The sequence below is a fragment of the Bufo gargarizans genome, chromosome 6 (genome assembly GCF_014858855.1).
Source record: "Bufo gargarizans isolate SCDJY-AF-19 chromosome 6, ASM1485885v1, whole genome shotgun sequence".
NCBI lineage: Eukaryota > Metazoa > Chordata > Amphibia > Anura > Bufonidae > Bufo > Bufo gargarizans.
Window position 1 is genome coordinate 330,602,842 of NC_058085.1, and position 114,977 is coordinate 330,717,818.

The 114,977-nt window shown below is 46.0% G+C and overlaps 3 protein-coding genes across 4 annotated transcripts in view; 1 reads left to right on the top strand and 2 right to left on the bottom strand.

Moving 5' to 3' along the window:
- C6H10orf88 (chromosome 6 C10orf88 homolog) overlaps positions 1-6,876 on the bottom strand; it is a 12,241-nt gene extending 5,365 nt beyond the window's left edge. The window contains exons 1-4 of the mRNA XM_044297338.1: positions 6,590-6,876; positions 4,681-4,975; positions 3,552-3,758; positions 306-613 (exon numbers count right to left, since the gene is read on the bottom strand). Coding sequence (XP_044153273.1) covers positions 306-613; positions 3,552-3,758; positions 4,681-4,975; positions 6,590-6,738 — 959 coding nt within the window. The 5' untranslated portion in view covers positions 6,739-6,876. The remainder of the gene's footprint in view (positions 1-305; positions 614-3,551; positions 3,759-4,680; positions 4,976-6,589) is intronic.
- Positions 6,877-20,288: 13,412 nt separating this feature from the next.
- On the bottom strand, positions 20,289-23,457 carry MARCHF6 (membrane associated ring-CH-type finger 6). The gene has a single exon (XM_044296611.1). It carries the CDS (start codon positions 23,279-23,281, stop codon positions 20,540-20,542), a length of 2,742 nt encoding a protein of 913 aa, XP_044152546.1. The 5' UTR covers positions 23,282-23,457; the 3' UTR covers positions 20,289-20,539.
- Positions 23,458-28,573: 5,116 nt separating this feature from the next.
- LOC122942311 (disintegrin and metalloproteinase domain-containing protein 9-like) lies at positions 28,574-97,131 on the top strand. Of its 2 annotated transcripts, none has more exons than XM_044299855.1 (22): positions 28,574-29,801; positions 42,624-42,712; positions 46,523-46,590; positions 48,028-48,106; positions 49,675-49,754; positions 50,989-51,163; positions 55,460-55,525; positions 58,979-59,050; positions 60,064-60,230; positions 65,808-65,892; positions 65,967-66,091; positions 72,704-72,875; positions 73,992-74,081; positions 75,651-75,846; positions 76,376-76,481; positions 83,724-83,898; positions 86,890-86,970; positions 88,061-88,166; positions 91,619-91,745; positions 92,865-92,964; positions 95,453-95,502; positions 96,706-97,131. In XM_044299855.1, exons 1-22 carry the CDS (start codon positions 29,678-29,680, stop codon positions 96,800-96,802), a joined length of 2,430 nt encoding a protein of 809 aa, XP_044155790.1. In that variant the 5' UTR covers positions 28,574-29,677; the 3' UTR covers positions 96,803-97,131. The 2 variants fall into 2 exon arrangements, with proteins under 2 accessions (XP_044155790.1, XP_044155791.1); XM_044299856.1 differs by having other exon boundaries at positions 55,463-55,525.
- The last annotated feature ends 17,846 nt before the right edge of the window (positions 97,132-114,977 follow it).

The following is a 114,977-nucleotide window of genomic DNA, read 5'->3' on the forward strand; positions in this document are numbered from 1 at the left end:
GGAAAGTTCAGTGATGCTAAATACAGCACTGTCCAATTCAAACATACAGTGGTGGTAGAAGCTGGACAACCCCTTTAAGGGGGAAAGTGCCTCAATGAGCCAACCCAACCTAGTAGTAGGTTGCAGTCTCATATCATGAAAACCAGTGGTTTACAACAGAATATGACACGATGACTGTGAAAAATATTCTAAACCAGTGGCCTCCCACCGCTAATGAATGCCCAGACCTGATTGGTTATTAGCAGGACTACAGCATATAAACCATATATGTCTACAGCGTGTATACAGGAGAACATGAAACTTACTTTGAGGCTAAGTAGGGTTCTTGTTGGTTTTCTCCACAAAGATTGCGCAGGAGAGGCACCAAAGAGTCAGGACCAGAAGAACTTGCAGCCGGGCCAAGCAAACTTTGCAGCAGTGAAGGCATAATGGACTTCACATCATTTCCAGGACTTGCAAGTTGAACTGAGGGATGAAGGGCGGATGTCGGACCGCGATTTTCTGTTTTTGTCTCAGGAACCGTATGTTGTTTGGCCGCCTCTGTAGTCGGATGCCTGCCGTGCTGAAAGCTTCCAAAGAGCTGCATGAAGTGAGCTCCAAAAGGTGCCTGATGCTGCAAGGAAGCATTGTATGAAGATTATTAGTGATCCTAACTACAGATGGCCTGACATATCCACAGAAAACTAAAGATTCTGCCATAATTGCCAAATTAAGGGAGATTATTGACGTCTTGTGATGTTGCCCCTGTAAAGTATACACAAAGTTCTTCCAGGCTTAACCTCCCTAGCGGTATGATTATGTCAGGAATTTTGTACCAAAAGTGGTACAATTTTTTGGATAAATATTTTATGGGCACAAATGACAGTAAAATGGCAGGCAAGGGGCACTGTACAGTCATCAAATGTCAGATCTGAGGTTATACAGTGCAATCCTCTCCGATTACAATGTATAACCTCTCTTTTATGTGTGTGTCACTTTTTATGTTTATATTTATAAGAATTTCCCGCCCAGTTCCGCTCCCATTCGCAGCTGCTGCTCGCAGGGACCAGAACCAGGAAGTCAAATGCCGGCCAGTGTTCTACCAGATCTCTATACCTTGCGAAAAGTCTATACCGGAAGTGACGCAGCCGCACATCAGATCTCCCTACCCCTGAGTGCGTACAAATCATCAGATCAAATCAGGATAAACTGCAACTGATGATTTGTGCGCGCGTGCGTACTCAGGGGTAAGGAGATCTGATGCAACATTGTGCGCTGCAAAATCTCTATACCCCTCGTGTGCACGCGCGGTGCAGGAAGTACTTCTATATCGGCACTGCAACGATTCTTTCCTAAGCCAGTGGATGTGCGCTTGCGCAGCGCCGCGCACACCCTCCTGCAGATGATTCCTGTGCGGCCGCATCACTTCCGGTATAGAACAAGATAACCCCTCCCGCAGCATTCATGCAGCTGCCCCCCCATACAACAAGATACCCCCTCCCTCAGCATCCATGCAGCTGCCCCCCCATACAAGATACCCCCTTCCTCAGAATCCATGCAGCTGCCCCCCCCCCATACAACAAGATACACCCTCCCTCAGAATCCATGCAGCTTCCCCCCCCCCCATACAACAAGAAACCCCCTCCCTCAGAATCCATGCAGCTGCCCCCCCATACAACAAGATACCCCCCTCCCTCAGCATCCATGCAGCTGCCCCCCCCCATACAACAAGATACCCCCTCCCTCAGCATCCATGCAGCTGCCCCCCCGGTGTACAATTCCTCACAGCACATCACCAACAGTTTCAGTACAAAATAAGTTACTAAATCAGTAGGTTCCGCGTACTTCTACAAGGCTGCAGGAGTTTTTTTTAGTTCACTCCCCTAGCGAGCTCCAGGATATATGTGAAATAGAGCGCGGCTCTCCTGTTTCCAATCCACGTGATCTAGGAGTGCCACGTGATGTTATGACGTCAGCAGGTCCTTCCTGAATATAGTATTTAGCCATTACCTATAGAGATCTGGCAGAACAAAAGCGCTCTCAGCGGAGGACATCGCCGGCAGAAGGTGAAAGGACTCTGCAATGTTACCCTGAGCGTGACTCGGGGGTTACTGCTCCTGGCAGCGAAAATTAACCCAGAGTCACGCTCGGGAATACCGTCATGGAGGTTAAATTCACACGTCAGTGTTTGGTCAGGGATTTCCATCAGTGATTTTGAGCCAAAACCAGGTGAGGCTCTAAACAGAGAACAGGCGCAGATCTTTCCCTTACACTTTACGTCTGCGGAGGCTCCAATCCTGGCTTTGGCTCACAATCACTGACGTGTGAATGAGGCTTAATGAGAATTTGGTTCCTAAAAATGAGCTGTGGGGGAAAGATCGTCTACATTTGTATGGACCCATAACAGCCTGTATGGATAAAAAGGTCTACCAAAAGATCAATATTATACCTCATCCAAGTAGCCGGCTACATTCACATGTAGAAAAAGGAGCAGTCAGTGACAATGCAATAACGAAATGGAAATTCAAAATGGACAGAGCACAGGGGTGCTGGTTACTTGGGCAGTGAAGCTTTTGCCTCCAAACTACGCAAGTGCGCCATCCGCTCTCTCGGCCACACGGCCTGTTCTTCCTTTTAACCCACCGGCGAGTGATGCGGTGCCCATTATGTAAAGACATGGCCAAACCTACACTTTGTAGGGGTCTGTTCTAGAGATAGATGCAGGTCCCTAAAGTGGGTCCTGCACCTATCAGACACCAAAATGTATCAGATGGGCCAACCCATTTAATGTTTTGGGTACTATTACATCTGTGGAGCCATGGAGTGCGAGACCAGAGCCTGCTCGGGTTATATGCCAACTGCAATGGCTTGAGTACAGTGTGTAGGCCAAAGAAAACCCCATAAACATGTATAATAGAAAACCCTCGTTGAACCCGCTTTATTACAGCAAGTAAACAATTGAGACAGACTATATTAGAAAATGGAAGCATCTGTCATTATAAGATGATTAAAGGGCATGCCCCGTGAATGGGTTTGCAGCAAGTACACATACTAAGGTAGTTAAATACTAGAATATTTTTCTCACACCTCAAGAGTCTGCTAGTTTCTAGACGCATCACTGTCCACGTGACGCCATCTTTCTTTCTCATAACTTCCTGCATGGTCCTGTACTTCAGGTCCTTCTGCCCAGAAGCAACATGTACCCAATAAATCGTTTCCCTCCCCTAAGCTGCTAAAATACACACCAGTTGAATATACACTACAGCGACAATGCAGTTCCTTCTCAGTGTTTTTCAGAGAAGGTGGCAGCCATTGCTCTTGCTCATCATCTCAGTGGCTGCTCACTCCACCAGGGATCCCTCAGCATTGCTTATGAGACCCAGAGGAGCTGAGAAGGAGCAGAAAAAGGACATGCATGTTACCGTCCACTCTCCACATTTACTGAGGTGGACGCAGTAAAGAGAATTGCATAAAAACAGCTAAACTAAGCTTATTAGTTGAATATCTCTGGAGTGTATCAACAATCGTGCAGATGGAAATATTGCAGGTCTGAGCTCAGTGAACGGACTCACCTTCTGCTGAGCACGCACCATGCTCATGAGTTGCTCTGCTCCAGGTGACATTTTCCCACCCATGCTGTCCATAATACTCTGCACACGGTCTAGATTAATGGACGGCCCTGGAACGCAGGGCACTTGACGCCATCTTTCAGGGACGGAGGTCATTTGCACTGAAATCTCACTCAGCAGGACACGGCACCGTCCACCAAGTGACAGCAGCTGAAGAAAGAAAAGCAAAAGCTAATAGAAGGGAAAGGCACATTTCACTGTGTCCATCGCCAAACAGCTAATCATCCAAATTATGCTTCATTAGGCTTCTGCAGGTTCTCTGTTTCACAGTGCATAGCAGCTGCAGAAAGCTGCTCAGTAGCATATGGACACTTTTGGAGTCATTTTTTTATCATTTGCATGTATTTTAGGCTAAACAAAAAGTCTCCAGCCCCTCTCTCACCCTCCTGAATGTTCATCTAAACCGATTTATGACCAAATCAAAATTCACTTTTCATCTGTTCATGAATCAGCTTAGAAGGAGAAGAGAGAGAGAGGGGCTGGAGACAAAGACCAATCCTACCGATGTGTTACTACTGTGAAACATAAAAGCTGCAGAAGCCAAACAAAGCAAAAGTTGTAATAAAAATCTATTACAAAAATGTTTTTTAGTCCAAAATACATGTAAACAAACAAACAAAAATGAAAATATATTTACTAAAGGTCTTTATGTACCAGTTTCCTTTTCTCATTGAGACTGCTATTAGAAAGTTAAAGGGGTTATCCAACCCCGATAATTACCCCTAAAATGCCCGGGCCCCTCATACTGGTTATACTTACCCCGCTCCCTGACACCCACGTCGCTTCTGACGCCTGCTGCTGCATCTCCCTGTTCAGCGGATCAAAACATCCAGCGCCGGGGGGGGATTTGGCAGCCAATAGCAGGCCACGAATCGTCCCCATCGCGGCCTGCTATTGGCTGTCCCCCCCAGCCACGATGGGGAGATGCAGCGGCAGCTGTGCGGGCATCAGGAGCGATGCGGGTGCTGGGGAGCATGGTAAATATAACCCCTTTAATACAAAAAGGGTTAATGTTATACATTTAAATTACAACGGGGCAGTTTTACACGCTTTATATCCTGGAGCCATGTACCTTGACAGTACACGATGGCACCGGGAACTGGAACTTCAGGTGAGTTTTGTACAAAATGACAGGACTGTCTTCTCCATCGCAGGCCAAGGTACAGAATCTCTCTCCTCGGCCAGTTCCCAAGTACTCCTCTTCTTGTCCATCTTGGGACCCTCCATAAACCTCGATGGTCCTTGCTTCACTGCAGATTGTGACACTCAGTATGTGATCCTTCCCTTGAGCTGCGCACTGTAAAGACAGGGTGCATGCCGGGTCTACTTCAGGGGGGGACGGCTGCTCCAGAAGTACACAGTGCTCCCTGAAAGAAAAAAAGGGAAACTATAAGAAAAGAAGACGCCTTTATCTAATATATACACTCAGTCTTAATATGGGTCCATTCACACATCCGTATTTGTTTTGTGGATCCACGGAATGGGTCCGCAATTCCATTCCGCAAAATGCGGAACAGAATTGCGGACGTGTGGATGGAGCCTATGTATGAGGGTCTCTGAACCCTCCCAGCAAGGCAGATGTCAGAGAAAGGGTCCAGTGCCCAGCGCAGCCTTCCCTGTCTTCAGCGCCACCTTCTACAGCTCAGCGCCGGCTCCGCAATCCTCCCCGTCCCTCTGCCAGATCCCGCGCCTGCGCACTAGGCTCTGCCTGATGCGCTCGTGCGGACTCCTGGCAGCGGCTTCGTTGAGCGACGTGCGCATGCGCCGGCCTGATGCGCGCTTCGCTCAACCCTGATATGACCTGCAGGCGCGGGATCTGGCAGAGGGATGGTCGGAGGCGGCGCTGAGCTGTAGAAGGCGGCGCTGGGCACCGGACAGCGAGGGGTGCGGCCGGGCACCCTGTATTAACGGACCTTCCCTTGGGAACCTTAAGTAAGTGATTGACAGGTTATAAAAACCTGTTTTTTGGGCAAATAGAGCGAAGTTTAATAAGGCCAGCTTAGGATTCTTCTTATTAGTCTGGACATGAGCATATGTTTAGGTTAGAGGGGTAAATCTGATGACAGAATCCTTTTAAAGGGAACCTGTCACCAGGATTTTGTGTATAGAGCTGAGGACATGGTTTGCTAGATGGCCGCTAGCACATCCGCAATACCCAGTCCCCATAGCTCTGTGTGCTTTTATTGTGTAAAAAAAACCTATTTGATACATATGCAAATTTCCTTGAGATGAGTCCTGTCCCTGACTCATCTCACGTACAGGACTCATTTCAGGTTAATTTGCATATGCATCAAATCAGTTTTTTTTACACAATAAAAGCACACAGAGCTATGAGGACTGGGTATAGCGGATGTGCTAGCGGCCATCTAGCAACCCATGTCCTCAGCTCTATACACAAAATCCCGGTGACAGGTTCCCTTTAGGCTGCAGCACAGACGGTAATGAGCACAACAAACAGGTTGCTGCGACTTTACTGCCGCTACGTGTGGCTCTATTCTAATCAACAGAACCCATGAGCGATACTTGCTGGGCACCATACAGTTGCCACGGTAACTGCAGCACCCAAAATGCAGTCTCTGCAGGCGATGCTCTGCTGGGGCCCCTCAATGTAAACATCCAGTCTTGCACAACCCCTTTAAGGGCTCATGCACATGACCGTGCGCAGTCTAGGAAACAGAGACCGCGTGTCTCCCGGACTGATGGCGGCTCCTCGGAGACAAACTCACTGCATACTTGGTGATTTATAATGCAGCGAGTTCCTATCGCGGGTCTATTGTACTGACATCATCATGTATTCAAAGACCCCCGATCAGAACAGAACTCGCTGCATCATAAATGACTGTAGTGCGGTGAGTTTGTGTCAGAGGAGCCGTCATCAGTTCAATACATAATATGTCACCAATGCAGCTGTTCACCGTGGGACAAGGGCACATTCTAGGCGTTAGAGCCCCCCTTTAATTGAGAATATAGTGGAGTCTCACCTGGAGGGCTCCTCCTCGTCCTGGGCAGGAAGGTCAGCTCCAGACAACTTCAGCACGGAGGCCAGCTCAGCCTGGCAGTGCCAGGAGCTAGAAGCCAGCACAGGAGGCTGAGGGCACCCACCCAGCACTGCAGCCAGCGGGTCAGACATCACCGGGCAGACCGGCTCCGGGTATCACATGGCTAGAGGTGCGGTGTAATACGGGACAGGCCCTGGACCAGAATCAATGACAGCCACAAAGCAGGAAGCGGCGATAAAGCCTAGAATGTACTGGCTTCTTTGAGGGCATGACGTCATGAGGTCATGTGACTGCTCCTTCCCGCCCCTTACAGTCTGTGCGAGACAGGACAAGAGCTGTAAAGAGAAGCAGAGCAAAAGCAGCACAGACTAGTGCGGGGCAGGGGAGAGTGCAGAACGCAGAGCAAGAGCAGCACAGACTAGTGCGGGGCAGGGGAGAGTGCAGAGCGCAGAGCAAGAGCAGCACAGACTAGTGCGGGGCAGGGGAGAGTGCAGAACAGGAGAGAGAGAGTGCAGGAGAGAGAGAGTGCAGGACAGGGAGAGTGCAGAGCAGGAGAGAGAGAGAGTCCAGGACAGGGAGAGTGCAGAGCAGGAGAGAGAGAGAGTGCAGAGCAGGAGAGAGAGTGCAGAGCAGGAGAGAGAGTACAGAGCAGGAGAGAGAGTACAGAGAGTAAAGAGCAGGAGAGAGAGTGCAGAGCAGGAGAGAGAGTGCAGAGCAGGAGAGAGAGTGCAGAGCAGGAGAGAGAGTGCAGAGCAGGAGAGAGAGTGCAGAGCAGGAGAGAGAGTGCAGAGCAGGAGAGAGAGTGCAGAGCAGGAGAGAGAGTACAGAGCAGGAGAGAGAGTACAGAGCAGGAGAGAGAGTGCAGAGCAGGAGAGAGAGTCCAGGACAGGGAGAGTGCAGAGCAGGAGAGAGAGTGCAGAGCAGGAGAGAGAGTGCAGAGCAGGAGAGAGAGTACAGAGCAGGAGAGAGAGTGCAGAGCAGGAGAGTGTAGGCACCTCTGCTGTGGTCAGTGATTTCTGGTGAGGGGTGCGGCCGCTGTATTTTTATGTAGTTTGTAGGGGAGTGTATAAGAGGTGTGACAGCTGCTAGAAGCTCTTATAAAGTCACCTACAGTCATACTGCTCACCATACATCCCCTTACAAGATCTTTTTAACTCCTTAGTGCCCCCTCCGCACAATGGTTTTGCCTACTTAGTGCCCCCTACACAGTAGTTTTGTCTCCGGAGTGCCCCTCACAGTCTAATATTGCTTTCTTAGTGTCCCCACATAGTACTTTTGTGCCCCCACATGGCAGTTTAGCTCCCTTAGTGCCCCCCCCCCACCCCACAGGCTAGTTTCACTTTCTTAGTGCCCCTACCGTAGTCTTGCATCCCTACCCCCATACAGTAGTTTTGCCTCCTTGCTGCCCCATCCGGTAGTTTTGCCCCTTTAGTGCCCCCGCGTGGAATAGCCCCCACAAACTTTTTTGTCACAAGTTAGTGGAATATGAGACTTTGTAAAAAAAATAATAATAATTATAATCATTTTCCGCTAACTTGTGACAAAAAATAAAAACTTCCATGAACTCACTATGCCCATCAGCAAATACCTTAGGGTGTCTACTTTCCGAAATGGGGTCATTTGTGGGGTGTTTCTACTGTCTGGGCATTGTAGAACCTCAGGAAACATGACAGGTGCTCAGAAAGTCAGAGCTGCTTCAAAATGCAGAAATTCACATTTTTGCACCATAGTTTGTAAACGCTATAACTTTTACCCAAAACAATAAATATACACTTATTGAATTTTTTTTATCAAAGACATGTAGAACAATAAATTTAGAGAAAAATTTATATAGAAATGTAGTTTTATTGAAAAATTTTACAACCGAAAGTGAAAAATGAAATTTTTTTGCAAAAATTTCGGTCAATTTCGATTAATATCAAAAAAAGTAAAAATGTCAGCAGCAATGAAATACCACCAAATGAAAGCTCTATTAGTGAGAAGAAAAGGAGGTAAAATTCATTTGGGTGGTAAGTTGTATGACCGAGCGATAAACGGTGAAAGTAGTGTAATGCAGAAGTGTAAAAAGTGGCCTGGTCATTAAGGGGGTTTAAGCTAGGGGGGCTGAGGTGGTTAAAGGATAACTGTCACACTTAGACCCTAATTTCAATTTTCATATATGTAGTTACTAATAACATGATATTCCAGAATCAGTTACTATTAGACTGACTTACCCCATATTTAATAAGATTCAGCCCTTAGCAACCAGTCTGCATAAAACTGCAATTTCACTATTCAGTTAAGATGGCCGCCACTGCCCTCACCCTGAGGCTAATCCTGCCTGCCCTCACTAGCCAGTAACAATAGCCCCCCAAAAGTGTCAGTAACCAGAGCCCTCCCCCTAAAGGGTTAATCTCCTGCAGCACAAAGGGGTCCTCTTACCACATGTTGCTGTCATTTATACACTGAGCAGACGGCAGATCTCCCTTCCCTGCTCTGCGCTGCTTCGGCTCTGCATTGTCCCAGTCTGCTGAGTGAGGGAGCGTCTGCCAAGCGCAGGGACAGGGACATCAGGGAGTCTACACTGAGCTGGGTGAACGTGCCAAGTTCAAATCTTCAACTGTCACCACCCATATCTTCTGTTAAAAGCTGTGACCGTTACAGGGAGAGAGCTGCAGCAGAAAGGACACGCCCCCTGAGTCGCGATAGGGAGAGAGCTACAGCAGAAAGGACACGCCCCCTGGGTTGTGGTAGAATGGGAGCTGCAGCAGAAAGGACACACCCCATGGGTCGTGATAGGGAGCTAGCTGCAGCAGAAAGGACACCCCCCTGTGTTGTGATAGGGAGAGAGCTGCAGCAGAAAGGACACGCCTCCGGGGCTGCCGGGCTAAAGACAATCTAGCAGAGCCATTGCAGCGATGAACGGGACGATCTCTGGACCCATGTGAGGTACGGGGCTGCTCCTAGCTTTGTTAAAAACAGATTGTCACTATACGATGTCTGATTTTCATTTTTTACATCAATCATGGGAATAACCCCTTTCACTCCTAGAACAAAGAGGCCGCGGCTCATGGCGATTCTGCAACTCTGGTATCGGGAGTTCAGGACCACGGACAGCTCCTTAGCTTCACTGTGGATGAGCGGCTGGAGATTCTGCACTAAAAATCTACAGTGCGGCGCAAGGGGCTGCAGATAAAAAACCCACCCGGAAATCAGAGCGTGCCCATTCCTGTGCCGAGGGGCCTATGGATTTTCACTGCAGATTTCACCCCTTGTAATGAACGGGGTTTAACGTTCTAACAATCTAACTTGGTATATGATAGACGTTCAAAACTTGAATCTCAGCCCGATGATGAACGTTAAAAGAAAAACAAAAAATTGTATTTATTAATACACTAATAATAAAACTGGGGCACAGTACCCACGGGTTATGTCAAAAACAGGCGGGTCCGCAAAAAAACGCTAGTGTGAAAGTAGCCTTAGGAAGGGACCGATTCACATGCACTGACACCCAACAGTACAGATACCTCTGTGTAGCCGGCGCTGCTGCATATACAAGTCGGAGCGCTGGCTGACCGCTGTAATAGTGCCCCATCTGCATCTGCTGGACTGTGCAGCCACACTGCCTGGCTTGGATTGCTGAGCCTCCAGCAGCAACCGTGGTTCCCATAAGGGTCCATTCACACGTCCGCAAAATGGGTCCGCCTCTGTTCCGCAATTTTGCGGAACACGTGCGGACCCATTCATTTTCAATGGGGCCGGAATGTGCTGACCGCACTTCCGTTCCACAAAAAAATAGAACATGTCCTAGTCTTGGCCGCAACTGCGAACAATAAAAGGTATTTTCTATGAGAGTGCCAGCGATGTGCGGTCCGCAAAACGCATACGGACGTGTGAATGGACCCTAAGTGTGGATTCAGTTGGCTGTGAGGGTTACCCTAAACTTTTTGGTGGGGAGCGACTGGACCGAGGGTGATATTTGCTGACACACTGCTCACCCGTCTGCACCCGCAGCCTGTTTTTGACATAACCCGTGGGTACTGTGCCCCAGTTTTATTATTAGTGTATTAATAAATACAGTTTTTTGTTTTAACGTTCATCATCAGAGATTGGAATGGAGTGTCACACACCGCGCCATCTGCGACAAAATCCACATGTAACAGATGCTGATTTATTTATTTTTGGTGACTTTTTATTATTTCTTTTTCTTTGCTACATCGGACCTAACTCAGAGTGCGGGTGAACACTCTGCACCAGAATCTGCAAATTTCTGTGTGGATTTCGGGTGGAAAAACCCCAGTGTAAAACAGTACCGGCAAAGTGAATGAGATTAGACAAATCGGAAATTGACCCGCTGTGCAGATTTTAAAATCCGCAACATGTCAACTGTTCCGCACCTTCTGTAAAGGAGTTTTCCCCATTGACTTCACTGGGGTTGTTAAACAGAAAACTGCACCAAAACCATGATAAATAGCGTGGATTTATGTGCATTTTTGGTGCAGATTTCTACATACAAATCTACAATCACAAGTGACTGAAAACGCAGCGTAGAAATCCGCTGCCGATTTTGCTGCGTTTCCGCAGTGAAACCCACGGGTTTGGCTGCGGAAAAGCCAGAAGATTTCACTATCTCCCACTGCAAAGGGTCAAAATCTGCAGGAGAAGTCTGCTGTCTAAACTGACATGCTGCAGATAGAGATGAGCAAAGTTACCAAAGTTATTCAACAAAGTCTTGCGCGACTTCATGAATAACGGACTTCACCTCATCGGAGGCAGTACATTCTAATGCTATATGGAGAAGGATCTCCGTACAGCATTATAACAAATTTTTTCGCTTATCTCTAGCTGCAAATTTCAAATTCTTATACGAGAAAGAGAAAAATTGCGCTGCTGAAACTAAGACTAGGTTCACATTCAAAGTAAAGAGAGAGCGTCTTTGCGATGTAATTCCTCGGTGTATTGCTTGGGTTCTCCCAAAGGTCGATGATCTAAAGAACAAAAGAGATGGCCCGACATAGTGAAGTACCAACTGAGTTTAAATATAAAATGTATTCTACTCACAAGATCCATAAAATAACAATCATATAAATTGCGCACGTCCTCTCGTCAAACGCCCGACCCAGGTTTCGCCTCCGTTTCGTCAGTGGCTGACGATAGGACGTGCACAATCTATATGATTGTTATTTTATGGATTTTGTGAGTAGAATCCATTTTTATATTTAAACTCAGTTGGTTGTACTTCACAATGTCGGGCTAAGTCCGGGGCTTCTCTGCTCGGTAAGAGGGTCCACGCTTTATTCTATCCATCATCCCACCGAGTCAATGGTAAATTCATGCTGCCCCAACTGGTTACACCAAATCTCCAGTCATACAGAAGGGTCCTGAGCACACGGACAAGGGTCTTCTTTATGGGACAGTCCCTGTAGTCCTTACTATTAAGGCCTCTTTCACACGACCTTTTTTTTTTCGTTTACGGGCTGTTTTTTGCGCTCCGTATTCGGAACCATTCATTTCAATGGTTCCGCAAAAAAAAAAAAAAAAAATGGAATGTACAGCGTATGCATTCCGTTTCCGTATTTCCGTTCCGTTGAAAGATACGCAAATCACGTTCCGTGGCTCCATTCAAGTCAATGGGTCCGTAAAAAAAAACTGAACACATACGCAAATGCATCTGTATGGCTTCCGTATCCGTTCCGTTTTTTGCGGAACCATCTATTGAAAATTTAATGCCCAGCCCAATTTTTTCTATGTAATTACTGTATATGCCATATGGAAAAACGGAACGTAAAAACAGAACAGAAACGGAAAACGGATCTGTGAAAAACGGACCGCAAAACACAGAAAAAGCCATACGGTCGTGTGAAAGAGGCCTAAAGCTGCAGGCCAGCACTGTCCTAGCGGTAGATCATGCCCCGTGCTTTACTCACATACACCAGTCATCGAAGAAAGAAACACACCCAGTGCCCGTCCTGCACACGCCATGGCCACCGCATTATCACATGTAGCCAGGATCCCTCTCACATTCATGGCGGCAGCTCTGAAAGAATGATGGTGGTTGCAGTTCCCCTGCATAAATCCCCACCTCTTAGGCCCCATTCACAGCACCGCTATTTATTTCTGTTGTTCTGCTCATCTAACGGAGCAGAACAACGAAAATAACGGAAGTGCTGGATCGGGTACATAAGGGTGGGTTTTTGTCATATGTTCAATCTACACAAAAAAACGTATACATTAATGGAAGCCTCAGACAGATGCCATACTGTGGCATCCATCACTAAGGAGTTCCATTGTGAAAAAAAATAATAATAATGTGTAGTGTACCACGTTTTTCGAAAGACAAGCAAAAAAACCATATAGTCTAAAGCAGCGGTCCCCAACCGCCGGGCCACGGCCCGGGACCGGCCCCTGGAAGATTGTTTGCCGGGCCGCGGCAATTAGGGTTGCCAGATGCTCCGCCCCGCACAACTCTCTCTCTGATTGGAGGCTGAATATAAATTCAGAATGACTATTGGTCTCTGCAGCTGTCAATCACATCCGAGCGCCCCCCACCCTTTCAATGCGCAGCAGCCTAAAGGACTCGCAGTATGCACGAGCCGCTCTGAGTTCCTCCCACCTGCTGAGTACTTCAGACCAGCGTTAGCAACTGTCACCGAGACGCCGCTCACTCCCGCATCATGTGATGAGGACGGCCCGCCCCTTATATTACCTGTCATACGGTCAGTCACATGGTCCGGTCATCTGCTATGAGAGCCATTATATCCATGGAAATGAAGACGTAGAGAGCGCGTGTGTCGCCTGTAGTAACCAGTCATGCGGCAAGTCTCTGTGGGGAGCATAGTGTGGAGGTCTCTGTGGGGAGCATAGTGTGGAGGTCTCTGTGGGGAGCATATCTCTGTGGGGAGCATAGTGTGGAGGTCTCTGTGGGGAGCATAGTGTGGAGGTCTCTGTGGGGAGCATAGTGTGGAGGTCTCTGTGGGGAGCATAGTGTGGAGGTCTCTGTGGGGAGCATAGTGTGGAGGTCTCTGTGGGGAGCATAGTGTGGAGGTCTCTGGGGTTAATAACTACTGTGAAGTAGGGACTGCTGAAGGGGTTAATAACTACTGTGAATGGGAGATGCACCTTGTGTTTTATTATGCACATGAATCAGTCAGTGCCGACCAGCACCCGCTAAGCCCCGCCCACCCCATAAGCCCCACCCAAGAACCCCACCCCGTCCCTGGGAAAATTGTCTTGCATGAAACTGGTCCTTGGCGCAAAAAAGGTTGGGGACCACTGGTCTAAAGTATATATATATTTATTTATTTTTACACACAGTGGAACTCTATGGTGACAGATGCCACAGTATGGCGTTTGTTAACATATAATCTGCAACAGAGGCTCCAAACGCAGATGTGGGCAACGCAGGCCTACGTATTATGTATTTGAAATACTGCAACTTTCATACTCCTCCTCGGGTAAAAATACTCTTCAAATATGGTCACAGGAGTATTTTTACTCTTCCGGAAAAAATGTAGCGCGACATCTGGGAGGGAGGCTGTATTATTTAGTGGGGTAAACATTTTCACCCGCCATTTTGAAATCTGCCATATTAAATTTAGCCCTGGTTTTTACAGTGTAAAGGGGGTCATGTGATATATCTGTCTTGGCTAGCAGTTAATCAGAAAGGTGCTGGAAATGTCAGTTTTCTATTATCTTTACCTGTTTTGGAGTTTCCTAAAGTGCTTTACGTGATTCGCGGTGTCCACCATTCTGCTGGATGCAACTTGTTGAACGTTTAATCCAGTCGTTGGGAACACGCTGAAGAACCGCAGGTGGCACTTCACAGCCCTGTAGAATGCACCATATTCTACTCCTGGAAATCCCCTTTAAACATTTATTTTTTATTTTTTAGACTATATATCTCGATATGCGCTCAATTTGAATTGCTCTGTTATCAGTCAGGTTCTCAGACTATAGAAGTCAGCAGCACTGCAAAATTACAACGGGGAAATCTTGCTATAATGTGAGAACAGTTCACGGCATGTCGGGGTCAAGAACCCAACGAACAGGAGAAGAAGAAAGCACACAATTTGTCCAATGTGAAAGAAAAAGAAAAGCTATAGTTAAATCACTGAATACTGAGATGTTTCAACCCGGGAAGGAGTCCTTATCAAGTTAGGTTATCGGTATATGACGAGGACCCCAGCCAATCAGCTATTTGACGATGTTGCAGCGTGCCATCGCAGCCTTCTCATAGCTTACCCTAGGCAGGTGACATCACGTTCATCAATCACCTGGCCTAGGTGCAGCTCAGACCTATTGGTGTGAATGAGGCTGAGCTGCAATACCAAGCACATCCACTATACAATGAACGGCGCTGCAAGGAGGCTTTACAGGAGCTTCGGTGAGTGCTGCGGCTTCCTCAAGCAGCTGATTGGTGGTGGTCCTGGGTGTCGGACCCCCACCTATCAGATAATGATCACCTATCCTAAGGATAGGTCAGTGTAAAAAAGCTAGGGGCCTTGAAAGCTATTTTGTGAACACTGGACAAGTTCTGCCGTTTCTCCATCAGCCGTGTGCTGTCAAGACAGTGTCACATCAGTAGAGCCCCATTACAAGTCATTGGCGTCCATTGGGCAGCGCCAGTGTCTGTCACATGATCCAGCACTACATTGTGGCTTCCATTTATAACAGAGCATTATGCAGCGGGTACTAATATAATGTGTAGCTTACAAATCCTAAGGCCACACACACACGGCCATTGCCCATATTGCAGCCGCAAACAGCAGGTCCACAATATACGGGCACCGGCTTTGTGCGCTCTGTATCACTTGAAAGGGTGTGCAATCCGGGAGGTGCGGTGCGGAACGGAGGCACTATGGAGTGCTTCTGTGAGTTTTCTGTCCGTGCCTCCACACCGCAAAAAAGTAGAGCAGGCAGTACTTTTTTGTGGTGTGGACCGTCGGATACGGATCACGAACCCCATCTGCGTGCGCAGACGGCGGCCATACGGTTGGTGCCTGTGCATTGCAGTCCGCAGCACGGACAAGGCCGGCACAGGGTCGTGTGCGTGAGGCCGAAATCTGAATGAGTTTCTTGCAATGTTATTCACATTTATGTAACATCTGACACATTGGCCCATGTGTGTGTAAAGTGGGTAAGGATAGGAACTAAGACGATGACAGGGAGTCCCGTGGCTTCAACCCCCAGCCATCAGCTACTGTCACGTCTCCTGTCTGTCAAGTAATACTTGTAACCCCCATGATGTAATAATTCTGCTGCATCTGTTCTTATAACTCCGCACTGTGCCCTTTCTCTATTATTCCTCCTAAAAATGTATGAATAAATTGACAACTGCTTGTTACCATTTGGGGCGTGTCCCTATACATTGACCCCATTCAATCAATGCCGATTTCCATCAGTGATTGTGAGCCAAAACCAGGACTGGAGCCTCCACAGACATAAGGTATAAGGGAAGGATCTGCTCCTGTTCTGTGATTGGAGCCGCACCTGGTTTTGGCTCACAATCACTGACCGAACACTGACGTGTGAATGAGGCTTCAGACTGTGCAGGAATGCACTTCTGGACAGGCGGAGCGGTAACGCCCAGTTGTCAATTTACAAAACATACATTTCCAGGAGGAATAACAGAGAAACGGCACCATGCACAGTCCTAGTAAGAGATGCTCCAGAATTGTTATTTCATGGGAGATACCAGCATTTACTAAAACAGACATGTCAGGAGAGGCGACGCATTACACAATCCTCAGAGATGGGCAGGCTGGACATGTTGGGTCCTCCAGCATGAGAGACACTCTTTCCAAAAGGAAGATCCCAGCAATCGTGTCTTGCTAAAGGGTTCCATTTATTTTCAAAGTATAGTCATAGATTATACAACGTAATGCGTTTAATTCTATAATCTATGACTATACTTTGAAAATAAATGGAACCCTTTAGCAAGACACGATTGCTGGGATCTTCCTGTGGAGTTCGCGCCTCCCGTGCAACAGGATCGAGCGCTGACCGGATTGTACTTGATATTAGACACTCTTTGCAGCCACTATTCACACTGACTGATAGAGGAGGGTCCCGACCAGTGGATATACACATAGTATAAGTGATAAATATTGGATAGCTGGGGGTCTGACCTCTAGAATGGAGGGTCCCCTCACTGAATGGAGCGGTAGTGCATATATTGATCCACTGCTTCACTTCACTATGGGACTGACGTAGACCGCACTGTTAAGGGCCCATTCACACAACCGTATATATCTCCGTCTGCATCCGTTCTGCAATATTGCGGATCAGATGCGGACCTTTTTATTATAATAGGCCGCAAAAGATGCAGACACACAGTGTGCTATCCGTATGTCCGTTCCGTGGCATCTGCAAACATAGTGTCCTATTCTTGTCTGTATTTGCAGATAACAATAGGCATTTCTATCATGGAGAAGGATGTTTCTGTTTCTGTTCTGCAAAATGCGGAAGGCACGCGGCCAGTATCCGTGTTTTGCATTTCCGCAAAAACTGATGCCGTCGTGTGAATGGGCCCTTAATACCATACAACTGAATGGAGAGCCCTACTTTCTCAGGATCCTGGCGGTCGGGATCCCACCATTGGGACTTTTAGCACAAATACTTTTCGCGGGATAACCCCCTTTACCTCAGAATTCCCTAATAGGATAGGTGAACATTTATTTTCTAAATATGTAATTATTACTATGTGTTCTCCTTGACACGCTGTGAGGCTAGCACCCGGCCTGAGCTCCGGAGCACTGCCGGGGTCGCACAGCATTATATTGAATTATGGAATGTATAGGACAACACTGGCAGCATTATGTCAGTGTTATCCAATACATTCCAGAACTGTAAGGCCCCTTGCACACGAGCGATACAGATTAGGTCTGGATGTGTACAGTTAAAAATGCGTGATTTTTCAAGCAAGTTCAGTCCGTTTTGTCTACGATTGCGTTCAGTTTTTATCGCGCGGGTGCAATGCAGATTGATGCGTTTTTGACGCGCGTGATAAAACATTTTTTTTTTACAAAAAACATCTGTTAGCAACCATCCATGAAAAATGCATTGCATCCGCACTTGCTTGCAGATGCGATTTTCACGCAGCCTCATTCATTTCTATGGGGCCAGGGCTACGTAAAAAAACGCAGAATATAGAACATGCTGTGATTTTCACGCAACGCACAAGTGATGCGTGAAAAACAACGCTCATGTGCACAGCCCCATAGAAAAGAGAGTCCAGATTCAGCGTGGGCACAATGCATTCGCATCACGCATTGCACCCGCGCTGAAAACTCGCTTGTCTGAAAGGGGCCTAAGGGTTACATAGCATCATAAATCAATATAATGCTATGAGATCCCGGCAGTGCTGGAAGGTCAGGACGGGAGCTGCCGCATACTCGCGCTGCGAGTCTGGAGCGTGACACTGGCTTGTCTGAAAGGGGCCTTAGTTTACAAATGCAGATTACGTATACCCATAAGGATGAAATCACACAATGCCGACACGTTGCAGAAATTTCTCCGACTGTCCCGTTCATTTGAATGGGGCTTGCAGAAATCTATGCACACGTTGCAGACAACATTCAGATGAATGGAACCGATTTTCTCTCTGCAACAAACCTGCATTCATAGAAAGATGTATGGGGGGGCTCCAGACTTTCCCCCAATGTGGCAGCAGTACACCCCCCACTCCCTAATCAGAACACTTGCATGCTAGGCCAAGCTAAGGGAAGGGGGGAGGGGGGAACTGAGAGACGGCTGTTGGCTGAATGTGCACTGCCAGCTTGAGACAAACTTCAGACAGGGGCAAAGGACAAGTCGTCTTAGTGTGGAGCGGTTTACATTAAAACATGGATTTCCAAGTCTTTACTGTACTGCACTTAAAGGGCTGTTCCACCATAAGAAATTATCACCCATCATCGGGGTAAGGCCTCTTTAACACATCAGTTAATCACGGACGCGTGCTGTTTTGAGACACGTATCAGCATACGTGTGTTACACACATCAGTCATTTTCCACAGACCGTGGGTCCATGGTGACACCATAGAAGCATGTCCAATTTTGTCGCCGATTATGGATCCCTCACACATAGTCTGTGAAAACCACGGACGCAACATCGACGCCATCCGTGTTTGGTCCTTGGTTTTCACGGATCATTGCTAGAATATACTCTGGAAATTTTCAGCCTACGGATGACACACAGAGGGCAAAAAAAAAAAAGGGACACAAAGACATCTTCACGGATATCATCGTGGAAACGGAAGTGTGAAAGAGCCCTCGGTATGTGACCACTGATCATGGAATTGGAATCCCAGCGTGAATGAAGCGAGGCCCGCGCATGTGCACTACGGCTCCATTGATTCCTATGAGATTGCTGGAGATAGTGGAGCATAGTTCTTGGCTTCTTTCTGGAAGTCCCTCAGAGTTAAATGAAGCGGCAGCGTGCGACTATCCTTATAATCACTCCGGGAACCGTCCTCATGATCGGTGAGGATCCCAGCAGTCTGCCCCCCACCAATCAGATACGTATCGCCTATCCTGTGGATAAGTGAGAAGATCTTATGCTGACACAACCCCTTTAAACTATAGCAGCATGTCAAGACCTCATGCACACGACCATTCCGTTTTTTGCGGTCCACAAATTACAGATACGCAAAACACAGAAGCCGCCCGTGTGCCTTCCGCAATTTGCGTAACAGAATAGTCGGCCCATTGTAGAAATGCCTATTTAAGTCTGCAAAACGGACAAGAATAGGACGTTTGTTTGTTTTTTGCGGGGTCACGGAACGGAGCAACGGATGTGGACAGCACACGGAGTGCTGTCTGCATCTTTTGCAGCCCCATTGAAGTGAATGGGTCAGCACCCGAGCCGCCAAAACTGCGTCTCGGATGCGGACCAGAACAATGTTCGTGGGCATGAGGCCTAAAGGGAACCTGTCAGGTTGAACATGGTGTCTGAGCCAAAGGCGGCATTATAGATAGTTTTGTAGTAAATTATTCAGTAAAACTTGTATTTCTTTCATTTATATTCCTGCTCATTCTGGGCTTTGTAGTCCAGGAGGCGGTCCTATCAGTGATTGACAGCCTTCCCTCTGTGACTGTGTATACAGAGATAGCTGCCAATCACTGATAGGACCGCCTCCTGGACTACAAAGCCCAGAAAGTGCTCAGCTGCTCCTGCTCTATACTATGCTGCCTGCGGATTATCTTGCATTTTCATGGTGAGACGCATCTGTCAGCAGTTTTGTACCTATGACACTGGCTGACCTGTTACATGTGCTCTTGGCAGCTGAATACATCTGTGTTGGTCCCCTGTTCATATGTGCCCACATTGCTGAGAAAAATTATGTTTTAATATATGCAAATTACCCTCTAGGAGCAATGGGGGCGTTGTCATTACACCTAGAGGCTCTGCTCTTTGATTGACACGGCCAGGCAGTGAAAATGTAATCATACCTGGCCCTGTCAAAGTGCAAAGGGTGTGGTTGTTGCAGAGAGAGCAGAGCCTCTAGGTGTAATGGTAACGCCCCCGTTGCTCCTAGAGGTTCATTTGCATATATTAAAGCATCATTCTTCTCAGCAATGCGGACACATATGAACATGGGACCAACACAGATGTCTTCAGCACATGTAACAGGTCAGCCAGTGTCATAGGTACAAAACTGCTGACAGATGCCCTTTAAATACATGCTCTCATAACGTCATAATATTAAATTACACCTTGTCATTTTTAATAAATTTATAAGGTTTTTAAGATTTACAATAAAGATATTGACAAAATTCTTCATGAGATAACCCCCATGTTCCTGCTCCAAGCTTACAATCCACACAAACTCAATAATCACAATGGCATTCTGAGTCCTGTCCTAACATTATGAGAGTGCGGTGCTGTGGACCACCGATGCTACTACATTCCTCTAAGAAAGGTTATCAGCAGTTTCTAGGGAGTCTTTGTCCCCTTCACTCCCGCGCCAAATGGGAAGGAAACGTTAAAGGCGAGGTTTTGGATTTTCCAGATTTGCGTTCATAATTCACAAGGCGCTGGCCCACAAGATACTTGTCATTCTTAATGTGCTCGTACAGCCGCTTAAACTGGCGGATTTGGAAAGACAGTACCCCCATTAATATCACCACCATCAGTAAGAACGGGTATATGCGGCGCTGAACTAGAGTCTGCATTTCAAAGGTGACCCCGATGACATTGACAATGCCGGCAGATATAATGTACGGTATACACAGCGACAGCAAGAGGACGGCGATGACCGGTGCGGCCAGTTTGCCAAGTATGAAGTGGAGGTCGATATTGCGGATCCCGTTGGCGTATACTTGCTCTATGACGGCTTTCAACCACCAGTGAGGACCCATCAGAGTGATGGCGGCGATGATCTTTGCATGCAAAACACCGAGGGCCCAGTCCTGCCATGGATAAAAGAGGGGGGTCTGATCCAAAGGAACCCGAAGAGGGGCAACGATGATCAACTCAAAGAGAAGACCAAGCAGGAGAGGGACAACGCCAGCCAGCAGTATCGCCACAATCAGGGTCTTTATAATGGTGAGGGACCACTCTTTCACTTTTAGAAGGATCACGTTCCGTCCTTGCGGCATCCACGCAGCCAGCACGGTTAAAGCTCTAATGGACAGCCAGCATACATAGAGGCCGCAGGCGGCGGTGTATAGCTCGTGGATTTTTGCAGTTCCAGTCCAAAAAGACATCAGCCAACGTCCTACAAATACTGGCAGCGTAAGGCAAACTAGGCTAGCAATCAGTAACGTGATGCACATAAAAATGATTAATAAAAATATCCGCAGAGCAAATCTGACGGGTCTACGGTACGGCTGAAATCCCACAGGGCCGCCCTGCTGCAATATGGCTTGATGAGCTGCATGCAAACCTTCCCCGACCACTGGAGCGGCATTGTTTCGGATCAGCGGGTTGTTGGCAGCCTGTTGGTTAGCTTGGTTGTCACTCTCCTCTTGGTCTCCGAGAAGATAAGAGTGTAAATCCAGTAGATATCCAGCGGTTACAGTCCAGGCTCTGACGAGACCTTTCAGCCATTGCCTGGTATGTCCTTGCTCCAATAAAGCCGGCAGGACCACCTGAAGAAGTAGTAGCTCCAAGGACAGTTCGCTCACAGGGGCGTCACTGTAGAGCATAACGTTGTACGGTAAGAAGGTGGGCAGCACGTACTTCATGATACGAATGGGGAGCCAGAGCATGAGGATGACAATGGAGCCAAAGACAATGACGGACAATATAAACCTTCGGAGATGTCTGTAAATCGGCAGGTGAATCATTTCCTGCACAGGATTGAAATCTGGATCGTTCAAATTTCGGAGAAACCACAGAACTCCCGGTCTCAGCACCTCTCGTAGGAGGAGGATGAAGGAAGCAAAATAGAAGACGTAAACCATTCCCACAAGCCAGTGAAGAAACATGGTGGTCCCAGGCGCGGACTGAAAGCTAAGTTCTCGGTCTTTCAAGGTGGCATCGAACATCTCCAGTGAGCAAATGTCCAACCACCAGCCACAGATGAGGGGGAAGACGCCAATCTCCACCACGACCAGTAAGGAGACCTTCACCACGATGTAGCAGATGCCCAATATTCTTCTGGATCGCTGGAACTTGACAATGGCGGCCAAACTATGGCAGAGGATTAAGGTGACTGCCAGCAGGACGTAGCCGACTATGGTGGTCAGGAGTCCTTCGAAGTGGGAGGCTTTTACGTACCAGTCGAACCCGAGCCCAACGACAGAAAAGTGTCCAATGTGGTAAGGACAGAAAGCAAACACAAGGATGAAGAGGGTATTCAAGGACACGACCCAGAAAACATGTTCAAGAAAAACCAGCGACCCGTCCAAGCCCAGCATCCGCTCCCAAGTCAGTTCTTCCGCAGCTCGGTCCCATTCTAAGGCGTTCCAGTTCATGTCGTCTTGTGCACCGTTGTTTATGTCGGCAGCGTCTTCGACCGCGGCGTCGTCTTCGTTGTCGTCCTCTTCGTCTTCCGCTTGATCTTCCGGCAGCTCAGGGTTTTCACCCACCACCACATTTTCCACTGGCGGAACAGCAGGTTGGTCCACGGCACCGTTGTCGGCCGGGACGTTGCCAGGGCCCTGTGCTTCGTTTTGGGGGCCCTGGCCGTTTTGAGGTGGAGGCGGCAGGAGGTTTTGATCCAACCACAGGGGGGCCCCGCCGTGGACGATCTGTTCTCGTAACCAGACCAGACTTATAAAGGCGCAGAGGGTGCAGGTGACCACGAAGAAGCCCTGCAGGCAGTCCGCCAGGAGGTTGTCCGTGGACAGCATATCCAGGGGGAGGGTGAGGAGGGAGCTCACGGAGCCGGTAAATAAGCACTTGTATATGCGACACGCTGTGAGGGGCACCACGCCAAGCCACGCAAACGCCACCAGCGTATAGTGAAACCAGTAGCGGATGGCGGTGCCAATACTGGTGATGAGTCCGGCACAGATGTCCTGGATGGGCAGCCGCGATGGCATGTCCGGGGAGTAGATGGGGGTAAAGGCAAATCTGTGCTTACATAACTCACAGTACTCCTTCCGGCTGTGCTTCAGCCACTGCACCAGGCACTCCTGATGGATGAACTTAATACTGCCCGTGCACACACAGGGGTGATAGAGCGGCTTCTCTGCGGTTCCTTCGGAGCGGCAGACCCTGCATATGTCATCTTCTTCTGTAGCCTCCATCGTCTCCTATGTTTTTTTTTTTAACAAGATGTTCAGCCGACCGCCAGTGTCGGTTATCTCCAGGAGCTGGAGGCAGTGCGGCCCCTGCAGGCTTCCGTACAGACCACGGAGAGACGATACCGACCGTCCTGGGCCTGGGCTACTAGCGACGTTTACGCCTATTGTCTCGCGAGAGCTTGTCGAGTGACGTCACTTGGACGTCTACCAGGGAGAAGTGCTTCCGGGTGCCAGTAGAAGGGCGGTCCTGAGGGCGGAAACGTATACTTTTGTGTCCTATACGTCATGCAGCATGTTCACCGGATGTTTTTTTTCTCACATGGAGGATCCCACGGCAGAAACCGCTGCGGTTTTTAATCTAGCCCGCATTTGAATGGAGCTAAACCGAGACCAGGCTTTTGTGAAGGAACTGTGTGGTAACCACGCCAAAAACGGACCTGTACCGGACCAGAATGGGTCTGTTATTGTTTTCAGTGGGTGGCCGTGCCGCAGTTTGTGGGCTGAGAGGTTTTGGCGCTGTTCACACAGTGCGTTTTACCGCAGAGAATGGACATATGCCGTATCGGCCGGCTGCGGCTAAGCCTCCGCTATCTTTGGTGTTGCTTCCCATTGAAATGAATGGGAGACACCAAAGACGCAGCCGGGTTTTGTGCAAAATCTTGGCCCGGCTTTCCACTCTGAATTTCTGCCATGTGAATGACCCCCAAACCACAGACCAGAAACGGTCAGACTCATGAACTCCGGCGCAGCCTCCTATAGAAAACAACTGGAGGCGGTTTCAGTGTAGATTTGGTCCGATTTTCGGCAACAAATTTTCGGAACTAAACTCCTCCGCCTGGAGATGGTCTCTGATTTTAGTGATAAAATGCGCTGATGGTGCGTTTTTCTGTCCTGGAAAAAAGAGCCGTGTTCCCACGGTTTGCACCACTGTGGAATCTGCGCGCTGATCAGTCCCTTATGGAGCTGGATTGTGGTTAGGTGGCACAGTCTCCAGGACAAAGCCTAGTTCACACATGCCGTAAACGCCGCAGGTATGTTGTGTTTTAGAGGAGCAGGGAAGTGGAGGAGATTTTAACAAATCTGGTCCATACTTAGGCCACGGTCACAAGGCTTTGCCACAAAAAAAAACAGCAGTGGCCTCGCCGCCATTAGTGGATCCAGCGGTTTAGAGACGCAACCATGCCAACAAAAGGACACGCTCTTTCTTGGCTCGGTGTCCGGACGGACGCTGCTAGATGACGCAGGAGGTGTCTGTGGTATAGCGCCATTCACCGGGGCCTGGGCTGCAAGCAACGTTTAGGCTGATTATCTTGCAAGAGTTTGGCGAGTGGCGTCACTGGGATGTCTGCCAGAGCGAAGTGCTTCCGGGTGTCAGTAGAAAGGGCAGTCCATAGGTTCGGCGGCTGGACAGGGCGGAAAAAATTCCGTTTGGTCCAGTGCATTGAAACTGAAAAACTCTGGCGGTTTCTGCAGCAGAATCCACTGTGTGAACGGGGCCATAACGTTAACACTCTGAATTTATGTTGCAGATTTCTGTAGTGCAAACCGTGGCAGATTTCTGCTGCTGGTTATACGGCAAACTACACTTTGGATTTTACTTCCGCCATGTGGACTTGCCCTCTGCGCATGCTCACACTGCGTTTTTGGCACAGATTCCATGCCCTGAAACCCACTTGTCAGTTGGAATTCACACAGCGAAAAAGATCAATTGTTGCGATCCTTCTTGCAGAGGTTTCGGCACAGAATCCATGGCGTGTGGCTTAAGTAGATTAGCCCGCACAGATTGACTGGTGCTAAATCCGTACGTGGATCCGTGGAAGAAATTCAAGGATCAGTGCATTTCAAACTTTGCCACAACATAACTTGAATGGGTTCGCGATCTGCAATATACAGCAAAAGAGAGGACATTTCCAATCTTTTGTAATGTAAAGCCACGGACCCGAAAGCCTGTGCAAGCGCTTCGGAGTGCTTCTGTTCCATGCCGTATCTTGCAGATTGCGAACCCGTTTAAGTCAGTGGGTTGCATCCTTAACAACCTGCTCTTTAAAAATAGCACATGATCTAACCTGTCAGGTGAACACCGTAAAAAAATAAAAACTGTGCCAGAGCAGTCATTCTTTGGTTACCTTGCGTCACAAAAAGTGTAATATAGAGCAATCAATAATCATATGTACCCCAAAATAGTCCCAACAAAACTGTCGTCTTATCCCGTTATTTCCAAAATGGGGGCATTTTTTTGGAGTTTCTACTTAAAGGGGTTGTCCGGGTTCAGAGCTGAACCCGGACATCCCTCCATTTTCACCCCGGCAGCCCCCCTGACATGAGCATCGGAGCAATTCATGCTCCGATGCTCTCCTTTGCCCTGCGCTAAATTGCGCAGGGCAAAGGCATTTTTAAGAGTTCCGGTGACGTACCGGGCTCTCCATGGGGCTGACAGGAACCCCGGTGACGTCACCGGCACTGAAGGGCGGGATTTAGCTCTGCCCTAGCCAGTAAAATGGCTAGGGCAGAGCTAAAGCCCGCCCCTCAGAGCCGGTGACGTCACCGAACACACTGCCGGGCGGAACTTACCGCCCAGCAGTGTGTTATTGAAAACAAAAGAGCCCGTGCCCTGCGCGATTTAGCGCAGGGCACAGGAGCGCATCGGAGCATGAGATGCTCCGATGCTAGGCTCAGGGGGGCTGCTGGGGTGAAAATAACGGTATGTCCGGGGGCTTCAAATGTGACCTGGCAACTTATCCAAGTGAAATCTGCCCTCCAAAATCCATATGGCGCTCCTTCCCTTGTGCGCCCATACAGCAGTTTGCGACCACATGTGGGGCGTTTCTGTAAATTGCAGAATCAGGGTAAGGCTACATGCACACGACCGTGCCATTTTTTGCGGATCTGCAAAAAATGGAAGCCGCCCGTGTGCCTTCTGCAATTTGCGGAAGGGGCGGCCCATTGTAGAAATGCCTATTCTTGTGCGCAAAACGGAAGTGAAAAAATGGCGGCTCGGATGCAGACCAAAACAACGGTCATGTGCATGAGGCCTAATAGACATTGGGCCAGATTTATCATTAGCTCAAGTCAAAATAATGGAGTGAAAAAGTGGCACATTTTTGCGCAATCGCTAAAACTGCGCAAAAATTTGCAACTTTTATTGGCTCTGCGCTACGCTCGCCAGTTTTCTGAAAGTGGGACGTGTTTTCCTATGTAAATGAATCTCTAGATAGATTTATTATTGCGACTAGGGATGTCCCGATTCCATTTTTTTAAGGCCGAATGCACACTGCCGTGTTTCACGGCCGTGAGCGGTCCGTGGTAACACGGGCTGGATTCCTGCTGAGAGCAGGAGCGCACTGTATCATTGGTTGCTATGACGCTGTGCGCTTCCTGCTGCTGCCGCAGTACAGTAATACACTGGTATAGATTTTTTTTAAGGCCGAATGCACACTGCCGTGTTACCACGGACCGCTCTCGGCCGCAGAACACGGCCGTGTGCATTCGGTTTAAGACCGAGTACAAGTACCGATACTTTTATTTATGTACTCACCAATACCAATTACCGATACCAATTATAACAATGAAATAAATAACACATTTATTTTGTGACCAGTGACCAACCAAAAGTCCAAAAAACAGAACTATAACATTAAGTACAAGAGGCAGTGTATCAACTATTTTTGTAATATAAGTGGAAGTTTTTTTTTTTTAAGGAACAGAAGCATTTCTGCATGGTCAGAACGTGAGACACTGAGCTGAACAGTCACTCTCCACACTACTGCATGGGGCTGAAAGATACCTTTGCGCCATTACAGCTAAAGCTGGAAAAACGTATTTTATTTAATGGCCAGTATTTAAGTGAACTATCTGAACGTGGCACGGTGTTCTCCTCTAGGTATCGTAGCAGCTTTTGGAGTGATGCTCTCAGATGTAGAGGGATGCTCATCTGCTATTTCCTGAAAAGCATAGTCCAGGCTGGTACTCGGCTTGTCGTGGTGTGGTTTTTTGACAGCTGGTTCTTCCTCAAGCGTGGCTGTGTCTTCCGAAAGCTTTTGAAGTTCAACAACAAACATTTCTTTGACCTGCCTGAGGCTACTTTCACACTGGCGTTTTGAATTCCGTTGGTGAGATCCGTTTCAGGGATCTCACAAACGGTTCAGGTTCAGCCCCAATGCATTCTGAATGGATAAGGATCCGTTCAGAATGCATCAGTTTGCCTCCGTTCCGCCTCCATTCCGCTCTGGAGGCAGACATCAAAACGCTGCTTTTGGTGCTTGTCTGGCGATGCGGAGCCAAACGGAACCGCCCTGACTTACAATGTAAGTCAATGGGGACGGATCCGTATTCTGTGGTTTTCACGCAACGCAGGCCCCATAGAAGTGAATGGGGCCGCGTGAAAATCGCAAGCATCCGCAATCAAGTGCGGATGCGGTGCGATTTTCACGCATGGTTGCTAGGTGACGATCGGGATGGGGACCCGATCCGTATTATTTTCCCTTATAACATGGTTATAAGGGAAAATAATAGCATTCTTAATACAGAATGCAAAGTAAAATAGTGATGTAGTTGCGGATCTCTGTCTTCTTCTGTAATGTTGAGCTGCCGGCTAAGGACCTGTGGTGACGTCACATCACATGGTCCAATCACATGGTCACTCACCATGGTGATGAACCATGTGATTGGACCATGTGATGAGCACAGTAACGTCACCACAGGTCTTTTGCAAGGTCCTGAAGATAGAACAGAGACCAGCAGCTATGGAGCAGGTAAGTTAACAATTTTTTTTTAACCCCTCCATCTCTAATTTACTTTGCATTCTGTATTAGGAATGCTATAATCTTCCCTTATAACCATGTTATAAGGGAAAATAATAAAATCTACACAACACCGATCCCAAGCCCGAACTTCAGTGATGAAGTCCAGGTTTAGGTCTGGGTACCAAACATGCCGATTTTTCTCACGCGCGTGCAAAACACATTAAAACGCTTTCCACTCGCGCAGAAAAATCGCGCATTTTCCCGCAACGCACCCGCATCTTATCCGGGCAAAAAACATGACGCCCGTGTGAAAGAGGCCTTTCTGTTTTAAAAGCAGAAAAATAAAAATTTTGAAAATTGCAATTTTTTTAAAATTTTTGGTCAATTTGGGATTTTTTCATAAAGGTGATATATATTGACTCAAATTTATGACTGTCATGAAGTACAATGTGTCACGAGAAAACAGTCTCTGAATGGCTTGGATAAATAAAAGTGTTCCAAAGTTATTACCACATAAAGTGACACAAAAAATGGCCTGGGCAGGAAGGTGAAAACTGGCCCGGGGTAGAAGGGGTTAAGGTGGATTTACACTGCCCAATATTCCGGCACATTATCAGGCTCGTTCCGACAATCTGTCTGTGTAATTGTACCGCCCATCAACCGATGAACAAGCAAAACGCTCATTCATCAGGTGATCCTATTGTCTGTGCAGGCAGATGAATCACTGTTTGTGAGCAGCAGACCGTGCAGTCTAAACAGCGATTTCCACCCAGAAACAATGATCCTGTATGAGGACGAGGGATCGCTATACTGTGGAGGAGATCGCTGCATGTAGATGCAGAGCTTCACCTCCACTGAGCGAGCAGCCAGCTGTCAAATTGGCTGTAACATCAGGCAGTGTAAACCCGTCTTTATTTTCCTGGGAAACAAAGGATCAGCATGATAAGAGTCATCATGTGGGATGATATGATGTCAGATAAGAGACGGCCAGTCCTGCTGAGATCAGTGGGGGTCCAGTGTTCCCCTGTTTGGAGCTCTACTCCTGTATGTCCATTACTGCTCCATTGTTAAAGGGGTTTTCCAGGGTTTAGAGACTGATGACCTAGACTCAGGGTAGGTAATCAATATCAGACTGTTGGGGGTTCGACGCCCGCCACTCCCACCGATCAGCTGTTTCGTGTAGCCGCCGCTGCCATAAACTATACAGTGTAGGAAGCAGACAGCTCAGTACACAGTCTAGTGGCCACGCTGGGGTATTGCAGCTCAGCGCCTATTAAAGGGAAGCCTTCTGCTCTGTACACTCTATGGCTTCCAATCCAGCGGCTGCTTGAAACAGCTGATTGGTAGGAGTGTCAAGTGTCGGATGATCTGATATACTGTAAATTACCTATCCCCAGGTGAGGTCATCATTATCTGTTGCTCGGACAAGCCCTTTAAGGGAACGATATTGTATAGAGGAATAAGCCTTTACCTTGCCCACATGTAATCAGCTAATTCTTCTCCGTTCAAGCAGTGTCCACAACAGTGGAAGAACTTGTGGGACTGGTTCCTGCACATACCTGAGAGCCGGGGAGCACCGCACTGCAAGCTATTTGCGGACTCTCATTCTGTGCCTACCAGGAAAGGGTGAGAACCTGGCTTTTTCCAGTTTTGTGAAATGATTGTGTACACAAAGTTATGGACTGGTCTAGTACTGAGGAACCCGAAAAAGCACAAAGCACAGTTTCTAAACATGGGGGAGAGGTGGCTGCTATCGAGTTTCCTTTATATTCTGCTGAGCGGTGAGTAAATTGGGTTTTTGGAGTTCCAGACATGTCTTGCATACAGCAGTGGTATATGTGGGGCAGAAGGACCTAGGAATATACACAGCGCAGAGAGTAACAAGGAGCCACATAGCAAAATATAGATGGGACTCTGTTCCTTCTTACATTGGTCTCCACGTTGTCCTCTGTGCCTTCTGCTTCTTTCCTTGCTCTCCCAATCATCTAAATATAATGGAGATGGCTGGGTAACCTTAGTTGTCTCCTGGTAGCTGCCTGCTACCAAAATCTGTCAAGTCTGCAAGGTGACTGGTTATACATGGTAATCATTATTGTAGTAAATATCGTATAATTATAATGAGCCACTGTTATTACATTATAGATTTGCATTTTATAACCATACAGTTACTTAATTACTACCTCCAATGTAAAATAATTGTAAATAAATAAAAAATCTGCAAACATCATATATAAATTGATCAATCAAGTGGTAACATTTTCTTAGTAAAACCAAAAAGTAAATATATAAAATAATAGCTGCCTAAAACCTGTTCAGGTAATTGCTCAAGGTAAAATCAACCGCGGGCCCTGCAGCAACACACATACATATAATTAAGGGCTCATTCAGACGACCGTATGTTTGTCCGCATCCGTACTTCCGTTCCGCGGCCCCACAAAAAGATAGAACATGTCCTATTATTGTCCGCAGCTGCGGACAAGAATAGGCATTTCTATCATAGGGCTGGCCGTTTTGTTCAGCAAAATTCAGAACGCACATGGCCGGTATCCGTGATTTGCGGACCGCAAAAACAGATACGGTCTTATGAATGAACCCTAACAAAGACAGACCTGTCGCGTATAGAAATGTCGTTAAACAAGGTTCAGATCAGCCCAACGTTGAAAAACAAACAAAATTATACGGGGTGAATGTTGTATCTGACGTGCCGCTAATTTCCCAAGTTGTGGTATAGGACTTAGTAGTTTTTGAAGTTAATAGTTCCAGTTGTCCAACCAAAAAAAGAGAGTAAGATTTAAAAAAAAGAGGAATACAATCCCATTACTAGTGGCCTCACCACGAGCTAGATGAAACGCTGCAGAGTTCCCAGCGCCGTTCTCGTGTGCCGGTAGGCACTGAAGGGAAAATCAGACTTCGCACATGCATTGTGGTTGTTTCTTGTAGTTCCACGGGCTGTTAGTTAGGTCTTATGCACATGAGCATGTATGCCCCGTGCCCATGCTGCTGACTTCTATATGCGGTCCCCAATGCACGGGCACCATCCTTGTGCACGCCGTATGCGGATCGCGGACCCATTCAAGTGAATGATACATTCTGCACCTGGTGCTTCATACTGATGTCCCCTCTCCTTCAAATCATGCCCCCCCCCCCCTTTAGATTGACAGCGTTGAGATCTCACGCCTGTGCGCCAGAAGTGGCAGTGCTGTCGGCTTGGGGTCCTGGGTTCGAATCCAACCAAGGACAACATCTGCATGAAGTCTGTATGTTCTCCCTGTCTTTGAGTTTCCTCTGGGTTACTCCAGTTTCCTCCCACAATCCAAAGACATACTGATAAGGAACTTAGATTGTGAGCCCCGGGGTAATTTGTTGGAAGTCGGAAAAGTGGTCAAGTAAAGTAAAGATCTGAGCAATTTTTTACAAGGTCCAGGGGTGATGGCTAGACAACTGGGTCAGCACATCTCCAAAACTGCAGGTCTTGTGGGATATTCCCTGCAGGCTGCCGCTACTACCTTCCATGGGTCAAGAGTGCTGAAGGCTCACTCGTGGGCTGTGGGGGCCATGCATGTGGGATGGAAGGCTAGCCCATTCTGATCCCACATGCTGGCTATTATAATAGGGTATCACAGCTTGCTCCATATTGGTTTGAGTAGAAGGTGGCCTGGTCTGATGAATCATGTCTACTTTTACATCATGTGGACATGTGAGTTCACACTTCAGTTATTTGGTCAGTTATTTCCATCAGTTATTGTGAGCCAAAACCAGGTTCGGGTCAAAAACACAGAACAGGAGGACGTTTTTTCACTACACCTGATCTCTGAGGAGGCTTCACTCCTGGTTTTGGCTCAAACAACTGATGTAAATAACTGACCAACTGAAGTGTGAACTGGGCCTTACCGGGGGAAGAGATGGCACCAGGATGCTATATGGGAGGAAGACAAAATGGCCGAGGCAGTGTGATACTCTGAGCTTCAGGGTGCATTCACAGGACTATATGTATCTATGACGTTCGTGTTGCATCTGTTTTTTTTGAGGATCCATTGCAACAATGCCTATTCTTGTCCACAAAAGGGACAAGAATGGGAATTTTCCCCACTCACGCCAGGTCTAAAAAAGTGGGTGTGGCGTGGGCTGGATGGCGTCTCATTTTCTACACCTGTTTTAGGCGTAGAAAATGGTCTAAATGTAAGGCTACATGCACACGAACGTTAGGGCTCCGTGCTCGTGCTGCGGGCCGCAATGCATGGGCACAGACTGTGGGGCAGCCGCATGCAGATCGCGGACCAATTCACTTGAATTGGGTCCGCGATACGCATCAGACGGTCCGTAGTACATGCACTCCGTAGTGCTTCCGTAAGGTTCCAGAGGTTCCGTAAGGTGCCTCCATTCCGCATCTCCATGAATGGGTCTGCGATCCGTGATGCAGAATGCACACGGCCGGTGCCTGTGTATTGCGGACCCGCTGTATGTGGGCCACAATACTGCCACGGGGGGCACACGGTCGTGAATGGGTCCGCGATCCACATGCGTCTGCCCCACGGTCTGTGCCCGTGCATTGCGGACTGCAGCACAGGCATAGAGCCCTAACGTTTGTGTGCATGTAGCCTAAGGCTACATGCACATGACTGCGTGCCCCCCCCCCGTGGCCGTATTGCGGGTCCGCAATACACGGGCACTGGCCGTGTGCATTCCGCATCGCGGGCCGCATGCACAACTTTTTTGTCGGATGCGGATCGCGGACCCCATTCAAGTAAATGGGTCAGCAATCCGCATGCGGCTGCCCCGCGGTCTGTGCCCATGCATTGCGGACCGCAATTTGCGGTCCGCAGCACGGGCACAGAGCCCTAACATTCATGTGTATGTAGCCTAAGACTGTCTTACATTTAGACTGGTGGTGGGTGCGCCTAAGTTATATAGAGGTCTGCACCTGTTCATAACTTTGGAGGGTCCACCGCAAGATATACAGGTTATTAAGACTGTCATCTAAAACGCCGGCCAATGAGAGCGTTTTGTGTACAATAGTAGGTGCTATATAAAGAAAAATGAGCCATATAATATAATACCATCTCCATAGTCACTGGCCATCCTTCAGGATGCATCGACACAAAGAATGGCCAGAAGGAGGTTATTCACAGAAAAACACATAACGTCTTGAGGATTTACAGATACAGGGATAACTGGAGAATCCCTAAAGCCCAGAAAATTGCAAGGCATTGTTAAGCGGCTGACGTCCGACAAAGGGAAAGTCACAAAGTGATAACTATCGGAATTTACCCATTTATAATCCATTATGTGTCTACTTAATGGAGAGCTCGTATGAAGCAGGGGCAGATTGGCCATAGACCCGGTGGGTCGTTGCCACGGCCGGCCACTGGAAGTTTGGAAGTGGGGATGTATTTTGTGCTGCTGGCAGTATTTTGTGGAATTTGGCTTCTGTTAGGTGGTATAATGTGCCACAATATGGTATTGCTGGCCCTGCCTTCCATCAATTTGGACCCGACTACAAAACGGGTCAACTTTTAGTATATTTTCCAGGGCTAGTCCATCCCTGGTATGAAGAGTCAGGCTTTGTTCACACACATGGAGTGTCGGACTGGGGTACCTAGGGCCCACCAGTAAAATTTATTTTGGGGGCCCCCTTACGTATACAGTCAAGTATAATAAATAATTAACAAGTTTTTTATATGAACATAGGCTGGTTGAGGTGCTGTACACTGAATATATGTAGTGCAGTAAGTCTACTGTGTTATGTGCCACTTGTGCAGGGGGTGGGAGACTAGGGGCCCACCTTGCTCAGGGCCCCCCCGGGGGATTCCGCTGTGCACCTGTGGGCCACTCCAAGCCTGCACACATGGATTTGCTGCACAATTTTGGTGCGCATCAAGAATATAGAACAAGCGTACAGCACAATGCATGTAAATAGGGGTTTGGATTTTAAAAGGGTTCTCCGGGCTACAGATGTCGATGGCAGACAGCTCCGTACACCGTGTAGTGGCTATGTCGGAGTACTGCAACTCAGCTCCTATTCAAGTGAATGGGAGTTGAGTTACAGTATGCCAGTGTATGAAGCCTTCTGCTTCCTCTCCATACATTGTTAGTGTTCGGCACGGAAGCAGCTGGTCTTGGGGGTGTCAGACCCCCACAATCTGATATTGATGGCCTACCTTGAAGATAGATCATCAATAGACATGAGAGAATTGATTCTAATGAACCACATTCATTAGCAACACATGCGCAGTTGGTATCTTCACTGCTCGGGTAGCAGCGGCAGATCCTCTGTGCTTGTGCCGAGACGCTGAGAAATGATGGGGGTGTAAGATTGACCGGTCCAAGCGAGATGTCTGGCAATGGACTTGAGGTAATATACAGGTGAAACTCGAAAAATTAGAATATCGTGCAAAAGTTTATTTCAGTAATGCAAATTAAAATTTGAATATTGTGAAAAGGTTCAATATTCTAGGCTCAACGTGTCACACTCTAGTCAGCTAATTAATCCATATCCCCTGAACAAAGGGGACCTCAAAATTGTGACTTTTGGGTTTCATAAGCTGTAAGCCATAATCATCCAAATTATAACAAATAAAGGCTTGAAATATCTTGCTTTGCATGTAATGAGTCTATCTCATATGTTAGTTTCACCTTTTGGCCCCTTTCACACGGGCGAAATGCGTGAGATGAACCCGCACTGAGTCCTGACCCATTCATTTCTATGGGGCTGTGCACATGAGCTGCGATTTTCACGCATCACTTGGGCGTTGCATGAAAATCGCAGCATGCTCTATATTCTGCGTTTTTCACGCAATGCAGGCCCCATAGAAGTGAATGGGGCCGCATGAAAATCGCAAGCATCTGCAAGCAAGTGCGGATGCGGTGCGATTTTCACACATGGTTGCTAGATGACGATCGGGCTGGGGACCCGATCTGTATTTTCCCTTATAACATGCTTATAAGGGAAAATAATAGCATTCTGAATACAAAATGCAAAGTAAAATAGTGATGGAGGGGTTAAAAAAAAAAATTTACTCACTGAGTCCGCCCACTTGATCGCGTAGTTGCGGATCTCTGTCTTCTTCTGTAATGTTGAGCTGCTGGCTAAGGACCTGTGGTGACGTCACATCACATGATCCAATCACATGGTCCCTCACCATGGTGATGAACCATGTGATTGGACCATGTGATGAGCACAGTGATGTCATCAAAGGTCCTATTCCTGTGCACAGCAAAGAAGAAGACAGAAGAGATGCCGGCTGCGCGATCAAGTGGATTAAGGTGAGTTAAATATTTTATTTATTTTTTTCTAACCCCTACAGCCCTATTGTACTATGCATTCTGTATTAAGAATGCTATTATTTTCCCTTATAACCATGTTATAAGGGAAAATAATACAATCTACAGAACGCCTAACCCAAACCCAAACTTCTGTGAAGAAGTTCGGGTTTGGGTACCAAACATGCCGATTTTTCTCACTTGCGTGCAAAAAATTGCGCATGTTCCCGCAACGCACCCGCACCTTTTCCCGCAACGCCTGTGTGAAACCAGCCTTTAAGTTGCATTACTGAAATAAATGAACTTTGCACGATATTCAAATTTTTGGAGTTTCACCTGTAAACTGTACGTCAGTCCACTGAGGCCCCCATGGGTTTATATTACAGAACCACAAGCACTCAATATAGTGTTTCTATGAGGCACTGACGTCTCTCCGAAAATTACATGTAACACCTCCATATACCTCCCTTTCACTTTACAATGACCAAGCTTTATGTACTCCTATCATCACCTCTCCCTGCGCCAAGACACTCAAACAACAGCAATACGTCATCTGTCAGTTCATCCAAGATCAGGCTGACAGCGGTTACTCCCTGTACACGTACTAATTTTGCCAGCGGGTGGAATTCACACCAGTCTGGTATTACGAGTCCTGCTGTTACTCTACATGTCAAGCATCATTAAAACACATAAAGATCTGTGCTCCAGGGGTTTTCCAATCCTGATCTACCGATTCTAATCCTGATCAACAGAAGATTATTTGCAAGAATACCAGGGCTTGTAAACATTAGTTCTATGTCAAACATTTATTCCGTACATGGCTCCCACCCCTCTCCTCGTACATTGCACAGGGCATAGCGCCAGCCCGCGGCTACGTGACCTAGCATGAAGCGAGCTTGTGGCAGGGTCACTGTGCCGAGCGTTTTTCCAAACAATGTAAAGTAGAGTTAATAGAAGGAGGTTCCCCGTTGAGGACCTTCATCCATTAGCCACAGTGGGACGTCCATTCATTACACAGACAGAACATTGTTTTCCCACTTCCCAAAAACAGGAATCCACAATGAGAATGGAGCAATGTGTGACCACCATGCCATTCACTTCTATGGGACTGGCATGTACAGGGGTCAGCATTTCTCCAGCAGTCCCACAGAAGTCAATGGCGTGGTGGTCACCCATGTGTGCCACCGCTTATTCTCATCGAGGACTCTGGGACCTTCATGTTTTGTGATGTAGAAAAACAATGGTCTGTCTGTGTAATGAATGGGTCCTCTGCTTTTGCAATTGCTGGGATTCCCAGCGGTCAGACAGCAAGCTTTTGGACACTTATTCCCTATACTGGTATTAGCAAAAAGTATTGTTAGGCTACTTTCACATCTGGGTTTACCTGATCCGGCAGAGGAATAGCCTGCCGGAGTTCCCAGTATCTGGCATAGCCGGATTCTGCCGTCCACCGCCAGACTCCATTGACTATAACGGATTAGCCTGGTTTCTGGTACAAGTGTGGGTTTTGGCCAAACAAGAAACACATCAGTCACGTCAGTACCTGTCCCTGTTGGTGTGTGGGAAAAAACTGCAGTGCCCATGGGAAACACACAGAAACTGGATGCAGATGTTGCCCTCAGATTCTAAATGAACATATCAGCACTTCAAGTCAAGACTACTGGCCACTAAACCACCGTGCTGACGGGAATAGGTCCAACACCACTGTAAGGGCTCATGCGTATGAACGTGTGCCGGCTGTTCTGTGCATTGGGGACCGCAATTTGCGGTCCCCAATGCACGGGCAACATCCATTCTGGGTCCACAGACGGATGCAGACTCATTCAACTTGAATAGGTCGTTTCAATGGGTCTGTGTACATGAGTGGTTTTTTTTTTCACACATCAGTTCTGCGTTGCGTGAGAATCGCAGCATGTTCTATATTCTGCGTTTTTCATTCAGCTCTGGCCCCATAGAAGTGAATGAGGCTTCAGTGAAAAATGTAATCCAGATGCAATGCGTTTTGGTTGCTAAGAGATGTTGTATGTGAACCTTCAGGGGTTATTTCACGCACGTGAAAAACGCATTGCACCCGCGCGGAAAAAACTGAACAACTAAATGCAGGCAAAACTGACTGTACTTGCTTGCTAAATGGTGCGAGTTTCACTGAACGCATCCTGAGCCAATCCGTATTGTTCGTGTGAAAGAGGCCTTAGAGGCAGTACCCTGTTCTGTACTAATGAGGGGTACGTACCCTGAACCAGTGTAGTCTCCAGATGGACGTCTCTGGTTCGGCTGGTATGAGCTGTGTATACCCTGGTGTGTCTCTTCAATGAGAAACATTACCCCCTGAGCTGCATCTAAAAGTCTTTTCTCAAGGGCTATAGAGTAGTCAATGACCAGGAACATTCATTCACAATCATTGACTGCTTGTTAGTATCATTTAGATGCAGCAATCAATTACGGGGATGATCAGTTACCAAGATCGTTCATCCCCCATACAGTTTCATTATACACACAGTCATTTCCTGCAAACAAATGAGGATGTTTTTGTGCCGCATATATGATCAGTTCAGATGACCATGAGCTTTTTGCTGGCACATTTACAAAGGCCAATTATCAAGAACAAGCATTTATACAAACATTTGTTCCTAATTGCTTCAATCGTCGACCTGTGTAAAAGGGCCTTAAAAGGGGTTCTTCCAAATGTTTAATACATTTTGGCTCCTTTCCTACAGATCGGTGGAGGGCAGCACATTTACCAGCTCTCCGCTTCTTGGTTCCGCTTTGGTATATTGCTGCGTTCGTCTGCTCCAGTTCCCTCTCGTGAACTTCCAGTACGGACAGGGACAGGGTCACATGTGCTGCTGCAGCCAATGACTAGCTGCAGCGGTGACGTGTCCTCCAAGCAGCACATCACTGAGTCCACACCCCACTTGGGGGGACATGTCACCGCAGCGACTAGTCATTTCCTGCTGCGCAGCACGTGACCCTGGTATGTGCCGTAAGTTTACAAGCAGAAACCTCAGTGGTGGACTAAAGGAGCAGGAACCAAGTAATGGGTTGCAGGTAAGTATGCTTTACACCACACTTCCAGTAGGGAGGAGGGAATCCAAAATTTGTTTAAAAGCTGAAGAGCCCTGTAACACCCCAGAGTGGTGTTACCACTACTGCACCCTGCTACTATCTCTAATGGGCCAATATAATGTCATCTTATGTATGTCTTTCCAGGTCATCCACAATGTGCATTCATAATCTTTTTATGTAACTGTTTATTACATGTAATGTGCCTGGTTCACCAGCAGGTGGCAGCGTAAATGGCAGAGCTATCCTTAGAGAGAATGAAACCTACCATTCCATTCTCCCCCCCCTTTGGGTTGAAGTGGGCCAGTCCTGCTTGCTACCAGAAGGAGGTGGGGTAGTTCTAGTTTTTTCTGGTTGAGACTCCATGTTGGAGCTGCCAGGATTCTAACCTACTTTTTGGCTGAACATAAGTCCGACTACAAGAGTGAAGTGCATCATAAAGAGGAAACAAAGACACCAAGTCAGCTTGTCAGTACAGCAGAGTGAGAGAAAGATATAGCAGAGTTAAGTTTGTCTGCCAGTTTAATGCTAAAGCCTGCTGGAACCAAAACAAAGCCTGTAAACTGTTTGAAGAAACGTTTATTCAAAGTAAAGCTGCCATTGAACTTCATCTCAAGGTCTGGACTCAAGTTATTCTTTCCAATCCCTCAATTATTCCCCCTATTTATTGCTTTGGAGCCAAAGCCTGGGGTCCAACGTTATCCAGGTAGGAGCACCGTGACACACATAAAGAGACATTTAGGCCGCACTATACCACTCAGCATTCCTACACCTGGGACGCGTTATAGAGCAGGCCCTGGGGGGAGGTTCCCGTTGCAGCCCCTTTAAGGCATTTCATCTAGCTAGCTCTCTTCTGTCTACAAATGGGTGTCTCAGGCTTGGCTGGATTTGGCATCTTTACAAGGAGTCTGTCATTAGGAACTTCACTTTAAACCTGGCACAATGCCTGGTAGGACTGGCTCCGCATAATCTGATAATTCCTTTCCTTTCCTGTTCTGATGCTGCACCTATGAAATGTAATGCTTTTTATTAATATGCTCATAAGCTAAGTGCACTGAGAGTAGGCCTAAGCTACTCGGTGCACCCTAGCTCTACCACTTTCCTCTGCCAGCCCGTACCTCTCATTCTTAATTGAAAAGGCCAGGATACTGTATTGTTTTCTCACCCGGCTCTGAAATCTCATGCCTCACTCCTCCACCGTCCGGTAGAAAATCAGTGCATGTGCAGTACAACACTGGGTCCCCGAGATAAAGATCTATTCTGCGCTTGCGCCAAAATTCCAATGAATGGCACAGTCATAGGATTTCAGGGAGAGAGAACAATGCAGGAGCCTGGTCAATCAAGAAGGAAAGAGAGGGGCTGGCAGAGGACAGCAGAGATGCTAGAGTACACCAATAAAAAGCATTATTTTTCAGATAGTCAATGGAAAAGAAGGATATTATTAGATTATGCTGAGCCAGTCCTGCCTGATGAATAGGCAAGATAACAAAAACAGGGTAATATAAGGGGGCTTAAAGTGTAACTGTCGTTCTCTTTTATTTTATTTTTGTAATGTGTAGGGGCAGTGATACTGAACATTTTTGTAATATACTTTTATTACTGAAATCGCACATTTCTATTAAAAAAATAGCTCTAAAGTGGCCCATTTTGAGCCTTAGCAATGCTCCTCTCTTCTGTTTACATAAGGGTCCATTCACACGTCCGCAAATGGGTCTGCATACGTTCCGCAATATCGGGTACGGGTGCGGACCTATTCATTCTCTATGGGGCCGAAACAGATGCAAAGAGCACACTATGTGCTCTCCGCATCCGTATTTCCGGAGCGCGGCCCCGATGTCACGCCTTGCCCTGTGAATGTGCGGAGATCTGTCAGACTGGCTGCACATGTCTGACTTCTTTGTTTTGATTTGGGTTTGCGCTGGATCCACCTTCCCTCGGGTGTACTGGGTTTCATTGTTAGTGAGGCTATATATCCCTCCTCCCCCCCTCCCCCAGTGGCCTGTGCGGGTTATAGTTCTTTTCTAGGAGTGATGGATTTGTGGTGGATCGTCTGCTCCAGCTCTGCTCAAGATAAGTCCTCTCCTTCATTTCCCTTTGTGTGTTTTTCTAGGCCTCTAGGGAGACGCTTGCTTCTTCCTAAGCAGCAGGTTGCCTCTTCCCTTTTCCCTGCTGCTTAGGGTTTGCCCAGGGTGTTTAGGTTTTAGGCACGAGCGCATGTGCATATCTACCCTAAGGGTATGCACATGGGCACAGCAGTTTAGGGAAAGCTTTTAGGGATCGCTAGGAGGTGATCCTTTTCTCCCTAGCTTTTGGGCCTAGTCATTTGTTCTGTTTGTTTTCCCGTGTTTGGTTATTTCCCCGCTTACCTACATATCGTGACACCCGAACTTCCGGGCCGCGGCTCCGCCAAAAAATAGAACATGTCCTATTCTTGTCTGCAATTGCGAACAAGAATAGGCAATTCTATGGGGGGTGCCGGCCGGGTGTATTGCGGATCCGCAATACACTACGGACGTGTGAATAGACCCTTACAGTGGAGACTTGCGAACACTGACTGTGTTATGTAAACAGAAGACAGAAGAGTGTTGCTAAGGCTCAAAATGGGCCACTTTAGAGTTATTTTTCTATTAGAAATATACAATTTCAGTAATTAAAGTATATTTGAAAAAATGTTCAGTATCACTGCCCCCACACATTGCAAATATAAAAAAAATAATGACAGTTACACTTTAAGTGCAATGATTTATTAAATAAAGGGCATATAAAAAACATATGGAAATCATGTTTACAAAATCTTGTGTTATACAAAATACACGTCCTCATCAAAAGAGAACACAGATTTCATACCAACAAACTATAAATGAAGATATCGGCCATACAGGTCATCATTGTATAATACAGAATAAAAATAAATACATGCACCACCTCAACATCGGAACAATAGAAAAAGCCTTCATCAAAACAGAACGCATCGTATAAATAAAGACACAGGCTATTGTGACATCACCAAAATAGAACACAACCTAGAAATACGGACAAAGACTATTGTGACATCATCACAATAGAACACAGTGTATGAATGAAGTGTATTATGGCATCATCTCAATACAACAGAGTATATGAATGAAATGTATTATGACATCATCTCAATAGAACACAATATATAAATTAATTGTATTATGACATCACAATAGAACACATTGTATAAATGAATTGTATTATGACATCACACTAGAACACATTTGTATAAATAAAGTGCGTTATGACATCATCACAATAGAACATCACTTATAAATGAACAGACAACCAATTGATATTACACACATATAGTATAGACTCAATCTTTATTATTAAAAGGAGAACAATTAAATACATAATACAGCAAATGAATGCATATAGTGGTAGCAGTGCAGGAAAATACTGCGACAAGTATAAAACCACCATCCCTCCAAAACCAATAACTCCTATGGTCCGTTTGGCATAGTCAATGGAAAGATTGCACACCAACAATTTAATACTAATGTTGTGTAAAAATCACATATAAAAGTATAAATAGTGGACTACTCTAGTACCTTGACATTATACCATAATACCTCATCAGACCAATTGCAATGTCATTGCATATAAGTTAGACATGGAGTCTCCACAGGAATCTCCAAATACACCACAAGTGTGCTAACATAAATGCAAGCAAATACTGACCAGGGGAGGAGAGAGGATGATGGCACCAACCCGACGTGCGTTTCGCCTCGCTTCTTCAGGGAGCGTGGCGAAACGCGCGTCGGGTTTTTAACTTTTCCCGTAACCTTCAAAAATTTAGGGCAATGGGAGGGTATATAGGTTTAGGTTTGCAACCAAGCCCAGGTGTCTGCAAAAGCCCAATGGCCCTTATACCACATAGACATCTGGCTCATGCGCAGTGATGTGAGGTATACTGGCCACAGTGCATGCACTGGATGCCCCCTGGGCTGCCTTGTAATTACACATCCCAGCCTGTAGGACGTCCAGAGTGCATGACTCATCAGAAGACCTGATCTGGGAATTAAAGGGATTTTTCAGGCTCCTGATATTGATTACCTATCCTCAGGTTGTGTGCTGACAGGTTCCTCTAAATTACACCTGTACAGTGCACGCAGTAATCTGATTAGAAAGGGATTAGATTGGATAATCCATAGGTGATAACAATACCAGATTAATGGAAGTCTCCATGGATGACCTTTGTATCTCCTGCAAAGTGTAAATGGCCCTGCATAATGATAGCATTATTGTATTATCTTTAGGATATCACATTTCTGGACTGCAGGATGATGAAATTGTTTTTCCGGAGCGACTGGTGAACAGAGTGAGGAGGAACGTGGATGACAGCACGGTAAGCCTTAATCCTGTAATTGTAATGTCCATATGTCTCCTACGTATCATGAAGGAAATTGCGCCATAAAGACAAACATAATAAAAATTCCTTACAGGGCATTTTACAGCGCGAGACTAGAAATACATGGCTTCTATTACTGCAGCTCAGCCGACTATCCTCGTCAGTCCCATAGACTGGAGCGGCAGTCCCTTCATGCGCGCATGGGATCTTGTGATCAGTCGGGGTTCCAGCAGTATTAACCCCAGCAAACAGACTCCTACGACCTATGCTGTAGATAAGCGATAAATATTGTTTGTGGGGCAGGTTCCAAGCCTAAATCCACATGAAATCTGCATCTCATGGATAGCAATGGGGCTTCTGCTACCCCGCTCACATGCATCGGAAAATGTATGCATGGATTTTAAGTGGCGTGACTAATTTCAGACAGAAATATAAAGGATAGGCCCACTGAATGACAATGGAGCTACTCTCTATCAACAGCCTCAGATTTCTGTTGTGGAAATGTATGTCAGATAATATTCCAAAGTATGAACAGACCCTTAAAGGGGTTGTGCAAGAATAGGTGGAATGGATGGAATGGGTGGAAAGGAAGGTTACTTATCTTCTTCCCAGTGCTGTCCCCCGCTTCTTCTCTTCCAGGCCTTAGGCTCCCTTACTGAAAACATCCAGTTTTGGAGGTGTCCGCACAGTAACCTAAACTAGAATAGGCATGTGCATTCTTGGTGCTGTCTGGAAACGGCGCATGAACATTTTTTTGCTGCCACTGAAAGGCAGTGCGCTTTTCGGCATCGAATCCAGCACTAAAAATTCATTGTGTGGATCTACCCTAAAATTTAATTAATGCTACTGAATAAGCTCTTCTAAAAAACTCTTTCCCGGATGATTTACTTTGTCTTCAGGTTTGCACAGTAAAATGCAGGTGTAAAATCATTCGTTGCCTGGAATGTATAGTTTCCCATAAATCGGCGTCGCACCCATACCATGTCTATAAAACGCTGCATATTTCACATGTCTGGAACAGTCATTTTGTTCTTACTGACATCAAGTCAAGGGTTGTCACCGGTAAAACAAACAAACTTTGGTGTCAGGGCCACTTTACGGAAGCAACTAGTACAGAAGAAAGTCCCTACCTTGTAAATGCCACATAAATGGCCTGAGTGCTGGTTAACAAGTTATTCCTAAATACTTTCTGCTTCACAATCAGAAGATCATTTACCAAAGCCACCCCCAAACACGCCCTGGTGTGAGCAGGTCTTCCAGGCTGGTGAGGACGTGAAGTTACAGCCAAATGAGCATCAGGCAGTACTAACTAAAGGTGCTGTCACTTTTCTAGGCTCCTCATCCATAACCACTACCAGGAGGACTCCTACTTCAATTAAGGAAACTCCATAACAGGCTTTTCAATTGTATAAGATTAAAATTTAAAAAAACAGGACGGTGGGCTCCCATTGGCAGAGCAGTACCAGACACAGCTGCACAAAGGTGGATGGTGCTATATCGGTTACTGCAGGGACACTTCCATCAGAAACGGGTATTTGTGAAACTCAATGAGAGTAATTTTCAAATACATTTTATGTTATTCTTTGTTTTGCCTTTGTGCTGCCGGAGGGGTTTGGTTAATTTATGACGAGGCGCGTGCCCCATTATAAATTTGGTGCATCTAACTGGAGTAGTTTTCACTTCTGTTTGACGCCTGGAAAATTAGTCCCGATGTAAATTTGTCGGAGCTAAAGTCCCTCTCCAATCCCAAGTGGTGAGGACAATGCAAAAACACTGGTGCAACAAAATGTCTACAGAAGAGCATTGCATGGATCAATGTAAGGTGTGATGCCTGAACTGAATCACCAAATGAGAGCTCTCTGGTCGCAGTGATGGTCTGACTGAGACAGTTAAGTGAGACTGTTTGCTGTGCTAAAAGTCCAAAGAAAGACGAAGTTAAAGAGCTAGGACAGGACGTAAAATACATGGAGTGACTTGATGTGAAGTGAAATGATGTCCAGAAAAACATCCACCTGTTTTTCATAAAAAAATAAATAAACATACAATATTCACATATAGGCTGTTAATATGTGCTAAAATGTTGATGGAAGTATCCCTTTAAAGGGGTTGTGAAAGAATTAGGGGAGGGGGGGTTGCAAACCCCCTTCACATGGCCGGACCTGTAAGGGGAAGATTACTTACCTGCTTCCCAGCTCTGCCTCCTCGCTCCTTCTCTTCCAGGCCCGCGATGCTGCTCTTTGCTGTAAACATCAGGTTTGACATCACTGCAGGCAATCGCTGCAGTGGAAACCGGATCCACTTCCATCAAGGAGAGCTGGTCAGCACCGCGGCAGGTAAGGCTACTTTCACACTAGCATTCTGCTGTCCGCTCGTGAGCTCCGTTTGAAGGGGCTCACGAGCGGAGCAGAACGCTTCCGTCCAGCCCTGATGCAGTCTGAATGGATGCGGATCCGCTCAGACTGCATCAGTCTGGCGGCGTTCAGCCTCCGCTCCGCTCGCCTCCCCACGGCCGTGCGGAGGCGTGCGGATCCGTCCAGACTTACAATGTAAGTCAATGGGAACGGATCCGCTTGAAGATGACACCATATGGCTCAATCTTCAAGCGGATCCGTCGCCCATTGACTTTACATTGAAAGTCTGAACGGATCCGCTCAGGCTACTTTCGCACTTAGAAATTTTTCTAAGTTATTAATGCAGACGGATCCGTACTGAACGGAGCCTCCGTCTGCATTAATATGATCGGATCCGTTCAGAACGGATCCGATCAAACGCAAGTGTGAAAGTAGCCTAAGCAATCTTCCCTTTACAGGTCTAGCCAAGTGAGAGGGTTTGCCAAAGTCCCCTCCCCCATTCTTGCACACCCCTATAAGGGGCGGCAGTTTTCCAGTGTTCTGCCTCTGAAATCTCCACTCAAAACGAATTAAGCGTTCGTGCCTGGCAAGACCACTTACTGTTATCTCACTTATATATTCTTATTATAGCCAAATTTACCACTCTAACTCCTCCCACAGTTTTTACACTACATAGACAGTAATATACCAAAACGTGCAGATTGTTCCCAATTGGTGTGCTATCACTTTGTGGAACGTTTTGCCGAATGGATCACTAAATATCAGCGTTTTTGTGGAGAATTGGTCCCATAGAAATGAATGGCGGAATATTCAAAACTTTAGCCACCTCAAATTTGAAGGGCAATTTCTAAACTGCGACTGTGCCTTCATTTTTAATATTTCAGAGACATACTATGCATGGGTCTTGTGATTCTCACAATATAAAGCTCTTCGCTGTAGGATTTATAATTTTTAAACTACAACCGTTTGAAGATGGCAACCGCCAGTGGAGTGAGGAAGTTGGAGCAGTTTGTTTTGAACCGCTCTTCTCTGCCCTTGCTGTAGAGTGAGTTGCCATAGGAACCCAGGTGTGTGAGCAGCCAACAGAGGGACAAAAGCTAGAGTGCGAGCTGAAAGACATGATTTCTAAACTGCCACCACTCCCTCATTTTCATGCCCACCTACACAAATCGGCTGCTAATGTTTTTATAAATGTATGTTTTAATGTAACTGTGAAGCACTTTGGGCAACAACATTGCAATTAAATGTGCTATATAAATAAATAAAAGTTGAAATGTATTTCTCACTATCAAGCTTGCCATGTGCACTAGCTTTTCTACTTATGGAATTGCAGTTATAGTGGAGATCATATCTTAGATGCTATGAGAATGATGTGTGGAAAAAATTGCTTACATACCCTGCGGCATCAAAGATGTAATAAAACGTGAGACTGAGTTATTTCACTTTTTATCTTCAGGATGAGAATGTATCCTACATCATCCAAACTTCAAATCGTACTCTAATCCTTAATCTTCAGAGGAACAGGTATGGAGAACTTCTAAATGTTGTAAAGGTAGCTATTATTATTTCCATTCATTATTTTTTTATTTCTTGAGCACTATCAACATCCATTGTGCTTTACATAGAATAATACTGGGGTAGCACATTGTAGATATTGCAAAAGACACTGTGGTTCAGACGAAGTATTTTTCATAAGACACATGAGGTAGGAGACCGGCCCATCATAACATAGGTGTTACATTGGCGGCTCGGGTTCATCAGTTCTCTGCTTCTTCTGTTAGGTGTTACATCGGTGGTGTGGGTCTGTCACTGCTGTGCTTCTTCTATTAAGTGTTACATTGGTGGTACGGGTCTGTCACTGCTCTGCTTCTTCTATTAAGTGTTACATTGGTGGTCCGGGTCTGTCACTACTCTGCTTCATCTATTAGGCATTACATCGACAGTCTGGGTCCGTTACTGCTCTGCTTCTTCTATTAGGTGTAACATCAGTGGTCCGGGTCTGTCACTGCTCTGCTTCTTCTATTAGGTGTTACATCGGCAGTCTGGGTGTCACGATCGGCTGTGGGAGGGAAACACCACACCGAATATAAGAGTGAAAGGGGTGAGGGAATAAGGCCTGGAAACTAGGGAAAGGAGATGGACACCTCCTAGTAAAACCCTAATCAAAGTCCTGACTAACTGCACCTGCATGCAAAACTCGCCCGTGTGAAAGGGGCCTTACTGTATATCTGTTTGCCACTGAGGAACAAGGGTAGGGGTTATTGGGAATAATTGGCATAACGTCTAATTATAAAATTTTGATAAAATTGGAAGCAAAGCCAATAAAACGAGGGACAACTGGAATTTGTCAGGGGCTCTTGGAAGGAACTTTGTAGAGCTGAGGCTACTTTAACATCTGCGCTTTCCCTTTTTGCTACTGACATTTGTCATAGGATCTCAATAGCGGTGGAAAAAGCTTCAGTTTTGTCCCCATTCACTGTCAAAACTTAACTGAAGGAAATGGAGTGCGCCAGAATGCACTAGGTTCCGTTTCATTGCATTCCCATGACGCACACAAAAGAGCTGCAAGCAGCGTTTTTGACTGCGTCCTGGAATGTGGAGCAAGATGGATCCGTCATGACTCACAATGTAAGTCAATGGTGACAGATCCGTTTTCTCTGACACGGAAGAAAACGGATTCGTCCCCCATTGACTTACAGTGGTTTAAGTGCCGGATCCGTCATGGCTATTTTAGAGATAATACAACCGGATCCGTTCAAAACGGATGCAGCCGGTTGTATTATCATGAGGGAAGCGTTTTTGCTGATCCATGACGGATCGAGCAAAAACGCAGATGTGAAAGTAGCTTAAAGATAAGCAGAGGCAGGAACGATAGGAGCGTGACATCACATAGAAGTAGTGACATGGACAACATACATTGTAGACTCTGATTGTGTCCTGTGTATTTTTCACCGTCTTTAGAGATTTTGTGAGTAAAGACTTTGAGCACTTTACCTACAGCAAAGATGGTGGACTGAAGGCCCTCAATTCCACAGCACCGGTAAGTTTCATCGCATGCATCTCAGTAGTGGATGGGCGATCAATGTTCTCTGCTAGCCCCTTTCTTGTTACAAATCCCATCCTAGAATTATCCAGAATTTACTGAATAAAATACAGTTTTAATAAAGTAATGAAGATCCTTCAATCAACATACGCACATAACGCAATGCTATAATATTTATATAAACTGCTTATACTTCCTTTCTTGCAGGACCCGTCAATCCTCTCACGATAAGAGCTCATGCACGCGAACTTATTTTTTGTCAGTGTCTATTCCGTTTTTTTTTTTTACGGCCTGTATGCGGAGCCATTTATTTCAATGGGGCCGCAAAAAAGAAAAAAAATAAGGAAATGACTTCCATATCCGTATGTCCGCAAGTCTGATCCGCAAAAAAATAGAACATGCCCTATCCTTGTCCGTTTTGCAGACAAGGGCAGTCATTATTACAATGGATTTGCAAATATAAATAAATAAATGATGTAACACGGACGTCACACGTGGAGAGCAAATACATACGGTCGTGTGCATGAGCCCTAAGACAGCATAAAAAACGCAGGAGACTCACAAATACCACAAAAGTGTCTTAAAGGGAACCTGTCACCGGGATTTTGTGTATAGAGCTGAGGACATGGGTTGCTAGATGGCCGCTAGCACATCCTCAATACCCAGTCCCCATAGCTCTGTGTGCTTTTATTGTTTAAAAAAAAAAAAGTGGTTACATATGCAAATTAACCCGAGATGAGTCCTGTCCCTGACTCATCTCACATACAGGACACATCTCAGGTTAATTTGCATATGTATCAAATCGTTTTTTTTACACAATAGAAGCACACAGAGCTATGGGGACTGGATATTGCGGATGTGGTAGCGGCCATCTAGCAGCCCATGTCCCCAGCTCTATACCCAAAATACCGGTGACAGGTTCCCTTTAAGAGGACCTGTCACCACAGAAAGCAATGCTGCCTTAAAGCAGCGTGTTATAGAGCAGGAGGAGCTGAGCATATAGAGTTTTATGGGGAAGGATTCGGAAGAATTGGTATCTTATACATTTATATCTTTGCTTTTTTAAACAGCAGATTGATATATAGTTTTGCGGGAAAAGATTTAGTAAAACCTGTATTTTATACATTTATATCTTTGCTTTTTCCAACAGCTATCAGTACAGGAGGAGGTGTTATCAGTGACTGTCAGCTTTGTATCTATGTACTTCTATACACACAATGTTATCAATCACTGATAACACCTCTCTCCTGTACCGATAGCTGTACACAGGAGGTGAAAAAAGCAAAGATATAAATGTATAAAATACAGGTTTTACTAAATCTTTTCCCGCAAAACTATCTATCAATCTGCTCAGCTCTTCCTGCTTTAAAATAGCATTAACCTTTTAAAGGGGTTGTACTCTTTGGACAACTTATTTTTGCTAGAAAGGACCCTTAATGAAAAATGGATTACAGGGCGTCCTGCATCTGGGACCCCCAAAGATGAGCTTAGATCTGCACAGGATCAAAGGCAGAACGAAACATTAGGCATGGACATCAGATCATTAATGGACGTGTATTTTGCAGAAATACTCCTGTTATTACCATGGACAGGTGGAAGGAATGGAGGACTCTGTCGTTGCGCTCAGCGACTGTCATGGTCTCAGGTTAGTTTGCATGCATGTATTTACATTTGCAAAGGTAAAAATTAGGTGACAACATGGATGAGCTGGCTGACAACTCCAGTGGTGGAGAACGTGATAAAAGAACATGTCCTGTGTTCCTTCTACCAAATCACCCTAATCATCTTTTCTTTGTGATGTCACTAAATCCTTCCATAGACATCAGATATTTGTTGGTGAATCTGACCAATTTGGGCGGTATCTCTCAACAATCTAAAGGTGGCCATGGACCGGTCAAATCAAATTTTATCACCCGATGATCATGGGACAATCAGCCAGTATTGTCTGGTAAATGTCTCCTGTCTACAGTCAGTTTGATGTCTATGTGGACAGGAAGACCAATGTATAATGGGGGAGATTTATCAAAACTGGTGCAAAGGAAAACTGCCTCATTGGCCCATAGCAACCAAGGAGGAATCTGATTTTGTTGTTTTGGGCAACTAAACCAGTTTTCATAAATCTCTCTCAATGTCTCCTGTTCAGAGAAACATAGGTCGAGAAAGTTGGATATTATCCAAGCAATTCCTGGCAGCAATTTGAAGGGGTTGTCCTATTAATGCAAGGTATCCCCTATCAACAGAATGGGGATAATCATCGTACTGGTGGAGGTAGGACTACCTAGAAAGTGGGCCCATGCTCTTCCTTCTGAATGGAGCTGTGGTCACGCATGTGCTGCCATTCCGATTAGGTCTATGGGGCTGCTGGACATAAATTAGCGCTTGTACTCAGCTGTCTCCGGCAGTGCCATAGAGTGGAATGGAGCGGCAGGCACACATGGGCTTCTGCCATTTCATTAAAATGGGGAGCATGGGCCCCCCATCCTTGTGATCGGTGGGGGGCTCCCCTCTGCGTTGAGTGATGAGTCTAGCTATTCCAGATTGGGGCTACAGTCATCACTGGTGAAAGGGGTTGGGAAGTGTTCAGTGTAGAGAGCTGAGGGCACTGAACGAGAAGGGAATGCCTCCGTGGCACTTACAATCTACATAATGACCCAAATAAAGTGACAGCCATTACCCCTCCCTCCTTCTGGTCCCCTTATTATGTGATTTCTGAATATTCCAATATACATATTCATGAATTCAAATTCATCTGAGACATAAGGAAAAATCAACGTTATCACAAGTTCTCGGTTCTCATCTACATTTGCAGTCCGTGTCCTATATTTTTGTGTCATGTTGATTTTCTATTGTTCTAGTAATTACTTCTCCGTATTTTGCAGGGGAGTCATGTACCTGAGTGAGGTGCATTATGGGATTGAGCCTATGGAGCATCCCTTTGGTGGAGCACATCGGCTGTATCAGTTAGATGAGCCTGATGGAGCCTCTATGTGTGGCGTGGTGGAGACCGTGGACACCTCACATACTTTACTGCCCTCGTATTATCTACTCCGTAGGGTAAATGTCCCAATCCCCACTGTCATTTAATAAGTCAAGTCACATATAGTGCATTTTATGTTTGGAATTTTCGATCTGTGAATGAAACTTTCTCTTTTTTGTACATCATTTTAATTTACTTGTTCCTCTACAGAAATGTTAACCAAATGATGGACTGTGCTGATTTTACACAGAAACTATACACTGCAAAGGGTGAAATCCGCAGTGGACATTTGCAGACTTAATTGAAATACTGATGATTTTAAATTGATGATTTTTACACCCGATTGATGACAACAGTAAAAACAAACTGTAAAGTCACAAAAAGTTGCAAACTTTGACAAAGTATTGCTAATTTGCTAATTTTTTAATGCCAAAAAAAACAACAAAGTACAAAACCTTATAAATTCCCCCATTGAGATTGGCAGTTTCATTCCTTGAGGTGGGGACAGTTTGGCAAATGCACTTTTCTTTGCTGTAGGTCGGAGATCAGCAACCATCGTGTCACAACCAGACATCTGAGAAGCTCTGACAGATGCCTTTCAGAACCTCCTCCTTGCGCTTTCTTTGTTTTGGTTTTCAGTTCCTCATCTCGTTAGCCTCTCTCAGCTGTCATGTAGTTGGACTGATTGCATCCCTTTAAATTCCTCCCCATAATGCATTAGTGTGCGGTTTATACAACTTCCTGGAGTGTGTGTGCATGCTGATCCTATTTCCCAGTCTTCTACAAGATAAGTGCTGTACATTCATTTGTGATTTTCTGTTTGGTGGTCGTGTCCCCTCACTATTGTAGGGTGTTCAGGTGTTATATAGTCGAGGTACCCATTGGGGTACCCATTGGGGTGTTCGCATAGGCTGAGCAGTCAGGGAGAGTGCCAGGTCTTATGCAGGTGTCTCCCTTTTGTTCCTTAGTTTTGGATCCAGTGAGTCATATATTCTTTCTGCATTGTCTTGTTTCCTTTACACCATCCGTGACACATCGGCACTCCAGCTGCTGTGAAACTACAACTCCCAGCATGCAAACAAGCTCGGCTGTTCTTCTAACTCCCACATAAGTGAATAAAGCATTTTGGGAGTTGTAGTTTCTGAACAGCTGGAGTGACAGAGTTTGCTGATCGCTGCTGTAGGTGAATGGGAATGTATTGTAACCAATGATTGCTATAGGAACAGTTCCAATTGTTTAGTCAAGATAAACCTCCTCTAAGATCGTTCATGAACAAAAGTTCTTTCTTTAAAAGAAACTTCCCAGAAAGATCTGTATTGGCCAACTGCTGTTCAACCATCAACCAACCAACTAATCCCTTATGCCTCTTTCACACATGGCAGATTTTATTGCAGAAAGTTTCTGAAAATCAGTTGCATTCATCTGAATGGGGCTTGCAGAAACCCATGTGTATCTTGCCAAACGAACCTCATTCAGATAAATGAAACCGATTTTAAGTCACAGAAATTTTCTGCAACAAAATCTGCCACGTGTGAAAGCACCCTTAGCAGAAGAACAAAAGCACTCTCTCTTCCATGTGCCAGCACTATCACAAAGGGTCAATGGGGTCCTGGGAATTATACAGACACCTTAAAAGGAACCTGTCACCTGTTTTGGGGCTACCAGCATGCAGTTGGGATTTAGAGTCCCAAACCCATGCCACAAAAGAGAATAAATGAACACCAGGAAAACCGTCCAGGACTCTTATCCAGTGGCATCGAACACATGTGCACTGCGCCAAGTAAGGGCTCTTTCACACTTGCGTTCTTGTCTTCCGGCATAGAGTTCCGTCGTCGGGGCTCTATGCCGGAAGAATCCTGATCAGGATTATCCCCATGAATTCTGAATGGAGTGAAATCCGTTCAGGATGCATCAGGATGTCTTCAGTTCTGGAACGGAACGTTTTTTGGCCGGAGAAAATACCGCAGCATGCTGCGCTTTTTGCTCCGGCCAAAAATCCTGAACACTTGCCGCAAGGCCGGATCCGGAATTAATGCCCATTGAAAGGCATTGATCCGGATCCGGCCTTAAGCTAAACGTCGTTTCGGCGCATTGCCGGATCCGACGTTTAGCTTTTTCTGAATGGTTACCATGGCTGCCGGGACGCTAAAGTCCTGGCAGCCATGATAAAGTGTAGTGGGAAGCGGGGGAGCAGCTGGAATCAGAGCTGTGAGCACCCTATGTCATTACAGAAAAGAATAGTAATAGGGATTGTCTAACACTTAAAGGGGTTGTCCGGGTTCAGAGCTGAACCCGGACATACCCTTATTTTCACCCCGGCAGCCCTCCTGAGCCTGGCATCGGAGCATCTCATGCTCCAATGCGCTCCTGTGCCCTGCGCTAGATCGCGCAGGGCACAGGCTCTTGTGTTTTCAATAACACACTGCCGGGCGGTAACTTCCGCCCAGCGGTGTGTTCGGTGACGTCACCGGCTCTGAGGGGCGGGCTTTAGCTCTGCCCTAGCCGTTTTACTGGCTAGGGCGGAGCCAAATCCTGCCCATCAGTGCCGGTGACGTCACCGGGCTGCCTGTCAGCCCCATAGAGAGCCCCGGTACGTCACCGGAACTCAGAAAAATGCCTTTGCCCTGCGCGATTTAGCGCAGGGCAAAGGAGAGCATCGGAGCATGAACTGCTCCGATGCTCATGTCAGGGGGGCTGCCGGGGTGAAAATGGAGGGATGTCCAGGTTCAGCTCTGAACCTGGACAACCCCTTTAACTTTTAATTCGCAACGTTTTAAAATTGATAACAATCAAGTGCCCCCTATGGAAAACACTATGAATGTCTGTGCTAAATACCTATTAAACAGCATGTGCCGTATCCAAGATATTAAAAGGAGTAGTATTACCTTGTCAGTAGAGGGTACTTGGTGCAGCCGCAGGCTAGCATGGTTTCTTTTAGCCTCGATTCTGGACCTTTTATTGCTGGAAGTTGAAGACCAGTAGTGGTATAGCCAGATATCAGTCAAGGTAATTTCTTCTCCGGTTGTAAAGTTGGGTCCCCTGTGGACAATGGCCTATCAGTCCCTAGTATCACCCTTACAATTAGGGGAAGGGGCCTATCAGACCCTAAAGAACCTATCCACAGAGCACTGGTCCTGACATGGGTGACCCCGTCCGGAATCTCGCCCTGTGTATTGCATCGGGGTAACCCTTGTCCTTGAACCTTGAGTGTAAATCGTTGGCCTTACTGTGAAAGTCTTTATAGTCTGAACAGTTTCTCCTTAGTCTGTGGTACTGACCTCTTGGAATTCCACTTTTGAAGGTAATGGGGTGACTGGTCTCCCACCTCCAGTAAGACAATAGTTGTTGTGGGCTTACCATCGTTGTGACCAATTCCCCTGATTGGGTTTGGTTATCCTGATATCAAGAACAGGTAAGGTGGTTCGATGAATCTCGTAAGTAAAACGGAGACCAATTGTGTTCTGATTCAGGTGGATTACGAAGTGTCAAAATTCATTCAGGCCTCCATTCCAAATTACAAGTATATCATCGATATACCTTGTGGGGAGTGGGGAATAACAGTCAAAAGATGGAGTTAGGTACTGAAGAGTCATGATAAGCCTGCCTGCCTGGGAATAAACCTGATTGTCCAGGGCAGTGTATTCCAGAGAGCAGGAGCTGCTTGAAAAAAGTCTTGACGATGGGAATGAGAGGTTCGAGTTATGGAAGATGTTCTTCTTAGATCATTGGCACAACGATGTAGGGTGGTAGACAGAAAAGAGTGAGGATATGCAGGAAGGTGCAGCCCTAGAGAACTTTGTGGGTGAGAAGTTTGAACTGTATTCTGTGGTGGATGGGCAACCAGTGAAGTTACTGGCACAGGCCAGAGGCATTGGTGTAATGGGTGGACAGTTAGATGGGCCTGGCTGCTGCATTTAGGACAGACAGGAGGGGGGGGAGAGTTTAGTGAGTGTGTTTGCTCTTTATCTAATTTCTGTGTCCATCTCACTGTGGTGGACGCACATGCTTGGTTCCATCCTTCAACTGCAGCGGAAAAGACATGCCCCGTGGGAAAAAGCACACACCCTGAGATGCCAGCTTGAAATAAATCCAATAGAACAATTTGAACAATGAATGGGGAGATTTCTGGACCCATGTGAGGTGCAGGGCTGGTTCTAGCTTTGTTATAAAGAGATTGTCATGTACTATATGATGTCTGATTTTTATTTTTTTACGTTAATCATTGGATATCCTGTTCCTTTGAGGTTTCTCAACCACCATGGCCTACATGGCCTATATCTCTTATAAATATTAGTTTTTTTTATATTTTGATGCGCACTATCAGTTTACAGTATATGTCCTATAATATCTAATGATGTGTTCTCATTTCCATGCAGAAGCGAGCTGTTCTTGCCATAACCAGTTACGTAGAGCTTGGAGTAGTAGTGGATAATCTTAGGGTAAGAAATAGATTTTCTTCTTAATAAGGAACCTGATAGACATTATTATGATTTGATATAACTTAGGTTATAACGTTTTATCTCGTATTTGATGCAAAGTAGAAGCAGGAAATAAATCTAACCCTATTTCCGTACCATATTCTTTGAATATGCCTTAAATTTCTGATTGGTGAAATGACCACTGAGACCCCTGCTACAGTCATGTGAAAAAATTAGGACACCCTTTGAAAGCATGTGGTTTTTTGTAACATTTTTAATAAAAGGTTATTTCATCTCCGTTTCAACAATACAGAGAGATTAAAGTAATCCGACTAAACAAAGAAAACTGAAGAAAAGTCTTTTCAAGATCTTCTGTAAATGTCATTCTACAAAAATGCCTATTCTAACTGAGGAAAAAGATAGGACACCCTTGCCCCTAATAGCGAGTGTTACCTCCTTTGGCTGAAATAACTGCAGTGAGACGGTTCTTGTAGCCATCTACCAGTCTTCGACATCGGTCTGAGGAAATTTTACCCCACTCCTCAATGCAGAACTTTTTCAGCTGTGAGATGTTTGAGGGGTTTCTTGCACGTACAGCCCTTTTCAAGTCACCCCACAGCATCTCAATGGGATTCAAATCTGGACTTTGACTTGGCCATTCCAGGACTCTCCATTTCTTCTTTTTCAGCCAATCTTTGGTTGATTTACTAGTATGTTTTGGGTCATTGTCATGTTGCATGGTCCAGTTCCGCTTCAGCTTTAATTTTCTAACTGATGGTCTCACATGTTCTTCAAGCACCTTCTGATACACAGTAGAATTCATCGTGGATTCTATGATGGTGAGCTGACCAGGTCCTGCTGCAGCAAAGCAGCCCCAAACCATGACACTTCCACCTCCATGCTTCACAGTTGGTATGAGGTTCTTTTCTTGGAATGCTGTGTTTGGTTTACGCCAAACATGTCCTCTGCTGTTGTGTCCAAATAATTCAATTTTGGACTCATCTGTCCAAAGAACATTATTCCAGAAGTCCTGGTCTTTGTCAACTTTATCTCTGGCAAATGTCAGTCTGGCCTCGATGTTTCTCTTGGAAAGCAAAGGTTTCCTCCTTGCACACCTCCCATGCAAGTTAAACTTGTACAGTCTCTTTCTGATTGTAGAGGCATGTACTTCTACATCAACAGTAGCCAGAGCCTGCTGTAGTTCTCGAGATGACACTTTAGGGTTTTTGGAGACCTCTTTTAGCATCTTGCGGTCTGCTCTTGGGGGTGAACTTGCTGGGGCGACCAGTCCTGGGCATGTTGGCAGTTGTTTTGAAAGCCCTCCACTTGTAGACTATCTTCCGGACAGTGGAATGGCTGATTTCAAAATCTTTTGAGATCTTTTTAAATCCCTTCCCAGACTCATAGGCTGCTACAATCTTTTTTCTGAAGTCCTCTGACAGCTCTTTTGCTCTCACCATGGTGCTCACTCTCACTTCAACAGTCAGGAGCACACCAAACTAAATGTCTGAGGTTTAAATAGGGCAAGCCTCATTCAACATGCAGAGTAACGATCTACTAATTATGTGCACCTGGTGTGATATACCTGTGTGAGATCTGAGCCAATTTAAGAGGGAATACATGTGAGGGTGTCCTATCTTTTTCCTAAGTTAGAATAGGCATTTTTGTAGAATGACATTTACAGAAGATCTTGAAAAGACTTTTCTTCAGTTTTCTTTGTTTAGTTGGATTACTTTAATCTCTCTGTATTGTTGAAACGGAGATGAAATAACCTTTTATTAAAAATGTTACAAAAAACCACATGCTTTCAAAGGGTGTCCTAATTTTTTCACATGACTGTAATTGGGAGAACAAGGGCCTTAAGTTCTCTGTTTTTCGGAAGCTGGGCCAAGACTTGTATGGCAGAGAAATGGCAATGAAAGCTCGTCCAGTTTTCATGACATAAATGGAATAACTTTTTAAAGTATATTATGCACAAAAACACTTCCTAATGGGGCCGATGTGCCGGCAATTATCAAGAACAAGCCGAACCTTCCAAATAATTGCTTGACCATTGGCAGGGGTGAGAGCTGCATTTACATGCCGCAATCATCTCCTCTGTAGCCATTGCTACTGTGATCACTCGTCTCCATACAGATTTATTGGCTCAGATTTACTAATTTGTCTGCACTTAGAATCTCTCTAAAAATTGACACAATCTTGTCACAGTTTGGCGCAATTAGGCTTTTTAAACTGATTTCCAATGTTTTCAAAGGGAGGGCACGCCGCAGTTCATTCAGCTGAGAGTTTCTGCCGTGCAGTTTTCCAGGCTGCGTCAAGACTGTACAGGTCCACCCATGGCACAGTTACCACGCGGGCCCCTTGCAAGGCCACAGCCGGGGCCTGCTCACGATTTAGCTCCATTCAGTTGATCTAAACTGAAAGCAGGTCCGCACTATATTGAATGAAAATCCACTGCAGAATCAGCAGCAGTGGGATACGCGGCGGATTTTGTTGCGGATGACATCCTCTGTGTGAACCTACCCTTAGGCCTCGTTAACATTTCCGTTTTTCACTGACGTGCTGTCCACATTTTCCACGGACGACACACGTAGCCATTTATTTCAGTGTGTCTGTTCACACATCAGCATTATTTATTGACTGTGGGTCAGTAAAAAAAATGCACTACATGCACAAGATGCACTACTTTGTCCTTGCTGCAGACCAAATACGCCCATTAAAGTGTACCGGACCATGAAAATCACTGACACCAAATGCATGGCATCTGTGTTGCGTCCATTTTTCACTGACCACTGATAGGAGAGGAGATGCTCTGGAAATTAATTTTTACCTGAGCAGCATCCATGGAATACGGATGACACACGGAGGGTAAAAAACGGACACATGGACACTTCATGGAAATCTTGATGTAACACGGAAAAGTGAACGAGGCCTTAGGGCTCACGTGCACAAATGTATTTCTTGTCCGTGTCCATTCTGTTTTTTTTCGCTGCCCGTATGTGGAACCATTCACTTCAATGGGGCTGCAAAAAAACGGAAATGACTAAGTGTACATTCCTTGTCCGTTTTGCAAACAAATAGAACTTGTCCTATTATTGTCCGCATTATGGACAAGGACAGGACTGTTCTATTGGGGGCCAGCTGTTCTGTTCCGCAAAATGTGGAATACATACAGCGAGTATCTGTGTTTTGTGGACCGCAAAACAACAACGGTCGGAAACTGCAACAGCATCACCTTCAGGTGTTAATATTTATGCCACTTTTTGTTCCCTATGGAGATCCACACTGTTTAAACTGAGTCATGTGAATGGGGTGGAGTTGCAATACCAGACCCAGCCTGTGATCATGAGTGGCGCTGTGTCTTAAAAAAAAAAAATGGTATGTTTTTCCCCCTAATCTTGGACAACCCTTTAAAATCCATAAAGTGGTGGCTACTTCTTCTGTTCCTTAGCAAACCCATGTGTCTTCTTACAGTACCTTGGCGATAAGTCGAACACCGATGCAGTGGAAGTGGAGACTATAGAGCTGGTGAATATTGTTCATGGGGTGAGTTATTTTAACACTTTCCTTTTATACCAACTAAAATATAGTCCCGGACACCGTCCGTGGGGCAGCCGCAGTGGATCGCGGACTCATTCACTTTAATGGGTCCACGATCCGGCCGTTCCGCAAAAAGATTGGACATGTTCTATCTTTTTGCGGAACGAAGTACGGGACGAAACACCACGGAAGCACTCCGTAGTGTTCTGTTCCGTGCTTCCATTCTGCATCTCCGGATTTGTGGACCAATTGAAGTGAATGGGTCCGCATCCGTGATGCGGAATGCCCACGGAACGGCACCCGTGTATTGCGGATCCGCAAATGCGGTCCGCAATACAGCAATGGGGCGCACACGTTAGCACACGCCTTAGGTTGAGTTCACATCACTGTTCAGCCTTTCCGTTCTCCTGCTCTGTATATAGGAGCCGGAGAACGGAAAGGACAGATTCAGCACATAACTGCGCAGTCAGGCAGCCTTGGGTCCGGCCCTGCATGAGGGGCAGGCCTTTAGGCCCCATTCACACAACCGTACTATTGGCCCGCATCCGATCCGCATATTTTGTGGCCAAGAATAGGACCTGTTCTATCTTTTTTGCGGGACTGCAGAACAGACATGCAGATACAGCACACTGTCCTTTTTTTTGCGGGCTCATTGAAATGAATGAGTCCGTGTGCGATCCACAAACAATGCGAATCGGATGCGCACCAATAATACGGTCGTGTGAATGGAGCCTGAAAAGAAACAGTTCTCAGGATTACAGGACTGGAATTTCACAAGAAAGGTATGGTTATCTATGGGGCACCTACCCTACATGGCGGTATGCTTACTTTGAAACTGACTTTAGAGATGACAGACTCCCTTTGTAGCAGTTAAAAGGACGCACTTTTGGCATACGTCTGGCTAATTATAGTCTTTGGGCACGAATTTCCCGATGTATACACCAAACCTTGATCTCAAATATGGAATGAACCTAAACGAATGTTGTATAATTATCTAATTTTGCTCTCTATGTTCTCAGATGTTTCGCCCACTTAACATTCAAATAGTACTGACTAATTTGATCACTTGGACGACCAATAATCCCATCGATGTCACTTCAGGAAGTGCTGGAGATGTGCTGGGAAGATTTACACAGTGGAGGGGTGAAAACAAAATACAGAGATGCGACATCTATCATCTCCTCATGTGAGTGTTCACACAAGACACACGTGTACATACAATGCAACTATACGGTGAGCCAATTTTTTGCAATCACCAAAAAAGTTATCTCACAAATCAAGTTTAAAGGGGTTGTCAGGGTTCAGAGCTGAACCCGGACATACCCAGAATTTCACCCTAGCAGCCCCCCTCACAAGAGCATCGGAGCAGTTCATGCTCCAATGCTCTCCTTTGCCCTGCGCTGAATCGCACAGGGCAAAGGCATTTTGTGGAGTTCCGGTGAAGTACCGGGCTCTCCTTAGGGCTGCCAGGCGAAGGCTCACACTCAGTAGTGAGCCCGGTGACATCACTGGCACTGATGGGCGGGCTTTAGCGCTGCCCTAGCCAGCTAGGGCAGCGCTAAAGCCCGCCCATCTGAGGCGGTGACATCACCAAACACACTGCTGGGCGGAAGCCTCTGCCCGGCAGTGTGTTATAGTAAATAAAAGAGCATGAACTGGGTGAAATTATGGTTATGTCCAGGTTCAGCGTTGAACCCGGACAACCCCTTTAAGTAAAAAGTCCAAAAAGCTATTAAACACTAATATAAACTACATTGTCCACCTAAACAAAAAGAAAAATCTTTTTTTTCTTTGTCTGTGTTCCCCTCAGCACCACTGCAAATCTGTGCTATTGTGTTTTTGTCTACAAGTCCCAAAAACTCTTACAAGTATTTTTTTATCACTTCATCCCTGTTCCACATAACGCTCAGTCAGTCTCCTTTCTCCTGTGGCAGATGTAGTACATATAGTCCTCAGTAAGTTCCCCAGTGAGTATCCTCACAAGCCAGTCCGCAGAAGAAACCTGCTTAGCTTTGCTGTAGATTGGTGTGCTACTACTTTGGCTCTAGTTCTTTACTGGCAAGCAAGGTAGAGAAGATTTGTATTGATTTCTGTTCAATTATACCACTGTGGGAATGGTGACTGAGCATGTGTGTCCACCAGCACTCAACTCTGTAGGTGGACATGCAAATTGCTATACACTAAACCGGGCCACACCATACTATGTAAGTAAATGTAATATCTCTTCACAGGATAATTTTTTGAAGAATGTACAGAATAGTGTTCATTTTACCTGATCTGTTATACATATAATATTTACAGCCCCTCTGGTCTTAAAGTGTACCTGAATTTTCATAAAAAGTTTGCATAATGGCTGTGCTTCTTTGTACAATCATAACTGTGAAGGAACAAGTCTATTTTAGGCTTCCCTAATGTCCCTTTCAGCCATATTATTCCCTGTTTCAGCTGCACAGCTAGATGCAATTCTATCACAAGCAGGGGTTTCTCCCTTCTGTGGAATCTGCCAGCACTGTACTGCTGTGACATTCTTTCCCTTACTTCCCACTATGTTTGTTTTCAGCTCTGGAGCTCACAGAACAGACAAGGAGGGGGAAATCACACACAGGAGGCTCTTATAATCTTCAGAAGCAGTTGTTTTATCAGGCTCAGGATCTCGGCTAGTTCTTCTGACACATCCCCACTTCCTCTCAGCTGTCTTCTGTGTCTCTAATAATAGGGTTGGATCTTGCCTGACAACAGGCAGTGAACCTCAAATTAGGTGGAAGTGAGACCCCTAGTTACACCATTATCTATTAAATGAAATTGTGTGAAAGTATACTGACTCTTTAAAAAGGACATGCAAGTCAATGCACTTATGGTTGACTATGTGGCTTCTTTAGCTGTACACAGTGGCCCAGTGGTTATCACTGTTGCCTTAGGCCTCTTTCACACGACCGTATGGCTTTTTCAGTGTTTTGCGGTCCATTTTTCATGGATCCGTTATTCAGTTTTTTTGTTTCCGTTGTGTTTCCATTTCTGTTCAGTTTTTCCGTATGGCATATACAATATACAGTAATTACATAGAAAAAATTGGTCTGGGCATAACATTTTCAATAGATGTTTCCGCAAAATCGGAATGGATACGGAAGATATACGGATGCATTTCTGTATGTGTTCGTTTGTTTTTTTTCGAACCCATTGACTTGAATGGAGCCACGAAACGTGATTTGCGGGCAATATTAGGACATGTTCTATCTTTCAACGGAACAGAAATACGGAAACGGAATGCATACGGTGTACATTTTTTTGCGGAACCATTGAAATGAATGGCCTGTAAATGGAAAAAAAAACGGTTGTGTGAAAGAGGCCTTAGGGCTCATGCACACGACCGTGACGTTTTTTGCGGTCCGCAAAAAACAGATGCCGCCCATGTGCCTTCTACAATTTGCGGAACGGAACAGGAGTTCCATTATAGAAATGCCTATTCTTGTCCGCAAAACGGACAAGAATAGGACATGCCTCATAACTTTTGTGGGGCCACGGAACGGAGCAACAGATGCGGACAGCACACAGAGTGTGTTCCGTACACGGAGCGTTTACGGAATGCAAAAAAAGTTTGTGTGCATGAGCCCTAACAGTCCAGGGTTCGAATCTGACCAAGAGCAACATCTGGAGATTGTATGTTCTTGTGTTTGTGAAGGTTTTTTCTGGATGCTCCGCTTACTTCACACACTGGAAAAGTGTAGCGATACAGTAGGTTAATAGAAGCAATAAAACCAGATTATTATGGAACACTCAGTCTACTGTTATTAGCTGAGTGCCGTTATCTAAGCATTCACATTAGATCTTTTTCAGCCAAACCAGCTGATTTTGACGGGTTTGGCCAATCATCTGATGTGTGCGGTTGCATCTCAGACTCTACCCTGATTTCTGGGGAAAGATAAGGATCGAGCTGCCTATTTATTTTGTTCTCAGGAGATAAGTGATAAGAGATGTCTGCATGCAGTACTTTAAGTCCGGCGTGCACTGCCGTGCTGCCGCCGGAACTCCACCCCCGCCCCCATTATAGTCAGTAGGGAAGGAGCGGCAGAGCAGAGCGGCACATGTGAACTAGCGGCAGGATGGATCCGACAGGTTGTTCACCCGCCGGAACAGCCTGTTGGAGTCCCTGCCTCTAGTGTGGAACTAGCCTTACAACATCCTACCTAAATTATGTTCTCATTGGAGCTGAGTACTTTGTCTTTGTTCACAAAGGTGTATTATACCTTTTATCCCCTCTTCCTAAGGATGTTCAGTGTACAGTATGCATGTCCTGTGAGGTAACCACTTTGGAATGTGGCCTGGTGATCATCTGACACAGAGCAATGGATTTGTATAACTATCGCTAACTCACTACATTACCGTACATGGAAAATAGAAGGTTATATAATAATTAAAGTTTTAACAATAAGGACCTAGACCTGGGTAAAGGTACATTGACTACATAGTTTATTAAAGTCCAAGCTGTATCTGCCCCCGACTTGTTTAACCAGTAACCTGGCTTCTTCAGGGGTTTGGGCAGAACTGCAATTCTGCCCAAACCCCTGAAGAAGCCAGGTTACTGGTGCAACATGTCGGGGGGCAAATACAGCTTTTAATGTTTGTCTGTCCATTCCAATGTAGTCAGCCTATGTGTAGTGAATAATCACATTGAAACAGAGCATCGCATCTCAGTGACAGTATTAGGCCTCATGCACACGACTGTTCCGTTTTTTGCGGTCCACAAACCGTGGATCCGCAAAAAACAGAAGCCGCCCGTGTGCCTTCCGCAATTTTTGGAACAGAACGGGCGGCCCATTGTTGAAATGCCTATTCTTGTCCGCAAAACGGACAAGAATAGGGCATGCTATATTTTTTTTATACGGTTTACGGGCGCCATGGAACAGAGCAACAGATGCAGACAGCACACGGAGTGCTGTCCGCATCTTTTGCAACCCCATTGAAGTGAATAGGTCAGCACCTGAGTCGCAAAAAAATACAGCTCAGATGCCGACAACAACAGCCGTGTGCATGAGGCCTTAGGGTCCATTCACACGTCCGAAAAAAGGGTCCGCATCCATTCCGCAATTTTGCGGAACGGGTGCAGACCCATTAATTTTCAATGGGGCCCGAATGTGCTGTCCGCATCCGCATTTGCGGATCCGCACTTCCGCATCCCTGCTTCTGTTTCCGCAAAAAAATAGAACATGTCCTATTCTTGTCCGCAATTGCAATGGGTCCGAATTCAGTGCGGGTGCAATGCCTTCACTTCACGCATTGCACCCGCGCGGAAAACTCGCCTGTGTGAAAGGGGCCTTAGTCTGCTAGCCCAGTGTATTTCACAACTAGGCCTCTTTCACACGGGCGTCATGTTTTTTTGCCCGGATAAGATGCGGGTTCGTTGCGGGAAAATGCGCAATGCGTTTTGCACGCGCGTGAGAAAAATCGGCATGTTTGGTACCCAAACCTGAACTTCTTCACAGAAGTTCGGGTTTGGGTTAGGTGCTGGGTAGATTGTATTATTTTCCCTTATAACATGGTTATAAGGGAAAATAATAGCATTCTTAATACAGAATGCATAGTACAATAGCGCTGGAGGGGTTAAAAAATATAATAATAATTTAACTCACCTTAATCCACTTATTCGCGCAGCCCGGCTTTTCTTTTGTCTTCTTTCTTCAGGACCTGGGTAAAGGACCTGTGGTGACATCACTGCGCTCATCACATGGTCCATCACATGATCTTTTACCATGGTGATGGATCTTTTATTTTAACCCCTCCAGCGCTATTTTACTATGCATACTGTATTCAGAATGCTATTATTTTCCATTATAACCATGTTATAAGGGAAAATAATAATGATCGGGTCTCCATCCCGATCGTCTCCTAGCAACCGTGCATGAAAATCGCACCGCATCCGCACTTGCTTGCGATTTTCACGCAGCCCCATTCACTTCTATGGGGCCTGCGTTGCGTGGAAAACGCACAAAGAGGAGCATGCTGCGATTTTCACGCAACGCACAAGTGATGCGTGAAAATCACCGCTCATGTGCACAGCCCCATAGAAATGAATGGGTCCGGATTCAGTGCGGGTGCAATGCGTTCACCTCATGCATTGCACCCGCGCGGAAATCTCGCCCGTGTGAAAGGGGCCTTAGTCAGCCAGCAGAGCAGAATGCTAGGCAGGGCAGTGTATGCAGTGTGACTGAGTTGGTGTATTGACATAGTGTCGATTGCTGTGCCTCAGATGTATGTGGATGTCAGTGAAACAAGTGATTCACGGTGGTATAACAGACGGCGTGCAGTATAGTGCTAGAGCCGACGTGCTGCTGATTTAAGCCATCTTAATGTCAGTGCAGTCTCAGGTCTGACAGCTATTGACAGTGTCAGCCTCTATCGGCCACCACCTGTTTATAGGTCAGTGACTTACCTGGCTTACTAGGCAATACTGTGTAGGTTCCTGTAGAGTGGCAGGAGAGGGTGCACATCTCCACCACCCGCTAGGCACACAGGAGCGGCAAGCAAGGCTTTTAAATCCGTGTCTAGGCTCACAGACGTTTTAAACTGTATTAATAAAAGTGATATTTTAATTTTATTCCAAATCTGGGTCAAGTTAGGTTAATAGCCCCCGCTTGGGATTTAATAAATTATATAATAATGAAAGGGGACAGAACCAATCAGTACTTCAGCATGTCAAATAACAATTATTTAAAATACCCATACAACACATAATTACATTACATAATGAATTTCTTATTGCTTTCAGGGGGCGCGGTCCTTTCGGTGGTGTGATTGGCATGGCATTTGTTGGCACAGTATGTTCACCGAGTTATGCCACTTCCATTAGTGCAGTAAGTAAAGTTTGAAGCCTCGGTAAGTTTTTGCAGCTTTTTACCAGATGCTCACTGTAGATCTGTCTATGCAGTTCAATGTTGGAGTCTCCCCACCGTCACATGCCACGGTAGTCGCTCATGAACTTGGGCACGTCCTTGGAATGAGCCACGATGATAATCGATGCGCCAGCAACTATGTCATGTTCAGTTCAGACAAGTAAGTATTGCTGATGGAAATCAATGTTAGTATCTCTAACGATCCCCACACTGTATGATGCAGTCAGCACTGAGGGGCAGGGTAGGGGTATGCCCCATCAAAGGAAATTCCAATCTGGGACAATGATGGCATATTGCTAGGACATGTCATCAATGTCAGATGGGCGCTGGTCCCATCCCTGAGACCTGCTCCTCGTATTGCTAGAATGTGTCATCAATATAAGATAGATGGGAGCCCCACCTCAGGGACCCCCTCCCAGCTCTAGAATGGGCCACAGAAGTGAAGAAGAGCGCACCAAGAATGCGTGGCCACCATCCATTCACCATTATTGGAGTTCTGAAAATTGCTAAGTGGTGGCTCGACTATTTCTGGCAGTCCCATAGCAGTGAATGGAAAGGTCCAGTCACCCCAATGGAATTTCCAAAACTAGCCAAGTGTCTATTTTTGGAAGTCCCATAGCAGCAAATATAGAGCAAGCCACGCGTGCTCGGTGCGCTCTCCTTCTCTTCGGGACCCCGTTCTGGAGATAGGTGCAGGTCACACCTCTGGGACCTGCTCCTATCTGACATTGATGGCCTACCCCCTTTAAAAAGGAGTATGGTAATATTCAGTTGTAATTTCCAGGAAGAATAACAGGGGGATGGCACAATGCATTGTTATTTCATGTGGAATACAAGCATTTGCTAAAACAGACAGGAGAGGTGACAGCTCCTCTTAAATGGGGGCCTGTTACTAGGAGAGATCAATGCTGCCCTAGAGTATATTACATATACTGTAACAATGCTGCCCTAGAGTATATTACATGTATACTCTAATAATGCTGCCCTAGAGTATATTACATATACTGTAATAATGCTGCCCTAGAGTATATTACATATACTGTAACAATGCTGCCCTAGAGTATATTACATGTATACTCTAATAATGCTGCCCTAGAGTATATTACATATACTGTAATAATGCTGCCCTAGAGTATATTACATGTATACTCTAATAATGCTGCCCTAGAGTATATTACATATACTGTAATAATGCTGCCCTAGAGTATATTACATATACTGTAACAATGCTGCCCTAGAGTATATTACATGTATACTCTAATAATGCTGCCCTAGAGTATATTACATATACTGTAATAATGCTGCCCTAGAGTATATTACATGTATACTCTAATAATGCTGCCCTAGAGTATATTACATATACTGTAATAATGCTGCCCTACAGTATATTACATATACTGTAATAATGCTGCCCTACAGTATATTACATATACTGTAATAATGCTGCCCTACAGTATATTACATATACTGTAATAATGCTGCCCTATAGTATATTACATATACTGTAATAATGCTGCCCTACAGTATATTACATATACTGTAATAATGCTGCCCTACAGTATATTACATATACTGTAATAATGCTGCCCTAGAGTATATTACATGTATACTCTAATAATGCTGCCCTAGAGTATATTACATATACTGTAATAATGCTGCCCTACAGTATATTACATATACTGTATAATGCTGCCCTACAGTATTACTATATACTGTAATAATGCTGCCCTACAGTATATTACATATACTGTAATAATGCTGCCCTACAGTATATTACATATACTGTAATAATGCTGCCCTATAGTATATTACATATACTGTAATAATGCTGCCCTACAGTATATTACATATACTGTAATAATGCTGCCCTATAGTATGGCCTCATGCACACGACTGTTGTTTGGGTCCGCATCCAAGCCACCATGCGGACCCATTTACTTCAATGGGGCCGCAAAAGATGCGGACAGCTCTCCGTGTGCGGTCCGCATCCGTGGCTCCGTTCCGCGGCCCCGCTAAAAAAATATAACATGTCCTATTCTTGTCCGCGCTTTGCGGGCAAGAATAGGCATTTATATTGGTGGTGCCCGTTCCGCAAATTGCGGAAGGCAACACGAGCGGCTTCCGTTTTTTGTGGGTACGCGGTTTGCGGACCGCAAAAAATGGCACGCTCGTGTGCATGAGGCCTTTATTAAATATACTCTAATAATGCTGCCCTAGAGTGCATATGAGGATGCTGGGAAGTATTGGATTACATATGCCCCTCTCACAAAGAGGCATCCACGCCCATTATAGTCTATGGGTCTGTGAAAAAACATGGACATGGATGGCATGTGTGTTTCGTCCTCGGAGATGCTCTTGAAATTAATTTTCAGCCTAGCAGTGTCCATGGAATACAGATGGCACATGAAGGACAAAAAACGGACACAAGATCCTTCACAGATATCTTCACAGATGAACCACTGACCATCTTGTCACTGACATCATCACGGACACAGATGTGTGAATGAGGCCTAAGGCCTCATGCACACGATCGTAGAGTTGGTCCGCATCCGGTCCACATTTTTTTGCGGATTGGATGCGGACCCATTTATTTCAATGGGGCTGCAAAAGATGCAAACAGCACACCATATGCTGCCCACATATTGCATTTCTAACAAGACATACCAATCTGCAGAATGCGGAACACACATGGGCAGTATTTGTATTTTGCGGATCCGCGATTAGCGTCTTGCAAAAACAGAAATGGTCAAGTGCAGGAGGCCTAAGAGGGGGAGTCAGCAGATGCAGCACGGTACTTGTTTGCACACTTGGAAGTGAATGAGGCCGAGCTGCAATACTAGACACAGCGCACAGACTAAGCTGGTATTGTTTCTCATCTAACATAACCCCTTTTATTAAGCTGCTGAAGAGGAAGCGGCGCCCCGCTGAGCCCCACGTCACATCATTGTTTACCAGTCTGTACTTTCAATAGTGACCGTGACCAGTGGCGACTCTAGGAACAATATATAGGGGGGGCACAAAGATACCACAGTCAAAAATGGGGGGGCAAAAACAAAATAAGTATATAGAAATAAGATTACAAAATACGAGAGAGTTGCGGTATGCAGGGATACAGTTATAATAAAACAATTTACTTACAAAAGAAGCTATTGAGTCATCTGCTGTGCCGTCCTCTGCTTGCTTCCGCGGATTCTTTCCCCTTCTTTCTGTCTCTCGTCAGTGCACAGGCGCACTGTTATGGTGGATCTGTGGAAGACACACTGTTATGGGGGCATCTGTGGATGACACATTATGCCTCTCATTAGCCCTCATTATGCCTCTCATATCAGCCCTTATGCCTCATTAGCCCCCATTATTCTTCTTATTAGCCCCCATTATGCCTCATTAGCCCACATTATGCCTCATTAGCCCACATTATGCCTCATTAGCCCACATTATGCCTCTAATTAGCCCCCATTATGCCTCTTATTAGCCCCCATATGCCTCCAATTAGCTCCATATGCCTCCAATTAGCCCCCATATGCCTTCAATTAGCCCCCATATGCCTCCTATTAGCCCCCATATGCCTCCTATTAGCCCCCAATTAGCCCCCATATGCCTCCAATTAACCCCATATGCCTCCAATTAGCCCCATAGACCCCATATGCCTCCAATTAGCCCCCATATGCCTCCAATTAGCCCCCATATGCCTCCAATTAGCCCCCATATGCCTCCAATTAGCCCCCATTTAGCCCCTATATGCCTCCAATTAGCCCCTATATGCCTCCAATTAGCCCCTTTATGCCTCCAATTAGCCCCCATATGCCTCCAATTAGCCCCCATATGCCTCCAATTAACCCCATATGCCTTCAATTAGCCCCATAGACCCCATATGCCTCCTATTAGCCCCCATATGCCTCCAATTAACCACATATGCCTCCAATTAGCCCCATAGACCCTATATGCCTCCAATTAGCCCCCATATGCCTCCAAATATGCCCCCAATTAGCCCCCATATGCCTCCAATTAGCCCCCATATGCCTCCAATTAGCCCCCATATGCCTCCAATTAGCCCCCATATGCCTCCTATTAGCCCCCATATGCCTCCAATTAGCCCCCATATGCCTCCAATTAGCCCCCATATGCCTCCAATTAGCCCCATATGCCTCCTATTAGCCCCATATGCCTCCTATTAGCCCCATATGCCTCCTATTAACCACATATGCCTCCTATTAGCCCCCAAATATGCCTCCAATTAGCCCCCAAATATGCCTCCAAATGCCCCCAAATATGCCTCCAATTAGCCTCCAAATATGCCTCCAATTAGCCCCCAAATATGCCTCCAATTAGCCCCATATGCCTCCAATTAGCCCCATATGCCTCCTATTAGCCCCATATGCCTCCTATTAGCCCCCATATGCCTCCTATTAGCCCCCATATGCCTCCTATTAGCCCCATATGCCTCCTATTAGCCCCCATAATGCCCCCAGCAGCCAAATTTTTTATAAAAAAAAAATACTTACCTCTCCTGCTCCTGGACGGACGCCGCCTGCCATTTTCTCCCTCCTCAGTCGACTGTGCTCTAAACTGGCGCGCACAGCGTGAGGTCACAGAGCGACCTCACGCTGTGCGCAGCCCTGCACAGCCGACAGCCGAGGACCAGGAAGTGGTGAGTACAGAGCGTTCACCACTTCCTGGTCCTTCTGTACTAATGAGCGCTTCCATAATGGAAGCGCTCATTAGTATTCACTCGGGGGAATCAGCGGGGGGGCACCCGGGGGGGGCAAGGAACAACATAGGGGGGGCAATTCACCCCCTCGCCCCCCTCTAGCGACGCCACTAATGCTGAAAGTCGATCCCCATCCCCTCCCCATGTAATATTGCCAGGTCGTCACCTTTGAGGGTACAGCCACATGGTCAGGTTTTCTGATGCGGTTTTGGAAGCTAAATCAGGACTTAATTCAGAAAAGAGGAAAAGTCGTATCCGTTCTTATATTTCCTCTACTTTTATGATCTACTCCTGATTTTGGCTTCAAAAACTGAATCAGGAAACCTGACCGTGTTGTTGTACCCTAAGCTCTAACCCAGGGCTGACCAACCTGCAGCTCTCCAGCTGTTGCAAAACTACAACTCCCAGCATGCCCAGACAGCCTACAACAGGGCATGGTGGGAATTGTAGTTTTACAACAGCTGGAGAGCCGCAGGTTGGCCAGCCCTGGTCTAACCCCTATTGCTTTCTACATCTATACCCATGACATGGAGGAACACCGTTTGGTACCAAGCACGTTTATCCAGTGGCTTCCACGCCCTTGTGTTCTGTGATAATAATGTCACACTTGTAAGGCCTCTTTCACATGACTGTTTTTCTTTTTCCCGTTTACGGGCCGTTTTTTTGCGTTCCGTATACGGAACCATTCATTTCAATGGTTCCGCAAATAAAACGAATGTACTCCGTATGCATTCCGTTTCCGTATTTCCGTTTTTCCGTTCCGTTGAAAGATAGAACATGTCCTATTATTGCCCGCAAATCACGTTCCGTGGCTCCATTCAAGTCAATAGGTCCGCAAAAAAAAACGGAACACGTACGGAAATGCATCCATATGTCTTCCGTATCCATTCCGTTTTTGCGGAAGCATTTATTGAAAATTTTATGCCCAGCCCAATTTTTTCTATGTAATGACTGTATACTGTATATGCCATACGGAAAAACGGAACAGAAACAGAAACACAGCGGAAACAAAAAACTGAACAATGGATCCGTGAAAAAACGGACCGCAAAACACTGAAAAAGCCATACGGTCGCGTGAAAGAGGCCTAAGAATGTTTTATATTTTTTAATAAGAAGACTGAAACATACAAAACTGCTTTCAATTTAGTTTAAAGGGGTTGTCCAAGTTATATTTATTGATGACCTATCCTCAGGATAGGTCATAAATATTAGATCGGCGGGCATCCGACATCCGGCACCCCCGCCGATCACCTGTTTGAAGAGAAGGTGTGCGCCGTGCCAGCGCTGTCTCCTCTTCATTGTTTAGGCTACTTTCACACCTGTGTTTAGGTGCGGATCCGTCTGGTGTCTGCACAGACGGATCCGCACCTATAATGCAAACGCTTGTATCCGTTCAGAACGGATCCGTCTGCATTACTCTGTTAAAAAAAAGTCTAAGTCAAACGGATCCATCCTGACTTACATTGAAAGTCAATGGAGGACGGATCTGTTTACAATTGCACGATATTGTGTCAATGTAAACGGATCCGTCCTCCATTGACTTACATTGTAAGTCAGGACGGATCACTTTTGCTCTGCATCGCCAGGCTTCAAGCAGCGTTTTGGTGTCCGCCTCCAGAGCGGAATGGAGGCGGAACGGAGCCAAACTGACGCATTCTGAGCGGATCCCTATCCATTCAGAATGCATTGGGGCTAAACTGATCCGTTTTGGGCCGCTTGTGAGATCCCTGAAACGGATCTCACAGGCGGACCCAGAAACGCCAGTGTGATAGTAGCCTTACCTGCCCGCCGTCGTATCTGCAGCGGTGAGCAGTTGTAACTACACCCAAGCCGTCCCATTCATTTCAATGGAACAGATTGCTCCTATACACTTCTATGAATTGAATGGGACCGATTGGGTGTAATTACACCTGCTCACCGATGCGGCGGCGGCGGTGCCGGGTATCGGACCCTAGCCGATCTGATATTGATGTCCTATCCTGAGGATAGGTCATCAATAAATATAACTTGGACAACCCCTTTAAGTGATTGGTTGATTTTCTAACGATATTCAATGGTTCTCAGTAACGCCCGGACGTTCAGCAGCTGCAGCGCCAACGATTTTGAAAGACTAATCCTGAGAGGAAGTGGGAAGTGTCTCCAAAACCCACCATATCCAAACCAGGTGCTCAGTATACCCGCGTGCGGTAACAATGTAGTCGAGCGAGGAGAGGAGTGCGACTGTGGATCTACGAAGGTAAAAAACCGGAAACGTAGAGTGCAGTCCACAAGTCACTGTGACCAGCCAGTTAATGGCCTCCGTGGTGATGTGCATGAGGATAGTGTTGAGCGAACTTGTGTTTTAAGTTCGGCGACTAAAGTTCGGGTTATCGAAGTATCCCGTTATGGATTCTAAATTCCGTTATGGTCTGTTGTAGCGGAATCCATAACGGGATACTTCGATAACCCGAACTTTAGTAGCCGAACTTAAAACACAAGTTCGCTCAACACTACATATCACCCTTCCGATCCAGCGGGAAGTAGATAAGGGATTTCAGCACTGGAACTGGTGCACAGGGGGCAGGTGAGACTTTTTTTTAACCCATGAACCCTGCGTTTTCGGAAAACCCCTTCAAGCTTTAGCTCACAGCTTTCAGCAATGTAGATGTACTGCTGCAGATAGCCTTGGTCTAATGGATAATAGAGAACAGGGCACCCCCTCTGTATTGGGGTACATAGACGGGGGCTGTTGTCTTGAGCCATACTGTATCCCTTTAAAATGGAGATGGGGGAAAAAGGGATGCGCTCATATAGTGATGGTCAGTGGCGGTTTTGGTCACAACCACTCCTGGTCATAGGACAGTACCGACAGCATTCATAGTGATCGTAGTGCCACTCGAATTCCCCTAATGGCGCACCTCATAGTAGTACCTATAGTCCCAGCCAATACTTAAAGGGGTTGTCCCATCAGGACAAACCCTGTCCATATGATTTTCTTTATACATTTACAAAATCAAGTCCTCATTGTGAACAGACGTAGAAACTGCACTGTGTGAACACAGCACAGCTACAACACGTGCATTACAAATTGTAAGGGAAAGTTCACATCTCCATTTCAGTTTCAGTTTTTCTGATCCGTCAGAAGAACAGAAGAAAAAACACATTGCACATTTTCCATCCATCTGAGATCATTTTTTTTTTTTTTTAGACAGAAAAATGCACGCATGACTTTTTTTTCCATCTAAAAAAACTGATCTCAGGCCAAATGTGCAACAGGATCTGTTTTGTTTTGTTTATTCTGTTCTTCTGACAGACCAGAAGAACAGAGAATGAAATGGAGATGTGAACTCCCCCTTAACTTCTTTTTTTACAGGAATGCCAGAACCCATGCTGCAATGCTGCCACCTGCAGGCTAACTAGTGGATCGCAGTGTGCCCAGGGATTATGTTGCGAGAATTGCAAGGTAAAAACAGCACGTGCGTTTGTGATGAATTCAATAGTAATTAGATTGTCAGCGCATTTGTTCATTAGACTCTAAGGGGACGTTCACACAAAGGATTTTACATCTGAATTTTTCCACAGACAGCCGCGACAAAATTTCTTCGAACACCAGCAGGCGGCTGAATCCTTTCTGCCTCCCATTTATTTCAATGGGAGGCAGCGCTGAAGATTGTGGAGCTGCGGCCTAAAGCCACAGCTGTGCTGAGAAGGGAAATGTCCATTTTAGGCATGTCTTCGGCTGTAAGCCATCACTCCGCCATCCTCAGCACTGCCTCCCTTACAGATGTATGAAAGGCAGAAAGGACGCGGCCGCCAGCGGATTTTCGGTGGAATTTCGGTGCCAAAATTCCACTGTAAAATCTGTTGCGTGAACGACCCCTAACAATGGTTTTACTAGATCTGTTACGTAACCAATGGATGGAAAAAACGTACAATTAGGTCTGTTCATATTAGCGTTTACAGCCTCTGTCTGACCCATTAGAAGTTTATAGGGTCTGTCAATCAGCATTTGGATTTGTTGTACATTAGTGTGAGCTGAGCCTCAGAGCAGACATGTGTGTGTACGAGTCCTCAATGAGCTTAGAAGCCATGCTGAATACATGCATTTATTTCTCTTGCTAATATAGCGCCAACATATTCTGCAGCGGTTTACAGACATTAGCATCACGCTGTCCCCGATGGAGCTCACAATCTAAGGTCGCTATCAGTATGTCTTTTGGAGTGTGGGAGGAAACCCCCGCAAACACGGGGAGAACATGCAAACTCCATGCAGATGTTGTCCTTGGTCGGATTTGAACCTAAGACGTCAGAGCCACAATAAAATAAACCAACACAATAAACTAACGGAATAAAGGACACATATCCCTGGGAAAAATTATCGACCTACTGCCTTTCTCCAAAGTGAAGGAGAACCCACTGCACGGCCACCCTCCGTCCACCACTGTAGGAGTTCCGAAAGTAGCTAGACGCTGACTCGCCTATTTCCAGTAGTCCCACAGTGATGAATAGAGAGATGGGGGCCCCCATTCTGGAGATAGCAGCGGATCCCAAAGGTGGGGCCCACTACTATCTGACTTTAATTATATATTCTATAGATGTGCCATCAAAGTCTAAGATGGGCCAACCCATTTTCTGCTGCAGCTCAGGGGACGTGTCCATGCTCTCCCTATTACAGCTCAGGGGGCGTGTCCATGCCCTCCCAATTACAGCTCAGGGGGCATGTCCATGCTCTCCCTATCACAGCTCAGGGGGCGTGTCCATGCTCTCCCTATCACAGCTCAGGAGGCAGTTGAAGAATGAAACTGAGCATGTGCGGCCATCTCAGTGAGCAGGTCAAAGAAATAAGAAAAGCAGGTGGCACTATACAAATACAGTAAATTTTATTGAATAACTCAGTGGCTATGCACGCAATTTCAAAAGTATCCAGGTGATGGTTTGAAAACTGGAGAATATTTTTGTGGGACAACCCCTTTAAGGTTCATGGCTGAGCTCAAGAACTGTCTACTGTTTTTGACTTACTCTTTATGATCAGTTTAAGGTTGGAGGAACCATTTGCCGGGAAAAGTCTAACACGTGTGACCTTCCCGAGTACTGCAATGGAGCCTTTGCCCTGTGTCCTGTTGACTTCTATATAATGGATGGATACCCCTGCAACAATACAACTTCTTACTGCTACAGTGGAGTGTGTCAGAGCTATAACGATCAGTGCAAGGCCCTGCTGGGTGCAGGTAAACATTTATTTGTCATGAGTACATATGTTAAAGAGCACATTTCAGCAGGATTAGAGTAGGGTTGATGCTGCCGGGTAGGGTTGATCCTGGCGATTAAAATGATACCTGACTTTTATTGTTTCTGCAAAAGAAGGCTTCGGCGAGGGTTGGGGTCAGCATCGGAACGCAGAAAAGCTGAGGTGCACCAAGGGGGTTAGAGCCCCACCCCTCAGTGCACTGAAGCCCTAGTTTGCATAAAGAGTAAAAGTCTTTTTTGTTCTTGGGAACACTGCGACCGATTTTTACAAGACAGGTAACATCGTAATCGGCATGATCAACCCTACCAGGCAGTATGTCTAGTTTAATAGGGTTGATCCTGCCGACTGGTGCTCTTTAAATGGGTTTTGCCACCAAAGTCTGTTTCTTGGAGATCCAACTGCTAGTACGGGAGGTGGAAAATCTATATAGGTAGTCGTTAAAAGTCTTTAATGGGAAAACCTCTGAGTGTCATAGTGATGATTGTTTATTCCTGCTATTTCCACGCAAGGTACAAGTAAAGGCCCCGATGTCTGCTTTCAAACACTAAACATAAAGGGCGATCAATATGGAAACTGTGGGCTCATATCGGGAAACCCCCAACCGTGTACAACAGCGTAAGTAGCTCTTAAGGGCAATCAGATGTCGCCCCCTCCTGTATGGCTTAATGGGAAAGGAACGTGGCTAAGTGGGAAAGGGGAGTGGCCCATGTTGTGCCAAGGTGTGTAAACAGTTTGGCGCAAAGTCAGTTAACCAATAGACATAGTTAGACCGCAAGAGCCAATAGGATAAATTTGGAGCATCTATAGACCGCGAATGAACCTTTATTCCTGATCATTAGTCCGTGTCAAGGTACCGTCAATTGCCCTGTTTTTCGAGAGATCGCATCTTTCATGCAGCATCTAAAATCGTCAGGACATCATCCCTTGTAAAACGGAGTGTGCTGCCAAAAATAAGCAATGTGGGGACAAGCATTCGGAATACCGATCCTCCCCATACAATTTTACATCGAGCCATGTGAAAAGCATTGCCGATTGACTTGTATACCATAGTCGCCATGTTGCATTAGCTTAGCATCGGCCTGTATAATAGGAACCGTAGATTACACTGTCTGGATCAGTGGCGGATCCAGAGCCTGGTCTCGGGAGGGGCACTTTCAGATTATTTTCTGTCCGCCGCCACAAAACAATGGTACTTATAGAACAGACTCCACAGTGTGTAGGCTATATGTGTATAACAAACATATTTCACATGAAAACTTACAGTTACTTGGCTTGGCCCTTGGGGATCTCGGACGCCACTTCCACACTATGGCCGGGGGCTCGGCAGAGCTGATGTGTTTTATCCTAATGAGAAAGATTTCATAATAAGGATTTGGAGAAGGGGCAGAGGGATAGCGGAGCAGGGAGAGGCCGGTGCTGCTACTAGGGGGTCATACCATGGGGGAGTAATAAAGCCCACCATAATGCCCCCCCCCCCCCAGTAGAAATAATTCTCCTTATAATGTGACAGTGCAAAAAATACCCCCTTGTAATGCCCCCAGTTGAGCTAATGCCCCCATAATGTGCCAGTATAAAATACCCCTATATAGTGCCCCTAGTAAATGACCCCATAGTGCTCCACACCCTCCTTCCTTCTAGTGCCCTCCATAATGTACCAGTATAAAATGCTCCAGTAGATGCCCTCAGTGTCCCCCATAATTTGCAAGTATAAAATACCCCTTCTTAGTGCCCCCCGTAGATGACCCCATAGTACTCCTCTCCCCCCTTCCCCATAGTACCCACCATAATGTGTCCCAGTATAAAATTGTACTGTACAGAGAGCCCATATAAAATACCCCTTCTTTGTGGCCTCAGTAGATGCCCCTATAGTGCCCCCAATCATGTGCCAGTATTAACAGCCCCCCCGTGCCAGTAATAATAGCCCCCTATGCCAGTAATAGCAGCCCCCCTGTGCCAGTAATAGCAGCCCCCAGTAATAACAGACCCCCTGTGCCAGTAATAACAGCCCCCAGTAATAACAGCCCTTCTGTGCCAGTAATAACAGCCCCCCTGTGCCAGTAATAACAGCCCCCAGTAATAACAGCCCTTCTGTGCCAGTAATAAGAGCCCCCAGTAATAACAGCCCCTTTGTGCCAGTAATAACAGCCCCCAGTAATAAGAGCCCCCCTTTGCCAGTAATAACAGCCCCCAGGTGCCAGTAATAACAGCCCCCAGGTGCCAGTAATAACAGCCCCCAGGTGCCAGTAATAACAGCCCCCCGGTGCCAGTAATAACAGCCCCCAGTAATAAGAGCCCCTCGGTGCCAGTAATAACAGCCCCCCTTTGCCAGTAATAACAGCCCCCGCCAGTAATAACAGCCCCCAGGTACCAGTAATAACAGCCCCCCCTCTTTGCCAGTAATAACAGCCCCCGCCAGTAATAACAGCCCCCCCTTTGCCAGTAATAACAGCCCCCCCTTTGCCAGTAATAACAGCCCCCGCCAGTAAAAGTATTGTATATAATAAAAAAAAAAAAAAAAAAACACATACTTACCTCCATGTCAGCGATGCAATGCAGGCCTCTTCTGGCCTGTGTCCCACGCTGTATGGCTCAGGCGGCGCGATGACGTCATCGCGCCGCCTGCGCCGGCCTCTGATAGGCTGCAGGCACTAGGCCGGCAGCCTATCAGAGGAAGGGAAAGGGACACACCTCTCCCTCCCCTACCGCAGCACAGGCAGGCATCTGTATCGCTGTCCTGAGGACAGCGATACAGATGACTGGAGATGAGCGCTTCCACAATGGAAGCGCTCATCTCCCTGTGCCCAGCCGCCGCCGCCAGCTCGGGGGGGGGCAATTGCCCCGTTGCCACCCCCCTGGATCCGCCACTGGTCTGGATATCTTCACTCCATGAGACTCACTGAACCATTAGCAGCACCTAGGATATAGAGGAGGAAAATAAGAAAATAATTATTAGCATCAGACTCCCATCAGACCTCCACTCCTCCTCAGATCTTAGATCAGACCCCTATTCCACCTCAGATCAAACCCCCATCAGACCCCCCATTCCTCCTCAGATCTCAGATCGGACCCTCATTCCTACTCAGAACAGACCCCCCAAGCTCCATCAGACAAAAAAATTAAATAAATGAACTTACCTCTTCTGCTCTGGACTGAGCTGATACTCACCACTTCCTGGTCTTCGGCCGCCCTTGCGGTGCACTGTGACCTGACGTCACACAGGGTCAGGTCACAGTGCGCGCCTACGTGCATTACGTCCTGACGCTGTACACAGTTCAGTGCATGTAAGAAGACCGCAGCGCTACACTCACCGCTCACCGTGCCTCCTGCATATTGATGACCGATTTCATAATGGAAGCAGTCATTAGCATTTGCCTCATAAGACACACTGCCATTTCCCCCCCCCCCCCCCCCACGTTCGGAGGGAAAAAGTGTGTCTTATGGAGCAAAGAATACGGTAATTAAAATGGGCCTCAAATAGAGAAGGGGAGCACTAACAAATAAAACTTAACTTTTAATATGTCAATTTTCCCAAAGCAGGGAATGAAAGACCCCTTACAAACATGAAAACACATAAAGACAGACTTGCGGTTGTTTATCTCTATACGCTAACATATTGCGGCATACGCAATTTAATTACGGTTACTATACCTTCCCTTGCCTCAATATTTGGGGTTAGTCCCTGGTCACCCTGTGATAGGGTCACATAGGGACTCCTTAGCAGGGCAAGGTTCCGGACGGGGCCACCCCTTGCGGGGCACGGACCCCGTGTTAGGTCACCAGGGCCAAATAGGTCAAGCAGGGTGGTACTAGGGTAAGTTTCTTCGTTGAGGCTGCTCTAGTACTTGGTCTGACTTGAACTTTGGATATCCGTATACCCACGGGAAATATGATGAATGACCAGCCTCTGCACGTGACCACCTCCTGTATTAACCCACTTTACGTGGCTAAAAAGTGAGGCCTTTCTCAGAACTGGTAAGACCATTCCATTTCTCTCCCTTGGTCCTGATACCCTCCCTTGGGATCAGGACAAAGTAATTTTATGGTTTGTTCCCCGTGAGCCTGTGACAGTTGTCACCGGCCTAGGGAGGACGACACCTGATTTGGTGTGCAGACAACCATTGCGGCACACCAATCCAGGATCTAAGTCTGTCTTTATGTGTTTTCATGTTTGTGAGGGGTCTTTTATTCCCTGCTTTGGGAAAATTGACATATTAAAAGTTAAGTTTTATTTGTTAGTGCTCCCCTTCTCTATTTGTGCTTCACTCCTTTGAGCGGTATCCAGGAGAACTGCATTAGCAGGTATCTACCCTGGAGAGACACCATACTTTTTTCTTAACCTCCTCAGGACCGCCGTACGCAGGATTGCGTCCTGCCGGCGGCCCTGCTCTTCTGGGTGGACGCATATACGCGTCCTCCCGCGAGAGCCGAGATTTCCTGTGAACGCGCGCACACAGGCGCGCGCGCTCACACAGGCGCGCGCGCTCACAGGAACGGAAGGTAAGCGAGTGGATCTCCAGCCTGCCAGCGGCGATCGCTCGCTGGCAGGCTGGAGATGTGAATTTTTTTTAACCCCTAACAGGTATATTAGACGCTGTTTTGATAACAGCGTCTAATATACCTGCTACCTGGTCCTCTGGTGGTCCCTTTTGTTTGGATCGACCACCAGAGGACTCAGGTAGCTCACTAAAGTAGCACCAAACACCACTACACTACACTACACCCCCCCCCTGTCACTTATTAACCCTTTATGAACCACTGATCACCCCTGATCACCCCATACAGACTCCCTGATCACCCCCCTGTCATTGATCACCCCCCTGTAAGGCTCCATTCAGACGTCCGTATGATTTTTACGGATCCATGGATCGGATCCGCAAAACACATGCGGACGTCTGAATGGAGCCTTACAGGGGGGTGATCAATGACAAGGGGGTGATCACGCATATAGACTTCCTGATCACTTCCCTGTCATTGATCACCCCCCTGTCATTGATCACCCCCCTGTAAGGCTCCATTCAGACGTCCGTATGATTTTTACGGATCCATGGATCGGATCCGCAAAACACATGCGGACGTCTGTATGTGTTTTGCGGATCCGATCCATGTATCCATGGATCTGTAAAAATCATACGGACATCTGAATGGAGCCTTACAGGGGGATGATCAATGACAGGGGGGTGATCACCCATATACACTCCCTGATCACCCCCTGTCATTGATCACCCCCCTGTAAGGCTCCATTCAGACCTCTGTATGATTTTTACGGATACATGGATCGGATTTGTAAAACACATGCGGACATCTGAATGGAGCCTTACAGGGGGGTGATCAATGACAGAGGGGTGATCACCCATATACACTCCCTGATCACCCCCTGTCATTGATCACCCCCCTGTAAGGCTCCATTCAGACGTCTGTATGTGTTTTGCGGATCCGATCCATGTATCCGTGGATCCGTAAAAATCATACGGACGTCTGAATGGAGCCTTACCAGGGGGGTGATCAATGACAGGGGGGTGATCAATGACAGGGGGGTTATCAGGGAGTCTATATGGGTGATCACCCCCCTGTCATTGATCACCCCCCTGTCATTGATCACCCCCCCTGTAAGGCTCCATTCAGACATTTTTTTGGCCCAAGTTAGCGGAAATATATATATATTTTTTTTTGTTTGTTTTTTCTTACAAAGTCTCATATTCCACTAACTTGTGTCAAAAAATAAAATCTCGCATGAACTCACCATACCCCTCACGGAATCCAAATGCGTAACATTTTTTAGACATTTATATTCCAGACTTCTTCTCACGCTTTAGGGCCCCTAAAATGCCAGGGCAGTATAAATACCCCACATGTGACCCCATTTTGGAAAACAGACAACCCAAGGTATTCGCTGAGGGGCATATTGAGTCCATGAAAGATTGAAATTTTTGTCCTAAGTTAGCGGAAAGTGAGACTTTGTGAGAAAAAAACCAAAAAAAAATCAATTTCCGCTAACTTATGCAAAAAAAAAAAAATTCTAGGAACTCGCCATGCCCCTCACGGAATACCTTGGGGGTGTCTTCTTTCCAAAGTGGGGTCACATGTGGGGTATTTATACTGCCCTGGCATGTTAGGGGCCCTAAAGCGTGAGAAGAAGTCTGGGATCCAAATGTCTAAAAATGCCCTCCTAAAAGGAATTTGCTGCAAAAAAGTGTCACATGTGGTATCGCCGTACTCAGGAGAAGCTCGGGAATGTGTTTTGGGGTGTCATTTTACATATACCCATGCTGGGTGAGAGAAATATCTTGGTCAAATGCCAACTTTGTATAAAAAAATGGGAAAAGTTGTCTTTTGCCAAGATATTTCTCTCACCCAGCATGGTTATATGTAAAATGACCCCCCAAAACACATTCCCCAACTTCTCCTGAGTACGGCGATACCAGATGTGTGACACTTTTTTGCAGCCTAGGTGGGCAAAGGGGCACACATTCCAAAGTGCACCTTTCGGATTTCGCAGGCCATTTTTTACACATTTTGATTGCAAAGTACTTCTCACACATTTGGGCCCCTAAATTGCCAGGGCAGTATAACTACCCCACAAGTGACCCCATTTTGGAAAGAAGACACCCCAAGGTATTCCGTGAGGGGCATGGCGAGTTCCTAGAATTTTTTATTTTTTGTCGCAAGTTAGTGGAATATGAGACTTTGTAAGAAAAAAATAAATCATCATTTTCCGCTAACTTGTGACAAAAAATAAAAAGTTCTATGAACTCACTATGCCCATCATCGAATACCTTAGGGTGTCTACTTTCCGAAATGGGGTCATTTGTGGGGGTTTTCTACTGTCTGGGCATTGTAGAACCTCAGGAAACATGACAGGTGCTCAGAAAGTCAGAGCTGCTTCAAAAAGCGGAAATTCACATTTTTGTACCATAGTTTGTAAACGCTATAACTTTTACCCAAACCATTTATTTATTTTTGCCCAAACATTTTTTTTTTTATCAAAGACATGTAGAACAATAAATTTAGCGAAAAATTTATATATGGATGTCGTTTTTTTTGGCAAATTTTTACAGCTGAAAGTGAAAAATGTAATTTTTTTGCAAAAAAAATCTTTAAATTTCGATTAATAACAAAAAAAGTAAAAATGTCAGCAGCAATGAAATACCACCAAATGAAAGCTCTATTAGTGAGAAGAAAAGGAGGTAAAATTCATTTGGGTGGTAAGTTGCATACCACCAAATGAAAGCTCTATTAGTGAGAAGAAAAGGAGGTAAAATTCATTTGGGTGGTAAGTTGCATGAGCAATAAACGGTGAAAGGAGTGTAGTGCCGAAGTGTAAAAAGTGGCCTGGTCATTAAGGGGGTTTTAGCTAGCGGGGTTGAAGTGGTTAAAATGGGCCTCACAATCTAAAGGCAGGTTTACACGGGTTGAGCTAAAGCCAATTGTCAGGAAGGAAGCATTCCTTTACTGACGGTCAGCTGCTCGCTCAGTGAAGGAGGCCACTGTATTTACATGCAGCGATCTCCTCCACAGTATGAGAACGAGGAATTGCTGTCATACAGCTGCCTTCTTTATGGGCAGCAGATCGCTGTTTAGACCGCACAATCTGCTGCCCAGAAACAATAATTTATGTGCCTGCACTAACGACAGGATCACCTGATGTGATTGGCGGCATATTTAGACGAGTATTTAGACATTCGTTCCCGATAATCTGCCCGAGTATAGTGTTAATCTACCTTAACTTCCCTATCAGTATGTCTTTGGAGTGTGGGAGGAAACCGGAGTACCCCGCATGCAGATGTTGTCCTTGGTCAGATTCAAACCTAGGACCCCAGCACTCCTCTTATATTTCTACTGTTTTCTCTTTTCCTGTAGTGACAGCCTGTGCGGGAAACTACAGTGTACAGGAACGTATATAAAAATACCAAACAGCACTATCGTCAGCCATTACTACAACGGGGTAGACTGTATTAGTATAGACTTCGACCTGGGCTCTGACGTTCCTGACCCTGGACTTGTCCACCAGGGATCACCATGCGCAGAAGGAAAGGTCAGTTCTTATGTGACGAAATCAGTGCTTTATATAGGCATGCTTCATTTATAATATACAGCTTTAAAAGGTACACTCCGGCTGATACACTATGTTATGTCTAGACCAGGGCCTGAGGGGGGGAGAATGACACAGGGATTTTATATTTGGCTCCTTAAAGGGGTATTCCGTTTGTTATAAGTTATCCCCCATCTTTTGGACAATTAGAACAGTGGGGGCCTTGCCGCTGGATCACGGGAACAGGGGCCCTGAAATGAACAAAGCAGCAGCTGGGGGTCCTACTGCGGGGACTCCACCGATGACGAGACCAGGGACCCTGAAAATGTAGCAGGTCAGCATGCGCATTGCCGCTCCATTCATCTCTACGGGACAGCGCGCGGCTATTTCCTGAATTACTATACAGATGAATGGAGCGGCAGTGCACGTGCTCAACCTGCTACTCATTTCTGGGGGCTCTGAGGAATATGGGTTCCCTGTTCTCGTATAATGATAGTAAGAATCATTCCCTATCCTGTGTAACAACCTAAATACCCCTTTAAGTTCCACACGTGGCATAACACAGTGTAAATGTTTTGCTCGGAGTGCTTCAGATTATTTGTATATTAACTCCTTAGTGACCAGCCTGTTTTGGGCCTTACTGACTAAGCGTTTTTCTTCCTTTTTTCATCGTCGCATTTCAAGAGCTATAACTTTTTTATTTTTCCATCTATATAGCTTTGAGGACTTGTTTTTCGCGGGACAAGTTGTAATTTTTATTGGCGCTATTTTAGGGTACACAACTTTCTGATTAACTTTTATTAACTCTTTCTGGGAGGGAGATTGGAAAAACAGCAATACTACCACAGCGTTTTTACATTCTGAATTTTACAGCGTTCATTTTTCGGTATAAAAACCACTATATCTTTATTCTCTGGGTCAGTACGATTACAGTGATACCAAATACATATAGTTTTTTTACGTTTTACAACTTTTTAGCAATAAAACCCCTTTTTTTTTAAAGAAACATTTTTTTGTGCATTGCCGCTTCCCAAGACCCATAACATTTTTATTTCTATGGAGTTGTGTGAGGGCTTGATTTTTGCGGGACGACTTGTATTTTTCATTGGTATCATCTTGGAGTAAATGGCGCTTTTTGATCGCTTGTTATTAACTTTTTTCGGTGGCAACTAAGAATAAATTAGCAATTCTGTCTTTTTTTTTTTTTTACTTTTTTTTTTTTACAGCGTTCACCGTAGGGGATAATTTATGTGATATTTATGTAGTCCGGGCCGTCACTAATACCAAACATACGCATAAAAGCGTATTTTCAATGGAAAAAAAGCGTAATTTTTTTAAATTGATTTTTTAAAATTTAATAAATGTGTTTTTTTGTTTGTTTGTTTTTTATCACTTAATAGTCCCACAAAGGGACTATAACCAACAGTATTTTGGTTGCTTTTAAAATGCAAAGCACTATCCCTATAGTGCATTGCATTTTAATGGCAATGCTATTCTAACATTGACCAGCAGGCTGCGCCAGAGAATATAATGCTGGAAATTACTGAAGGCTGGTCTGGGGCCTACATCCAACCCTGCCAACCTTCACACACATCGGCAGACCGCATCGCTTTTGCGGAAGTCCGCTCCCTCTGTCAGCACTTTACATGCGGCGGGCGCCATTGGCTGCGGCATGTAAAGTGTTAAACAGCCCGGATCGGCACTCCTGCCGGTCCGGGCTGTTAGAGCAGGGCTGCAGCTCTCATGTGAGAGCCAGGTCCCCGCTCTCTGTTGCAAGGGGGACCCGTGCAGCGCTTAGGCTGGGCCGCCGTAAAAAAAAGCAGCCTAAGGCCCCTTAGTGACCGCCGTAAAAACACGTTTGGATGGTCACTAAGGGATAAACTTATAAAAACAAAGATTCCAGGGCTGAAAACCTGTCCTGATCTAGTCCTGCTCGCAAAACTGCCAGGCTTGTTACATTGTATAGTTGTAGGTAAGATCTTATAGCCTCAGCTTTTACTTTTCCCAATCCATCTCTTCCCCAACATCATCTGTCGGGGAAGAGTCAGGAGCTCCCAATATACATTAGACCAGGGATCAGCAATTCTCGGCACTCCAGCTGTTCTGAAGCTACAACTCCCAGAATCCTTATTTCACTTCTATGGGAGTTACAAGATTAGCATAGCAAGTGTGCATGCTGGGAGTTGTAGTTTCACAGCAGCTGGCGTGCCAAAGGATTGCTGATCCCTACATTAGACTGTCGGCTGAACCCGCCATTATCTGAAGGTTCGGCCAACAATACATTGATGTGGATGAAGGGCCTTAAGGGTAAATTCACACGTTCAGGATTTACCTGCGGACAATCCGCACTGAAATCTGCAGGGAAATACATGCGGTCAATCCGCATTAATTGGTGCGTATTTACATGTGGATTTGGTGCGTTTTAGGTCAAAAATCTGCATCGTGTACATAAGAATTTCAAATTCTCATAGAATACAATGTACATGACCTATGGTGCAGATTTTCCGCACGTAATCCTGATTGTGTGCATTTAGCCCAAAAGAGCAGGACGAGGTCAGGAAGGTTTTTTTAAGTACCTAAATATAAACAGGATTGTTTCTTTTCACTGGTTGCAAGCAGATATCTTGAAAGCATTTAAAACGCATAAAATATCTGAAAGTTACATAACTTTTTATTGTGCCATAAATTCTACATTATTTACGTCAGACTGGATAAAACTAGGTTCACTTCTGGACGGGAAGTTCTGTCAGGCGTATCTGTCACAGAGTCTTGCAATTACAAAAAAAAAAAGGGAGGTAATACCTCTGTATGCAGAATGGCGGTATTCATGCTGGAAACCCAACGGACCTCATTATAATTAATGGGATCCATCAGGCACTGGTGGTGTCCAGCATACGCCAGATCCAGCGATTCCGATATTCTGTTCTAATGCCGGAACAGAAAACTGTCGCAGATGTGAACCTAGTCTAACGCTTTTATTTCTACACCTCACAGGCTTGTGTAAACTATAAATGTCAGAACGCCTCCGCCTTAGGATTCAACTGTGACATCAAAGGAAAGTGTCATGACCATGGGGTGAGTAATGTCTTCCATTCAGTCCTCTACATATATCCACAGTATATACAGTATATACGCCTGTGCGCACTAGGAGAGACTGTTACCGTGCCCCTATTTGCCCTAATATTGAGTAACACCTGCTCATCTTAATCCGGCTGTGCCCGTGTCAGTCTCGGCGCCATCCTCATGTTAGGGTACTTTCACACTAGCATCGCTGGATTCCGGCAGGCAGTTCCGTCGCAGGAACTGCCTGCCGGATCGGCAATCTGTATGCAAACAGGTATACCATTTGTAGACTGATCCGCATCCGTCTCACAAATGTATTGCAATCAGTCTCTCCGGTTATCATCTGGAAAAATTTATATGGTATTTATCTTTTTCACATTTTTAAAGATCTGCGCATGTGCAGACCGCAAAACTGGATCCGTTATTTCGGAACACTTGGGCATTAATGCATTTCAATGTAAAATAATGCAAGTGTTCCGGAATTTTTCTCAGTCCAAAAACCGTACAGGGACTGAACTGAAGACATCCTGATGCACACTGAACGGATCGCTCTCCATTCAGAATGCATTAGGATAAAACTGATCAGTTTTTTTTCCCGGTATAGAGCCCCTAGGACGGAACTTAATACCGGAAAAGAAAACGCTAGTGTGAAAGTACCCTTACCCTAAGTTCACACCTGAGCGTTTTACAGCGCGTTCAAACGCACTGTAAAACGCTCAACACATGAAAACCAATGCTTCCCTATGGGAATGGTTCTCACCTGGGCGTTTTACAGCGCGTACGATCGCGCTGTAAAACGCCCGACGCTCAAACAAGTACTTGAGCTTCTTTGGGGTGTTTTGACGCGCGTTTGTGGCCATAGGACACTGCAGTCAATGACACAAACGCGCGTCAAACGCGCGTTTACTATTACAAAAAAACGCGCGTTTGGGAAACGCTCAGGTGTGAAAGCAGGGTAAGTCAGAGGTCAAGGGTCAATACCAACCTTAAGGACCGACCCCCTTTCAAATTCCCTGGGCTCACCTGATTGCCTGTCAGTCCGCGCTTGCATTTCCAATTATCCCAATTTAATGACATTGTGCTAATTCTTATTTAACATCAGGTTTGCAATAACAATGGGAACTGTCACTGTGATTACGGCTGGGCCCCCCCAAACTGTGACACATCAGGCTACGGCGGCAGCATTGACAGTGGCCCCACACACATCGGTAAGTTAGACAGCGCCTTATGTATTTGCCATCTCTAATGGTCATGTGCACACGGTGAGAACGTCTGCAGAAACATTCTGCAGGATGTCTACGCGATCCATGTGATCAGAGATATCCTGCAGAGTTTCTGCACCTAAGCTGTAATGTGTGAACCTAGGCTTATCCTCTCAGGCTGTGTACCACCATGGAGATCTGAAAGTAATCGCGCTCCTAAACGCGCTCGTCCTGCATAATTGTCTTATAGAGACGATAGATGCGTTCAGACAGCTGTAATGCAGCCCCCTTTTAGGCTATGTTCACATGTGTGAACCTATCCTCAGCATCAGTTTTAGGGCACAGCTGCATGGAGACATGCAACATTTCATGTAATGATTATCAATGGTGTAGCAATGCGACATGCAGTAACGCAGCAGTTGCCAAAAATCCTGACATGTTGGATTCCAGGTCACAGGTGACACACGACTTGTTATCCAGTGACTTCAATGGAAGTCGCGTGCGAAACAGCCATTACACGATTCCAAAATAGTCACACACAGGGTTGCCAACCGTCCAGATATTTCTGGACAGTCCGTAAAAAATAGGCGACTTTTTTTTCCTGTGTCCGTGAAAAAAATTTGAGGTGTCCATGATTTTTTTTTTTTTTTTAACCTGGTGGTACTTGACTGGATTATTTTGGTGGTAATCCTCATCTTTTTACAGCTCACAGTTCTTATCAGTATATTAAGCTATAGACATGTACCACTTATAATCTTTATCATTCATTATGGTTTTCCTATTTGTCCGTAAAAATTTTTGTCTGTCCGTGATTTCGGGATAAGTTGTCCAGAAAAAAGGAAAAGCCTAGTTGGCAACCTTGGTCGCACGACAGCAAGTCACACGTCCTTTTGTGTCACTGGGTAGCCATACCCTTATAACTGCAACACATGGGCCTCCCACAGTTTAGCGGTAAGGCTACACGGCGAGATAAAAGTTGTGCAATACAAAACGGTATGGCTACATGGCGAAATCTCTTAAAATGTATTTCAATGGTGTTGCAATGTGATATGCTTTGACTGCAACTGTTGGCAAAAACCAGACGGGTGGATTTTTTGTGACTATCTCGACTCAGTCGCAGCATTGCGACATAGTTGAAACACATTATATAAAATGTCACGTGACTTTCACGCAACACATGTCGCCGTGTAGCTGTACCCTAAAGGAACCAAACTCGGATTATCAGTGAGTGCTGCAGCTGTAATACAGAAGCTAATATAAAGCCACATGAATGTGGACTAAGGCCTCATGCACACGACCGTTGTTCTGGTGGGCATCCAAGCCGCAGTTTTTGCGGCTCGGGTGCGGACCCATTCACTTCAAAGGGGCCGCAAAAGCTGTGTGCTGTCCGCATCCAATGCTCCATTCCGTGGCCCCGCAAAAAAAAATATAGCATGTCCTATTCTTGTCCGTTTTGCAGACAAGAATAGACATTACTACAATGGGCCGCCTGTTCCGTTCCACAAATTATGGAAGGCACACGGACGGCTTCCGTGTTTTGCGGATCCGCAATTTGCGGACCGCAAAAAACAGAACGGTCGTGTGCATGAGGCCTAAAGATGCATTTTTTTCTGGAAATAGCTGAAAGTGTGGCCTTACCCTTAGGGGATACTCACATGCTGCTGAGTTGTGGGAGAAATTCCTGAAACAAAAAATAAGATCCATTCATCTGAATAAAGCTACTTTCACATTCGCGTTTTTGCTGGATCCGGCAGGGGATCAGCAAAAACGCATCCGGTCAATAATACAACCGACTGCATCCGTTCAGAACGGATCCGGTTATATTATCTCTAAGATCCACACTAAAGCCATTGTAAGTCAATCAGCACCAGATCGGTTTTTTTTGTGTCCGAAAAAACTGCTCCGACACCATTGACTTACATTGTGTTTTATGCTGGATCCATCTTGAACAGTATCCCATGATGCGCACAGAAACGCTGCTTGCAGCGGTTTTGTGTCCAGCATGGGAACAGAACGGAACGCATTCTGGTGCAATCTGTTCCAGTTTGTTCAGTTTTGTCCCCACTGAGAATGAATGGGGAAAAGACCAAAGCGTTTTCCTCCGGTTTTGAGATCCTCTGACGGATCTCAAAACCGGAAAAGAAAACGCAGATGTGAAAGTAGCCTAAGATTGTGTTGGTGGCAAGTGCATGGATTTTTGAAGACTCCATTCAGAACAGCGAAAAACGAACAGATGACGGCAGCATATCCAAAATGAGGGTCCTTTATTCACCAAACGTCCATGAACAATGTACAAAAAAGTATATAAAATGCAACGTTTCGTCTACATACTAGCCTTTGTCAAGCAATGCCTGACAAAGGCTAGTATGTAGCCGAAACGGTTGATCTGTTGACCGTTGAGGATCTATGGCTGTGGACGAGCCGATGCATCACTGAGGGAGTCAGTGGGCTACTGGTGCTGCTCTAAAGTGTTGTTGCTGTATCCATTCAGAACAGGGCAGCGGCAGCAATGTCTCATCCACATGCTGCAGAAAATCTCCGCAATGGAACCCGCTCATAACTAGACCATAAATTGCAGATTTGTCAATTTACGCTGAGGATTTCTACCATGGTTTACACCCTTTGCCATACAGAGGGTGAACTCTGCAGTATTTATGCAGATTTGGTGCTGGAAAATCCATAGTGGACCAGTCCTGCGTGGATGTACCCTTACCATCCATCGTCTAGTAATAAGTGCAGACAACCGATTGATCTGTAGCTGCTCTGCAACCACAAGTCTCAGCAATTTCTATATCCTCAAATTAGGATATGTTTTTTTTGCAAGTCCTATACATTAAAGGGGTATTCCCATCTGAGACAATGGAAGCATATCGCGAGGAGAATGGTGAGGGGAAGGTGATGGTTTTCCGGGGTCCGGCCACCGGCAAGCGCTCTCCTCATAGAAGTGAATGGGGGAGCGCACGGCGCTTGCACGGCCACCTCTCCCATTTATTTCTATAGGGCCCACTGAAATAGCTGAGCCAGCGCTCGGCTATTTTCGTCGGCCCCATAGAAATGAATGGAGAGCGGCTGCGCATGTGCAGTGTGCACTCCACAACTTTCAGGGATCCTTTCTCCTACCGATATGCCCCCACTGTCTGAAATGGGAATACCCCTTTCATTTAAGCTGATATGATAAGAATTGAACTTAAACGAGTGTTTATGAGCTGTCAGGAATGCAGAGATAAGGCTTACAGAAGGAGCCTTCAGAGGAGCTTCGCTGGCTGCAGAATACAAACAGATGACATTTTTTTAATACAGACCTACTGGAAAATGTTTTTTGTTTTTGTTTTTTTAGACTCAAATTAGTAGAAGGCAGTAAAAACAAAAATTATTGCCCCCAAAGGTGTCCATAGCCAATGCCTTGTGTGTTCCCCACTTACTTACAGTTATCTGTTTTATTTGCATTGTCCTCATAGACACCTCTTTACGTGATGGACTGCTCATCTTCTTCCTGCTGGTGCTGCCGATCCTCATCCTCCTAGTTGTGATGTTCATAAAAAGAGACACAATTAGAAGGAGGTTTTGCCGGAAGAGAAGACGCAGGTTTGTAGTAACTTGACATTGCTAGGGGCATACACAGAAATTGGCAAATCTTAGAATGGATCCCACCCACATTGAAAGCTCCCCCAAACATATTTCTACTGAAATAAATATCTACTCTTTCATTTTTAGGTTCAAAACTTTGTGCTGTTTAATTTCATTAGGTATCTGTATGGGGGAGCTCTGTTTTTCTGACTTTATAAATCATATACTATAATTCTGGCTGCATGCAGTGAACACTAGGGGGAGCTCACTGCATATGGATATTTACAGCTAATATTAAACTCAATGCAGTGGAGCTGTATACATTTGTATCTGATCAGCTCCCCCTAGTGGCAGCTGCAGGCAGCCATTATGACAGTGTCACAGAAAGCAGAAGAATCATCGGAGCAGCAATCCGGCTGGTTGCAATAGCGCCACAAATTGTCTAATCAACCATAATGACAGCTACAGGCAGTAACAGACAGACGTGGACCTCGTGAAAGAACCATGCATAGGTCCCTTGCTCTTGAATGCCCCTCTGTGTCTCTCTGACAGTCTACCAGTAATTAAAGGGATATTCCCATCTCAAAATAAGCCCTCTGACCTCTTTCCCACTGGTGGGGCTGCCAAAGGTGGTCAGGACTATGGAAACAGCCGAGTTGGCTGTGCCACACTGTTTCCGAAAGTCCCATTCACTTGTACGGGACCTATAGAACTGTGAAATTGGGTTAGGAGGACCCCGTTCTAGAGCTATACGGTCTTAGGGATTATTTCTAACAACATTGTCTGTTTCCCTGGTCCCTTCACTGAAGCTCTGCCATCAATGTCTGATTTAGGCCCCACACCTATTTTCAGAGGGTCTTCAGGGATCCACACCAATCCCAACTGGTGCCTCTTGTCCTGTTGGTATGCCATAAATATCTAAGATGGGAAACCCTTTTAAGATCCATGAAATGTATGAATTCATCCCCTTGTATGGAATCTAATAAACAGTCAGAATTTGCTTTTTAGATGAGAGAGCCCGTTTATGTACCCTATGCATCCTGTACATATTGCTATGCCTGCCCATGATTTGACAGCAACTTGACAATATTCCATTTATTCCATGTTTTTCCTATTAAAACCTTCTTTTATGAACAGAGGAGGAAACGAACAAAGACAAGAGCAGAACAATTATGCCAATCGCAACCAGAATGCCTATGCCAATTCGAACACTGCCGGCAACTTGCCAAGGAACCAGGTAAATCATGCCTGACTGCTACTTGTATATGTACATACATAACCACACAGAAGTAGATATGGCTGGAGTCTAAATAGGCAGACCTGGCGATATACAACAGTGTGTACCAGAACTCGCTCCTTCCGCCACACTGTGCCCTCTGCAGCAGTCAACCCACCCTACACCTCCCCTCTGCACTAGTTAGGAGGAACAAGCCTAGTGGACAGAGCAAAGCATTGCTGGGATTGGTTAGCAAACCCAGCCGGAAGCTGAGGAAAACAGGAAGTTCTGCATGTAGACATCCCACCTAGAAGAACTGATGCTGACAACAGGGGAAGGAAAGTGCTGACATGAAAACAAGGTATATTAAGTGAAAGTACAGTTGCAAGAAAAAGTATGTGAACCCTTTGGAATGATATGGATTTCTGCACAAATTGGTCATAAAATTAGATCTTCATCTAAGTCACAACAATAGACAATCACAGTCTGCTTAAACGAATAACACACAAAGAATTAAATGTTACCATGTTTTTATTGAACACACCATGTAAACATTCACAGTGCAGGTGGAAAAAGTATGTGAACCCTTGGATTTAATAACTGGTTGAACCTCCTTTGTCAGCAATAACTTCAACCAAACGTTTCCTGCAGTTGCAGATCAGACGTGCACAACGGTCAGGAGTAATTCTTGACCATACCTCTTTACAGAACTGTTTCAGTTCAGCAATATTCTTGGGATGTCTGGTGTGAATCGCTTTCTTGAGGTCATGCCACAGCATCTCAATTGGGTTGAGGTCAGGACTCTGACTGGGCCACTCCAGAAGGCGTATTTTCTTCTGTTTAAGCCATTCTGTTGTCGATTTACTTCTATGCTTTGGGTTGTTGTCCTGTTGCAACACCCATCTTCTGTTGAGCTTTATCTGGTGGACAGATGGCCTTAAGTTCTCCTGCAAAATGTCTTGATAAACTTGGGAATTCATTTTTCCTTCAATGATAGCAATGCGTCCAGACCCTGATGCAGCAAAGCAGCCCCAAACCATGATGCCCCCACCACCATACTTCACAGTTGGGATGAGGGTTTGATGTTGGTGTGCTGTGCCTCTTTTTCTCCACACATAGTGTTGTGTGTTTCTTCCAAACCACTCAACTTTGGTTTCATTTGTCTACAGAATATTTTGCCAGTACTGCTGTGGAACATCCAGGTGCTCTTGTGCAAACTGTAAACGTGCAGCAATGTTTTTTTTGGACTTTTGGACAGCAGTGGCTTCCTCTGTGGTATCCTCCCATGAAATCAATTCTTGTTTAGTGTTTTACGTATCGTAGATTTTCTAACAGGGATGTTAGCATATGCCAGAGTCTTTTGTAAGTCTTTAGCTGACACTCTAGGATTCTTCTTCACCTCATTGAGCAGTCTGCGCTGTGCTCTTGCAGTCATCTTTACAGGACGGCCACTCCTAGGGAGAGTAGCAGCAGTGCTGAACTTTCTCCATCTATAGACAATTTGTCTTACTGCGGACCGGTGAACAGCAAGGTTTTTTTTAGATACTTTTATAACCCTTTCCAGCTTTATTCAAGTCAACAATTCTTAATCGTAGGTCTTCTGAGAGCTCTTTTGTGCGAGGCATCATTCACGTCAGGCAATGCTTCTTGTGAAAAGCAAACCCAGAACTGGTGTGTGTTTTTTATAGGGCAGGGCAGCTGTAACCAACACCTCCAATCTCATCTCATTGATTAGACTCCAGTTGGCTGACACCTCACTCCAATTAGCTCTTGTAGATGTCATTAGTCTAGGGCAGTGATGGTGAACCTGTTAGAGACCGAGTGCCCAAACTGCAACCCAAAACCCACTTATTTATCACAAAGTGCCAACACGGAAATGTAACCTGAACACTACAGCCCAATATAGTATATCTTCTATGTACTTTTTCTTTTAGCTATAATAGCCTGCCTGCATTCAATGTGCTTCCTGTGCTGTTCATAGTGCGCCCTGCGCTGATGAATGGCAGGAAAAGTCTGAGGCATATTGGTATACACCAAATACTTTTTCCACGGTGCGGGTGCCCAGAGAGAGGACTCTGAGTGCCGCCTCTGGCACCCATGCCATAGGTTCGCCATCACTGGTCTAGGGGTTAACATACTTTTTCCACCTGCACTGTGAATGTTTACATGGTGTGTTCAATAAAAACATGGTAACATTTGATTCTTTGTGTGTTATTAGTTTAAGCAGACTGTGATTGTCTATTGTTGTGACTTAGATGAAGATCAGATCACATTTTATGACCAATTTGTGCAGAAATACATATCATTCCAAAGGGTTCACATAATTTTTCTTGCAACTGTATGCAGCGTTTAGAATACTGAAAACAGATAAAAAAAATGAATTATTGGACCCGAGAACCTCTTTAATGCCATTGCTGCTTTACCCCAGTACGGGCAGATGGGTATACTGTGCAGCGGAGTAAATGTAATTTATGATCTCACCTTTCTATAATGCTTTCTGGTTTTACAGGACAGGACCTTTTCTGATGTCTTCACTATATCGCATAACGTTCCTCGAAGGTTTGTCACATTTAAGTTATTACTGCTTCTTGCTATTATCTTTTCGCTCAGAAATGAACAGTTTTCGGCAAATTATGGAGCAGCCCATGGGGCACCTCAAGCCCCTTATGATGTTCTTGTTGTGACAATAGCCAAATTAAGACATGGCAAGAATATGCATTAAATGTTCTTGAGGATCCCTCCTTGAAATACACAGAGGTCTCACTCACATGGCGGTATTATTTTCCGCACAACCTTTGAGTACACAGATTTAGATCTTTATGGGTGCCTTTCGTCACTCTATATGCTTCCGATCTCATTCAGAGGTGCCCATTGGATGATATGTTAGAAAAGGTTATTAAATAATAACCATAATCTTTATTGATATAGCGCTAACATATTCTGAAGCACTTTACAATCAGGCGGTTCAAATACAAACAGCAGCAAACAGGTCAACAATTAAAACAAGAGGAATGAGGGCCCTGCTCGCAAGAGCTTACAATCTATGCCATACAGTGGTGTGCAGTGACATAAGAAGTTGCTAACTGGTCTCCGGGCATACCTCAGGCCGCATAGAGTTGCCCATGGGTAGAGTTATAAATAGGTGCTGGTGTCCATAGCCTTTCCAAGATGGTGCTCCTGTCTTCCACTGTGCATGTGCTGAAAGCAGTCAGCACAAGCGCAGACACAGGACATTTAGGGAAGTCCCTGCCCTCCTTGGACTCTTGTGGGACTTAGCAGGCTATATGTCCACCTATGTGTCTGACCCCCGTTCAGATGATTTTCAGTACCAGGCACACCATGTGTATGGAAGACCCACTGTGCCAGGGGAAAACTCTGAGGGGGTTTCTGGGAGCATACTTTGATGACTCCCAACAATCAGCGACCTAATTTAATGGCCCATTCGGGCAGATTAAGGTTAAGAATGGGGTATGCTGGGGGTGAGGTGCAAACGGCTTTATATTTGCACACTTTCCAACATTGTAGCTTGTAAATTTGGGGCATTCCTATAGGAATGCCCCCAAATTCAACTGGACTATCCACTTATGGGTGGCGATTACATAAGCCTTTTCCATTTTCAACCCGGAACAGACTAAATTTGCCGGTGCTGCCTGAAAATTGAGAACAGACCCTGCAGATTTAGGATTATGTATTTATCAGCCTATCGAATTCATTGTGACTTTGCAAGCAAATTCGAATACTTTTTTTGTCTTGATATAACAGACCACCAGTGCCCCCCGCTAGACCGGTGCCACCCACCCGTCCTCCTCGCCCTCAACTGTCCACAACCCCACAGTATACCTGGCCCGATGACGTCTGACAATGGATCACACTGGACTAAGCACTTCAGAACCAGCCAGGAAACAACCTGATTTCCGTCTGGAGCCATTAAAGTTCTACGTGGTGCCGCTGCAATCCGTGGATTATGGGCACAGCACTGATATAATCACAAAGAACAAAGGACAACCACATGGTAAAGACAAACCCGGCATGAAGGAGTCACGACGAAAGCTGCTAAATCCAGATGCACCATTTTAGCACTTTTATGAAATCTGTTTTAAAAACCTGTATATACAATTTTGTGTTTTATGATGTCATACTGTGAAATGCCTCATCGCGTATTTTTTTTTTATCCTATTACATTTCTGAAACTCAGGCCTTTGTGTTATTTCTACTTTCTGGTGAACGGATCTGCTCAAGTGTCTGTGATGTCACAAGTTCCTTGACAATGCAGTGGCTGTGTGATGTCACTGGTCTCTTGCAAGTGATAGGCTTGTGATGTCACCGGTTTCTTAAAGGTTAACGCCTCAGATGTCATTGGTTTCTTGCAAATTGGTATGTTCTGCGGCGTTACAATTTTTTGCTCAAGATCACAAGTATTATGATGTTCACCCTACTGGGGGCAATAACTATAGTAAGCCCTCGGATACATGGCCTAGTTTTGACTGATTCCTGCATGGCACATACTCATTGCTGAGGCTGGCACATTTAGAGAGGAGATAATATATATCTGCCATAATTGGATAGCGCTACTGATATATGGATTCTAGCACTGTTACAACTTCATGGGGACTGAAATGGCAGGCAAATAGGTTATGGGCTTTACTATGGGCTGGTATTACAGTATCAGCACTAATAAATGGCTGGTACATTAGTATGGCACTTCTATGGCTACCACAGGTCTGGATGCTGAAACATAGCCGGCACTACAGTATAGGCACTAATAGGACTGACACTTTTGTATATGTAGGTGCTAACATGTACCGTATATTGGCACAAACTGTATGGGGACAATTATATGGCTGGTACCACTTTATGTGTCATTGTAGTTGACATTCTGGCCACCAGTCTAATGCCAGTCATACATGTGTCAGTCAAACGCATGCATGGCCAATGTGCTGTTGGGTCTCTATAACCTGTACTGTATATAAGATGGTTTGCTTGGATCAGAACACAGGGCCGGACATATCCTACATGCAACCAGTGCAGCTGTTAGTGGACCAGTAGGTAAGGAGATCCAATGCCACATCAAAAGCAGCTACCAGCTTTTCATTGTCTATTAGACTGCATGTATGGTGGTCTGCAATGAGTTACTGGGTGACCGAGGGGCTCATATACTGTCCTTACACAAGCGCCCTCTGCATTTGCCATAGTGAATATTAAAGTGATTGTGAAAAAAAAGAACTTGTTAGCGGTTTTTCTCAGGCAGGTTTATGATTGTTATATGATGAGGCATCAGACCTCCAACCCGTGAATATTTCCCTGTGCAATGAATATCCCATTTGCTTCTGATCAGGAGATACGACAGCCCAGACTCAACTTAGGTTGTCAAATATCTGAAATCTTTATTTCCCAGCACATACTTATATGGTTTTTTGGGGGTGGGCGCATATTGTCTCTCAAGATCCAATTGGAACAATCCTGGTAGTTCTTAGGGCTCTTTCACACTTGCGTTGTCCGGATCCGGCGTGTACTCCACTTGCCGGAATTACACGCCGGATCCGGAAAAACGCAAGTGAACTGAAAGCATTTGAAGACGGGTCCGTCTTCAAAATGCGTTCAGTGTTACCATGGCAGCCAGGACGCTATTAAAGTCCTGGTTGCCATACTAGTAGTGGGGAGCGGGGGAGCAGTATACTTACCGTCCGTGCGGCTCCCGGGGCGCTCCAGAATGACGTCAGAGCACCCCATGCGCGTGGATGATGTGCCATGTGATCACGTCATCCATGCGCGTGGGGGCACCCTGACGTCACTCTGGAGCGCCCCGGGAGCCGCACGGACGGTAAGTATACTGCTCCCCACTACACTTTACCATGGCTGCCAGGACTTTAGCGTCCCGGCAGCCATGGTAACCATTCAGAAAAAGCTAAACGTCGGATCGGGCAATGCACCGAAACGACGTTTAGCTTAAGGCCGGATCCGGATTAATGCCTTTCAAGGGGCATTAATTCCGGATCCGGCCTTGCGGCAAGTGTTCAGGACTTTTGGCCGGAGCAAAAATTTTCTCCGGCCAAAAAACGTTCCGGTCCTGAACTGAAGACATCCTGATGCATCCTGAACGGATTTCTCTCCATTCAGAATGCATTGGGATAAAACTGATCAGGATTCTTCCGGCATAGAGCCCCGACGACGGAACTCTATGCTGGAAAAGAACAACGCAAGTGTGAAAGAGCCCTTAGCAGGCCTTGGGAAACATGTTTGTCAAGATACAGTTGAAACTTTGCTAACCAATACTGGTATCTGCTATATACAATACATGAAAAGGGTTATTTTACATTGAACAGGTTTTTCTCTACATGCTAATAAGTTGAATAGGTTATCATAGTTTTCTATCATTGTATGTGAGGTGAGATGTTAAATAGCCTTTGTTCAGGCAGGCTGCTATTGTGTCCAGGACTGGCAGAGGGTGTGAGATATGTTAATGCAAGGTACTGCATTCCACAAGAGATGAGGCTTGTATAATATATGTCTAATCTGTGATGCATCAAAAGTAAGATTATGAAAAATCCCTTTCAGAACTAAACACGTCAGATAAGGTTGTCCCGTTGCCATAGCCCAAAGCAAGTACTGCCCCTGGTCCACCCTGACTGGTGCTTTTCATTCTGGAGGGTCACTTAAAGGGAACCTGTTACTACCTTTTAGGTTCCTAAGATTGGGGCTACAAGTAAAGATCACTGTGTACCACAGGCTGTATCTCAAGTAACGTCAGTGCATGGAGTCACACAAGATGCCAAGACCTGACAGTCGTAAAAATCCAGCGACAGTCAGGTCACTGCCACTTGCAGGTCACACCACAGCCCCATTCACTTACATTACTTGCGATGCAGCAGAGATCTTTGGTTGCATCCAAGGTCGCCTTATCCTAAATGATAATAACCACTGGTTTACAATATAGATTTATTTTTTTTTACTTTGTAAATGTGCCCCTATCTGTGATATCAGTACCTGCATTGCTGCAGTGTTAAAGGGGTTGTCCGGTCTTTTTCTATTGATGACCTATCCTCAGGATAGTAGAAATGTAGAGTGAAAGCAGCACCAACGTTCCCTCTAGACTCCCTCAGGAATACCTCAGCTTGTCAGAAACCATGGATCCACAGCGGTTGCTCCATGAATGGTCCAAGCAAGATCGACAGCAGCATGTCCTTCAAGGGTCCTTTATTTAAATTGGGTCCATAAAAATAGACAAAAAGTGCCAAAGATAGTGCAGCTGTCATGGTGCCGCCCATGACAGATGTCAAAAGATCGAAGAGACTGGCTACACGTGAAGGGATGTAACAGCCTCTTTGGTTACTTTTGCTATGTGCTCTCCGCATCCGCATTTCCGGAGCGCGGCCCCGAACTTCCGGCAGTGGCACTGCAAAAAAACAGAACATGCCCTATTCTTGTCCGCAATTGCGGACAAGAATAGGCAGTTCTATGGGGTTCTATGGGGGGTGCCGGCCGGGTGTATTGCGGATACGCAATACACTACAGACTTGTGAATGGACCCTTACTCTCATCCTCAGGCTTTCGTATGGATCCCAAGAAGGTCCGTGATTTGTTGGACTGGGATTGACCCCAAAATCTGAAAGCGCTTATGGGGTTCACCACTACTGTAAATTCATCTTGAACTATTCCACTGTGGTTAAACCTTTAACAGACATGACTAGGAAGGGTTCTTATATCTCTGTTTGGTCTGATGCGGCATTACAAGTCTTTTCTGCAGTGAAGGAGTGTTTTGCTTCAGCCCCTATTCAGGTACAACCGGACGTGTCACAGCCATTCATTGTAGAGGTTGACGCATCCAAGGCAGGGGTAGGAGCAGTTTTGTCGCAGGGTCCTTAACCTATTAAATGGTGCCCATGTGCTTTCTTCTCTAAAACACTCTCGGCCGCTGAAAGAAATTATGACGTGGGTAATAGAGAGTTGCTGGCCATTAAGTGGGCTTTTGAGGAATGGCGTCATTAGTTGGAAGGAGCAATTCATCCTATTACAGTGATTACTGATCACAAAAATCTGGCTTACCTGGAGTCGGCTAAACGACTAAACCCAAGACAGGCCAGATGGTCGTTGTTTTTCACCAGATTTAACTTCATTGTCACCTACCGCCCTGGTGTTAAGAACATCAAGGCGGATGCTTTGTCGTGCAGCTTTCCTGGGGGGGATGATTCTAAAGATCCCAGTCCTATCTTGTCTGAAGGGGTAGTTATATCCGCCCTATATCCTGACCTTGAGGCAAAGGTGTTAAAAGCCCAGGAAGATGCACCAGACTCGTGTCCTCCGGGGAAGTTGTTTGTTCCTTCGGAATTACGTCACAAGGTATTCGAGGAACATCACTGTACGGTGCTTTCTGGACACCCTGGGAGCAGATCCACTGTCGATCTCATCTTTTGTAGATTTTGGTGGCCGGGGTTGCATAAGTGTGTTGAGGACTATGTGTCACCCTGTAGTACCTGTGCACGTGCTAAGGCGACACATACTCGGCCTTCCGGATCTCTTATTCCGTTACCCATCCTGTCCAGACCTTGGACTCATTTGTCCATGGATTTTTTCACGGATTTACCGAATTCTTCTGGAAAAAAACATTCTGGTGGTAGTTAATCGTTTTAGTAAAATGGTGCACTTTATAGCATTATCAGCTCTACCTAATGCCAAAACTCTTGCACAGGTGTCGATAACATCGTGAAACTACATGGCATTCCCTCTGATGTGGTGTCTGATCGGGGGACTCGGTTTGTTTCCAGATTCTGGAAAGCGTTCTGTACTCGACTGGGGGTACAATTGTCCTTCTCTTAGGCTTTTCATCCTCAGTCAAACAGACAGACGGATCGCACTAAACAGAATCTGGAGACTCTGTTTTATTTCGGAGAACCAGGAGGAGTGGTCTTCATTTTTGTTGTTAGCTGAATTTGCCATTAATTACCGTAGACAGGATTCCACCGATAAGTTGATGTTTTTTGGGGGCATATGGGTTCCATACACAGTTTGGCACATTTTCTGGTTCTCAGTCTTCCGGTATTCCTGAGGAGGAACGATTTTCCTCTTCTTTGTCTTCGATTTGGCGGAAAAGTCAAAATAACCTGAAAAAGATGGGCAACAGGTATAAACAGTGTGGCTGACAGGAGATGTATGAATGGTCCGGACCTGAGAGTGGGTGATTCTTTGTGGCTATCCACAAGAAACATTAAGCTTAAGATACCTTCTTGGAAGTTGGGCCCAAGATTTATTGGTCCATATAAGATCACTGTCATTATTAACCCTGTAGCCTTCCTGTCACGCCCCGCCCTGTGGGTGTTCTGAGACGATTTGTCAGAGTTGCTGCACGTGACTCGATCTGACAGTTTGTTTTGGGTTTGAACAGAATCCCACCTCCTATTAGGTGTGGTTCGTTTGGTCATTGGGGAGGCTATTTATTCCTCCCTCTCCCTATAGCCTTTGCGGGTTATAGTTCTTCCTTGTTTGTGTGCTGGAAGTTTTGGTGGATTGTCTGCTCCAACTCATCTAATGATAAGTCCTTTTCCCTTTTACCTTCTGTGTCTGTTTTTACTAGGCCCCTAGAGTGATGCTAGCTCCTTCGGTGGTTGAAGGAACTGGTAGTCTCTTTCCCTTTTCCCTACTGCTGAGGGTTTGGTCCAGTGTGTTTCAGCTTAGGTACGTGGGCATGTGCATATCTACCATCAAGATATGCACATGGGCAAAGCAGCGTTGGGAAAGTCTTTTAGGGATTGCTAGGAGGTGACCCCTTTGTTCCCTAGATTTAGGGGCCTAGTTAGTTGTTTTGTTTGCTTTGCCGTTTCCTGCCCTTATCTTACCTACCGTGACACTTCCGTCTTAAACTTCCTCAGGCTTTGAAAATTCATAATGTATTTCATAAGTCATTGTTAGAAGAAATGTGTCGAACCTGTTGAGCCGTCCTCCTAACCTCCCGCTCCTGTCATGGTGGACGGCAATTTAGAATTTCAGATCAACAGGATTGTGGACTCCCGAGTTCTCCGTAGATCACTCCAGTATCTCGTTCCCTGGAAAGGTTAACGACCGGAGGCGAGGATGTGGGTTCCAGCGGCCGATGTTAATGCTAATCGTCTAGTGAAAGCCTTTCACAGAGCTCATCCTGATAAGGTCGGCCCTGAGTGCCCGGAGGTCACCCGTAGAAGGGGGGGTTCTGTCACAGTTCCGCCCGTGACAGATGTCAGAAGATCTAAGAGACTGGCTACACGTGAAGGGATCTAACAGCCTCTTTGGTTACTTTTGCTTCAGTGTTGTTGTTGTTAATAACCACCCCCCTTGTTTCGAGTATAGCTTAGTGGTCATTACTCCTCTCCTATATACAGGTCCTTCTAAAAAAATTTGCATATTGTGATAAAGTTCATTATTTTCTGTAATGTACTGATAAACATTAGACTTTCATATATTTTAGATTCATTACACACCAACTGAAGTAGTTCAAGCCTTTTATTGTTTTAATATTGCTGATTTTGGCATACAGCTCATGAAAACCCAAATTTCCTATCTAAAAAAATTAGCATATTTCATCCGACCAATAAAAAAGTATTTTTAATACAAAAAAAGTCAACCGTCAAATAAGTATGTTCAGTTATGCACTCAATACTTGGTCGGGAATCCTTTTGCAGAAATGACTGCTTCAATGCGGCGTGGCATGGAGGCAATCAGCCTGTGGCACTGCTGAGGTGTTATGGAGGCCCAGGATGCTTTGATAGCGGCCTTAAGCTCATCCAGAGTGTTGGGTCTTGCGTCTCTCAACTTTCTCTTCCCAATATCCCACAGATTCTCTATGGGGTTCAGGTCAGGAGAGTTGGCAGGCCAATTGAGCACAGTAATACCATGGTCAGTAAACCATTTACCAGTGGTTTTGGCACTGTGAGCAGGTGCCAGGTCGTGCTGAAAAATGAAATCTTCATCTCCATAAAGCTTTTCAGCAGATGGAAGCATGAAGTGCTCCAAAATCTCCTGATAGCTAGCTGCATTGACCCTGCCCTTGATAAAACACAGTGGACCAACACCAGCAGCTGACATGGCACCCCAGACCATCACTGACTGTGGGTACTTGACACTGGACTTCAGGCATTTTGGCATTTTACCTCTCCCCAGTCTTCCTCCAGACTCTGGCACCTTGATTTCCGAATGTCATGCAAAATTTTCTTTCAATCGAAAAAAGTACTTTGGACCACTGAGCAACAGTCCAGTGCTGCTTCTCTGTAGCCCAGGTCAGGCGCTTCTGCCGCTGTTTCTGGTTCAAAAGTGGCTTGACCTGGGGAATGCGGCACCTGTAGCCCATTTCCTGCACACGCCTGTACACGGTGGCTCTGGATGTTTCTACTCCAGACTCAGTCCACTGCTTCCGCAGGTCCCCCAAGGTCTAGAATCGGTCCTTCTCCACAATCTTCCTCAGGGTCCGGTCACCTCTTCTCGTTGTGCAGCGTTTTCTGCCACACTTTTTCCTTCCCACAGACTTCCCACTGAGGTGCCTTGATACAGCACTCTGGGAACAGCCTATTCGTTCAGAAATTTCTTTCTGTGTCTTACCCTCTTGCTTGAGGGTGTCAATGATGGCCTTCTGGACAGCAGTCAGGTCGGCAGTCTTACCCATGATTGCGGTTTTGAGTAATGAACCAGGCTGGGAGTTTTTAAAAGCCTCAGGAATCTTTTGCAGGTGTTTAGAGTTAATTAGTTGATTCAGATGATTAGGTTAATAGCTCGTTTAGAGAACCTTTTCATGATATGGTAATTTTTTTAGATAGGAATTTGGGGTTTTCATGAGCTGTATGCCAAAATCATCAATATTAAAACAATAAAAGGCTTGAACTACTTCAGTTGGTGTGTAATGAATCTAAAATATATGAAAGTCTAATGTTTATCAGTACATTACAGAAAATAATGAACTTTATCACAATATGCAATTTTTTTTTAGAAGGACCTGTAGTCTGACCTCACCCTTCTGGCTATGCGGTTGATAGCTTCATTTGGTTTTGGAAGAGTTGGTGATGTTGTAAAGGATCTCCTAGCACCCCGATCGGGTACCTCTGTTGATAGATGCTCCCAGTGCCTCCCGAGGACTCCAAGCACTCCGCTCGACACCGATACCACCACAGGAACCAGGAACAGCTCTTACAAGAGCTAGGAGTAATAGCCAGGGGAGTATACACATATAGCAATCCCCATACACATGAGAGGAGGCTCTATGTTGAATGTAAAATAGGAACTCTTTATTTGAACACACACCATTGATTTATACACATCTTCCAACAAGGTTGCCACCCACAGGGTTTTGTAAAACAGCCAATCACATGCATTTACAGTATTAACACCTTCCCAGCAATTGTACACAAAACCCCCTTTCCTCTGTCTGTAACGCAATCAACAAAATACAATGAGCATTGTCTGAGACGCAATTAACTAACACACTGGCATTGTCTGAGATGCAATTAACTAACACACTGGCATTGTCTGAGACGCAATCAACAAAATACAATTACCAAACGCAATGGGCTAACTTAATCACTCACAGACAGAAACCACACACTTTTCCTGAGCTGACCCTCTAAAAGATTGTAGGTAAGGGTCTGCTGGTGAGCTGACCCTCTAAAGCATTACATGTGAGGGCCTGCAGGTGAGCTGACCCTCTAAAAGATTGTAGGCGAGGGTCTGCTGGTGAGCTGACCCTCTAAAGCATTACATGTGAGGGCCTGCAGGTGAGCTGACCCTCTAAAAGATTGTAGGTGAGAGCCTGCGGGTAAGCTCACCCTCTAAAACATTATATGCGAGGGCCTGCAGGTGAGCTGACCCTCTAAAAGATTGTAGGTAAGGGCCTGCTGGTGAGCTGACCCTCTAAAACATTATATGCGTGGGTTTGAAGGTGAGCTGACCCTCTAAAAGATTGTAGGTAAGGGCCTGCTTGTGAGCTGACCCTCTAAAACATTATATGCGAGGGTTTGAAGGTGACCTGACCCTCTAAAAGATTGTAGGTGAGGGCCTGCTGTTTGAGCTGATGCAGTGTCCCAGGGGCTCCCGTACACTACACTGACACTCAAAAACATTATATGCGAGGGCTTGCTATTGAGATTACTCTATAAAAGATTGTAGGTGAGGGCCTGCTGTTGAGCTGACCCTCTAAAACATAACATACGAGGGCCTGCAGGTGAGCTGGCCCTCTAAAAGATTGTAGGTGAGTGCCTGCTGGTGAGCGGACCCTCTAAAACAGGGGTGGCCAACCTTACAGACACAAAGAGCCCCAAAAAAACATGTATGACTACCAGGAGCCACAAGCTATACATTTACACGAGTCACCGTATTTTTCGCCCTACAAGATTTAGGTTTTAACAAAGAAAAATAAGAGAAAAAAAATAATTTTAACCTGATCTGAGGTATGACCCCCCATGCTCAGATCAGACCCCCATTGCCCAGATCAGACCCCATTGCCCAGATCAGGACCCCCCCCCCCCCCCATGCTTAGATCAGAGCCCCGTGCTCAGTTCTATCATTAAAAAAAAATCTCTTCCCTCTCTTGATCAGGCACTGGGCTCCTGCTTGGGCACCTGCTACTCTGCAGGTCTGACACGCTCTCCACTGTGACCTGATGAGCACGACGTCAGGTCATAGTGCGTGTCTCCACGTACTAGGTTCTCACACTGTGTGCACCAGGACATAGTGGAGAGTGAGCTGGAGCTGCAGTGCTCGATCAGAAAAAGAGATCTGAGCATGGGGTGGAGAGTGAGCCGTCTGACTGCTTCTTGGCTCTACAACTAGAGCCGCTCTTGAAGAAGCAAAGAGCCGCATGCGGCTCAAGAGCCACGGGTTGGCCACCCCTGCTCTAAAACATTATATGCGAGGGCCTGCAGGTGAGCTTACCCTCTACATTAGGAGCGAGTACAGACTAATAAGCATGTTGATATGATGGAAGAGGAGGAGGAGGACGAGAAAAGGAAGATTGAACCATATACCCTTTTTTGTGGTGGAAGGGGTGCTTGGGAATAGTGTATTCGGTACATTATAAAAACACATTTAAAGTACCTTTATGTTCCGCCGCTTTCCTCTGGTGGAGTAGAGAAGTCAGGGGCTATATAACAGTCAACCTGTCAGCATTTTCAGTTGATAGGCGGATGCGCTTATCAGTTATTATGCCACCAGCAGCACTAAATACCCGCTCTGAAAAAACGCTGGCGGCAGGGCAGGCCTGCACCTCCAAGGCGTAGAGCGCCAGTTTGTGCCACGTGTCCAGCTTGGACACCCAGTAGTTGTAAGGCACAGAGGGATCATTGAGGACGCTGACACGGTCTGCTACGTACTCCTTCACCATCCTCCAAAATTTTTCCCTCCTTGTGACACTAGGCTGCACATCAGGGTGAGGGTGCTGGCGGGGTGTCATGAAACTATCCCAGGCTTTGGAGAGTGTTGTCCTGCCTCTGTTGGAACTGCTGTGTGTTCCCCTCCCCTCCTCGGTTGCCCAAGGAACTACGGACTCTGCCGCCAGCGCTGCCAGCTGAAAATATTTGGAGCAATTTGTCCACAAGGACCTTCTGGTATTGCACCATTTTGCTTGTCCTCTCCACCACAGGAATGAGAGATGAGAAGTTCTCTTTGTAGCGGAAGGGTCGAGAAGGGTGAACAACCAGTAATCGGTGTTGTCCAAAATGCGTGGGTCACAGGAAAGGCAGCCTGACATAAAGTCAGCCATGTGTGCCATAGTCCCAACAGGCAAGACTTTGCTGTCGTCATTAGGAGGATGACTCTCAATCTCCTCATCCTCTTCTGACCATCTACACTGAACAGATTGAATTAAACTTCCATAGGTACTACCCTCTGTAGCGGAGGCAACCGTCTCCTGCTCCTCCTCATCCAATTCGCGCTGAGAAGACGAACTGAGGGTGGTCTGGCTATCACCCTGTGTAATGTCTTGCATTTCCACCTCTTCCACATGCAAAGCGTCGGCCTTAATTGTGAGCAGCGAGCGTTTGAGTAGACACAGAAGTGGGATGGTGACGCTGGTAATAGCGTTATCGCTGCTCACCATGTGTTGATTCCTCTAAGTTTCTTAAAACCTCACAGAGGTCAGACATCCTTGTGAAAAGCGGAAGCAGACTGGGAAGGCGAAGACCATGTTGCAGCTGGTATTCCACTACTGCCCTCTGCTGCTCACAAAGCCTGGCCAACATGTAAAACGTGGAGTATCAGCGTGTGCTCACGTCGCACAACAGTCGGTGAGCTAGCAATTGTAAGCGCTGCTGCAGCGTTGACAGACCGGTGGAAGCTGTCGATGACTTGCGGAAATGGGCACACACGCGGCGCACCTTCACCAGTAGCTCAGGCAAATTGAGGTAGGTTTTGAGAAACGGCTAAACCACTAAGTTGAAGACGTGGGCTAGGCATGGGATGTGTGTGAGCTTGCCGAGCTCCAAAGCCGCCACCAAGTTACGGCCATTATCAGACACAACCATGCCTGGTTCTAGGTTGAGTAGCGAGAGCCACAGCTCAGTCTGGTCTCTTATCCCCTGCCACAGCTCTGCGGCGGTGTGCTGTTTGTCACCTAAGCAGATCAGCTTAAGCTCGCCCTGTTGCCGCTTCCCCACTGCAGTGCTACACTGCTTCCAGCTACCGACTAATGGCTGACTGATGCTGCAAGAGGATATGCCATTACTTTATGATAAATTGGGAGGTGGGTTGCAGGGCTGGACTAGCGCTGCTCCCCTTTCACTGTTTTTCTCTGCACAATGCACCCCGTCTTCAACTGTGGAACAGCTCTATCCAAGTGAACGGAGCCACGCTGCAGTACCTTGCACAGTGGGGTAGCCGGGAGCGCCAAGGTGCAGGGAAATAAAAAAAGTGGACACAATATAGTGCTCCAGTCTCAAGATCAGTAGTGGTACCTAGGGTTGCTACCCGGCTGCTATCTCACCAGCAAGGCCAGTATTTTAGTGGCCCTGCTGATGCCGGTAATTTTTTTTCTGTGCGGACTGTTACTAATGCGGAGCACTCATTAGTAATCCTTTACCTCACCACCTCCATATATTTTTTTTTTTTTTTTTTTTGCAGAAGCAGAGAAGGAGGCACAAATGGGGGCATTATTCTTACTGGGGAGCAATAATGGGGGCATTATTCTTACTGGGGGGGCACTAAGGGGGGCATTATTCTTACTGGGGAGCATTATTGGAGGCATTATTCTTACTGGGGCATTAATGTGGGGCATTGTTCTTACGGGGGGCATTATTCTTACTGGGACGCACTAATGGGGCATTGTTCTTACTGGGGGTACAAATGGGGGCATTATTCTTACTGGGGGCATTGTTCTTACTGGGAGCATTAATGGGGGCATTATTCTTACTGGGGGGCACTAATGGGGGCATTATTCTTACTGGGGGGCACTAATGGGGGCATTATTTTTACTGGGGAGCATTAATGGAGGCATTATTCTTACTGGGGGCACTAATGTGGGGGATTATTCTTACTAGGGGTACTAATAAGGGCATTATTCTAACTGGGGGCACTAATGGGGGCATTGTTCTTACTTAAAGAGGACCTTTCACTAGTTTAAAAACTAAAAACTAACTATATCAGTGGGCAGAGCGGCGCCCAGGGGTCCCCCTGCACTTACTAGTATGTCTAGGCGCCGCTCCGTTCGCCCGGTATAGGCTCCAATGTCTGCAGCTCCCTCTGTTGTACTGGGCGGAGTTTTTGTATTAGGGTTGTCCCTTGCTGCAGCGCTGGCCAATCATAGCCTACAGCTCATAGCCTGGGAGTCCCAGGCTATGAGCTGTGCGCTCTGATTTGCCAGCTTTGCAGCAAGGGACAACCCTAATACAAAAACTCCGCCCAGTACAACAGAGGGAGCTGCAGACACCGGAGCCTATACCGGGCGAACGGAGCGGCGCCTAGACATACTACCAAGTGCAGGGGACCCCTGGTCGCCGCTCTGCCCACTGATATAGGTCCTCTTGAAGGGTAATAATGGGGGCATTATTCTTACTGGGGGCACTAATGGGGGCATTATTCTTACTGGGAGGCACTAATGGGGCATTATTCTAACTGGGGGCACTAATGGGGGCATTATTCTTACTGGGGAGCACTAATGGGGGCATTATTTTTACTGGGGGCACTAATGGGGGCATTCTTACTGGGAGGCACTAATGGGGCATTGTTCTTACTGGGGGGTACTAATGGGGGCATTATTCTTACTGGGGGTACTAATGGGGGCATTATTCTTACTATTGGCACTAAATGGGTGCATTGGTCTTACTGGGGAGAATGAATTAATGGGGCATTATTCTTACTGGGGGGCACTAATGGGGGCATTATTCTTACTGGGGAGCATTAATGGAGGCATTATTCTTACAAGGGGCACTAATGTGGGGGATTATTCTTACTAGGGGTTCTAATGGGGACATTATTCTTACTGGGGGCACTAATGGGGGCATTGTTCTTACTGGGGAGCATTAATGGGGGCATTGTTCTTACTGGGGGCACTAATAGGGGCATTATCCTTACTGTTGAGCATTAATGGAGACATTTTTCTAACTGGGGGCACTACTGTGGGGCATTATTCTTACCTGGGGGGTACTAATGGGGGCATTATTCTTACTGGGAGGCACTAATGGGGCACTATTCTTACTGGGGGCACTAATGGGGGCATTATTCTTACTGGGGGGTACTAATGGGGGCATTATTCTTACTGGGGGCACTAATGGGGGCATTATTCTTACTGGGAGGCACTAATGGGGCACTATTCTTACTGGGGGCACTAATGGGGGCATTACTCTTACTGGGGGCACTAATGGGGGCATTACTCTTACTGGGGGGTACTAATGGGGGCATTATTCTTACTGTGGGCACTAATAGGGGCATTGTTCTTACTGTAGGGTACTAATGGGGGCATTATTCTTACTGGGAGGCACTAATGGGGCATTATTCTAACTGGGGGCACTAATGGGGGCATTATTCTTACTGGGGAGCACTAATGGGGGCATTATTTTTACTTGGGGCACTAATGGGGGCATTCTTACTGGGAGGCACTAATGGGGCATTGTTCTTACTGGGGGGTACTAATGGGGGCATTGTTCTTACTGGGGGGAACTAATGGGGGCATTATTCTTACTGGGGGCACTAATGGGGCATTATTCTTACTAGGGGCACTAATAAGGGCATTGTTCTTACTGGGGGGTACTAATGGGGGCATTGTTCTTACTGGGGGGTACTAATGGGGGCATTATTCTTACTGGGTGCACTAATGGGGGCATTATTCTTACTGGGGGCACTAATGGGGGCATTGTTCTTACTGGGGAGCATTAATGGGGACATTGTTCTTACTGGGGGGTACTAATGGTGGCATTATTCTTACTGGGGGCACTAATGGGGGCATTATTCTTATTGGGAGGCACTAATGGGGGCATTATTCCTACTGGGGCGCACTAATGGGGACATTATTCTTACTGGGGGGTACTAATGGGGGCAATATTCTTACTGGGGCACTAATGGGGGCATTCTTACTGGGAGGCACTAATGGGGCATTGTCCTTACTGGGGGGTACTAATTGGGGCATTATTCTTACTGGGGGCACTAAAGGGGGCATTATTCGTACTGGGGGCACTAATGGGGGCATTATTCTTACTGGGGGCACTAATGGGTCATTGTTCTTACTGGGAGGCACTAATGGGGCATTGTTCTTACTGAGGGGTAATAGTTGGGGCATTATTCTTACTGGGGGCACTAAAGGGGGCATTATTCTTACTGGGGGCCCTAATGGGGGCATTGTTCTTACTGGGGAGCATTAATGGGGGCATTGTTCTTACTGGGGGGCACTAATGGGGGCATTATTCTTACTGGGGAGCATTAATGGAGGCATTATTCTTACTGGGGGCACTAATGTGGGGGATCATTCTTACTGGGGGTACTAATAGGGGCATTATTTTTACTGGGGGCACTAATGGGGGCATTGTTCTTACTGGGATACATCAATGGGGACATTATTCTTACTGGGGGCACTAATGGGAGAATTATTCTTACTGGGGAGCATTAATGGAGGCATTATTCTTACTGGAGGCACTAATGTGAGGCATTATTCTTACCTGGGGGGTACTAATTGGGGCATTATTCTTACTAGGGACACTAATGGGTGCATTGTTGTTATTGGGTGATACTAATGGGTGCTTATTCTTACTGGGGGCACTAATGGGGGAATTATTCTTACTGGGGGAACTAATAGGGGCATTGTTCTTACTGGGGGGTACTAATGGGGGTATTATTCTTACTGGGGGCACTAATGGGGCATTATTCTTACTGGGGGCATTATTTTTACTGGGGCGCACTACTGGGGGCATTACTCTTACTGGGGTGTACTAATGGGGGCATTATTCTTACTGGGGGCACTAATGGGGGCATTATTCTTACTGGGGGCACTAATGGGGGCATTATTCTTACTGGGGGCACTAATAGGGGCATTGTTCTTACTGGGGGGGTACTAATTGGAGCATTATTCTTAATGGAGGCACTAATGGGGGCATTATTCTTACTGGGAGGCACAAATGGGGCATTACTTTTACTGGGGGTACTAATGGGGGCAATATTCTTACTGGGGGCACTAATGGGGGCATTATTCTTACTGGGGGCACTAATAGGGGCATTGTTCTTACTGGGGGGTACTAATTGGGGCATTATTCTTACTGGGGTCTCTAATGGGGGCATTATTCTTACTGGGGCACACTAATGGGGGCCTTACTCTTACTGGGGGCACTAATGAGGGCATTATTCTTACTGGGGGGCACTAAGTGGGAAATTATTCTTACTGGGGAGCATTAATGGAGGCATTATTCTTACTGGGGGCACTAATGTGATGCATTATTCTTACCTGGGGGGTACTAATTAGGGCATTATTCTTACTAGGGGCACTAATGGGGGCATTGTTGTTACTGGGGGGTACTAATGGGGGCATTATTCTTACTGGGAGGCCTTCATGGGGAATTATTCTTACTAGAGGCACTAATGGGGGCATTATTCTTACTGGGGGCATTATTCTTACTGGGGCACACTTATGGGGCATTGCTCTTACTGGGGGGCACTAATGGGGTAATTCTTACTGGGAGGCACTAATGGGGCATTGTTTTTACTGGGGGGTACTAATTGGGGCATTGTTCTTACTGGGGGGTACTAATTGGGGCATTTTTCTCACTGGGGGCACTAATGGGGGCATTATTCTTACCGGGGGCACTAATAAGGGCATTATTCTTACTGTGGAGCATTAATGGGGGCATTATTCTTACTGGGGGCACTAATGTGGGGCATTATTCTTACTGAGGAGCATTAATGGAGGCATTATTCTTACTAGGGGGCATTAATGGAGGCATTATTCTTACTGGGGGCACTAATGTGGGGCATTGCTCTTACTGGGGGGTACTAATGGGGGCATTATTCTTACTGGGGGCACTAATGGGGGCATTGTTCTTACTGGGGGGTACTATTAGGGGCATTATTATTACTGGGGGCACTAATAGGGGCATTATTCTTACTAGGGGCACTAATGGGGGCATTATTCTTACAGTGGGCACTAATGGGGGCATTATTCTTACTGGGGGCACTAATGGAGGCATTATTGTTACTGGGGGCACTAATGGGGCATTATCCTTACTGGGAGGCACTAATGGGGCATTATTCTTACAGGGGGCACTAATGGGGGCATTATTCTTACTGGTGGTATTGTTCTTACTGGGGGGTACTAATAGGGCATTATTCTTACTGGGGGCACTAATGGGGGCATTATTCTTACTGGGAGGCATTATTCTTACTAGGGGCACTAATGGGGCATTATCCTTACTGGGAGGCACTAATGTGGCATTATTCTTACAGGGGGCACTAATAGGGGCATTATTCTTACTGGTGGCATTACTCTTACTGGGGGGCACTAATGGGGTAATTCTTACTGGGAGGCACTAATGGGGCATTGTTCTTACTGGGGGGTACTAATTGGGGCATTGTTCTTACTGGGGGGTACTAATTGGGGCATTTTTCTTACTGGGGGCACTAATGAGGGCATTATTCTTACTGTGGAGCATTAATGGGGGCATTATTCTTACTGGGGGCACTAATGGAGGCATTATTCTTACTGTGGGGCACTAATGGGGGCATTATTCTTACTGGGGAGCATTAGTGGAGGCATTATTCTTACTGGGGGCACTAATGGGGGCATTATTCTTACTGGGGGCACTAATGGGTGCATTGTTCTTACTGGGGGCACTATTAGGGGCATTATTATTACTGGGGGCACTAATAGGGGCATTATTCTTACTAGGGGGACTAATGGGGGCATTATTCTTACTGGGAGGCACTAATGGGGCATTATTCTTACAGGGAGCACTAATGGGGGCATTATTCTTACTGGTGGTATTGTTCTTACTGGGGGTACTAATAGGGGCATTATTCTTACTGGGGGCACTAATGGAGGCATTATTGTTACTAGGGGCACTAATGGGGCATTATCCTTACTGGGGGCACTAATAGGGCATTATTCTTACTGGGGGCACTAATGGGGGAATTATTCTTACTGGGAGGCATTATTCTTACTAGGGGCACTAATGGGGCATTATCCTTACCGGGAGACACTAATGGGCCATTATTCTTACAGGGGGCACTAATGGGGGCATTATTCTTACTGATGGTATTGTTCTTACTGGGGGTACTAATGGGGGCATTATTCTTACTGGGGGCACTAATGGGGGCATTATTCTTACTGGGAGGCACTAATGGGGCATTGTTCTTACTGGGGGTACTAATGGGGGCATTATTCTTATTGGGGGCTTTACTATTACTGGGTTCATTAATATTACTGGGGGGCACTAATTGGGGCATTCCTATTGCTGGAGGCAATATTAATTCTGGCCAGTGTTCCATTATATCTCCCTAACTCGTGAGATTTCCCTACCCTCGACACTTCCGGCTGCACCGGATATGACGTGAGGAGGTGTGCCGCGACGCGCACAACGATGGGGTAGGGAAATTTCACAGCAGAGGGTGCATGC

Bases quoted from the DNA above. Each gene is read 5' to 3' on its own strand.
- MARCHF6 (XM_044296611.1), bottom strand. From the start codon at position 23,281: ATGGAGGCTACAGAAGAAGATGACATATGCAGGGTCTGCCGCTCCGAA.
- LOC122942311 (XM_044299855.1), top strand. From the start codon at position 29,678: ATGATTGTGTACACAAAGTTATGGACTGGTCTAGTACTGAGGAACCCG. The intron at 60,231-65,807 runs GTGAGTGTTCAC...TATTGCTTTCAG, and splicing joins GACATCTATCATCTCCTCAT to GGGGCGCGGTCCTTTCGGTG. The intron at 72,876-73,991 runs GTAAAAAACCGG...CTTTTTTTACAG, and splicing joins GCGACTGTGGATCTACGAAG to GAATGCCAGAACCCATGCTG.